This window comes from Eurosta solidaginis, chromosome 4 (genome assembly GCF_040869045.1).
Source record: "Eurosta solidaginis isolate ZX-2024a chromosome 4, ASM4086904v1, whole genome shotgun sequence".
Lineage (NCBI taxonomy): Eukaryota > Metazoa > Arthropoda > Insecta > Diptera > Tephritidae > Eurosta > Eurosta solidaginis.
Genome location: NC_090322.1, coordinates 127,906,081 through 128,050,259, shown reverse-complemented (window position 1 = coordinate 128,050,259; position 144,179 = coordinate 127,906,081). Strand labels below are relative to the sequence as shown.

The 144,179-nt window shown below is 39.0% G+C and overlaps 5 protein-coding genes and 1 long non-coding RNA gene across 15 annotated transcripts; 4 read left to right on the top strand and 2 right to left on the bottom strand.

Moving 5' to 3' along the window:
* Positions 1 to 28,068: 28,068 nt before the first annotated feature.
* Positions 28,069 to 33,231, bottom strand: Rtel1 (Regulator of telomere elongation helicase 1). The gene is made up of 9 exons (XM_067779051.1): positions 32,121 to 33,231; positions 31,739 to 32,058; positions 30,811 to 31,017; positions 30,324 to 30,738; positions 30,019 to 30,267; positions 29,810 to 29,958; positions 29,483 to 29,612; positions 28,858 to 29,205; positions 28,069 to 28,788 (listed from the first exon to the last, which is right to left on the bottom strand). Exons 1-9 carry the CDS (start codon positions 33,156 to 33,158, stop codon positions 28,576 to 28,578), a joined length of 3,069 nt encoding a protein of 1,022 aa, XP_067635152.1. The 5' UTR covers positions 33,159 to 33,231; the 3' UTR covers positions 28,069 to 28,575.
* Positions 33,232 to 41,471: 8,240 nt separating this feature from the next.
* LOC137250317 (DNA replication complex GINS protein PSF1-like) lies at positions 41,472 to 42,459 on the top strand. Its single transcript, XM_067782899.1, has 3 exons — positions 41,472 to 41,659; positions 41,712 to 41,776; positions 41,890 to 42,459. The coding sequence occupies exons 1-3, from the start codon at positions 41,570 to 41,572 to the stop codon at positions 42,335 to 42,337; spliced, it is 603 nt and encodes a 200-aa protein (XP_067639000.1). The 5' UTR covers positions 41,472 to 41,569; the 3' UTR covers positions 42,338 to 42,459.
* A 19,242-nt stretch (positions 42,460 to 61,701) lies between these two features.
* Positions 61,702 to 75,962, bottom strand: LOC137250316 (uncharacterized). Its single transcript, XR_010952900.1, has 5 exons — positions 75,811 to 75,962; positions 73,543 to 74,724; positions 66,081 to 66,298; positions 65,779 to 66,008; positions 61,702 to 63,297 (listed from the first exon to the last, which is right to left on the bottom strand). It is a non-coding gene; the product is annotated as an uncharacterized lncRNA (long non-coding RNA).
* On the top strand, positions 66,994 to 74,358 carry LOC137250315 (uncharacterized). Of its 2 annotated transcripts, XM_067782898.1 has the most exons (5): positions 66,994 to 72,658; positions 72,716 to 72,902; positions 72,957 to 73,023; positions 73,632 to 73,731; positions 73,803 to 74,358. In XM_067782898.1, the coding sequence occupies exons 1-5, from the start codon at positions 72,337 to 72,339 to the stop codon at positions 73,808 to 73,810; spliced, it is 684 nt and encodes a 227-aa protein (XP_067638999.1). In that variant the 5' UTR covers positions 66,994 to 72,336; the 3' UTR covers positions 73,811 to 74,358. The 2 variants fall into 2 exon arrangements, with proteins under 2 accessions (XP_067638999.1, XP_067638998.1); XM_067782897.1 differs by having other exon boundaries at positions 73,632 to 74,358.
* Positions 75,963 to 80,028: 4,066 nt separating the features above from the next.
* Positions 80,029 to 86,554, top strand: LOC137250314 (cell division cycle 5-related protein-like). Of its 2 annotated transcripts, XM_067782894.1 has the most exons (5): positions 80,103 to 80,121; positions 80,723 to 80,771; positions 80,833 to 81,040; positions 84,882 to 85,266; positions 85,326 to 86,554. In XM_067782894.1, the coding sequence occupies exons 2-4, from the start codon at positions 80,727 to 80,729 to the stop codon at positions 85,004 to 85,006; spliced, it is 378 nt and encodes a 125-aa protein (XP_067638995.1). In that variant the 5' UTR covers positions 80,103 to 80,121; positions 80,723 to 80,726; the 3' UTR covers positions 85,007 to 85,266; positions 85,326 to 86,554. The 2 variants fall into 2 exon arrangements, with proteins under 2 accessions (XP_067638996.1, XP_067638995.1); XM_067782895.1 differs by having other exon boundaries at positions 80,029 to 80,771; positions 85,326 to 86,553.
* Positions 86,555 to 99,624: 13,070 nt separating this feature from the next.
* IntS6 (integrator complex subunit 6) lies at positions 99,625 to 142,998 on the top strand. 8 transcript variants are annotated; one of them, XM_067782904.1, is made up of 3 exons: positions 99,747 to 100,262; positions 116,256 to 116,402; positions 135,660 to 142,998. In XM_067782904.1, the coding sequence occupies exon 3, from the start codon at positions 135,878 to 135,880 to the stop codon at positions 139,244 to 139,246; it is 3,369 nt and encodes a 1,122-aa protein (XP_067639005.1). In that variant the 5' UTR covers positions 99,747 to 100,262; positions 116,256 to 116,402; positions 135,660 to 135,877; the 3' UTR covers positions 139,247 to 142,998. The 8 variants fall into 8 exon arrangements, with proteins under 8 accessions (XP_067639009.1, XP_067639005.1, XP_067639003.1 ...); XM_067782902.1 differs by having other exon boundaries at positions 99,747 to 100,444; XM_067782908.1 differs by lacking the exons at positions 99,747 to 100,262; positions 116,256 to 116,402 and adding an exon at positions 99,625 to 99,705.
* The last annotated feature ends 1,181 nt before the right edge of the window (positions 142,999 to 144,179 follow it).

Sequence of the window (144,179 nt, the reverse complement as noted above, 5' to 3'; positions counted from 1 at the left end):
TGCGGTACATGATTCAGTCGTATGCACCCATCGAATATTATTTTAAGCCATTCCACGACCGCCCTACTTGAGACTTGTAGCATGGCCGGGAATATACCATCTGGGCCCGGCGATTTAAACTTAGAAAACGTCTTCACTGCCCACTCGATCTTGGTATCGGTCACCAAGCCCGGCACTACTAGCTCCGTGATCGGAGTGTGAGTGATGTCTGCTGGCTCCTCTAAACCGTCTCCCGATGGGAAATGTGTATCGAGAAGCACCTCAAATGATTCCTCACTATTACGTGACCATTCCCCGTTCTCTTTCTTTATTTATCCCTGGACTATGTTTCCCTTTGCTAGGACTTTTTTCAACCGTGCTGTTTCGCTGGAGCACTCTATGTCCGTACAGAAACTTTTCCATGAGTTTCTCTTCGCCCTGGTAATTTCACGCTTGTAGATCCTCAGTAGATCCCTGTACTCGTCCCGACACGCTTCGCTTTCCGTGGTCTTTGCGAGCTTAAACATTTCTTTAACCTGTCTTCTTAGAAGACTCAGCTCATTGCTCCACCATGGCGGCTTTGCTTTTCCTCTGAATCTTCTTAGAGGGCAAGCTTTGTTATACGCAGTCATAAGCGTCCTTGTTAGGAATTAATTCGACTCTTCCAGTTCCTCTACATTAGCAACCTCTTTGGGTTGTCCCAGTTTTGTTTCTACATGTTTCTGGAATTTAGTCCAGTTCGTTGACCTAGGGTTTCTAAAGGTTCCTCCCTTCTCTACCCTCTTTAGGGGGATGTTGAAGCTGATATACGCATGGTCGGAGAAGGATGGTCTATCAAGAACCATCCAATCATACCTTGATATATCACGCTCGGAGCTCAATGTAATATCCAGAACATTGCTGGATGTTGGACCAATGTATGTAGGGACATTTCCCCTGTTGGCTATCTGCAAATTGGTTTGCAGGATGTAACAAAACAGAGATTCGCCTCTCTCGTTCGTATCTGCTCTTCCCCACGCATTGTGGTGCGCATTTGCATCTGCGCCTATGACCAACCGCCCTTTGCGCCCTTCCTCCTGTACTAGCCTTTTGCACTCCATCGGTGGGACCTCCGCAGCATGGGCCATGTAGCAGGACGCCAGGATAAATGCCTGCTTATTCTTTTGCTCAACGGCCACCGCTACGAGATCCTCAGTGGTGTAATTAGGCAGCATATATGAATGCAGCTGTTTCCTTACCATTACTACAGCTCGCACTCATCCTTCCGTTTGCGCGTAGTAAACGCCAAACCCGCGCACGCTAAGTCCAGAAACCTTTCCTCCCGATGAGAGCCACGGCTCCTGGATCAGCGCCACGTCAAACGAACCCTCCTCAAGGGTTATGAGGAGTTCGCTCGACGCCACTGTACTGTGTTGGAGGTTTATCTGTAGGACTCGCAGCACCAATGGGCTGTTTGTCCCCCTCCAGCACCTTCGTCTTGACGTCGTCGTCCTCCCCTTGCCCTTTTGGTTTAGAGTATTCGAGGCCCCTTCAGCCTCTCGTGACTGTTGTGCAGGGTGTTCCTCTGTGCGAGTCACAGCACCATTTAGCGGTTGGTCCTCTTCTAGCACGTTCGTGGTGACGTCGGGGACCTCCACCTGTCTTTTTTCCCTTAGGCTTTTGAGGTCCTTTTCGACTTCGCCCACCTCTAGCGTGTTAGGGTTTTTATCCTCGGGACTTCTTTTCCTGAGTCGCATGTAAATTTTGCCAGTGCCAAAGGACATTTTACCAAGCTGCGTGTACAAAATATCCTCCGCCTGCTTGTTTATTTGGAAGATGTAGAACTGACCATCCTCGGTAGGCCGAGATACAGTAAGTATCTTCCAATCCTGTGTCGGTATGTTCGGATTCTGATTCTGCAGAAGTCGCAGTGTATCCTCCGACTTCATCACGCATGGTATCCATACCTTAACTTTTGGTACCGTGGGGATTTGCGCTTTATCCACCACCTCAAACCGCGCGTTCGTGCCTTGCCTTTGGAGGTTTGCAACCACTTCCTCCAGCCACTGCAAGCTCGCGATGTTGTTGCACGCTATCATCTTCACACCGTTATACCATCCCCCCGAATCAAAGGTTGGAAGGGGCTTACTTGGTTGTTCCCGCATCATCTTAAGCATTAAGCTAATAAGCTCCCTTTCCACAGATCTCCACCTTTCAGTAGTCATTTGTCCGAAAGGACTGCTACGATCAACCAGCGCCACAGTCAGTGACTGCTTTGCCACATCACTCATCTTCTAGGGAAAAGCAGGAGTCTTAGTGTTATCTCCCTTTGGCACCTCCGAGAAAGCCGGAGTCTTAGCGTTAACTCCCTTTAGCGCCTCCGAGAAAGCCGGAGTCTTAGCGTTATCTCCCTTTGGCTTATCTCCTACTTCCTTAATTGGAACTTCCCTCTGACTCGCAGCTTTCGAGGTAGTTGCTACCTCGCTATTGGAGCCCATCTGTCTTACAGCTTTGGGCCTACTTGTCTTGTCTATGCGACTTCCCTGCCTCGCGGCTCTAGGACTGGGTCCTTTCTGCCTCTTAAAAGCAGGCTTATCTCCTTCCGCCGAACGCTGCCTCTTCATTCTGCCATTCGACGCTTCTTCCTCCTCGTACCGGTTGCAGAACCGAGGGTTTCTCGCAGCAAACCTTTTGAACTGCCTTCGACCTACTTCTACCGCTTCATGGGCCCATCCCAAGCGCTCGATCTCCACTTCTGTTGGGTCAACCACTGCTCCCAAGCGTTGAACAATTCTTAGTGCTGCACGGTACTGCGAGAGAGCTCTTTTACTTCCTCTGCTCCGTACCCTTCTCCACTCTTCTACTCCGTTTTCATTTGTGTGCTTCTCCAAGACGGAGCTCATTGAATCAGCACTACTCTCGCTCCCCGAGTCCGACGCATCGCTTAATTCGCATTTGTCGTCCTTGGATTGCGACTCAGTCCTCTTTACATCGTCCTTATTACAGTCAGTTAATGAGTCGTTCATCTTGGTCGTACGACCACCTGCCCGACAAGGCGGGCTCAGCGGTCCAGTATTATATACGGGGAAAGAACAGTCCGCCACAGCAGCGCCCCTTGCTGTGGTAAGGCCACTAATACTTCCCGAGGTGGCCCGGTATCGGGAAGGGTCCGTTCGAATACAGCCGAATTTATCCCCTGGCTGCAAATCGTCCAATAGGCACGGTCCGCATAACACCCTGGATTAGGGGGTTGGCAGTTCTTGGTCACCGACATCCCGCCGCCCTCGTATGAGGCGAAACGGCGTAGATGTCAGTCCTAACCAGCTCCGCCTCATAGTTGGGCGCTATGGAGTTCGGCTAAGCCCTCACACCAACGACAAGGTGCCTACCCTAGTGAGGGATGTATACTGAGAGGTAGTCGCTACTTTTTTTTTGGGCCAGATGCTTATAAATGTCTTATATACATTTTCGTGGGGCTTTTGTGTTTCTTTTCCACCTGTATTTAACTAACTTATTTAATTATCTTTCCAAAAATCACAGTTGCGCAAGGGGCCTACACGGCATGGATAAATGCGAGACAATTAAAAATGTCCCTCTCAGAAAACATTCGGCATAAATTTTTTCAATTTCCAGCGAAATACTCGCCACAAAACAACGAGTGACGGCTCTTATTGTATTTATCCTCTTTGGCATTAAGAATACAGACACGAGTGCTAAGTTTTTATACCCGTTCAAAAGTTTTTCCCGAAAAACTGTTTGAAACCAAGGTCGACTGCAATAAACCTTCCAAAAATGTTGAAAGAGAAATGAAAAGACGCGTTTTGTATTGTTATCAATAGTTCAAAGGCGAAAAAGTATTCGAATTATTGGGAGCGAGGCAAAAACGCGTCTATTAATACCTCCCCCGACGGTTTTGGTCGTGTTTTAGCCATCGTCCCCGTTAATAAAGTATCAGAATTTGTTGATTAAAATTGTCCAAAACATATGGAGAGATGTAATTAAGTGCTCATTTGAAAGTAAATAAGGATATTTCTTTGTAATTTTACAATAAAAATTTTACACAGTTTTCGCTAGCAGCTACTAGACTTTTCTTGGACCTAAGAAGTACAACAGTGCCAAATAGCATCCACGCAAAAAACGAACAAGAACAAGCATTTTATCAGGTGAGCGTGACTGTGTATGTGCGCGCTGCTACATATCCTACTTGTAGACCACTGATGACATGATACGAAACTTTTATTCTCTCTCAATTCGTTTCCAGGAATGGGTCTTGAAGTTAATTCGATTGTAAACAAAAGTTCGTTCGTTTCCAAGAATGGGTCTTGAACATCAGATGGCCATAGAGTTGCCTAAACTACCCAAAAAAAAAAAAACTCCAAGAAATCCGTTCGGTTTCATTATTTTTAAAAAATCAGCAAGTAAGGTGATAAAAACTTATTAAAATTTATAAAAAAGGCAAAGTTTTGTAGAAATATTTTGTGGTAGATAAGTGAAAAAATATGAAATAATATATTTCGATTGCGTTGCTTTGCTTTGTTGCGCTGGCACCGCCATAAGATAACAATGAACGGCTAGCCCCTTTTTCACTTTGATGCGACCAAAATGTTTATTTACATACATATGTATATCCACATACAATAAAAAAAGAAAAAAATTTATAAGAAATTACGAAATTAGATCGCTTGGTGAAGTATCTGCGTTGTCGTCCGCAAAAGGCTGTTAATTATACATGTTGCGTTAACCTATACGTATACCTACAATTTATCTCAGCTGTCACAAGTGGAATGTTGCGACGCTCCACAAAAACCTGGCCTTTATGCATCCATTTACATCAATGCGAAGACTAAGAAGCTGACTTTTTCTCCAATCGAAAGCTGCTATCAAAACCCGTTTCGTGTGCAGCCCTTCGATGAAAGGTGTTGTCACTGATAAATTTTCCACGGGTGAAAAATAGTTATTTTTTCTTCGGATTTGTAATCCTGACAAAAATTCGAGTTTTTTGATATCCCATTTGACAATCGTGAGTAAGTTTTCAGTGAAAATTGTAAATTAAACCTTTACCATGTAAAATACCCCAAAGTTATTCTGAAATGCCAAAATTTGATTTTGAGAATGATGGTATCTATGGCCAATATTATAAAAAATGCACATTTTCACGCGCTCTCAGAGAGCGAGAAGTTTCATATCATGTCATCTGTGTTGTAGACTTGTACTATGGAAGCAATAACTAAAGAAAATGAGAAATGTGTGCAGAAATAAAGAAAAATACAAATGGGGATGCCAGACTTTCATATGCAAACGTAGCAAAAAGTGCCAAATCAAAAAAAGAAGAGTTGCCAGAGCTAAGAAATGTAGTTCCTCTAATAATTAAGCCTAGTACCAAACAGGAAGTTAAAAAAACTAAAAAAGATCTTAACTCAAAAGTTGATCCCAAAGAGTTGCAAATTATGAACATAGTGGGTGGACAAGATGGAGTGGTAATCGTAGAAAGTGCAAATAACGTTGAGAGAGAAAAAATAAGAAATACAATTGAAAATAATATTAGAAATAATTATGAGGTGAGGATCCCTAAAAAATTAACCCATCTGTTCTTATAACCGGAATAAGTTACAAATATGAGATTGAGGAGCTTGCTCAAAGAATTAAAAGACAAGATAAGTGCTTAAGCCAAACTGACATAAAAATTACAAAGTTATACCAAGTAAATAAAAATGGAAATATTTACTACAGTGCAGTTCTAGAATTGGATGTCAAAGAGTTTGCGAAGATATTAGCTGAGGAAAGACTTAATGTAGGATGGGAACGATGCAGTGCAGGTTTTGTGTTGTTTTAAGTGCAAAGGTTTCAATCATAAAGCTAAAGACTGTAAAGAAACGGAAGTGTGACCTAAATGTCATGGCGCACATATTTCCAAAGAATGCAATGAGACAGCAATTAATAAATGTATCAACCGCATTAGAGCAAACAAAGATCTGAATATGGGACTAGATATAAACCACGATACTATGGATAGATTGTGCCCTGTATATCAGCAGAAGATGAATGTTAGGAAAAAACATATGGGATACTAGCAACAAACCAAATATAATGTGACTATATCATGGAAAACTAAAGCGTATACTACACGTACTAAGGAATGCTGTATCCTGCAGTGCATATATCTTAATATTAATAGTATTGTTTCAAATAAAGTAGAACTAGAACGTCTTATGGAAGTTAAACAACCAGCCTTAGTAGTGTGCTCCGAAACCTGTACAAACAGACGATATAATGGACTCCGAGTCAAATATTTCTACATATAAATTAATCCGTTGTGATTCACACAGTAGGCACACGGGTGGTTTGTTATTTTATATACATGAACAAGTAGAATTCAACGTTGTATGCAATAAGTCTTTCGACATAAACATATTGTCACGGATATTAACAGCACTAAGTTATACCATCACTAAGGCGATGCCAAGGCCACGATAAGCAGTATTTACGTCAATAATCAAATCATGTATACACATATATAAGGCAGCCGAAAGATGTCACACACAGATACATTTACTTATACGCCTATGTATGCGAGAGAGACTGTAAACTACAAACATTCACATAAATAATTCAATCATTATGTATCTACATAAACGAATAAATAATTGCGTCTACACATATGTACGTATACGAGCAGCGGAGCGGCAATGCACAAACACATGCATATATCTTATCTGAGTTGTCACAAGAGAGAGCAATAATTTGTGCACGTAGTTGTGGCTGGCAATTTTGTAGCCGAACTAATGCGGCAGTTACCCACCGACGTGTGCCGTACGTAAGGACGTTTGTCGTACGAAGCACGTTTGACCGAACTCTCAAGCCCGTAGGAATCAATGTGTGCATCCGTGTACATGTACATAACATATTTGTGTGTGTATTGTTTACAGATAAGCACTGTTGCCACTGACCATTTTACATGTATGCTTATGGAAACATCAACTTTTTCCAATTTAATTTTTGATATTGTAAAAGGCCGGAATACATATTAAATAAGTATAAATAGATTAAATATTTATAATCAGAACTTTTACATAATTATTTCGGATTATTTCCACAATTTTTCAAACTTTAATTAGGCGTTTTTGCATAAAATTGCAAACGGTCAAAAATTAGCGCACAAAAGTTTACTAGGCAACTCTGTCTAGTGAGAGAGCGATCAGCTGACACGTTCTTACGGAAAAAATCAAAATTGTTTTGATTTCTACGTTCCAGGCTACGTACGTACGGGCGTTGCACGTCGGTGAGTTTTCGTTTACATTGCACACTCATAAGATAGGTCGTGTCAGCTGACACGTTTTTTCTACGTACGTTCGTGGGTAATGCGGCAGTTACCCACCGACGTGTGCCGTACGTAAGGACGTTTGTCGTACGAAGCACGTTTGACCGAACTCTCAAGCCCGTAGGAATCAATGTGTGCGTCTGTGTACATGTACATAACATATTTGTGTGTGTATTGTTTACAGATAAGCACTGTTGCCATTGACCATTTTGCATGTATGCTTATGGAAACATCAACTTTTTCCAATTTAATTTTTGATATTGTAAAAGGCCGGAATACATATTAAATAAGTATAAATAGATTAAATATTTATAATCAGCACTTTTACATAATTATTTCGAATTATTTCCACAATTTTTCAAACTTTAATTAGGCTTTTTTGCATAAAATTGCAAACGGTCAAAAATTAGCGCACAAATGTTTACTAGGCAACTCTGTCTAGTGAGAGAGCGATCAGCTGACACGTTCTTACGGAAAAAATCAAAATTGTTTTGATTTCTACGTTCCGGGCTACGTACGTACGGGCGTTGCACAATGCAGCAGTTAATGCGGCAGTTACTCACGAACGTACGTACCAAAAACGTGTCAGCTGACACGACCTATCTTATGCGGCAGTTACTCACGAACGTACGTACCAAAAACGTGTCAGCTGACACAACCTATCTTATGAGTGTGCAATGTAAACGAAAACTCACCGACGTGCAACGCCCGTACGTACGTAGCCCGGAACGTAGAAATCAAAACAATTTTGATTTTTTCCGTAAGAACGTGTCAGCTGATCGCTCTCTCACTAGACAGAGTTGCCTAGTAAACTTTTGTGCGCTAATTTTTGACCGTTTGCACTTTTATGCAAAAACACCTAATTAAAGTTTGAAAAATTGTGAAAATAATTCGAAATAATTATGTAAAAGTGCAGATTATAAATATGTAATCTATTTATACTTATTTAATATTTATTTCGGCCTTTTGCAATATCAAATTTAAATTGGAAAAAGTTGATGTTTCCATAAGCATGCATGCAAACTGGCCAATGGCAACAGTGCTTTGTTGTAAACAATACACACACAAATATGTTATGTACATGTACACAGACGCATACATTGATTCCTACGGACTTGAGCATTCGGTCAAACGTGCTTCGTACGACAAACGTCCGTACGTACGGCACACGTCGGTGGGTAACTGCCGCATTATGAGTGTGCAATGTAAACGAAAACTCACCGACGTGCAACGCCCGTATGTACGTAGCCCGGAACGTAGAAATCAAAACTATTTTAATTTTTTCCGTAAGAACGTGTCAGCTGATCGCTGTCTCACTAGACAGAGTTGCCTAGTAAACTTTTGTACGCTAATTTTTGACCGTTTGCAATTTTATGCAAAAACGCCTAATTAAAGTTTGAAAAATTGTGAAAATAATTAGAAATAATTATGTAAAAGTGCTGATTATAAATATTTTATCTATTTATACTTATTTAATATGTATTCCGGCCTTTTACAATATCAAAAATTAAATTGGAAAAAGTTGATCTTTCCATAAGCATACATGCAAAATGGTCAATGGCAACAGTGCTTATCTGTAAACAATACACACACAAATATGTTATGTACATGTACACAGACGCACACATTGATTCCTACGAGCTTGAGAGTTCGGTCAAACGTATTTCGTACGACAAACGTCCGTACGTGCAGCACACGTCGGTGGGTAACTGCCGCATTACTGCCGCATAAGTAGTAACTTCTGGAAATCGAAGAGCCTAGAAGTATGCAGCGTAAACTATAAAAGCGGAGCAGGCGAGTAAGAAGTAATTCAGTTTGATTTGAGTTGATCAGCAGTTACGACTAAGACGATATCTATCGAGTAATAGCAGTATTATTTCGATTAGTGGAGTTTCATTTGAGCTATCAGTTTGGATATTAAGCTATTCGTTGCACAGTTTGAGTGTTATTGTGAAGTACTATAATAAAGGCCATTTTTCCATTGTTCAATATTGGAGTTATTTATTCAACAGTTTAGCGATACGAACCTAGCAAAAGGGCAAATAAGAGGATTTGCAAGTAAATTCGTTACAATTGGTGTCAGAAGAGGAATTGTTGAATAAATTCCGAAGACTTCGAATAAACTTGGACATGGCAAAGTTAAGTGAATTGAAGATCCCGCAACTGAAGAAGGAGTTGGAGAGCCGTGGATTGAATACAAGCGGCGTTAAACTCGAACTTCAGGCATGGCTACGAGAGGCAATGGAAGCAGAAGGAATTGATGTGGAAGAGTATGTATTTCATCTTGATGGCGAGGAGACAACAAAAATTGAAGAGAAAAACGAAACATCGCAGACGGTTACCAGTACAGACTTGAACATGATATTGGCTGCAATAGCTGCTCAAACATCGACAGTAACAGAAATGGCGTCGCAAGTAACATCACAATTGGAAGAACAGAAAACGTATATGTCATCACAGATGGAATCCCAAGAGACACGAATAATATCGAAGATGGAAGAACAGAAGACGTATATGATATCCCAACTGGAATCGCATGAAACTCGTATAACATCACAATTGGAAGAGCAGAAGACATATATGGCATCCCAGCTGGAATCACATGAGACACGTATTTCAGAAATGTCGACACAGATTACATCAAAGATGGAAACACAACTGAAAGAACAAGAGGCGCGTATATCATCAAAACTCGAAGCGCGTATGGACGAGAAAATAACGCAGTTTGAAGAAAAATTCGAGGCAGAGGTGGATGCGTTGAGAGGTCGTATACAGGAATTGCAACTTAATCGGCCGGCTGCTTCAGCGAGTAATCCAAAGGTAAAGACACCATCCTTTGACGGTTCTGTTCCTTTTCAGGTCTTTAAGCTACAGTTTGAGAAGACCGCAGCAGTGAACCAATGGAATGCTGAAGATAAAGTTGCAGCTCTGTTCGTGGCACTGAAAGGTCCTGCCGCGGAAATCTTACAGACGATTCCAGAGTATGAACGGAACAGTTATGAAACATTGATGGCTGCTGTAGAGCGACGTTATGGAAGCGAGCATAGGAAACAAATATTCCAAATTGAGTTGCAAAACCGTCACCAAAGAGCGAATGAGACTTTGCAGGAGTTTGCCTTGGATGTTGAAAGGTTAGCTCATCTCGCAAATGCGGACGCACCCGTGGAATACACCGAGAGGGTAAAAATCTAGAGTTTCATAAATGGCATACGGGACGTGGAAACGAAGCGAGCTACATACGCAAACCCAAAGCTGACATTTGCTGAAACGGTATCACATGCATTGACCCAGGAAACGGCCTCACTATTGAGTAAACCAGCATACAAAGCACATCGTGTGGAAGTGGAAAGACCAGATTGGGTGGACACAATTTTGGAAGCACTGAAGGGATCACAACAGAAAAATGCTGGAGTTATTAAATGTTTCAAGTGCGGCAACCCAGGCCATATTGCACGACATTGCAGCAGCGGTCCCAATAGCTCCAACAATGTGGGTGGTCGTAAACGCAGAGCAGAAGGTGGTGAGCAAATCTCCAAGACCACTCAATCGTTAAACTAAATCGAGTCAGCCGCAAGGGGCGACAGCTGGCTCCCGCAATTGAATGCCCCATAATCTCTATCTCGCAGATTGGAAGAAGATCGAATAATCTTACTGTCGGAGGACATGTGGATGGAAAGGAACGTTTACTGACTGTAGATACGGGTGCATCTCATTCCATCATTCGAGCGGATTTAATCAACAAGAAGATAACACCATTGCATGGAGCAAGATTGCGTACAGCCACTGGAGAAGACAGCACGGTTCTAGGAGAAGTATCATGTGAAGTCGCAATTGGGAACGTTACGGTAGTACACAATTTTATAGTGGCAGAGATTGTTGATGAAATCATAATTGGAGTGGACTTCTTAATCGACCAGGGCATCAAGATCGACATGCAAAGCAAGACGATGCGATATAAGGACATGGATGTACCACTTAATTTCGGCTACGAGAGAGGCTACAGCAGTAAACGAGTGCTGGTGGAAGAGAGTCAGCGAATACCACCAAAATCCGAAGCAGTCATCTGGGCAAAGGTTGATGGAGATTGTGGGACAAACAAATTGTGGGTTGTCGAAGCAGCAAACAAATCAGCACTGAACATACTTGTAGGAAAAACCCTGGCTATTACAAAACAAGATGGACGTATTCCGGTAAGAGTACTCAATGAGTTCAATTCACCACTCAAACTGACTAAAGGAGCTATTTTGGGAAGATGCCAAGAGGCTGAAGTAGTTATTAACTGTGAACAGCTCCAGGAACACGTTTCAGCTAGTAATACTAATCTTTCAAATGACATCACGGCATGGACGCAGGGGCTAGAGGAAGCATATCAGAGTAAGGCAAAACAACTGCTCCTAAAGTACGCGAACATATTTGACCAGGATGGTTCTAAACCAGGCCGCACCAACGTTGTGAAACATCAAATTGACACTGGAGATGCGAGGCCGATCCGTCAAGCTCCACGTAGTGTTCCACTGGCGAAGCGGGAAGTTGTGAGTCAAATTATACAAGAAATGAGCGACAGCGGCGTCACCGAACCATCAGCTAGTCCCTGGAGCTCACCAGTAGTACTTGTAAAGAAGAAGGATGGAAAAATGAGGTTTTGCGTGGACTACCGGAAGTTGAATGACGTTACGAAAAAGGATAGCTACCCGTTGCCAAGAATTGACGACACTCTGGACTCGCTATCTGGTACAAAATGGTTTTCCATACTGGACTTGAAAAGCGGTTACTGGCAAGTTGAGGTGAAGGAGGAAGATAAAGAGAAAACAGCCTTCAGTGTCGGTGATGGTCTTTGGCAATTTACAGTGATGCCTTTTGGACTTTGTAATGCACCAGCTACTTTTGAGAGACTCATGGACCAGGTACTTAAAGGACTACATTGGAAAACATGCTTGGTGTACCTGGACGACATCATCGTATTGGGCAAGAGTTTTGATGAACATCTTAAAAACTTGGAGGAAGTTTTCCAGAGAATAGCTGGCGCTGGTCTGAAGTTAAGTCCCAAAAAGTGTACGCTGTTTAAAAAGGAAGTAAATTATTTGGGCCACAAGGTAACGACAGAAGGTGTCTGTACAGCGAATGAAAAGATAGAGGCAGTAAAGGATTGGCCAAGACCACAGAATCTGCATGAATTGAGAAGTTTCCTTGGGCTGTGCACATATTACCGCCGATTTGTACCAAATTTTGCCAGCGTAGCCCATAGTCTCCACGAGCTAACAAGGAAAAATAAAGCTTTTGAATGGAAGAAGGACCAAGAAGTAGCTTTCCAAACATTGAAAGAGCGGTTGTGCACTGCCCCAATGTTGGCATACCCGATTCCAGGAGCAACGTTTATTCTAGATACTGATGCGAGCGGATATGCTTAGGAGGCGTTTTATCACAACTGGTCGACGGACAAGAGAAGGTAGTTGCATATTACAGCCGTTCAATTGGAAAACCAGAGAGGAACTATTGCGTTACACGGAGAGAGCTGTTGGCATTGGTAGAGTGCATTAAACATTTTCACAAATACCTCTACGGCCAGCGATTCCGTGCCAGGACATATCACGCAGCGTTGAAATGGCTTCTGCAGTTCCGTAATCCGGAAGGACAATTGGCACGGTGGATCGGGCGACTACAAAGCTATGACTTTTCCATTGAGCATCGAAAAGGTAGTACCCATGGAAATGCTGATGCAATGTCACGAAGACCATGTAGTCTGGAATGCAAATACTGCTCAAAGGCCGAGGCTAAAGAAGACATTATAGATGTCCGGCTAATTACTATAACGTGTACGGATGAATGGGACAAGGAACAACTAAGGAAGTGTCAGCTAGAAGATACAGATCTGTCACATGTTATGCAAGGGCTAGAACGAAACGAAAGACCAAGCAGAGAGGATATGTCAGCAGAGAGTCCCATTGCGAAGTCATATTGGGCACAGTGGAACAGTTTAGAATTGATATCCGGTTGCTTGCATCGAGTATGGGAGAGTGAGGATGGTCAATGCAAGAAGAAACTGATAGTTGTTCCCATAAAGAGGATTCCTGACGTGCTCAGCGAGCTGCACAATGGTCCAAGTGGAGGTCATCTTGGAATCACGAAGACACTCGAGAAAATTAAGCAGAGATTCTATTGGGTTGGTTGCCGTCAGTCGGTCACCGAGTGGATTGCCAATTGCGAGGTATGCAACAGAGCGAAAGGGCCCAAAACCCGAAGTCATGGCCAGATGAAGCAGTATATTTCAGGTGCACCATTTGAAAGGATCGCCATGGATATCGCAGGTCCATTTCCTACTAGCAACCGCGGAAACAAATACGTACTGGTGGTTATGGATTATTTCAGTAAATGGCCAGAGGTATACCCAATCCCAAACCAAGAAGCAGAAACAGTAGCAGAAGTGGTTAAAAACGAATGGGTTGCAAGGTATGGTGTACCAATGGAGTTACATTCTGACCAAGGCAGAAATTTTGAATCAGCTGTGTTCCAAGAAATGTGCAAGAAGTTGGGCATTCGAAAAACACGGACAACTGCATTGCATCCTCAGTCCGATGGTATGGTGGAACGCTTCAATAGAACATTGGAGGAGCATTTAAGGAAAGTAGTAGACAAGTACCATAAGGACTGTGATACACACATATCATTATTCTTGATGGCCTACCGATCGGCAGTACATGACACAACGGGCCAAACTCCCGCAAAGGTAATTTTTGGCAATGACCTTCGACTGCCAGCTGATTTGAAGTATGGGATAGATGCCGATGCGGAGAGGAATGTCAAGAAATCCACTGGTGTCTTGGAAGAAGAGCTGAGAGAGATACACGATCTGGTAAGGCAACGAGCAAAGATTATGAGTGACAAGATGTAAACGAGGTACGATAAAGCAATTAATTCGGAAGGGTTTCAGGAAGGAGATTTGGTGCTGCTATACAACCCACAACGAAAAAAAGGTTTGTCCCCGAAATTGCAGTGTAACTGGGAAGGCCCATACAAAGTTGTAAAACGGATCAACGATGTAGTGTACCGCATACAAACCACTACCAAACCACGAACCAAAATGAAAGTGGTTCATTTGGAGATATTAGCAGCGTTTAGAGCGAGAGATTTGTCTGACCGGGACGATCAGACTTAGGTGGAGGGCAGTGTCACGGATATTAACAGCACTAAGTTATACCATCACTAAGGCGATGCCAAGGCCACGATAAGCAGTATTTACGTCAATAATCAAATCATGTATACACATATGTATATAAGGCAGCCGAAAGATGTCACACACAGATGCATTTACTTATACGCCTATGTATGCGCGAGAGACTGTAAACTACAAACATTCACATAAATAATTCAATCATTATGTATCTACATAAACGAATTAATAATTGCGTCTACACATATGTACGTATACGAGCAGCGGAGCGGCAATGCACAAACACATGCATATATCTTATCTGAGTTGTCACAAGAGAGAGCAATAATTTGTGCACGTAGTTGTGGCTGGCAATTTTGTAGCCGAACTAACTAGTAACTTCTGGAAATCGAAGAGCCTAGAAGTATGCAGCGTAAACTATAAAAGCGGAGCAGGCGAGTAAGAAGTAATTCAGTTTGATTTGAGTTGATCAGCAGTTACGACTAAGACGATATCTAGCGAGCAATAGCAGTATTATTTCGATTAGTGGAGTTTCATTTGAGCTATCAGTTTGGATATTAAGCTATTCGTTGCACAGTTTGAGTGTTATTGTGAAGTACTATAATAAAGGCAATTTTTCCATTGTTCAATATTGGAGTTATTTATTCAACAGTTTAGCGATACGAACCTAGCAAAAGGGCAAATAAGAGGATTTGCAAGTAAATTCGTTACAATATGGTGTATTATTATAAAAATTAAAAAATGCGCTCTAAAGTGGAAATTTGGAGTAATCTATCACTCACCTAGTAGCAGCGATCCAGATTTTGTTAAATATTTAAATGAGATCGTCACAGAGCACCTTAAAGATTCGGATAATAATCTAATTATTGGGGACTTTAATATAAACATGAATATAACATCCACGTACTCTAACCAGCTTAGAAGTGTGTTTGCACAAATGGCCATGGTACAAAAAATTGATTTTAATACGAGAGTAACCACTCAGCTACAAAAATTGACCTACTATTTCCCAATAATGACCAGATCAAAATTGAATGTGCCAGCGAATATAAAATATCTGATCATGAGACAATCTGCTTTCAAATACCTACTTCAAAATATTGCAGAATGAGAAAATATGCTAATGCCGTCTGTTGGGAGAACTACAGCGCGGAGAACCTGATAAATCTGCTGCGGATATGTGATATAAGTTCTATATCTAATATAGTGTTAGAAAATAGGGTTCAGGCTTTGAATGATATCTATTCTGAAGCCATGCAAACGTTGACATACGAGAAGAGGATCAATATACAATTGCGAAATAAGTGGTAGGACCGTGAGCTAACATTACTACATAAAAGAAAATTTGAATTACATAAAATTACGATTAGCACAGGTCATTGGGATGATTATAATGCCGTTAAAAAATATATATAAAAAACTATAATACTTAAAAAGAAGAAATACATGGAAGGTCAAGTGATTAGTAATAAAGGAAATATGAAATCCATGTGGAAATGTTTGAAAGATGCTGTGGAACTTGCAGACAATAAAGAGTATATTAAACAAATAGTATTTAACGGTGAATGTCTAGAAAATAGCAACGATATAGCTAATGTCTTGAATTGTTACTTTGTTGAGAGCATAATCCAAATCAATGATAGTATTGAAACAATTGAACTTGTTGATGAAAGTGAAGCAACCAACTCGGTAGCAACATTTGAGCTCACCAGTATCGAGTTAGAAGATATAATGAACATAACAAAATCATTTAAAAACAAATATGGCGGTAAAAACCTATTGTCAGAGGGTGTTATCAAGGACTCTATGGTGTACATTGCACACTTATGTAAGGACATTATAAACGAACCGTTTAACAGTGGCATTGTTCCCAGCTGCTGGAAGATATCCACAATAATACCAGTGGCAAAAGTAAAAAATACAGTGAAACCTGACGAGCTGCGTCCGATTAATACCCTACCTATTGATGAAAAAATTATGGAAACAGTGGTGAAAAAGCAACTAGTAGCATACCTAGACGATCATAATATAATCATACCAGAGCAATCAGGCTTCAGGAAAGGCCACTCCTGCGAAACAGTATTGAAAATGGTAATTGCAGAGTGGAAAGAGGCTGTTGCTGATAAAAAGGTAGTAGTATCTTGCTTATTAGACTTAAAGAGGGCGTTTGAAACAATCGATCGAAATGAATTGCTGAAGTTAATGGATAAAATTGGGATCAAGGGAAAAGCTTTGGAATGGTTTCGTAGTTACCTTAGTAACGGAAACCAGAGGACGGTAATTGGAGACGCAGTTTCATTGGTTGTTGATGTTAACATTGGGCTGCCACAAGGCTCAGTACTTGCTCAGATATTGTTTATAATTTACATCAATGATATAAAAACTTGCTTGAGAAATTGTAAAATAAGTCTTTTTGCGGATGATGCATTAGTTAGTATTAGTGACAAAAAAGTAGATTGCGCTGTCATGAAAATACAAGAAGACTTAAATAATTCATTTAAGTGGCTGTGCAGTAGAAAGCTAAAACTTAATATTGATAAAACTAAGTATATGATATTTAACAAGAGCCATAATAACTTAATCCAATCTAGTCTGAAAATAAACACCAATGCAATTGAAAGAGTAGATCAAATGAAGTACCTAGGTGTAATAATTGATGAGAAACTAAGTTTCACAGAACATATGAATCATTTAGAGAAGAAAATTGCACAGAAAATAGGATTTATGTATCGAACATGTAAGCATAGCCAACATCACAAAATATTAGTATATAGATCAATTGTAGAACCACATTTTATTTACTGCCCATCAATACTACTAGTAACAAATGATACGTTAATTAATAAGCTCCAAATACAGCAAAACAAAGCAATGCGTTTGATACTAAAATGCTCTTATAGAACATAAAAAATTATTATGCTTCCTATGTTAATTGGCTTAGTATTAAACAATTAATCTGTTATTACTCTTTGAAGTTTATACATTACATAACACAGGGAATGTTACCAAATTATCTGAGTGATAAGATACAGTACAATCATGAGATCCATAACTATGCAACTAGGAGTAGCAGAAATTTAAGACTGCCCAAAGTAAGAACCGAGTTCGCAAAAAAGACCTTAGAATACGTAGGCTATAAAATGTATAATGAACTACTACCAGAGATAAAAGACTGTGAAAACGTTGTTAAGTTTAAAGAAAAACTATTTCTATATTGTAAAAATGTAATACCAGTTAAACAATGAACTTACTCATTTCTTTTTAATGAAATAGTTTTAAGAAACAATTATGAATTTTGTAAATTGGACTATACAATGAATTAGGCTTTTTTGGCCGTAATAAATAAAATAAAAATAATAATACTCAAATTGTAGTTACATTTTGTAGTTTATTGTAACTTAAATGAAAGCTATAAATATTAATATTTTAATTTACGACAAAATATGTTGAATTTTTTTTTTTTTTTTTTAATATTCGTGTTTTATATATTCAATTTAAAGTTTTACATTTCTATTACATATTGAATATGTATTTTTTGTGTTATGAACAATTTTTATGAAAGAGGTTTTTTGAATATACAAAATTTGTGTTATTTTCTCTTTTTTTTTGTTTTAACAGTTTTTTTTTTTTGAGCCTTCGTGGCTGCTTAAATGCTAGTACTAAACAATTTTGGATTTGTTTTTCAATCAAATTTAAAGTAAAAGTATTGAAATAATGTTAATTTATTTTACTTAGGCGGTTTTTATGTACTACTTTTTCTTTGTTTTTAACTTCATCGAAAATAGTTACGTTAGGTTCGTTAATTTTGGTTATAATAAACGGACCTTGATAAATATTTTCGTGTTTATGATGTGGTTCTTTCTGTAAAACTACTTTATCTCCGATTTTTACAATTAAAGGTCGTGCCGTTTTATCGTACAGATTTTTACTTTGTAACTTATTTTTATTAATTAGGTTTTGTGCCATTTTGTGCGTTTTCTGCATCCTAAACTTAACTTCTTTGGCATAGTTTTCGACGTTATAAATTGGGTCAATTGTTTCTTTTGTCAATTCATTAGGCAAAGTTGCCTTTTCCCCAAAGACTAACTCGAAGGGCGAAAATTGATTGTCGAAAACTGTGCTACTCGTAGTATTGTGTAGGAAAGTAAAGTATTTTAAATAAACATCCCAGTCAGAAAAAGTATCTTTTAAATATGCACGTAAGTATTCATTAAAAACTCTATGATTACGTTCAATCGTGCCAACAGTTTCGTGATGGTATGCAGTTGAAAAATTATGTTCAATATTTAGAAGTTTAGTTAATTCTTCAAATAATTCATTTTTAAATTCTGTACCTAAATCTGATTTTATGGCATTCATTGTGCCGTATGTCAAAATGGAGCCTTCAAAGACTGCTGAAGCGATTGTTTTTGCCGATTTGTCTGGCACAGCGACTGTTACCAGGTTTTTAGTCATGTCGCAAATCATGGTAAGTGCGAACTTGTTACCATATTTGGACTCAGGTAGGGGTCCTATTGTGTCAATTACTAGTATATCAAATGGTTTACAAGGAGTTGGTGTTAAAACAAGTTTTTCTTTTGTTTTAGGTTTAGCCTTGTTTAAAAGACAATCTTTACAATTTTTGATATATTTCGATATATCACGAGTCATGTTCTTCCAATAAAACTTTGTTCGTAGATTTGCGTAAAGTCTTTTCATTCCGCAATGTCCACCAGAAATTGGATCATTATGGTAAATGTTCATTAGCTTTAATTTTGTATCTTCATCTGTTACTGTCTCCACTGGATCTATTAGTATAATTTCTAATGATTTTAAAATTTTATTTCCAATATTTTTGAAATTTGTAATAGTATAATGTTCGAACATAATATCGTTTTTAGGCCATTCAATCTGCTTAATTTTGTGTTTGCCGGCTTCTGATTCAAGCCTCGAAAGTAATTTCTCTAAAGTCATTATTTCGTTAACAAGCCCAAAACTAAGTAACTCGAGTTTCTTATGTTTAATATGTGCAAAAATTCTTACACTTGTTGTTTTATTATTTTTATCGTACGTAATTGCAGATCTTATTCGTGGAACTTTTTTCGAAAAATTAAATAAAAATTTGTCGTAGACATGTAAAGTCGTTTTGCCGTTTTGTCATTGATCTTGTCTGAACTGCTAAAATTTGTTTGTTCGATTCCTTAATCTCATCGATTGTAATACGCGATAGTGCATCAGCACCAACGTTTGATTTACCCTTTATGTAAACTATAGTAAACTTATATTCTGCTAATTCTAATCTTATTCTTGAAAGTTTTGAAGATGGGTCTTTCATATTGAATAAGTATACTAGATGTCTATGATCTCACTTTACAATAAAATGGGTGCCATAAACGTATGGTCGAAATTGCTTGATTGCAAAGTAAATAGCTAAAAGCTCTAATTCTATAATGGCTTTTTTCTGTTCAGCTTTATTAAATGCTTTAGAAGCGAAACAAATTGGTAAACCACTACCTTGCTGTTCATGACTTAAAATAGCGCCACATCCAGTTGTGGAAGCATCAACAGTAATAATGAATTGTTTAGTAAAATCTGGGTATTGAAGTAATTTTGGTGAAAGTAACGCTGCTTTCAAAGATAAAAATGCTCTTTCGCACTCTACATCCCATACAAATTCAACTCTTTTTCTGCTTAATCGATTTAGAGGCGCTGCCAGAGACGCAAAATTTTGTATAAACCGTCTGTAATAGTTTGCAAACGCGACAAATCGTCGTACCGCGTCTTTGTCAGTCGGTTTTGTATACTTTTTAATTGCGTTTATTTTAGAGTCGTCTGGCAACAAACCTTTGGCTGAACATTTGTGACCTAAAAATTTAACTTCTGGTCGTAAAAAGTTGCATTTATTTGGGTTAAGTTTGAGATTGAAAGACCTACAAGTATCGAAAACTTTTGAAAGATTTTTAATGTGGTGTGCTTCACTACAACCTATGACGATAATATTGTCGACGTACAAAAATGCGACGTTGGGTGGTATACCCGAAAAAGCTATAGTCATCATTCGTGAGAATGAATTTGGTGCTAAATTTAAACCGAATGGAAGCACTTTCCATCTAAATGCGCCGACCGAGGTGCTGAAAGAAGTAATGTCACGTGAGTCAGGATGCAAGGGGATTTGATTAAATCCTGAAAAAAGATCTAATGTGGAAAAATACTTTGCTCTACCGAGATTGTGTAAAATATCGTCAACTCTAGCTAGTGGGAATTTATCAGCAATGAGTTTTTTCTTTACTGCGCGAAAATGTACGCACATACGATAAGCTTTTTGATCATTAGTATCCTTCTTTGGGACTACAAGGGACTATTGTAATTGGAATAACTGGGTTCAATCAAATCGTTGTCTAACAATTTATTTACTTGGCGATTTATTTCTTCGCGTTGAGAGTATGGCAATCTATAGTTTTTAACATATACCGGCTCGTTGTCTGCCAGTCTTAATTTGTGCTCGTAGAAGTTGTTTAAAGTCATTTTGTCCGTGTCAAGAGCGAAAATGTCGGCATAATCTATGCAAAGGTCAAGTAATTTTCTTGGAGCATGTTGAGGTATTTGATTTTTTAAAATCGGATTTAGTTTTTTCGTACGTTTGTCTTCTGTTTCTGTCTCGTTAATTGTATAAACATTATAGTTTGAAAGTTTTTCTGTTCGAATGCTGTCCGTGGTGTTTATGACTTTAATTATCGTATTGCTGGAATTAACAATGCACCTAGCTGTGAAAACACCTTTTTCAATTTCCTGCGAGTGCACGAAAAGTGGCTCGGGTGAATCTCCTAAATCAAAATATCTGAATATTTCACATCTTGGAGGAATGATACAACTGTCGCTTTCTGTTCCGTGCAGGATTGGTATCGCAACTTTTTCATTACCTACCCAAAAGGAAATACTATTTCTTTCATAATTAATAATGCATTTGTTAATTTTCAGAAAATCTTTACCCAGTATGCCATCGGATGGAATATTAAAGTCTTCATTTACTACATGTAAAGTATGTTTAATAGAAAATTTAGAAAAATTTAGATTTGGTGTAATTTTACCTAAAGTAGAAACTGAATTAGAAGTGACACCGGTAATGTTAATAATGTCGTTCGTATTTAAGGCAATATTTCTGTCTAAACATGATATCTTTATTAAAGAAATGTCCGCTTGAGTGTCTACTAGGAAAGAACAAAATTTTTGTGACTCGTTAAGTTGTAATTCAATGAAATAAATAAAAAAAAATAAAATAAATGTAAGGCGCGATAACCTCCGAAGAGATATAAGGCCGAGCTTCTCTTCCAATTTGCGTCGTGCTCCTCTTGATTTTCCCTACAAATTGGCCGGATGGACCTACATGATTTTATGCCGACTCCGAACTGCATCTGCAAGGCAGATGAGTTTTCACCGAGAGCTTTTCATGGCAGAAATACACCCGGAGCGCTTGCCAAATACTGCCGAGGGGCGACCCCGCTTAGAAAAATGTTCTTCTAATTGAAAAACCTTATTTCTAAAAATGTTGATGTTGCTTTGCCCGGGGTTTGACCCAGGGCATCCGGTGTGGTAGGCGGAGCACGCTACCATCACACCTCGGTGGCCGCCGAAATCAATGAAATCAGAGTAATTTAAATTTAAGCAATATATGCCTATTGGTGGGGGAAGTTCGCTTACTGACTTAGTTCGTCCTCCCCCAGTGTTCGCTCCTGAGGGGCGCTGGCGTTTAAAGCGCGAACGTTTGCGTTTCGACCTCTACCATTTGAAGATCTTGAATTGTTGCTTCTACTGTTACTATTATTTGTATTTGAATTGGAATTTGTATTTGAACGCGTATTATTATTGTTATTATTCTGGTATCTATTTCCGTTATAATTCCTATATATTTGATTATTGTTCCCGTTATAGTTGTTATTGTATGAAAATGAACTATTATTATTTCTATAACCAGTATAGCCGCGGTTTGGGTAAAAACCTCGATAACTACCACGTGAATTTCTGAATGTGTTGTTACCACGTGATCGAAAAGCTAAAACCTGACGTTCAGTTACTTCGTTGTTTTGTTCTACAATTAATTTTGCTACTACGTCTTTCGGATCAGTAAATGCCGTTGAGGCTAAAATGGTTTTGACTAAATTGGATTTTGCGTTTAAACGATACACGTTAACATTTTGTTCGACTGCTATTTCATGAGCTTTCGCTTGAGTGATCACTTCAATAAGAAGAGACCGCTCAAGTGAGTCAGCTAAATCTTCAACTTTTTTGGCAAAATCTGTATAATTATTGTTATTAACATGCAACGCTGCAGTTTTTCCTGCTACAACTTTCGAGTTGTCTGGTTTGATCCTACTACGTACAGCTGTTTTAATTTCATTGACTGAATTTACTTGTCTTGGTAATGCTTCACGGGCTTTACCCTCTAGTTTTGATTTTAAGAACGCTATAAAAGTATCAGTTAAATCTGCAGTAGCGAATTGTTCAAGTAATGCAATTTTGTCTATAAAAGAATCAAGTGCAAGAGGATCACCACTGTAGTTTTCTCTAATAGAATTAACTCATGTGTTAATGAAAATTCTCTTTTCCTCAGGTGTTGCCATGATTTGACCGTTAAGATCTGCAGCTGAATTAGCAGAAGGTGAGGCCACGTTTGTACTATTTAGATCGTTAAGATCTGATTTTAAAGTAAAAGAAGTTGAAGTTAGTTTTGCACTATTTGAATCGTTAAGATTTGAATCTAAATTAGTAGTTGAATTTTTAATGGAAGAATTTTCGAAGCCTGGAAAATCTGTTGACAAAGAAAATCTATTTTACTGGTTTGTGACTTCTTCGGTCGAGGATGAAGCTAAACTTTCGTAGCTTGAGGCTGAATTATCGGAATCGGATTCTGAGTTTGAATTTTTTTGCACTTGCTTACCACTTCTAAGGTACATATGTAGTTATCAGAATAGCACCAATAATTCAGTTCAAACTATGAAATTAATGAAGCACTTATTTGAATGTCTGAATTCTTTGAAGCTAAAATGTTGAGAAAAAAGAAAAAAGGAAATTTTGTATAAGAGAACTGATTTGCAGGTGAATAGTCACTAAGGGGGTATTTAACCATGTATCGGAAGAATTAATTAAAACTGCAGTAAACTTGTATGAAAAAATCTATAAAGTGATTGATTTTAAAATGCCTCAATTTTCGCCTTTGTTCTGTCACTGTTCTGACTAGCACTATAAAATAATTTTGTCAAATTGTTGTTAGGAAAAAATTTAATAAAATACAAATACAAATACAAAAAGTATGTACGTATTAATTGGTAAAAGTCTCAAAATGTAATCACGGACGCACCGCTTTATTCAAAAAAATCTCAATTTGGTTTTTCACGGAACCACCGCATGTATTAAAAAAATCTTAGTTGGTTTTTCACGGAACCACCGCATGTAATAAAAAATCTTAATTGGTTTTTAACGGAACCACCGCATGTATCAGAAAAAGTTAATAGGTTTTTAACGGAACTACCGCATATGTCAAAAAAATTATTTGGTTTTTAACGGAACCACCGCATATATCGAAAAAGTTAATTAGTTTTTAACAAACCACCGTTTATATAAAAAATTCAATTGGCTTTTCACAAACCACCGTTATGTCAAAAATCCAAAATTTATATGCTATTGAAACAATCCAAGTTTAATGGGAATATTAATGTTTTATATACGTACATATATGTGTTTAAAAAAAAATGTAAGCAAAAAAAAATTTTAAATACATACATATATATATATATACTTAATTGTCGCTGCTGATAGTTTCCGTTACTGCTGCTGCTGCGCTGGCAGACCTGAATCGCTGCTGGTGTTGTTGCTGCTGCTGGTGGTGGTGACAAAATGGCGTTGATTTGGTGGAGTGGTTTTTCGCGTCCCGTTATGTGTGGCGTGGCATGGCGTGGCTTTAAGTACAGCCCCACTGGTTTTACCAAGGTTATTACTTTATTTTGGTCAATTAGATTTAGGAATTGTGGTCTTATTAAATTTGCTTTTAGAAGTTAGTAGTTTGGTTAAATTTGGTTTAGAAATTGTAGTTTTAATAAGTTTTATTTAGAAGTTGTAGTTTTAATGAATTTGATTTAGACGATTCTTAAGTTTGCTTTATAAATTGTAGTTATATATTGAATTTGGTTTAGAAATTGTAGCTTTATTAGAATTGTAGCTTTTGATTTAGAAAATTATTAAATTGCTTTATTACTTTGGTTAAATTAGATTTAGAAGTTGTATTTTTATTAAATTTGATTTAAATATTGTAGATTTAATGGATTTGATTTTGAAAATTAATAAATTTGTTTTGGGGAGCAGATTTAATGAATTTGAATTAGAAAATTGTTAAATTTGTTTTAGGAATCGTAGATTTAATGAATTTGAATTACAAAATTGTTAAATTTGTTTTAGGAATCGTAGATTTAATGAATTTGAATTAGAAAATTGTTAAATTTGTTTTAGGAATCATAGATTTAATGAATTTGAATTAGAAAATTATTAAATTTGTTTTAGGAATCGTAGATTTAATGAATTTGAATTAGAAAATGTAGTTTTATTAACTTTATTGATTTTATTAAATTTTATATAAAACACCACGCACTTGAATTCGCACACCAATTTTCCACTCACCACTACTGCCAAGAAAAGACGTCCGGTTCGTCGCGTTGCCAAATTGAAAAAAAGGACTGAACGAGGCTCCAGCCTCACGGTCGCCATATAAGGTACGGCTTCGCTAGCCGACCCATTAAACTCACCCTCGATCACCTGTGTATTGTTATTGGAGGGCGCCGCCTCCAGATTGTGGCCATTTTTAAGCAAACTTTATTAAGAAGTTAACGTGGGGGCCTTCTCCGCCACGCAGAAGAGCAAAACTTCCGCCAATTATAGGAAGCGATGCTAACTCCCACAACACGGAGTGAGGCAGCAGTGATACCAACCAAATGGGTGAGTGTTTGCTAGAATATATAGCCAGTAATGATTTGAATATATACAGCGTCGGGAGTAAACCGGCTTTTGTTACTAGAGCCAGGGCAGAAGTCCTCGATATAACACTTGGCAACAACCTAACTGAGAATATGATCTCGAAATGGAGGGTCTCAGAAGAACCCTCCCTTTCAGACCACAGCATCATAAGGTTCGAGCTGGGTGCTGGAAATCCCAGGAAAACAGACTGGGACAGCCACGAAAGAATTATAGAGGCTAACGTAGATAACCTCAAGAATAAGGGCAGAAGCACTAATTTTATGAGTTAGAGAGCAGAGTGGACAGATGCCTACAACTCCAGTGGGAGTTTCCCAAAAGGGAAAGTTTTAGGAATTTCTGTGAGGGAATTTCCAGTACACCTGCAGCGGCAAGGCTCCACAAGGCCTTATCCAAAGAGCAGAGAGAGATTAACCTAGCAATTAAGCTCCTAGACGGTACCTATACCGGAACGGTGGCGGAGCGAGCAAAGGCCTTGCTGCAAGCGCATTTTCCTGATGCCTTTCCACAAGTACCGGAACCTGTATTACCCAGAGTGAGACAAACCCCATCAGACTGGCAATTAGCCAACTCCCTCTTCTGTGAGGCCAGACTCAGATGGGCAGTGGAATCCTTTGAGAAATACAAATTTCCGGGGGTGAATGGGATCTACCCTGCGCTAATGCAGCAAGGGGCACAGATTATCCCACATCTCGCCAAGATCATGAGATATAGCCTGGCATTGGGATACATACACATGATGTGGAGAAGAGCAAAAGTGGTATTCATACCAAAAGTAGGTAAAAAGGACTACTCACAAGCAAAGTCCTTCAGACCAATAAGTCTAACCTCCTTTGTCTTGATGGAAAAGATAATAGACCAAGAAATCAGATCTAACGCCTTCAAGATCTGGCCCCTACATCATAGCCAGCACGCCTACAGAACGGGTAGGTCCACGGACACAGCTCTGTACCAACTAACATCTAAAATACAGAGGGCGTTCGAAGCAGAAGAAACATTGCTTTTCGCTTTCCTTGATATCGAGGATGCCTTTGACAACACATCTCACGAAAGCGTAAATATAGCACTGCAGAGAAGAGGAATTCATATGCCAATCCAGAGATGGATTGACAATCTACTCCGCACAAGAATCGCTGAGGGGGTGCCTCCAAGGAGGTGTCCTCTCACCCCTTCTGTGGAGTCTAGTAGTGGATGAACTTCTGCAAAAGCTATCGGGCAATGGCATAAGATGCCAAGAAAATGCTGACGACATCGTCATAATTACAAGGGGTAAATTCGAGAGTACGCTCTGTGACATAATACAAAGAGCATTGAACATTACAAGGGGATGGTGCGCCAGTGTAGGGCTTAACATTAACCCATCTAAGACAACCATCATCCCCTTCACCAGAAGAAGGGTCCTACCAGCCCTGAAAGCAATAAAAATAGATGCCGTAGGCCTAGAATATGGAACCTCTGTGAAATACTTGGGGGTAATCTTTGACACCAAGCTCCTTTGGAGACAACACTTCGACTCCATGAAAACTGAGGCCACGAAGTCCATCATGGTAGGCAAACGTCTAGCAGGCAAATCATGGGGCTGTAACCCACATGTACTAAGATGATAGTAAAACCTATGATAATATATGGCTCGATAGCCTGGGTAACGAGAACAACTCGGGCGACGACGAGGCAAGCACTGTCAAAACTTCAGTGATTGGCATGTGTGTGCATCACAGGTGCTATGCGCACATTACCTACAACAGCGCTGGAAGCTATCCTCGATCTAACCCGCTGCATATATCGATAGAGCAGTCAGCCAAGCGAGCCCTCCTGAATATCACAAAGGGGGGCTCGGGCAAAGGCAAGATCATATCGTCCCGAAGCATGGAGGAATTGAGAGAGAAGATCCCAATCTCTCAACTACCGAGGGATGATATCCTCAGGCAGATAGTTTTTGATAAAAAGTATAAGTTACAGTACAACTCGATATAGTGCATTAATAGGACTCTCGAAAAAAAACCCAAGAATCCTACTTCTTACAGGACAGGTAGACTGAACAGCAACATGCAGAAGCTGGGCATAATATCGAACAACACATGCCAACTTTGTGATAGATCAGCGGAGACGGCGGACCATATCCTCCTGGAGTGTCATCTCAAGACGCAGGGCTAAGTTTTTGGGCTTACCATGGCCAGAGCATTCTCACATTAAATCCCTCAAGCCAGGTGAACTGCTAGGGTTCATCAGAGATGTCGGCTTGGATGAGGAGCTGTGAAGGAACTGAGGGCACAATAGACCAATGGTCGCAGTGCGATCCTCAATTAATTATCTATCTGACGAAATCAAAATTTGGAATAAAAAATCGCGCTATTTTTATGCTAAGTTTTAACCTGAGTGGTTTTTTTTTTTAATTTTCATAACGCCAGTCGAGAAAAGAGAACAACCACTATTTTAATTTGTTTAAATTTAGGTATCGTTGTATAATTTAATAAGTAATTTGTTTACTTTCCGCGAAAACAGATGTTGTAATAGTACTAACGAATGAAAAACGAGGACGGATCTTTTAATTCATTTGAAAAGAAAATAACGCCCGCGGGCGTTATTCCACTGCAACCAGGAAAAGTTCAAACAAATGTTATGCATAACACAATTTTTATTCAAATTAAAAATTTTCCATAATCTAATACGAATATTTGTTCAAAGCTGCTTTGTTAGCTATACATTCCTAGCAAAGGACTCATAATTTTCATGATAACGGAGTCATAAAAGACTCTTATGGGATCATATTTTCTGAGGCTCAATTTTTTTCTATATTTCGGACTCATATCGAATTTCTAAATTACGAGCGCTTCGAGAATGTTTGAGAAGAAGTCATTTTTTACTAGCAAACACGCACTTACTATTTTCACCTGTTATAGGATTTATTTAAAGTTATAATTTTGTGCAAATGAATTACTGCATTTTCGGAAATATTTGCACTTGGGATATGTATAGAAATATGTTTCGAAAATTAACTACATGCGTCGCCATATATGTAAATGCACGTATGAGTACAACGTACTGACTTCTTAAAAAGAATGCATATTGTATGTAAACAAATTAAGTTAACAACAAACTTGCATATTTTCCCCAACCGTGTACTTAACACAAACTATGACAAAATATGTGCAGTTCCCTCGTCAAATAATTCTTTATGGCCAGATTTTATAAATCGTCGCATGCCGCGTAGCATATAGTGTAATTCGGGTTTAGCCATTAATCGTACCAATATTTCCAGAAATTCTTTGAATTTATCTTGTCGGCTATACTCCATAAGTGCTATGGTGAAAGCGCTAAAATCATCAGGTGCCAGAGAGATTCGAAGCTAAAATTATATTTACAAAAAAATTCCCGTAAATTCAATTTTACGCTTTAATTAACAGTATGTACTTACTATTCTTAAAAATTCAACACGTTCTTGGGGTGCTACCTTTTCTACCACTGGTGCTGTCATAGATAATTTTGCTTTGGATTTAAAACTAAAATCTGTCAGAGGTGATTGTGAGCTGCAAGCGGGGGGTGTGTCAAAGATAGACGTATCAGGGATGCACGTATCGGGGATGGACGTATCGGGGATCGACGTATCGTTAACCAGTTTATAGCGTTTTTTCTTATTAATAGCAAAGGTACTAGTACTGCTCCTGCTTGGGCTTGCAATTGGTGACTTTCTTTCCCGTTTATATATGCTCACTTGACCACTGACAGACGTACTGCTACAGCTAGCGCTATTAAAATCGATAGCCTACATTAAAATGAGATGAGATGTGAATTAGAAACATTAATAACTTATTTTGTTGGCTGAGTGAAATATCACTTCTTCTTGCCAGCCGGTACCCAAAAATATTGTAAATTCTTTTTGATGAGTGGTCTTTGAATGGCATTGTGAAACAATGCGTTTTAGATTGAGCTAGGACTTTCTTCAAAAAAATGCTGAGTTAAGTCATTCGTTAATCACTAGCTCGTTTTCGAACCGTGGAAGGTGATATCCTACTCAGCAAGCGATATTTGAATTATGTTACCTTTACATTATTATCTAGTCGACTCATGAAGTCCATAGCATTTGGTGCTTCACTATATTTTGACCGACCTGCGGCTGCTTTATAATCATCGGGAGTCCAACCTTCGATCGTATTAGTTTTTTCGACTTTACTGTTTTAATGTTTTATGAAAAAGAATGCATATGTTATTTTTTTTTAATAAGTTCATATTTCTGTAATTTCTGTGTAAACCCATTTAATTTTCCAAGTCCCAGTGTGAGTGGTCGTGCCCATTGAATGGGGCGAAGCACTGTTAACACAACAACAACAACAGAAGAATATAAACATTCCATAAAAGATCCGACTTACATGGCCATTGATTGTGCTGACGCAAATTTATTTTTTGCTTGAAGTACTAACTTTGGATCCGAAAAATACCGACTACTATGCGCGATGCCAACTTCCTCACACGTCTCATTAACAAGTGCTTCAATACTACGCTCTTTTGGTTTTGGCAACTATAGTATAGAATAATTATTATTTTTTACAATTGAATGACATAATAAAATATAATTTACTGTTTTGTCTGCATTACGGAAAAATTCACGCAGTTCTCTTACAATCGAACCAAAAGGAACACTTTGTGGCGTTGACCCTAAATACCCTCGTACCCATTTCGATAGTTGTGATGCTTGATTAGGTTGAGCAAAGCGTATATCGCATAAGAGAATAGCACCATAATCATGCCGATGGCGTATGACACGTCCAATGGCTTGATTAACGGCACGAGTTGCTTCTAAGCTATACCATGCTTGGCCTGATAATAACTAAAACAGATATATATTATTTAATTAAAATGTTTACATAAATTGTACATATATACTTCGTTTTCTTTGGTACGATTGTCTTCTAAATAACGCTTCTTTAAGATAATTTTAGGGTCCTTTAGTGGCGGAAATGGTAGTCCCGTGATAATAACTGCACGTCCATTACGATCAGCGAAATCTAGTCCCTCAGAGACTTTGCCGCGACATACTGCTAAGAAACAGGCACCTTTTCCCTCATTAATACTCTTGTAAAATTCCTCCATTGTTGTAGTGAAACTTTCTTTGTGTCGGGGTTCCACATAAAGTGGTTTATGTCGACACACTTCAGCCCAAAGTCCACTAGCTTGCCATACGTCCACACACTGATTTAACATAGGGTAGGAAGGGAAGAAAACTAGCAAACCATCAGGTACAATGCGTGATACATTAAGCACGGTTTGACCTAATGAGCTAAGATACTTTGGATTATCACTGTAATTAAATTTAAAAAATTCAAATTATTGGGAATTGTAATCCGCAGTAGTATTTGTTATAGTATTCTACCGATTGGCAAAATTTGATATCAGCTGCTCACGATCAGGTCCTGTTCCAATGATTTTGACCAATACCTGTGATTGACTTACAATGTGGGGATTTTCTAAAGTGTGTGCTATTGGTATGGCTAACTCAGCTATTAATGGTTTCAACGGCGCCAAAGTTCCACTTGTCAAAATTATGCTGCGTACTTGTGAATTTAAAAGTTGTTCCATGCTGTAATAAAAAATGAGCTGCTATTACATATTGTAACGAATTTAGGGAAATTCCGCTTATTCCAAATATTCTGCTAACGTTCCAATCACTAAACTGTTGAATAAATAACTCCAATATTCAATAATGCAAAAATGGTCTCTATTAGACTACTTGAAAGTACAATAACACTCCACAACCAATAGCGTGATTAAATCAAATTGATTGCTCATGCCTCAGCATGTGCTGCTTTTATACTCTTCGGTTTCCTAGGCGTTCCTCCTTCTAGAATTTACTAGTTCGCTGAGGATTGCATACTTTTGTGAGCATCTCTCCGCTGCTGTATGTACATATGTGTAGACATAATGATTGATTTGTTTATGTGCATACAAGTCACTGCTTAGCATCCGGTTAGAGATGATAGTATCTCTTAGCTTTGCTAATATTCGTCACAATATATTTTTTTAAATAAAAGTATAGACCCATCCTAATAGAAAGTCGTAAGTTAAAAGATTTGTTAACAAGGGCGTATCTATATCAGGAGGTCGGATAGAAAGATTGTAACTGACAAAAGCATTTCTTTTTACTGAAGAGATATGCATTAAGTTCAATTTCCTCTCAAGATTCGTAAAATACTTAAAGCGATAAATAAAATTTTAAAATATATATACAAATTCATATTAATGTATCAGACTTGATTAATTACTCTCAAAAGCAGTAAGCTTTATACCGTATTAAAACTTACCCAAAACCCGGATTGAAGCACCAATAGTTAATAATTTTTGGCAACTTTGCATTGCTACTTGGTGCAACCTTCGACAACCAACCATCTTTGCTAGAACCTTTGTTTTGCTGTTTAGTTTCCTCTATTTGAACATGAACTTTAAAACATTTATTTATCTTTGCTATAAGTTCATCCTTTTTAACGAATACAACATTTAAAAAATTGGCAAATATTTCAAAGCTGCCACCTTTTCGAAATGCTTTATCTTGCTCCTGAGTAGTCAAATATTGAACGAGCCGTTCTAGCAAACTTATTGTAGCAGGTGCTATAACTGCTGTTATCTGCAAATGGTATAAATACATAAATGTAACTACTTTTTCCAAAAGCAATACAACTAACTTACTTTAGCAGCAGCTAACAATTCAAACATAAATGAAGGTGGATATGTTGCGCCTTCTGCTTTGTTCTCAACAAGAATATCATCTATACCCTTTTCCAAATCTAATAACATTTCTTTAAGTAATACCAAATCTTCAAGTTTAAAATCTTTTGGTTCATCGCCACCACTCATAAAATCCAAGGAATTCTCATTTAACATTCCTTTCATGACATGCGTGACATCATCAATTGCCAACGCTATATCCGATGAGCGTATTACTACAGATGCAGATTCTTCACAAATTTTTTCAATATTATGCGCTTCATCTAAAATTACAATGGTATTATTCAATTCTACTTTATTTGCTTTACGTGCCTTTGGATCCAGCAGATAGTTATATGGCATAAATGTAATATCTGCATCGCCGGTCAACTCTTTTGATATATAATAAGGGCATACTTTAAGTTTTTGTCCAACTCGCACCAAGTCTTCAATGTCCATTACCGAAGATTCCTTTAATTCAGGTGAGTCTTTCTTGGATTCGACACGATTGTAGAATGTGCATGTACGTGTTGTAATGCGTAATTTACATAATTGTACTTTATTAGAATTGCCTTGTTCGCGCATAACTTCTGGGTGAATACATAATTGGTCGCGTGAACCAAGCACCACAGAGCGCATAAAAGAATATGATGTACGTTTCAATTCTTGCATGGCTTGTGTTAGTTGGGAATGTGTTCGTGAAGCATATATTATTTTTGGCACGGCCCAGTTCGCATTCCTGGCTGCCACAGCATTCAATTCATTAGCAACTTGTTGTGATGCAGCTCCAGCTTTTATATTTTTTTGTATTAATGTTTGCATATCTCCTTTTCGTGAGAGCAGCCAGGCTAGAGACGAGCACAGGAGGCTTAGGGTTTTACCTGTTCCGGTTGGTGATTCCAGCACAGCATTTGTACCATCGCGTAGGCAAGTTATTACCTTTTCCATATACGCTGTTTGTACATCGTACGGTTCAAATGGAAAGTGAACTGGTACTCCTGCGATTACGAACTCTGGCATTTTGATATGAATCGACTCGGAAATGGTTAGAAATGTTTTTTAATGCATTCTACTTTGTTAACCAATTTCGCAATTGATCAAATACCGCCAAAAACAACACTTCCAGCTGTTTTTGACAGTACTACTAGGGCTGCCGTAGAGATATTCAAAAATATATAATATGGAAAATTACCACGGCCCACTCGGTAACCGGGTTTAGGATCCGTAGTATAGTTGAACCATTTTGTCATGACAACCTTAAGAACAACGGTGATAATTTACAACAGGTGTCGACTGCAAAACGCGCTTCCCAAGGCAGTCGGTTCTATGTACCGGAGCGACTCGGGATTTTTCCCGACCAAGGACTGTCATTTCAGTGTGACCCCATCTAATTTGTTTCGTCCCTCCTACAAATTGTCATCCTCCCAGCAGTTCCTTGCAGCAGGACTGCTCCATATTCTCTTACTCCGGGAAGGAATCGAATCCAATCCGGGTCCGTCTCCTGACCCCGGTCCTGAGAAATGGTTTTGCTGCATCTGCCGGAAAAGAATCTTTTTAGGACGGTCATACTCTGTTCAGTGTGTCTCGTGCAAGGGATGGTTGCATCGGACAGGTTGTTCTGGGCTTGATCCCAAAACCCGACGTCCACGTAACTTTTATAAATCTTTTGTGGATCCTTGCTGTTCACGCCCAAGGGCGTCCCGTAGTCTACGCCTTAGGGCCCCCCCCCCCACTACCTTCCAGCAGCCCCGCTGCTCAGCAAACCACAACAAGTACCCGCTGCTGCTCGCGCCCCACGGCGCCAACAACTCCAACAGCTGATGCCACTCATAACTACTACCTTCGTAGTAGAGTTGGTAGCAATGCTGAGCATCAGCCCCTGCCCCCGTCTTCCCCCCTACCCCTCTTTTCCGGCAGCAATCGTGCATGTCAGGGAAATAGACTCTTAGTCCCTACCTCCGTTTGCACCGTCTGCCAGCACAGAATATACAGGTTTGCGACATCCGCCCAATGCAGCTCCTGCCTTGGGTGGTGCCACTTTCCTAGATGTTGTGGTCTCCGCGACGGCAACCCCCCGACGGGTTTCATTGCGCCATGTTGCCAGGTCGCAAACCCAAATCATCCGGGTACCCCAATGCTTGCCCAAGGACGCCCAGTCCCAGGGCCACAACAGCAATTGCGTCCTGGCCTTCCACAACCCAGGCGTAGTCACACGTCACCCCCAGAGTGGCGTCGTCTCCCCTTATGCACTTCAGAATCCTGCAGTTAAACTGTAATGGACTAACTGGGAAGATTACGGAGATAGTCGATTTCATGAAGCGGCACAACATCCGCATTGCTGTGATTCAAGAGACTAAACTCACAGCAAGATCTGCATTGCAGACCTGCTCTGGGTATAACGTCCACAGGAAAGACCGCGAGAGCGGAAATGGAGGCGGTCTCGCGTTTATCATACACCACTCTGTGCAATATTATATATTTAATCCTGGTATCGACCGAAGGGACAATGTCTTAGAACGTCAAGGCCTATCTGTGCGGTCAGGTGATGCAAACCTAGAAATCATCAACATCTACATCCCTCCTGCCACCTGTTGCCCCAGTGGATACCGCCCTAATATCAGGGCCTTACTCACTGGCAACAATCGCATTATCTTAGGTGATTTCAATGCCCATCATGATCTATGGCATTCAAACTTGCGGGCGGACAGTAGGGGTGAGATGTTGGCGGATCAAATAGAAGAAACGACGTTCTGCACAATAAACGGAGACGCCCCCACACGTATGGTAGGAAGCTGTCACAGCTCGCCAGATATCTCAATCGTGAGCGCAGAACTCGTAAACTGCGTCAACTGGCAGCCGATGGTAACATTGGCATCCGACCACCTGCTCATACTTATTTCGCTTGAGCGTACCGCCGACTTCATCGTCACTGAAAAACGCACTTTCATAAACTTCAAAAAAGGAAAGTGGGAAGAATATAAATCCTTTACAGACAGCCGCTTTGCTGCCCTCCCTATCCCGACTGATGCCCGCCAAGGGGAGCGTGCTTCCCTAAGGTCATTAAATCCGCCTCGGCACATTTCATTCCCGCCGGGAGAATTCCCGAAATCCGGCCCCACTTCCCGGCGGAGGCCGCAAACTTAGCGAGAGAACGTGACCTTATAAGACAGCTTGATCCAGGCGACCCCCAAATAAGGGATATAAACCAACGCATCAGATTTCTTGTGGATGAACACAAGCGGGCGAAATGGGAGGAGCACCTAAGAGGTTGTAACCTCTCTACCGGTGTGGGTAAACTTTGGTCCACCGTAAAGTCCCTATCGAATCCGACTAAGCACAAAGACAAAGTTTCCATCGCCTTTGGCGACAAAGTGCTGTCAGACGCGAAAAAATGCGCGAGCGCTTTCTGCCGACAATATATAATGCATCCTACGGTCGACAAAGTTAGACGGAGAGCCAATAGACACGCACATAAACACAAATTCAGCGCGTCACCAATCACCATCACCGCTAAAGAGGTTGAGGACGCCATTGGTCGTGCTAAACCATCCAAAGCAGTGCGCCCAGACGGCATAGCCATGCCGATGCTTAAAAGCCTAGGGAAAGAGGGTTTCAAATATTTAGCGCATGTCTTCAATCTGTCTCTTTCCACCTTTGTCATACCTGAGAAATGGAAAATGGCCAAGGTGGTCCCGCTGCTAAAGCCTGGGAAACCAGCTAACATAGGTGAGTCGTATCGTCCGATATCTCTCCTATCGCCAGTGGCAAAGACGCTTGAAGCCATTTTGCTCCCTTATTTCCAAGCAAATTTGCAGCTAGCCCCTCATCAGCATGGCTTCAGAAAACTCAATAGCACTACCACCGCGCTAAATGCCGTTAGCACCCAGATAAATTGCGGTTATAGAACAGTACTCGTAGCGCTAGACCTATCAAAAGCTTTCGATACGGTCAACCATGGCTCGTTACTGCAGGACCTGGAAGGGTCTACCCTTCCCCCATGTCTTAAAAGGTGGGCCGCAAATTATCTGGGTGGTCGACAGGCATCGGTGCAATTTAGAAACGAAACATCAAAACCAAGGAGAATTAAACAAGGGGTGCCACAGGGTGGTGTCCTATCCCCACTTTTGTTTAATTTCTACATATCTAAGCTACCTTCACCACCGGAAGGAGTCAGAATCGTTTCCCCTACAAGAATACTGACTATCATATGACTATCATCTGATTGTCAGCAATGTCAACCTAACGATCAGCGTCCCATACAAACTTTCTATCACAAACTTAAGGGGACTTGCGCAAATGTGATGTAAACAACTGTGTACGTGTGAGTTTGTGTCTCCTTCTTATACAGCAACATGGGCTACTGATTAAGTATATAGCCGTACTGCTCACTCTCATTCGTTTTCCTGGATCAGTGCTGACACTCTAACTATCAAAAAGTGTCATAAATGATAGTTTACTGTAGATATCAGGTTTGACTGATATACTATCATAAATGACCATTGATATATTCCGCCAAAAATGAAACAATGATTTTTGCTTTTTATTTACTTTATTTCATTACGTTTTTAATTTTGTACGTGATAAAAGCATACGTGTTTCTTATTTGTTTAAAATAAATAGTTTTATAAGAATTCGAGTTCAGAATGTTCAATTTAAATTCAGAAAATAACAAAACAACAGAAGAGCGCTTTCCTCATGCGGAAACACATTTAAAAATGAATCACCATTAACCACTATTATTTTTCGCGTATCAATTTTTTGAGTGCGCCCCATACATTCCGACAGCTTTTGGTATTTTTTAATATTATTTTCGATTTTTGTTCTTTTAGCATGGAGCTTTGAAATGCTCTCTTTTTTATTTTTTAAACTTATTTTTTATATGGTTTTCGTCGGTTGAAAATGGCGGAATTTAAAAAATAAAAAAACAACCGTGATAATCATTTGATTGTCATATGACAGTCACTAGTGACAACATGATTAAATCGGATAAACTGTTCTCGCATACATAAAATTCCGTTGAGAATTACGTATCTGTCTCACATGCATAATGGTATCTGCTGTATGTTCTTTTGTTCTGTACCAGGTGTCCGAAGCTTTCCCAGTTTGAGTCCTTTTTCATGATTATAGGCTGTCGTTGGGAACATGCTGACATGCGTGAGCGAACAAAGGAACAGACATAAATTTGAGTATCAATGTTTACGTCATCGCAGGATCAGCATTGTCAATTACAAGTTTGAGTGTATTAGTAAAACTATCAGCGTTTCTTGTAGGGTTCCTACGCCGATGACTGCACAATAATGGCCACAGGCCCAGGTCCAAAGATCGATGCGCTATGCAATAAAATAAACGGCTACCTCCCTGATCTCTCCAGTTTTTTCGCCTCGCGAAACCTGGCATTATCACCGACTAAATCTGCCGCGACCTTATTTACAACATGGACGCCCCAAATGTCGACCATTTTGAACATCCACGTCGATGGCTACCGACTGTCCTACACCCCAAAATCTTGAGTGTGACGTTTGATCAGGATCTACATTTTGGTGAGCACGCAGCCGCAATTGTTCCGAGAATTCAGAGCCGTAACAAAATCTTCAAATCCCTCGCTGGCAGTACTTGGGGAAAAGATAAAGAAACGCTCATGACTACATACAAAGCAATTAGCCAGCCGATTACGTGCTACGCGTCACCATATGGTCGCCAAGCCTAAAAATCACCCACTGGAAGAAACTACAGGCCTGCCAAAATACTGCTCTCAGAATCGCCACGGGCTGTCTTCTTATGTCCCCAGAACACCATCTGCATAATGAGGCGAGAATACTCCCCATCAGGGAGAGAAATGAGATGCTGACCAAATAGTTCCTGTTGAATACCCAGAAACCTGGGCATCCCAACAGACATCTGATTGATGAACCAGCACCGCCTAGGGGCTTAAGGAGTCATCTCCGTAAGCATTTTGAGGAAATACGGCACCTGAGAACCCAGCCGTATGAAGTGAAAAAACACAAGCAGGTCCTTGGTGAACTCCATAAACAGGCGTCGGAGCTTTATGCCGGGAATTGCCCGGTGAATCCAGTGCTTAACGAAAATTATCCAAAACTTGCGGAAGAGGAACGCATACTCCCCAGGGAAACGCGTGTCACTCTTGCTCAACTTCGTTCTGGATACTGTAACAGGTTAAACTCTTACCTATCCAGAATCAACCCCGACATACAAAATGTATGCCCCGCTTGCAACGTGTCCCCACATGACACCAACCATCTCTTCAATTGTAGTGTGGAACCAACGCCTCTAACACCCCTTTTCTTATGGTCCACCCCTGTTGAAACGGCAAGTTTCCTTGGACTCCCGTTAGAGGATATTGATGACAATTTGTGATCGGTCGCGGCTCTTAGGTGGGGCGAGCATAGCTACAACAACAACAACTGCAAATACGTGCCCCAGCGGGTTGTTGTTGTTGTAGCGATGAGGACACTCCCCGAAGGCCTTGGGGAGTGTTATCGATGTTGATGACCCTTTGCCGGTTGTAGATCCTATAGGATTGGTTATGACCACATGCGTCCTTCTAGGCCATACCGCCCTCCCACTTCCTGGAGGAGGTAGGGGTCCCATAGCCTCGGCTGTTAATGAAACAGGATTCGCCACGGATAGGTGAGGTTGACAATTGGGTTTGGAGAACCTATGTATTGCGCTGGCAACCTGAAAAGGCTGCGCTACACAAACCCCTTGAATCCGGTATTTTAGTCGCCTCTTACGACAGGCATGCCTACCGTGGGTATATTCTAACCCGCTGGTGTTCCCCGGTAGGTATGGCCTAGAAGATTTCATCTGGTCATATCAAATCGTTTCCGAGACACACAAATTAATATAGAGACAAAATTTCTCAATTGTGTTGTTAGTGTAGAAATGAGAAAAACTGAATTAAGCGTGAAAACAAATACCAGCAGGATGGACTAGTGGTTAAAGGCTACTACAGTTTCACCATGTGAAACAGTTTCACCGGTGAAACCTTTGATAACATTACAAAAAAATTGCCTGATGATGATTACGTTGGCGGTTTTCGAAATGGGTCCATCGCAATAAGCCAGTAAATGTTTCTTTCTTTTCAGTTTCTCTTAAAAAACCTAATAATAGAAATTCAGTTATAATAAGCCGGTGTTAAGCTCATGAATTCTTAAATATAAGTTTCCGAGATGGTCGGGCTAGTATCTTTATGGTGCTTGATGTTGAATGTCGGTAACACTCCCTGAGGCCTTCGGGGAGTGCTCTTATCGCTACAACAACAAAAACAACTGCTGATACGCGCCCAAAACATCAGGAGGTGTCAAGCGATGTGTATTGACCTCAGTATTAATAATTCGAAGGCCGAAGAAAATTTTGACTCTCTCAAAAGTTATTAACGAAAAACTGAAAAATGGCCTTGGGTCCCTCCGAAACCGGTAGTTGGATCCATAGGCCGCGCTTATTAAATACAACCCTGTCCGGTCCACCAATTCTGTGGGATCAAAATTAAATACGTGCAAAGTTCCTTTTACACAAAATGTTTTCCTGTACAAAACATTACAACATAAAAAAAAAAACAAACATTACAACAACTATCTGAAAATTTCCAGCTTCTACTGCAAATATCTCCGGACAGAGTTAATATTTTCCTTTTCCTTCTTAATATACGCGTGGTCTGACACCTCTTTCGATATTTGTGAACGCGTACTAGCAGTTAATTTAATGTGGTTGTGGTAATTTTGATGATTTCGTGGTACCCACAAAAAAAAACTGTGGGTAAAATAGTTTTGGTCTCCAAACCCGCGTTGGACACACCTACGGAAATTTTTTATAAGCGCGGCCGAAGGTCGCCAAAGCAGAAAGGTGTTCTGCGCAAAAATACTATGGATCCCACCCCCGGTTTCGGAGGGGACCGCGGGTAATTTTTCGGTTTTTCGTTAACATCTCTTGAACGAATTAAAATTTTTATTTGCCGCTTTCAGATTATTAATACTGACGTCAAGACGCGTCGTTTGACACCTATCTCAATATTTTTGGAAGCGTATGAACAGTCGACCCCTCAATTAGACTATTACCCTGAGAGTATTTTTATCGCTACAACAGCACCTACAGCCGACATAAAGTTATTACTCTACGACTGATGAACAGTAACGTTTGCTGAAAGCGCTCAATGCAGTCAGACGTACCCTACAAGAAACGCTGACAGTTTTACTAATCCACTCACACTTGTAATTGACAATGCTGATCCTGCGATGACGTAAACATTGATACTCAAATTTCTGTATGTTCCCTTGTTCGCTCACTCATGTCCGCATGTTCCCGACGACAGCCTATAATGATGAAAAAGGACTCAAACTGGGGAAGCTTCGGACACCTGGTACAGAACAAAAGAACATACAGCAGATACCATTATGAATGTGAGGCAGATACATAATTCTCAACGGAATTTTATGTATGCGAGAACAGTTTATCCGATTTAATCATGTTGTCACTACTGACTGTCATATGACAATCAAATGATTATCACGGTTGTTTTGTTATTTTTTAAATGCCGCCATTTTCAACCGACGAAAACCATATAAAAAACAAGTTTAAAAAATGAAAAAGAGAGCATTTCAAAGCTCCATGCTAAAAGAAAAAAATCGAAAATAATATTAAAAAATACCAAAAGCTGTCGGAATGTATGGGGCACACTCAAAAAATTGATACGCAAAAAATAATAGTGGTTAGTGATGATTCATTTTTAAATGTGTTTCCGCATGAGGAAAGCGCTCTTCTGTTGTTTTGTTATTTTCTGAATTTAAATTGAACATTCTGAACTCGAATTCTTATAAAACTATTTATTTTAAATAAATAAGAAACACGTATGCTTTTATCACGTACAAAATTAAAAACGTAATGAAATAAAGTAAATAAAAACAAAAACAATTTCATTTATGGTAGTATAACAGTCAAACCTGATATCTACAGTAAACTATCATTTATGAGACTTTTTGATAGTAATACTGTCATCACTGATCCAGGAAAAGAAATGAGAGTGAGCAGTACGGCTATATACTTAATCAGTAGGCCATGTTGGTGTATAAGAAGGAGACAAAAACTCACACACACACAGTTGTTTACATCACATTTGCGCAAGTCCCCTTAAGTTTGTGATAGAAAGTTTGTATGAGGCGCTTATCGTTAGGTTGACATTGCTGACAATCAGATGATAGTCATATGATAGTCAGTATTCTTGTAGAGATATAATTCACTTGCTTTAATTTTTCACTTTACTCTTTTTGGTCGTCCGGCAGCCCTGAGTCTATCTGCAATGGAAAATGTCATAGGAAATCTAAAGTGATAAACTTCACTATGTCAAACAAAAGTAGAAAACGCCCCTAATTTAATTTTTTTTAGTTAGTATAGTATATAGTAAAATTTTTCAAAAAATGTGTAGCTCCAATAAAATGTTTTCAGATAAAGCTTTTGAGCTAGTTAAGGAACTAGAACGTTCATCACAGACTATTCCCCCTTTTGATGTAAGTGGTATCTGATTTTTAATGGCTGAATCAATTCTGAATAATTGTATAGGATGACGGTGTTCGACAAGTTTTGGAAGAAATCAAAGCCATATTTGAAGAAAACTGTGCTCAAGCGTAAGTTATTAATTTCCTAAAGAAAGACACGTATGTATATGTACACATTCCTGCTACTTTCTCACTATCACAACTTGTAAGGTTCATATACTGTTCTGAATGCTTTATTATAGCGCCAACTATTCGACGTCCGGCGATCGTACACTCTGGCCATTGCTCAACTTCCGGCACGCAGCTCTACAGAGGAACAAACGCTGCCTTTTAACATATTTATATCAACGCTTACAACGCATTAAAGCACTACGTTGGGAATTTGGTCCGATTGTACCAGCAGATATTAAATCTTCGTTATGTGAACCCGAAGTTAATTTCTTTAATACATACTCCAAATCGTTAGCTTCCTATATGCGTTCCATAGGTGATGGACAAGGCATTGATTTGACAGGGGACCTTCGACCCCCCAAATCACTATATATAGAAGTACGTTGCGTTGAAGATTATGGCAAGTTTGAGTTGGAAGATGGTGAGGTTATCTATTTGAAAAAGAATAGCCAACATTATTTACCGCGAGCTCAAGTAGAAACGCTTGTGCGTCAAGGAGTTCTACAACATATAGCATAGCAAGATATATTTATTTTTTATATTGCTTGAGGTTGTTTTTTTGTTTAATCTAACAGATAAAATAATACATTAAGCGAAATAAGCCAATTGCACATTTAAATACTATTACTACAAGTCAACAATCGAGTTTTAGTGCTCAGCATTTCCAAATAAGGTCACGCAATTTAAAATTATTTGAAACTGATCGACTAATCAACTACCTGATTCAAATTGTACTAAAAAAAATCACGTTGCTAAGATTAATCCAACGTTGGACTGTTTGCCTCTGATTAATGATTTCGTTGTTTGGAGGAAACACTGACACCATATAAAAAAAACGGCACATTAATAGTGGGAGGTGTCGCGGTACTTTCTGTAAAATTAGCATTGTCGTGACTGTTTGATGAAACCTACCCACTGCGTAGATACGGCCCGTCACTGTGCTGCCTGCTTACTGACGCTCTGCATTAGTCTTTCGCACAATACCCCCACTCTTTAGTTGAGGCATATTTCCATCCTCTTTCTGGTAGCAACATTAACAAAAAACATTTATGGAGCCACAAAGAAGTCACATCGGCTTCCCTTTCTGAACGCATTGCAACATGAAGGTCCACAGTTAATTCATCCAGTTGTTAACCTCCCTGATACGGGACGAATCCTATTGCAAATATGAATTTAGATATATGAAAGTACTGGGGATGTAAAAGAGCTTCGATTTCGATGCATCGGAGCTTCGACTTTGCCATGGTTGCTGGGAATTAGTATATTTAACGGTTGTGGTGTGATGGTGAAATATTTAGATCTTAAACAAGACTTCAATTTTTTTAGCAAGGCATAACACCAGCCTGCCCCAAAACTCCATCCTTCGCTAACGCTAACCATCGCCAAAATAACTAAAACCGTATAGAATCCGCAGAAAAGCGTGCAGCATTTATTACCATATGGTTATAAAAAATAACCGCCTACCTCTTATCTAAAAGTACAGGGGTCGGGCTGTTATTCCTTGTTACCATTAGGTATTAAATGATGCAAACTTTTCTGCGCAGTTGCTACTGCTTTAGATATTTTTGGCGATGGAAATTTAGCGTTAGCGAATGTTGGAATTCGAGGGCTGGTTGTTGTTGTATTGATAAATACACTCGCCAAAGGTTTTAGGATGTGTTATCGATGTTGACCGCCAGATATAAATCCGGTACGTTTCGGTAGCAAGCACCATTAAGGTACTACCCCGACCATCTCAGGAACTATTTAATATGAAGCTTCTAGGCCGTAAAGTATCGCATTGCTCTTTATCAACCCGAAATCGAAACAAGCCAATAAAGATTATGGGAGAATTTATTTAATCTTGATATTTTTCTCACTTTTTTGATCCATCTTTTTGAAACTTTGAAAAGACAAGTAATGTAAAATACATCATATCGCATGATTCAATTATTAGAGGTTTGTTCTCCAATGATGACGAGAGTTTTGACACTCCCAAATTTAAAAATCTGGACGGGGTGCTTTTACGAAGTAAGAAAAATGGGGCAGGCGAAGGTCTGTCGAACCAAAGTTCCGCATGGATCTTGGAGGTGGGCGCGGAGTGGCTTAGAAGGTTTAATGTGGTCGGGCTAGTACATTAATGGTGCTTGTTACTGGAACGTACCGGATCTATATGTGTAAAACGACCATCAACATAGAAAACACTCCCTAAAACCTTCGGGGAGTGACTTTATAGCTACAACAAAAACCACGTACCTTCAGAAGAGTTTATTCTGTCAATTTACAGTTATAACTGAACTTTTAAATTTCAAGGTATGCAATTTAGCCATTACTCCACATCGAATAAACAAACTCGAAAGGTTATTACTTACATACTTTAAAGCCCGGTTCATTGTGCTTACTCGGACACATCTCTTGTTAATATTTTACTGATTGCTTTGCAGCTTTCTTAGACAGAATGAAAACAGAACGATCAAGACGCAAAAATTTTTGTCCGAACACAAACTGTGAATCCTGCTTTATGTTGTCTGTAGTTAGAATTCGAACAAATTTAATATCGCTAACAACCCCAGTTGATTTATGCAAAGCTATAGTTAAAGACACCGGCGCATAACATAGTCAAAATAAAATAGGTTTTAAATTTAGTTGCAGCTTTTTGACATCACTATCTGTCAAAAAAAGCTGGAACTAAATTTAAAACCTATTTTATTTTGACTATGATTATGCGCCACCGTATATTAAAACTACAGTTAACCTAAGTTGTAGTTTAATCTTGTAATGAAAACCGGCCTTAAAATGCTCATATGAATATGTCAATTAAACCAAAGTAAAGAGGATAAATATAATAAGAGCCGTCACACGTTATTTTTTTGGCATTTACTCGATGTAAACTGTGAGGTAGTCGCTACTTTTGTTTTATGAGGGACACTTGAATTGCCTTCCATTTATCCATGCGGTGTTGTCACTTTATGGAAACGTGCTTTTTGGAAAGAGAATTAAATAATTAATTAAATACAGTCGGAAAAATAAACACAAATACCCCAGGAAAATGTATAGAAGACATTTATAAACATATCACCCAAAAAAAAAAAATAGCGACTACCTCACAGTTTACATCGAGTAAATGCCAAAAAAATAACGAGTGACGGCTCTTATTATATTTATCCTCTTTGCTTTGATTAAACATGCTTGGCATTGTGAATCAAACTAAAGCCATCATCCGGTGGCAAAATCCTGAGCCAGATAAATAATTTTGCATGTAAATGCAACAACAACGATTTGAGCCAGATAAATCCAGATAGAAGTCTGGTTCAATTTGTCAGCCAGATAATTTGTTAATTACTTCTTTTTAGTTTGGTAACGCTGGCTTTAATAAACCTACTTTTTCAAAAATAGATGTCGCTGCTTAGCCTTTCGCCGTATGAGTTAAAGAAAAACAGCGGCGACATCTGCCTATCACATTTCACGTGTGCGAAAATTGTTATGGAAACGCATCTACAAGGGAGCAGTAAGGAAGGCGGTCGGCATGATATGTTGGTGCACAGTGGCTAGTCATTGTCGGCTGGGGCGGGTCCTTGCCAACCTTACTGTTCCTGCGCCATAAACAGAAAAAAAGTTCCTATCATGCCTATCAAAACTGAAAGCTGTCAAAATCAAAAAAACCTGACAGAAGCGCAGAGACCGACTCAAAACGCTTATATATTCAAAAGAAAACAACATCCGGCCGAACCGGATGTCACGGACAGACCGTTGACATTCAAAAATTTAAATTCAAATTCAAAAAAAACTGACGCAAAAAATACTACCGAACCGGACATGGCCGGTTACTAACGCTGAAAATCAAATTCAAAAAAAAACCGCTGAAAAAGTTAAATAAAAGGAGGGAAATAAACAAAAAGGGCCGAATATACAGAGGGGCGCCGCGGGTGTTGTTGCGACGCCCGGTGCTTAGTCCCACCCTCAAATAACCATGGCCACCGACGCACCTAATTTTCCGGTGGCCCCTTACCTGTTGGCCCTAAGTGCCTCCTAAATAAAATTGAATGCCAGCATTCCCATTTCAATTACAAAATTTATTTATAATTCATCTTTTTTTGTGTTTCGCTATTAACTACATTAACAACACCAAAAAAAATAGTATATAGTACGGGTGGAATTAGGCAAAATGAAAATTGTATATATATATATAATCATGAATAATTAAATTAACAAGGAAAAATTTCCAAATTCTTATTTGGTTGTACGTACTATTAAATGTTTCTTAGTAGTATTGTTTATTCAAATTTCAGGCTTATAATTACTGTGGCATTAGAATGCAACAAGGCTTAGTTGTACTATGAATTCCTCTTCATATACTATACTGTTACGAATATTAGCAAAACTAAGGAGTGCTGCCAGCTCTAAGCCGATCTAAGCAGTGACGTGAATGCACATCAATAATTCAATCATAATGTATCTACATAAACGAATAAATAATTGCGTCTACACATATGTACACATTCCGACGAGCAACATTCACATACAAGGCAGCAAGAGATGAGATGTCACACACCGATGAATTTACTTATACGCTTATGTGTGTGCCGGAGACTGTAAACTACAAACACATGCATATACCTTCTCTGAGTTGTCACAAGAGAGAGCAATAATTTGTGCACGTAGTTGTGGCTGGCGATTTTGTAGCCGAAACAACTAGTAACTTCTGGAAATCGAAGAGCCTAGAAGTATGCAGCGTAAACTATAAAAGCGGCGCCAGCGAGTAAGAAGGAATTCAGTTTGATTTGAATTGTCAAGCAGTTACGAGTAAGACGATATCTAGCGAGCAATAGCACTATTATTTTGAAAGTCAGTTTCCTTTGAGATATCAGTTGGTTATTAAGCCAGCGAGTAGCAAAGTATAAGTGTTATTGTGAAGTACTTTAAATAAAGGCCATTTTGCATTATTACAAATTGGAGTTATTTATTCAACAGTTTAGTGATTCGAACTTAGCAGAGGATTGCAAATAAGAGGATTTGCAAGTAAATTCGTTACAATTGGTGTCAGAAGAGAAATTGTTGAATAAATTCCAGAGGACAACAACGACATGGCAAAGTTCAGTGAATTGAAGATCCAGCAACTAAAGAAGGAGTTGGAGAGCCGTGGATTGAATACAAGCGGCGTTAAACTTGAACTTCAGGCACGGCTACGAGAGGCAATGGAAGCGGAAGGAATTGATGTGGAAAAGTATGACTTTCATCTTGATGGCGAGGAAGTAACAAAAGTTGAAGAGAAAAACGAAACATCGCAGACAGTTACGAGCACAGACTTGAACATGATTTTGGCTGCAATATCTGCTCAAACATCGACAATGTCATCACAACTAGAATCGCAGGAGACACGCATAACATCCAAGATTGAAGCACAAGAAACGCGTATGTCAGAAATGTCGACACAGATTACATCGAAGATTGAAGCACAAGAAACGCGTATGGCAGAAATGTCGACACAGATTACATCGAAGATTGAAGCACAAGAAACGCGTATGGCAGAAATGTCGACACAGATTACATCAAAGATGGAGACACAATTGGAAGAACAGAAGACATATTTGGCATCTCAACTGGAAGCGCAAGAGGCACGTATATCTGAAATGTCGGCACAAATTTCGGAACAGGTATCAGCGCAGCTCTTTGTGAAACTGGAAGAGCAGGATGCAAAAATTTTACAACTCGAGGACAAAATTGATGCCGAAATAGAAGCGTTAAAAGGTCGTATGGAGCAGTTACAACTAAACCGCCCAGCTGTTTCAGCGAGTAATCCAAAGGTAAAGACACCATCCTTTGACGGTTCTGTTCCTTTTCAGGTCTTTAAGCTACAGTTTGAGAAGACCGCAGCAGTGAACCAATGGAATGCTGAAGATAAAGTTGCAGCTCTGTTCGTGGCATTGAAGGGACCAGCAGCGGAAATCCTGCAGACGATTCCCGAAGGAGAGCGGAACAATTATGAAGCATTGATGGCTGCTGTAGAACGACGTTATGGAAGCGAGCATAGAAAACAGATATTCCAAATTGAGTTGCAAAACCGCTACCAAAAAGCAAATGAGACATTGCAGGAGTTTGCTTTAGATGTTGAAAGGTTGGCTCATCTCGCAAATGCGGACGCACCCGTGGAATACACCGAGAGAGTAAAAATCCAGAGTTTTATAAATGGCATACGAGATGTGGAAACGAAGCGGGCTACATATGCGAATCCCAAACTAACATTTGCTGAAACGGTATCGCATGCTCTGATACAGGAAACAGCGTCGCTTCTGTGTAAGCCAGTTTTCAAAGCACGCCGTGTGGAAGTAGAAAGGCCAGAGTGGGTAGAAACAATTTTGGAAGCACTGAAGGGATCTCAACAGAAGAATGCCGGAGTTATTAAATGTTTCAAGTGCGGCAACCCAGGTCACATTGCACGTCATTGCGATCTTGGTCCTAATAGTTCCAACAATGTGGGTGGCCGTAAACGCAAAGCTGGCGGAAATGAGCAAGAGCGTGTCGAAAGTAAAGAACGAAAACTTGCCCCGGCTGTTGAATGTCCTGTGATATCTGTGTCGCAGATTGGAAGGAAATCAAGCAGTCTTACCATCAGAGGGAATGTGGATGGTAAAGAGCGTGTACTGACTGTAGATACGGGGGCATCTCATTCCTTGATTCGATCTGATTTGGTCTACAGGGGAATAAAGTCATTACCTGGAGCGAGGTTGCGTACGGTCACAGGCGAATATAACCAAGTTCAGGGAGAAGTAATATGTGAAGTCCTAATTGGGAAGGTCATGGTTCTACACAAATTCGTTGTGGCGGAGATCGTTGATGAAGTCATATTGGGAGTGGACTTCTTGGTTGACCATGACATCAGGATCGATATGCGGAGAAAAATTATGTGCTATAAGAACCAGGATATACCACTTAACTGTAGTTTGGAAAAAGGGTTCAGCAGTAATCGGGTACTGGTGGAAAAGAATCGACAAAGACCACGAAAGTCGAAGGCAAAGGTTGATAGATCGAATGGGCCAAATAAATCAAAATCAAAAGTACCTGCGAGAGAAACACTGGCATTGACAAAACCTAAAAGACGCAGGAAAATTAAGCAACGAATTTTCGAGAAGGAATGCGAGGGTAGTTTCAATCCAGAGCGCACTACTGTGGGGAAACGTGGGAACGATACTGATTATGCAAAGCAAATCCGTCCAGCGCAAGCTCTACGAAGTAGTTCATCGGCCAAACAACAGAGTGTAAAGGAACGAACCAGGGTATTGAGTGGTACGATGAAACACAGGTACCATGAGAACAATAATTCGAAAAGTCTCTTGGCGGGAGATTTGGTACTGTTATACAACCCTCACCGGCGGAAAGTTGTTCCATCCAAATTTCGGTGCAGTTGGGAAGGCCCGTACAAGATTGTGAAGAAGCTCAGTGATACCATCTACCGCATACAAAGCATTGAGAAACCACGGAGTAGAAGAGTGGTACATTTGGCGATGCTAGCAGCGTTTAGATCGAGAGATTTGTCTGATCGGGACGATCAGACTTAGGTGGAGGGCAGTGTTACGAATATTAGCAAAACTAAGGAGTGCTGCCAGCTCTAAGCCGATCTAAGCAGTGACGTGAATGCACATCAATAATTCAATCATAATGTATCTACATAAACGAATAAATAATTGCGTCTACACATATGTACACATTCCGACGAGCAACATTCACATACAAGGCAGCAAGAGATGAGATGTCACACACCGATGAATTTACTTATACGCTTATGTGTGTGCGGGAGACTGTAAACTACAAACACATGCATATACCTTCTCTGAGTTGTCACAAGAGAGAGCAATAATTTGTGCACGTAGTTGTGGCTGGCGATTTTGTAGCCGAAACAACTAGTAACTTCTGGAAATCGAAGAGCCTAGAAGTATGCAGCGTAAACTATAAAAGCGGCGCCAGCGAGTAAGAAGGAATTCAGTTTGATTTGAATTGTCAAGCAGTTACGAGTAAGACGATATCTAGCGAGCAATAGCACTATTATTTTGAAAGTCAGTTTCCTTTGAGATATCAGTTGGTTATTAAGCCAGCGAGTAGCAAAGTATAAGTGTTATTGTGAAGTACTTTAAATAAAGGCCATTTTGCATTATTACAAATTGGAGTTATTTATTCAACAGTTTAGTGATTCGAACTTAGCAGAGGATTGCAAATAAGAGGATTTGCAAGTAAATTCGTTACAATACGTACATACGTAACTTGGAAAAGAAAAAAAAATATAAATACGTGGAGGGGGTTCGGATGTAAAAATGAAATTTGTGCAGCAGGCCTACTCACATTCAAGTTTATCGCAATCCCTAATTAAATTCCGCTCCAAAAAAACAATGCGAACGCTCAAATGTCGGTCAATTATCTTGGTTAGATATAAGGTATGGTATATAAAAAGAAATTCAGACATAGGTACATAGTACATTTGTATGCATACCTAGATATGAACAAACAAGCACATAACTAATTTAAACTAATACTTATGACCCCTTTTCTTTTCTTATTGATTTGGTTCTGTGGGTCATACACTTCACCTTTCATTAGTTATGTCTTTGTCGTGCGTAGTGCTAAGAATGCAGCAGCAAGTTAAATGAATGTATATTTAATATGTATATAAAAAAAATGAAAATAATTGGGCCAACATTCTGTTATTTGTAGGCGTTATTTAATGTCTTCTCTTGTTTTAATTTGCATGAACATTCTTACATATCAATGCAACATTTATGTACAAGTATGTATGTGTGTGCATATGTTTTTTTTTTGAGTACATGCAACGTACATCAACTAATTTCATCATTATGTAATTGGTAGTTATGTTTTCCTTTGTTGGTTTTATAAATCCTGTAAAAGTCCCTTACAGGTATACATTTGTATGTATGATTCTTTGTAATAGTGCTTGTTTTAGCTGAGTATCAATACTTCATAAAATATATACACATATGTACATAGGCGCATACTAAAACATTGTTCGATTCGTTATCTGAAAAACTTTTTGCTAAGTTTCGTTTATGCGTTTTCTCTTTTTTTTTTTTTTTTTTTGTTTATACAATTATTGCCGCTTTGGCGCTTTTTATGTCGACTCATGTATATGCGTCATTATATGCGATTAATGCTTAATTTGTAATTTTGTTACATAACTAAATAACTAGTTTCTAACTACGTTGGCAGCGACTCACCCGGTATGCTGGTACTTAGTTAGCCGGTAAGAGGCTGTAGTGTGGGCTTCTGCCGGCGTGCTTCCTGATGATGTCGTTGTTCTTGTTGTTGCTGGTGAGGTGATTGCGCCGTTGTTGCTGCAGGGCTGTAGTTGTTGTCGAATCTGGTAGTTGTCGGCGCTATTGTTGCAGCACTGTAATTGCGGCCCTGCTGTTGTTGTTGTAACTGGTGGCTTCTGTAAGTCTGGTGGTGGTTGCGCGTGTGTTTGGCGGAGTCCCGTGGTAGTTGCGCGCGTGGTTGGCGCGGTCGAAGGGGGTAGCGCCCTTTTGCGGTGATAGAGCGTGAATTTTGCGCTTGTGGTGGTAGCGCGCCAGTGCTTGGGTGGCAGTTGTTGGTGCTTTATGGTAGCATGCGGCCTTAGCGCGCGGTAGTGGTGCTGTTGGTGGCGGTTGGTGGCGCTTGAGGTTCCCGATTTTTAAGTGTGGTGGAAAACCCTTTTCTTTGTCTTTCTATTGTTGTTGTTGCCTCTCGACTTTCGCAAATTTTCTTACACCGCCCAAATTCACGTTGTTTAATATTCTCAAATGGAGCGCATGTACAGTATTTAAAATTTCCTGTTTTGGTTGCTGCTCTCCAGCCTTAGTGCATTTAAATTCATATTTCGACGAAACTATTAGCACTTTTGGCGTAAGGAATTTAGGTGCCTTGAGCTGATGGCAGTTTCACGTTTAGATATGGTTTTGTCTTTCAACCTCGATGCAACCATCTACGCCCATAGTTATTTCCACGTTGCTCATTCGCTGGTATTACCTTGGTTGTGCAAGCTAATCTCACCAATTATAGCCGCCTGCCCACAACCGATCCCAACGCTAGTGGCAACCAAAAATTTTCCAACTTCACAAAAATAAGGTTAGGATCTTCCAACCAAATTTTTCCGCCACAGCTAAAAAAACGTGCTGGTTTCTTTTCTTTCTTTCCGCAACTGATCCAAAAACGTGCTGGCTTCTTTTTCTTTTTTCTCGTGATGGCCGCGCTGTCTGTTCCCTTCTTTTCGATATTTTTCTTTCTATCGCCCCTTTCACCACATCGCTAGGTGTGTTCGCGTGAACACGCTCCCAAGGGGATCATGGCCGTAGACCGCAGCAGCAGACCGTAACAAACCTGCTTCGCTTAGAAGGCCCGACGATGGAGCGAACAGGAAACCGGATCCGCCGTGGGAAGCCACTGCCAGGGGCCTCCAATGCCAATCAACGTGGGGCACGACTCACCCCTGAGATAAGAGTCTCAAAGTCCTACTACGAAGCTAGCCGGGCAACATAGGTCCATCAAAAAAAAAGTTAAGTCAAATTTGGGAATTAATTCTGTTTCCTAGTTTAAAAGGGCTTTGCGGCAATTAGACATTTGTTATGGAGAACTCGTCAAAACTCCGGAAGGTTTTAGTGGTTATCGCCCCCACAAAAGGCCTGACAAAAAAAAAGAGTATAGACATTTTGATATGGAGAACTCGTCCAAACTCCGAAAGGCTAGTCCGACCTAAGCGTGGACTGCCAGGGTGTTCACGGTCCTCGGTGAGTACGCGCGTGAACATCCTATGAGGTCAGTGCTCGGGGAGAATACTGGGCGAGATGTCCCCGACCGCCAAAACGCCCAGACAAAAAAAAGTCCAATAGGTGGATATATAAAAAAAATCAAATTGTAAATTGGCAAAAGAAACACCCTTACTGGTTCATTGCGGACGAATATCCGAAGCATGGAAGCGACCTATCAATTTCCCGTTTAGGTCCTCGAGATCATACAATGCATTGCCTATCTTTCGAAGCACGCGACATTTCAGGTATTTGGGTAGGAATTTGGCGTTAATGCCCTGTTTGAAGTTACTTAAGGCAAGGTTTTTTCGGAAAACTTCCTGACCTTCCTTGTAGTTGACCTGTCTAGAGCGCTTTTTATAGGTGGTTACTCCCCTATCCTTGGCCTGATCTAAATTTCTACGGATCTGCTCACGAATATTAGTCAACTTGTCAGCTCGGCTTACTACCGTAACCTGGTCTTCTCGAAGGCTGCCGAGTTTCCCTAAAATGTTGTACGTTGAGGCATGCTGGACCATGTTTTGGCCATATAACGCAAAGTATGGAACACTGAATCGCTGTATGAAAATCACTTCTCAAAACTGATAAAATTTCGGGTATATGCTTATCCCAATTAGTGTGGTCAGGTTTATCCTTCAGGAAAATCCTAATCTTAGAAACAATTTCTCTATTGACGCGTTCGGATGCGTTCGCTTGGGGAGAATATAGCCCCGTCCTCACGTGCGTCACCCCGTAATTTACTAAAAATTGGTTCATTTCCTTCGAGACAAACTGTTTACCATTGTCACTGTGAATAAACTCAGGGACCCCTACAGCCGGAAAAATTTCTGACGCGAAGTAATTTATGACGTTAACAGTGGTAGCTCTCTGCATGGGCTTTAGCCAAACGTATTTTGAAAAATGGTCTAGTATTATGAAAAGAAATTGATTTCGCCGTTTAGATCTCGGATACGGCCCTAGAAAGTCGCAATACAACCGCTGAAATGGCCTTTCGGATTCAAAGGTACTCCCTATAGGTGGTCTCGACTGCTGATTGGTGGGTTTTACCGTTTTGCAGGTGTCACAACGCTGGACGTAGTCCCTGACGTCCTTAGCCTGCTGCGGCCAGAAGTACTTCTGCCTAACACGTTCTAAGGTTTTCTGCCATCCGCCATGGTAACTCCGGTTAGCGTCATGTGCTAATCTCACTGCTTCCTCAGTCAACCCTTTTGGCAACCATAAACGCCACAGCGAGTCTTCTTCCCCTTCCAACCCCTTACGAAACTTAACTCTTTTGAAGATTACACCGTCTACCACTCGTAAATCCGGAAGTGATTCCTCGTTTTCGGTGACGGTCCGAATTAAGTCTAAATATTCGTTGCTGCAAAATTCGGGAGAGACTAAATCTATTTCTCCGGGCGTGGTAGTGAAAGTTAACTCGTCAACATCAAAACGCGACAGCGCGTCTGGTACTACATTCAGGGTGCCCTTACGATGTTCCATTCTAAAATCGTATCTTTGCTGTAAGAGTGACCATCTCGCCAACCTCCCGCTCAAGTCTTTTTGTGTCATCAACCACTTGAGACTGGAGTGGTCCGTAATAATCCGAAAAGGTAATCCTTCGACATAGGGTCGGAAACGCTTCACGCTGATTATGGCTGCAAGACATTCCAGCTCGGTTACTGTATAATTGCGTTGAGCATTATTCAGCTTTTTCGACACGAACGCGATTGGATGCTCAGCGCCGTCATCATCGACCTGGAACAACACTCCGCCAACACCTATTTTGGAAGCGTCGCATTGTATTACGAATTCTTTGGAAAAGTCTGGTTGGGCCAAGACAGGCGCCGAACTCAAGGCTACTTTTAGTTTTTCGAACGCCTCTATAGCTTCAGGAGTGAGTTTAAACGGGCCTGCTGACTTGCGGAGACAGTCGGTCAAGGGACCTGCCAAGTCAGCAAAATTGGTAATAAATGCTCGGTACCAATTCGCCATGCCCACAAACCTACGCACTTGCCGAGGGGATTTAGGGATCGGGAAGTTTTGTATTGCTTCTACTTTTCCCGGATCCACTTTCAGACACCCGCTGCCTATCAAGTACCCTAAGTAGCGTATTTCCTTCTGACAAAATTTACTTTTTTCCACATTTATTGTCAGACCTGCATCTCTCAAACAGTTCGCCACTTCCGCTAGCAATTTTAGATGATCCTCAAAATTAGTGCTACATACCATCAGATCGTCCAGGTAGACAAAGACGTTCTCTCGCAGACGCGAAGGGATCGCCTTGTCCATCAGCCTACTCATAGTCTGCGGTCCATTGTCCTTCTTAGTCACCGCGTTGACCTTTCTCGAATCTATGCACAGCCTGACTTTGCCTGGTTTCCGTACCAGTACTACAGGACTACACCACGGGGAGTTGGATTCTTCTATAACTCCTAACTGTAGTAACCTGTCTAGTTCTCTAAAAGCTTCGGCTTGCCTCGGCGGCGAAAGGGGGAAATGCTTGCTTTTTATAGGTACAGCATCACCGGTGTCGATGTGATGCTCCACTAATTTAGTTTGCCCTAGGCCTAACTTCTCGTACGAAGGAAACGTCTCGATGACTTTTCGCAATTCTGATTTCTGTTCTGGTGACAATTCATGGAGGTTAAGTTCCTCTTCCTTTTCAAGCCTAGTCTCTAAACACTCTACGCTCGGGAATATTTCGGGAGCTAACGCAAATGCTCTCCAAAAATCTACCCCGAAGTATGCTTCTTGGAGCAATGAGGGAACAAGGTAAAAACGAATAATCTTTGTGATATTTTTAAAAGTGACCGGTAGAGATACTGAGCCTAAAATTTTTTGCTTGTTGCCGCCCGCGGTATATACGAACGCATGTAAGGGCTGATATTCGAAGCCGTTATCCTCTAGGAATTCTACTCCATTTTTCCCTAAGATGGAGACGTTGGCTCCCGAGTCTAACAACCCTACAAGAAAACTATTTTTAATTCTAGCCTTTACTAAAGGCCTTTCGTCCTCTGTAAGCGTTAACGTGGTGGCTTGCAGCAGTCTACGCTCCTGTACTCTCCTGTGGTATCTCTTCCTACATTTCAAAATATTTTCCGATACCGGGTAGTGTTCAAAAATGGTATGTCTTATGTGTTCGTACCTATGTTCCCTTTCTTCTAGGTCTGGTGAAAGTTGCGTCTGGCAAGCGACATCCCTATGCTGGCGTCGCAGAATTCTAATCGGCTCGCTCATCGCGGATGAAGACGTTTGACTCTCGGCTTCAGAACTGTCTGTACTGTCAGGGTAAGTTATTATTACTTTTGAGGGCTCTTCTGCCAGGGTACTACTGCACCTCGGAAGCTCACCACCTCCATGCAGAGATTCGCCCTCTGGGTCAGCGCACGGGACGACGCCTCGAGCACTGGCTGATGTGGGAGCTATAAAGCCGAACGAGGTTCCCCCGCCTTCTCGCTCGGGTACTGGTTTCCCTGCCTGCGATGGTCCCTAGGGCATTTAGGGGTGAATACACCCTTATACCCACATTTAAAACAAAAAGGACTTTTTATGGGTTCCTCGCAATATATATAGGAGTGCCCCATTCCCTGGCAATTCCAACACTGGATTCCCGAGTAGTCCGGTCTTCTGCTGCGTCTATATTCCAGCGCCTCTATCTGGGGATCTATCTCGCCGTCCTCGCCGTCCATCTTCGCGTCCGGGGTTGTCACGCGTGCTTCGCTTACATGCCGTCCTGGGTAAATGGCTCCCAGCAGCTTGCTCTCTTTCAGCACTTGTTCACCTCTGCGTGCTACATCGCGTAGATCATGGAGGTTCCTTACGTCCGCATTAAAAAGCATTAGCTTAAGGCTACTGTTGACGTTCCTTTTTATTATGTCAATCAGTAGAAGCTCTGACATTGGCTCCCTTAAGCGCGCGTTCAAGGAGATTATGTCCGCGTGAAACACGTCATAACACTCACTTGCCTTTTGCTTGCGCATGGAGATCTCCATCATGATCTCGTGGTCCGTTTTCAAAGTGCCAAACTCTCTTTTTAAGGAGTAGCACAAAAAGGCATATGTCGCATTTGGGTTTTGTTTGGTAAATAGCCAGTGCATAGTTCGACACATTGGTCATTATCCCCGAGATGTTGTGTGTGTTTAGCAGCGATGCATTCAAATTGCTGGTGCTTACAGGTATGTCCAATTTGTCGCGGTCGTCGTTCTGGTTTGAGCTTATATGAGTCCCCGCGGGATTTCCGTAGGACCCTCCTACTGGGGTATGCACCACCAAAGGACGCCTAGCTTTCAAAAAAGCCCCCCTATTAGCACCGCCCCGTGCTGGTTCCCTCGTAAACTGCCCGCACTCCCGAACGGAGTGTTCCGGCCCGTTTGCCCGTAGGACTGGTCACGCGACATAATCCGTTAGAAAAAAATTCCTTGTCAAATCCTAGTATTCAAGAAAACTTCTGTTCCCAGAAGATGCTTTGTTGGAAGAAAAAAAAATGTATATATCTATATAAAAAAAATTGTGCGAGAATTAATGCAATCATTTATCAATAGTCGCACCAAAATAGAAAAAAATTTCAAAAGCTGAAAAGAAAACGGTTAGTTATATACAAATTTTATGTGAACAATGTAGGTGGTGATGGGAACGCTGACATCCCATCATCAGAAGGCAGTAGGCTAGGCAAAAAAAATTTTTGATACAAACACATTCATACTTGGCCCTAGTGCTCCCAACCGCAATCGAGGGGGGGTCTTAAGGCCCCCTCCGAGATAGGTTGGGCCCACTAGGGTCCGTTCCAGGCACCCACGGGTTGGTCTCAACACGCCCAGCCGCAACACAGGGGCAGTCTCCAGGGGCTTGCCCCTGGGACTGGTTGGGGGTGTTGAGGCCTCCCGTCTATTCTCCCTGGACACCCCCCCTGCCTCCGCCGCAATGGGTGGAGCGGTTTCGAAACCGCTCCCCAGTCTGGTGGGGACAGGAAGGAGTGCCACTCGGAATCCCAGCTCAACCCATCACCCTCCAGGTGGTATTCCAAGCTACCACCTGGGACGTGGGATGAGCTGGGGTCCTCACTACACGCACACACACATTCACCCTGGACAACACAAATTCGGCTAAAGGAACCCAAAAAAAAACTACTTTACAAAAAAAACCCAAGTTAGCGGACATATTATTACCAGGGCCGACTAACGGACAAAACATCCGGCAAACCAAATCCCAACTACAAAAAAATCAAGTGCGTGCAGCACTGCCTCATCGGGTGAAATGAAAAAAAAATCCGGAGACTTGACGTAAAGTCCGTGGCTCCTTCGGCCACTGCCCCCGATGACCAGCCCGGACAACCTGATCCGTCTAACCATCCCACCGCAACGTAGGTGGCAGCTTCTGTGGCTGCGCACTCGGACTGGTGGGATGGTCAACCTCACAGGTTGGCCCGACTGATCCCCGCGGCCAGCGCCTTAGGTGCCACGTTGGGCGCCATCTGTTATGGTATCGCATTTACAACGGAGCAGTAAGGAAGGCGGTCGGCATGATGTGTTGGTGCACAGTGGCTAGTCATTGTCGGCTGGGGCGGGTCCTTGCCAACCTTACTGTTCCTGCGCCATAAGCAGAAAAAAAGTCATATCATGCCTATCAAAGCGAGCAGCTGTCGAATTCAAAACAAACTGACAGAAGCGCAGAGACCGACTCAAAACGCTTATATATTCAAAAGAAAACAACATCCGGCCGAACCGGATGTCACGGACAGACCGTTGACATTCAAAAATTTAAATTCAAATTCAAAAAAAACTGACGCAAAAAATACTACCGAACCGGACATGGCCGGTTACTAACGCTGAAAATCAAATTCAAAAAAAAACCGCTGAAAAAGTTAAATAAAAGGAGGGAAATAAACAAAAAGGGCCGAATATACAGAGGGGCGCCGCGGGTGTTGTTGCGACGCCCGGTGCTTAGTCCCACCCTCAAATAACCATGGCCACCGACGCACCTAATTTTCCGGTGGCCCCTTACCTGTTGGCCCTAAGTGCCTCCTAAAAAAAATTGAATGCCAGCATTCCCATTTCAATTACAAAATTTATTTATAATTCATCTTTTTTTGTGTTTCGCTATTAACTACATTAACAACACCAAAAAAAATAGTATATAGTACGGGTGGAATTAGGCAAAATGAAAATTGTATATATATATATAATCATGAATAATTAAATTAACAAGGAAAAATTTCCAAATTGTTATTTGGTTGTACGTACTATTAAATGTTTCTTAGTAGTATTGTTTATTCAAATTTCAGGCTTATAATTACTGTGGCATTAGGATGCAACAAGGCTTAGTTGTACTATGAATTCCTCTTCATATACTATACGTACATACGTAACTTGGAAAAGAAAAAAAAATATAAATACGTGGAGGGGGTTCGGATGTAAAAATGAAATTTGTGCAGCAGGCCTACTCACATTCAAGTTTATCGCAATCCCTAATTAAATTCCGCTCCAAAAAAACAATGCGAACGCTCAAATGTCGGTCAATTATCTTGGTTAGATATAAGGTATGGTATATAAAAAGAAATTCAGACATAGGTACATAGTACATTTGTATGCATACCTAGATATGAACAAACAAGCACATAACTAATTTAAACTAATACTTATGACCCCTTTTCTTTTCTTATTGATTTGGTTCTGTGGGTCATACACTTCACCTTTCATTAGTTATGTCTTTGTCGTGCGTAGTGCTAAGAATGCAGCAGCAAGTTAAATGAATGTATATTTAATATGTATATAAAAAAAATGAAAATAATTGGGCCAACATTCTGTTATTTGTAGGCGTTATTTAATGTCTTCTCTTGTTTTAATTTGCATGAACATTCTTACATATCAATGCAACATTTATGTACAAGTATGTATGTGTGTGCATATGTTTTTTTTTGAGTACATGCAACGTACATCAACTAATTTCATCATTATGTAATTGGTAGTTATGTTTTCCTTTGTTGGTTTTATAAATCCTGTAAAAGTCCCTTACAGGTACACATTTGTATGTATGATTCTTTGTAATAGTGCTTGTTTTAGCTGAGTATCAATACTTCATAAAATATATACACATATGTACATAGGCGCATACTAAAACATTGTTCGATTCGTTATCTGAAAAACTTTTTGCTAAGTTTCGTTTATGCGTTTTCTCTTTTTTTTTTTTTTGTTTATACAATTATTGCCGCTTTGGCGCTTTTTATGTCGACTCATGTATATGCGTCATTATATGCGATTAATGCTTAATTTGTAATTTTGTTACATAACTAAATAACTAGTTTCTAACTACGTTGGCAGCGACTCACCCGGTATGCTGGTACTTAGTTAGCCGGTAAGAGGCTGTAGTGTGGGCTTCTGCCGGCGTGCTTCCTGATGATGTCGTTGTTCTTGTTGTTGCTGGTGAGGTGATTGCGCCGTTGTTGCTGCAGGGCTGTAGTTGTTGTCGAATCTGGTAGTTGTCGGCGCTATTGTTGCAGCACTGTAATTGCGGCCCTGCTGTTGTTGTTGTAACTGGTGGCTTCTGTAAGTCTGGTGGTGGTTGCGCGTGTGTTTGGCGGAGTCCCGTAGTAGTTGCGCGCGTGGTTGGCGCGGTCGAAGGGGGTAGCGCCCTTTTGCGGTGATAGAGCGTGAATTTTGCGCTTGTGGTGGTAGCGCGCCAGTGCTTGGGTGGCAGTTGTTGGTGCTTTATGGTAGCATGCGGCCTTAGCGCGCGGTAGTGGTGCTGTTGGTGGCGGTTGGTGGCGCTTGAGGTTCCCGATTTTTAAGTGTGGTGGAAAACCCTTTTCTTTGTCTTTCTATTGTTGTTGTTGCCTCTCGACTTTCGCAAATTTTCTTACACCGCCCAAATTCACGTTGTTTAATATTCTCAAATGGAGCGCATGTACAGTATTTAAAATTTCCTGTTTTGGTTGCTGCTCTCCAGCCTTAGTGCATTTAAATTCATATTTCGACGAAACTATTAGCACTTTTGGCGTAAGGAATTTAGGTGCCTTGAGCTGATGGCAGTTTCACGTTTAGATATGGTTTTGTCTTTCAACCTCGATGCAACCATCTACGCCCATAGTTATTTCCACGTTGCTCATTCGCTGGTATTACCTTGGTTGTGCAAGCTAATCTCACCAATTATAGCCGCCTGCCCACAACCGATCCCAACGCTAGTGGCAACCAAAAATTTTCCAACTTCACAAAAATAAGGTTAGGATCTTCCAACCAAATTTTTCCGCCACAGCTAAAAAAACGTGCTGGTTTCTTTTCTTTCTTTCCGCAACTGATCCAAAAACGTGCTGGCTTCTTTTTCTTTTTTCTCGTGATGGCCGCGCTGTCTGTTCCCTTCTTTTCGATATTTTTCTTTCTATCGCCCCTTTCACCACATCGCTAGGTGTGTTCGCGTGAACACGCTCCCAAGGGGATCATGGCCGTAGACCGCAGCAGCAGACCGTAACAAAATTTCACGAATTCTGCTTCTCAATGATCCAGAGCATTCCCGTGAGAATTGAGCGTGAGCCGGAGCTGTAAAACTCACTGGAGGACGGCATAAGTGTGATATCTTCTACATAGACCAAAGAGGATAAATATAATAAGAGCCGTCACTCGTTATTTTTTTGGCATTTACTCGATGTAAACTGTGAGGTAGTCGCTACTTTTGTTTTATGAGGGACACTTTTGAATTGCCTTCCATTTATCCATGCGGTGTTGTTACTTTATGCAAACGTGCTTTTGGAAAGAGAATTAAATAATTAATTAAATACAGTCGTAAAAATAAACACAAATACCCCAGGAAAATGTATAGAAGACATTTATAAACATCTCACCCAAAAAAAAAGTAGCGACTACTTCACAGTTTACATCGAGTAAATGCCAAAAAAATAACGAGTGACGGCTCTTATTATATTTATCCTCTTTGCTTTTACATTGCTGTCGTGAAAAAGGTAACGCATGCGCTCTCTCAAAATAGTGTACGTGTGACTCGCTTTCTCGCTCTTACCTATTGTGTTTTCGACATTCCTTCTTGCTCGATGTTATTTACATTTTTAAGTTACTTCATCAGTTATGTTTTCGTTATCGCTAACCAAAACATATGCAACAACAACAACACGGGTAACTGGCCTATCGGTTACCCGTATCGGTTACCTTCTGTCAAATCGCTTTTTCCATGAATGAAACGCGTCCCTTATGTTCAGATAATGGCCCCTATTATGAGCATTATTCGATCTTCGCGGGCTATCGAACATCGAAAATCGAACTTGAAATTGGTATTATGACAACTCCTCCCTGTCGAAATTTTCGTTGTGTATCTAATTTTCAAGCGAATAGAAATTTGTTGTCGATGCTGTATCGAATAGAAAAAGAATTGTTTAAAATGTAAGTTTTTTGTATTTATGTTCTACTTTTTTACTACTTAGTAGTAATTTTAAACTATTTGAATTAATTTTATATAGGTCCAAGGTCATGAGTACAAAACAACAGCTTGAAAGACTAGTTTCAATTATGGAACAAAATCCCCATATAGCAAAGGAACTTGCACATTATAGAAATGCAACTTTGCTTGATGCAGCTCAGCCTCCTCGTAATTCAATTTTATCCATCTTTCACAAATAAAATTTTCCAAGACATTCAACACCTCTGATAGTACCACAGACACAGTCGGCTGGGCAAGTCCCAGTGCATTTTCGTTTCCAATGCTCAGTTGGTAGGATCCCTGAGCACAAAATCGGAGAACTGTTGCCAAAATTAAAAAATATTAGGAATATACTTGGCTCTTGTGCATTGCTGCAGCAGTTCATCTGTACTGGACAACAAGTCCATGAACGCTTCTTTGGATAGTCTGAAATTTTGAATAAATCTATAAACAAAACTTATAATTTCAACAATTTAACAACTTATTTAGAAAGCTACACTTACGTGGTGGAATTCATTTCCAAAGGATTTGAAGCATCTCACCCGTCTTCTACTTCTGGCTAGCTCCAGTAAGCTTTCCTCTTCATCTAACGAATCATCAAACCACAATTCCGTTGTAGTCATACTTTAATTTTTGAATTTAATAACTAGTTCTGCTTTTGTTTATTTATTTTATTTTATTTGACAGAGTATTGGAAATGTGCTATTGTGAACTTTTGAATTTATCGAAATTTACAATAACGCTTGCCTTCATCCAACGCGCGTCATAATACCGAATGAAAATTCGTTCGATCAGCTCTTTCGACTACAGTCGAAGATCGAATTTGTCTCATAATAGGGGCCAATATTTAATTATAAATAATTCATATATACAATGTTTTTTACAATTTAAATTATTCCCTTATTACTCTAGTGAACTTTACATATGTGTATATTGATATGTACAAGCTAATTAAGTACAATAACGTCTTAATAGCTGTGCCCTTTCTGAAACTTTCGAAGCTCAGTGATGATGCCCAATTTTTCATGCGCTGGTGGTGTTGTTCAACATCAGTTTGCAGAGCCATATGAGTTTTGTAGGGATAATACCGGAAGCCCCAATTCGTGCTATGAAAGTCGATTTACAGGAGATATTGATCCTTTGGTCTTGACCCTTTCCCATAGTATGCTTGTTAGCGCCTTATCTGTGGTACTAAAAAGGCGGGGGGATAGTTGTCGCAGTTTTCTTATAATTTGAGCAAATTTATGTTCTTCCTTCAGCTACAGCTGGAACATTTGGAGTATTGCTATGCGCACATCGTCAAAATCAAATTACCTAGGATGAGAAAGAAACTAATATCAGTAAGGATAGATTAAAGTTCTTAATATATTTAACCCGAAAAGTGTTCTATAAATAGGGCTCCACAATTAGCTCTTTTCTGAGAGGCCAAAGGCACAAGAGACTCAAGGAGATTTCAGATAACTAGAATCAGGGGTACCCGAAGATATTTAGCTGTTACATTCATAGAGAACACAACATTATAACAAGGGATAATTGATTGATGTTACGAAGGAAATTAGACGTGCTACAAAAACAAACAAATGCAGATGACTGTTTAATTCAACAACAACAACACCTGTTTAATTCATTATCCGAAGTTCTTGTATGGACGTGCAGTATGAGAAGTGCAAAGTACTGCTAAAACTGATTTCCCCGAGTAACCCGGGAACGAATTGATGTGACTACGCCTATCCTTCTTTAGCAGCATGGTCTAGAACCAGTTCCCTGTTGGACAGGAAAATAAACGTTTGGTTATCTCCAAGTTGATCATATGCTATTAGAGAATATACTCGTTTGCTGCATCCGACCAGTACATCCAACTTTCCCAGATTTTCTGGGCTCAGCAGGGGTATCCTCCTGAATGGTGCATTTGTTGCACGCTGCTACCTGGCCGCTCACCCAACAATACCAGGCCCGACGGAACTTGCCTTGGGACACCCAAGGTCACTCACGCTTCTCATGGCTCCAGCGGGTTAGGGGGCTTAGAGTATACCCGCGGTATGCATGCCTGCGTAAGAGGCGATTAATATACCAAATTGGTTAAGGGAGTTGTGTAGCGCAACCCGTTCAATGGGTTGCCAGCGCAATATATAGCTTCTCCAAACCCAATTGTCAACCTCACCTATCCGCGGCGAATCCTGTTTCACTAACAGACGAGGCTCTGGCGACCCCAAGCCCCTCATGGAACTTGGGGGTGGGGAGGGAGGGAATGGCATGAAGGTTTAATGTGGCCACATAAATCGTTCCCGAGATGGTCGGGCTAGCACCTTAATGGTGCTATGGTACCGGAGCGTACCGGATCTGTATCCGGCAAAGGACCATCACATCGATAACACTCCCCAAAGCCTTAGGGGAGCAACCTTATCGCTACAACCACAACAACAACAGGAGGAACGCACACTCCCTAGGGAAACGCGAGTAGTCACTCTAGCTCAACATCGAGCTGGATAACGTAACAGGTTAAACTCTTACCTATCCAGAATCAACCCCGACATGCAAAACATTGTCCTGCTCGCTATGTGTCCCCACAATGACACCAACCATCTCTTTAACTGTATTGTGGAACCAACGCCTCTAACAATCCTCTCATTATGGTCCAACCCTGTTGAAACAGAAAGTTTCCTTGGACTCCCGTTCGAGGACATTGATGACAATTTGTGATCGGTCGAACCAATTGGATGGGGCGAAGCACTGCTACAACAACAACAGCAGGCGGACAACCCGGAAAGAGAGGCAGCAACTGCATGACCCATCGATTCCGAGCAGTTCCTGGCAGTTGGCTCACTCAATAAATGCTCCTATTAGTAGAAGGGAGGGAAAAGAGAGAAGAACACTGGCGCAATATGCCAGGCCTGAGTCAATCTAAGTTACTATTAGGGGGTTACAGCACAACTCGATATAGGGCATTAATAGGCCTCTCGAAAGATAACCTAAGAATCCTAACGGCTATTCTTACAGGACACTGTAGACTGAACAGTCACATATAAAAGCTGGGTATAATATCGAACAACACATGCCGATTTTGTGATGGATCAGCAGACGGCGGACCATATCCTTCTAGAATGCGACGCAATTTCAAGACGTAGGGCTAAGTTTATGGGCTCACATGACCCGAGCATTCCCACATTTAATCCCTCAAGCCAAGAACACTGCTATGGAAGTCGACTAGGATGAGGTGCTGTGAAGGAGATGTGCAAGTCACTGTGCAATCCTCAATAATCTATCTATCTACGTTCCCGTAAGAAGCACCATTGAGGTACTAGCCCCACCATCTCCAGAACTATTGATAATGACTACATTAAACCTTCTAGGGATTGAATATTAATAATGACCGAAACGCGAAATTCTGCTAAAATATACCATTCTCCATGGAATGCTCGATATATAACTTTCCACGTTTTGAAACAGTGATGAAAAGAGCAAAATTTACTAAAATTTTAACTGGCTGTGGGTAATAAGGTGTTGATGTCCTCTCCTAACGCAATGTAATGACAACTGCCACGCAGGGAAAATGACAAAAATCTTGTAAATCTACTGATAATAATTAATTCCTCCCCTTCTATGCAGTTCTAACATACATGCATATGTATTTGGCTCTCCAAACGCTAATTAAAAAAATCAATTGGTATTTACATGAACTTCGAACTCTGTCGTATTTGCATTCTTTAGTTGATTATCAAGAAAAGCATGACAAATTATCACTAACAAATTCATACATGTTGTTTATATATTTAATATGGTAGACAATTTACTTACCCTTTCTGGTGCGATGATTGCTGGACAACCGGGCCTGACTAGACGCGATTTTTTTGCCTTAAGAGAGCGTGCTTAACGCGAACCATATCATGTTATGACACACCTTTGGTAATGCAAAGAATCAAAGAAATGTCTGCTTCTATTGCTTCTAGGATATCAGCAGCAGCTCCCGGTGGCACCAAATAAATAACAGTTGCATGCGGATCAGTTGCCTGTTTTGTTACGGCTACCTATTCAATTTTAATGCACATTACATTATCTACTATTGCAATTTTTAATCAATACAAATCAATATAAATTACCGAAGCAAATACTGGCAAACCAAGATGCGTAGTTCCACCCCTTTTTAGGGAAATACATCCAACCAGTTTGGTACCGCATTCCAAAGCATGTTGGTTGTGTAAAGTACCTTGTTTAGCGGTAAATAATTGGCAAATGGCACGTGAATCTGCATTTAATTGTAGGTTTCCTGTGGTTTTGGTATATTCTGAGCGGAATCGCACTCCGGCGGAGATGTTATCTATTATAATATAACATTTTTTTTTATTATTTAAAAATGTACATATGTATGAATGAAAAGCAGAAAGTAAATAATCACCCATATTATGAATTTTCATACGATAGACGATAAACGCTTGCTAGCGTATCGTAAAAAATTAGCTTTCATATTGCCAAGGCGAATCTAGTGAATTCGCCTTGCATATTGCGATTTCCACACGCCCGATAGATGTGCTATTGTGAATGACAGCAGAGTTTTGTTTACAATTTTTTGTGAATCTATACGGAACAGATAGCAAAACAAAACGTAAATACTAACAATTCATTTGTCTTGTACGTGAAAGTGGCAAAAGTTTTTAAAAGCTGTAATAATAAAATGTTTTATGCAACCTCTGTTACCTTTTATATAAACTCAAATGAACAAATTGACGAAACTTGCATAGTTGCCATAGAAAGAAGACAATTGAGAGATGCCTCTTTTGGATTATGTAGTAATTTTATATTTACTTTTATTTAAATTATTATATTAATTTGTTGTCTTTAAGACCAACTTTATAATTTTTGTAAAATGTATATTTTACAACTTATATTATATTCAATAATTATAAATAGAAAACGAGTAAATTAGAAAAAACAAAGTTCATAGACCGTATAGCCGACTATTTTAAAACCCATGACGGTTTATCATCAGCGATCCACACATTAAAGGCTTGACGTTTTAACGCATCAGGCCATCAATGCACTTTGCATATTTCTGAAGACAACAAATTAATATAATAATTAATTATTTACAGACCAATAAAACCAAAACATAACCTTTTATTTAAATAGTTCCCAACGTATCGTGGAAAAATTTATCAACGATAGCTAGCGGAGAAAATTGAACAGCTTATGCGATAGTTAGCGTATGGCAATACCACGATAAACGCTAACGATCGGGTTTCACACGCTAGAATTTATTTCATAATACGGTAGAACAGATTGCAAGCGTTTATCGTGTATCGTATGAGTTCATAATAGGGGTGAATGTTGTTGTTGTTGTAGCGATAACGACACTCCCCGTATCGACTTTGTTGGTCCTTTGCCGGATGCAGATCGGGTAGGTTCCGGGAACCATTAAAATTACTAGCCCTACCATATCGGGAGCGATTTAGTATGACATGAAACCTTCTAGGCCATCCCATCGATTCTATACAACTTAATATGGTAACGTGTGAATGATGACAAAGTGTGATCTCTTATCTGTCAACTGCCTGACAGGCTGTTCAATATGGCTACTTTTCAGCGTTTTGACAGGCTGTTCAATATGGCGGCGCCTATCTTCAGCGGGTGATAGAAAGAGATACAGAATGAGACAGCGATAGTCAAATACGAATCAGGTGATCCAATCACTTTGGAATTTTGACGTTTATGCAGAAGAGATCACACTTTGTCATCATTCACAATGACCCTTAATATTATTTTGGGCGAAGGCCGCCAACGCAAAGATGGTCTCTGCAACAAAATTTTTAATTTCCGTCACATTTCACAACTAAAATTAACTTAATATTATTTTGGGCGAAGGCCGCCAACGCAAAAAGGTGTTCTGTGCAACAAAATTTTTAATTTCCGTCACATGTAACAACTAAAAGCACAAGATATTTTTCGTTGTAAACAATGCTATTTTTTCTCCATTTCAAAGTTTCCCGGAATAATTAATGAAGTGTCATTTCGATGACAGCATGAAACGTCGATATGTTAGTGGAAAGCGAAAAAAGCTTTGAATGTGTGGGTGAACTAGTTACCTCCGTCTTGTAGGGAAGATAAATTGTATCTCGTTTTTAACCGAAACGAAAAGCTTTCGTTAACGTTAAAAACGTTAACAAAACGTGATACTTTATGTTTGAATTGTGCTGGCGATGCTATAGCCATGGTGAAGCCGTAAAGTGGTAACAGCGAGCGGACATACACACACAAACTCCATATAATTTGTTTGTGTAATTCGTTAGTGGTAATGTCAAAAATACTCTGAGAAATGTTCGTACTGTCAAAATTCGTGAGAAAAGTTGCAATCAGCTTGGCTAATGCTTTCACCTTTAATGACTCCGCCATCAATCAGCTTTGCCAGCATAGTTTGAAATTAATAAATCAACATAAACGATTTGATTTCGTTTTGATATGGCAGAAAACGAAGCAAAATCATTTCGTTAATTTGACGTTCTTAACGTTAATAAACGAAACGGAATTACTTTGTTTCGTTTATTAACGTTAATTATCGTAACGAAATGATATCGGTTCGTAGGTTAAGCATGCCTGCTGTCCATAGTGTACCTATACAAGTGTGTCAACTAAGCGATAAACGTCAAAACTACAAACAGCCTCGCTCACCTGATGCAAATCTCAAGTCTAGAGTTGCATAATGTATCCGGGCGCGATCTGCAAATCCTGCCAAAATTCAACATACAGGACTTCTTGAAGTTTTATATAAAAAATAAGTACGTTGAGTCAGTGAGGTCAGCTAACCCTGTTTTGCGATAACAGTCGCCAATTGGGAGCCCCAAGCGAGGTCAAATCTTCCTCCAACGGTCTCTCCCAACTCAGTGAAGGTCGCCCTCGACATCACGGATAGGACTATAAATCTTCCGGAGAACTTTTCTTTTTAATACTCCAAGAGCTATCTCATCTTTTCTCGACACCTTCCATGATTCCGAGCCAGGTATGATGAGCGACTTGTAGAGCGAGAATTTTGTTCGTCGAGAGAGGACTTTACTTTTCAATTGCCTAAAGAAGCACTTGTTGGCAAGAGTTATTGTCCGTTTGATTTCTAGGCTGAAATTGTTTTTGCTTTTAATGCTGCTTCCCAAATAGACGAAATCCTTCACAGTCTCGAATTTATATCCGTCAACAATGACGTGGCTACAAAGACCACGATGAGAGCAAGTACTTCGTCTTGTCCACATTACTGCAAGACCCACTTGTTTTGCTTCTTTATTTTATACCAACTCTTTGCGTCCATGTTTGAACAGCCCGGCGGGTATTCCGTCATTACTTGGCACCTTGTGATTTTTTAGCCGTGATATTGTCATTCTCACTTCGCCATAGTTGGATGCCGGACCGTGTTTTTCATCATCGGCGATCGGGGTATTGGGTTCGTCTTCCCCCACACTCTGTACGTCAGTTACCAGATCGCCATTATCGTTTCTACAGAAATCTGCTCCGGTCTTGAAATCATCTGTCATTAAAAGAACATGAAATATGTATGGTAAACCGAAAAAAATAATAATACTGTTTTTTCGCGATAAATATCCGGGGAGATAGAGCCCACTTTTCTTCCAGAATGTGGTATGCTAATAGGAGCATTAATTGGTCATCCTACACGTTTTAGGCCGACTCCATGTGCATCTGACAAGGCAGATAACTTTTTTGCTGAGAAACATTTCATGTCAAAAACGATTGTGTTTGCCAAGCCACCAAATCAATTTGATATTAGTTGTTAGCCCGCTTTCAAAAAGGAAGAAAAGTTATACTCCGAAAATTTAAGGTAACAGTTTTAAATACTCCGAACACTGGTAGCGAAATATGAGAAAAAATGTAATAAATAGAAACATTTCAAAAGCGCTACGTCATCAAACTTTTTTTTTCAAATTCGATTACAAATACAACAATTCCGGAATGCGCAATCTTTATTCGGTAATTGTTTACTTTAGCTGACAACTGCTAAAACTCGTCCAAAAATATCAGGAGAGGTGTCAAAAGACGCGCTTTGCACCCAGGATCTCGAATCCGAAGGCGGAAATTCAAAATTTTGTTTCGTTTCGGAGATATTTGCAAACAAAATTGAAAATTTTCATGTGGTTGTTGTTGTTTTGATGATTTTGTAGTGCCCACAAGAAAAACTGTGGGTAAAAGTGTTTTGCGCAGATATAGTTTTGGTCTCCAAACCGGTGTTGGACCCACCCAGGGTAATTTTTTATAAGCGCGGCCGAAGGCCGCCAATGCAAAAAGGTGTTCTGCGCAAAAATACTATGAATGCCACCCCCGGTTTCGGAGCGCTCCGGGGCCATTTTTCGGTTTTTTGGAAATAACTTTTGACGGATTCGTTGTCCTGGGATCAAAACGCGTCTTTTGACACCTGTCCCGATATTTTTGGTCGGGTTTTAGCAGTTGTGAGCTAAAGTAAACAATTACCCTTTACTCATTTGCTTATGGCTCAGCTCTACAACAACAACATACCTGTGTTCAGTTTGTCAAAATCTGCGTGTTGGTGCTGGGCAAATGGAATGGAGCGAAAACAAGACTTTGTAGTTCTTGTGTACTGTGTGAAAATAATGCGCTAAATTAGATTCAATTTTTGTTGATACGTTGAAAACAAGTTTCTGTCAGTTGAGTGGTAAAAAATTTGTTCTCTGAACGGCGAGTTCCCAAATAAAATAATTATCCTTAAATTTTAAGGAAAAGGACCGTTGTGGATAAGACAAGTGTGATATCTTCGACATCAAAATTACAAATAGAACCGATCACCTGACTTAAAGTGACTATCGTGGATTTATCCTGCATCTCTTTTTATCACCCGCTGAACATAGCCGACCCTATGCGCCGCCATATTGAACATCCTGTCAAAACCCGAAAAAATAGCAATCTTGAACATGTTGTTGTGGTTGTAGCGATAAAGTTCCGGTGACGAGCACCATTAAGGTACTAGCCCAACCATCTCGGGAACGATTAATATCACATTAAACCTTCGAGGCCATTCTGCCCCCATGCCCTAGTTCCCTGATTAACTTGGGGTCTCCAGAGCCTCTCCTGCTAAATATGTGTATGATATATTCATATTTGTAACAGGATTCCCCTTTCGTAGGTGAGGTTGACAAATGGGTTGAGGAAGCTTTAAAGATATAAAGCTTTGTATTGCGCTTATCAACCCCTGGAATCCCTACATTGCATCTGCTTTAAGGGCCAATTAAACTTCCTTAACCCTAACGTCATAGTCGTAACCATGCCCATATCCATAACCATCTCACATGTGATCGATTAATGGTGCCTTAACCCAAAAATCGTGAAAATTTCATAGAAATGAAGAAAACGCAAAAAAATACAAACATATTCCGCAAAAAATAAGTATCAGTCATAACGTATCCAAGGCAATGAATAAAATCTACAAAAAGTTATTAAATGTACCAACTCAAATATTTTTAAGTTATGGATATGGCGAGAAACCAAAAACCAATTGGTTGGCTATGGTATGGTTATGGCGTTAGCCACAAATCACCCACAGAAATTGCGCATTCACGAGTTCAAAATTGCTTCGTTCTGCGCATCTACGTCACACTTGACTGCTTAAGCGAATGAAAGAAAGAAAAAAATAAGAGCTAAAGGAAAATGACGTAAAAATTGCCCATAAAAAACAGCTGATCTTTTGTTTACATGCACAATGCGCAATCTTGTGTGTCTGATTTGCAGAGCTGTAAAAGTGTACAATCATTTGAAATTTTAAATCATTGATTTAAGAATGCTCTTTCTTCATTCTTTCATTCCTTGTGAGGGAATGTGGCTTAAAAGTCAACCCATACTTCATTCAGTAGTGGGAAAAAAAGAATGCACTCTTGAACTCTTCGAAGAAAGAATGAAGTAATTGAATGAAACACAACAATTTTTCAATACAGAATAAGCATTCAAATGAATGCAGCCTTTGCTGAGTGTACACAACCTTTTCTAGTACCAATCAATTATGAAAAATATCGTACAAGCACAAAACCCGCTCAAATTTCACATGGTTGTTTTTAATTAAAGCCACTTCAAAATATCAACACAAATATTTAGTTATGGACAGTGATGACCAGTTTTTTCGTTATTTAATTGGTAATAAAGCACCAAGAAGTTAATTGAAAAAGCATTTTTATTAAAATTATTCTAAAAATTTAATAAGGGCTGTACGCAGTTCAAAAGAAAAGTAAAAAATCCATATAAAATGAGAGATAAGAAAAGCTCAAGAAAAATTTCATTTGGCTAAATTTCTTACGCAGTACGCAGTTCTAAAGTAATTTCATAAATTTTCTAAAGTTTTTTTAAGAAACAGACGCCATGACAACTCTGTTTTGGCAAGAAAAAAATTACTTTGCATTTATTTCTTCAAGAAAAGTGACAGTTACTGCAGGACGTTCAAATATATTATTGCTTCATTTGAATATTTTAATACTAAAACATTTAAAAATGGAAAATATACGCCCCAGCCAGCAAAAGCGCCAAAAGCGTGCATTTAGCTTTTCTTCAGAAGAAAAGTTAAGTCTGATTGAGGAGGTAAAGGCTAGATCACGTATCTGGAATATCGGCGACCCCTTACATTCCAACAAAAACGCGGTGGAGCAGTCTTGGGAGCATATTGGTATCGTTCTATCAAAGCCTGGTAAGTGAATACAGCTTTTTTAGGTAATATCCATTAACACACGATTAAAATTTGTAGGTGAAGAATGCAAAGCAGCTTGGATCAGTTTGAGGGAGAGCTACATATATAGGGAAAAGGTGGCTCGGAAAGCTAAAAGCGGTAGTGAGGGGGGAGAACCGCTAAGTGAACCATCAGTAAGCGAAAGCGTAGATTGGGAGTTCGCTGCTGAAATGTCGTTTTTGCCAAATGTTTCGCAAAAAAGAAAGTAAGCAATATGAATTTTAAATTTATATACATATTTAATTATGTTAATTTCCAGAACGTTTACGTCATCCACTGATGCCGAAGCCGGAACACCTGATGCCCCTAGTACCCAATATGATTATGTAAGTTTATGTTTAGTACAATATGTTTTTGTTGAGGGAATCCAAAAAATCCAAAGAAAACTATACGTTCAATTATGAGTGGTGGCGGCCTCTAGTTTATCCCCCACAGGCCATTCTATAACATATGAATGTGCCCGCGGTAGGTATGCCTGACGTAAGAGGCGACTAAAATACCAGATTCAAGGAGTTGTGTAGCGCAACCCTTGCAGGTTGCCAGCGCAATATATAGTTTCTCCAAACCCAATTGTCAACCTCACCTATCCGTGGCGAATCCTGTTTCAGTAACACACGAGGCTCTGACGACCCCAAGCTCCTCGTGGGCCTGAAGATTTAATTGGCCCCTATAAATCGGTCCCGAGATGGTTGGGCTATCACCTTAATGGAGCTGCGTTACCGGAGCGTACCGGATCTGTATCCGGCAAAGGACCATCACATCGATAACACTCCCCAAAGCCTTCAGGAGCAACCTTATCGCTACAACAACAACAACCGTTTGCTTACACTAAGTAAGAGTTTCACCTTTGGATTTGCTCTCATTATCCAGCACATTTCTATTGACTTGTAGCAAAATGCATTGCAATCTCCTTTCACATTTATCTTTCACACAGGTTCCAACATCGACTTCACGCCCAGCACGCCAATCACAAAGCGAAGAGGTATGGAAGAAGTTTGACAGCCTTTTGCAACAACAACAAGATCTCATAAAGGGTAGGGAACAAACCGAGTCTGAATCGCCTTTCAAGCAGGTCTTTACAGGTTTTGAATATCTTCTTAAACAGCTTCCTAGGCCGGTAGCTGACGAAGCGTGCTGTGACTTCATGAACACATTATTGGAGAAGATAGCCCAGCAAGGACATAGATCGTCCCAAAAGTGAATGAACTTACTTTCTTTCTACTATATAAATAGAATGATTTAATTTATTGAAATACGCATATTATTACTGATTTAATTTTTATGTTTTTATTTATCATTGTCCAGCATTTTGATGATAATTTTTGAATGTTTCTTCTTTTCAATACAATTTGAATACTTCTATCGAAAAAAAAATTCTGAGCTTTCATACAGTTCAACAAAATAAATGATAATATAAGATTACTTTTAATAATCAACAACTGAAAATCATTTTTCGATCACTTTTTTAAATCGTTTTTGAATAACTTTGATGAATAAATTTTAAGATTTTATAAAAATGAACAAAAAGAATAATAAAACTTACTTACTTTTATTGATCAATAACTGAAAACAGTTTTTCAATGACAATTTGGAATAATTTTTGAATTTAATTTGTCTACCTTCTGTGATCAAAAATTTAAAATCATTTTTCAATCAACGTTCTTAATCTTTTCATACTACCTTTGTTGGCTAAATGATGAATTTTATATTTGTTAAAACTTAACTTCTCATTGAAAATCAAATTTTTCTTCATTCCTTCACATTTTTTCAATCATAAAATCCAAAAAAAAAATTACAAATATACAAAACACGTTTGTGGACTCATCCGGAAATTCTCATTAAAAAGGGTAGGTGAGTGTCGCAAGTTCTCAAAATCCGTCTCAAACCTCCCTTTTTGATTTCTCTCAAGGAGGTAAGGGCTTACACGGTACCTTGGTGCTTTGTGACGAACACAATGACTCTTCATTACTTCAGGGCCAGCCATTAAAATTCCTATGTTCAATGTTGTCATTAAATCTTCCCTGAAGCTAAATAAAAAGAAATATAAGTAAATAACGAAAATTCAGTTTTCTCGGAGACAATATTTGCTGCAAAATTTGATATTGGCGGAAACGAAATCCTGTTCACTAAATATTTTGAAATTTTGAAAAAGGTTCGTATGCACGTGATAATGTTTTTTTTTTTGGGAGTTTAGGGGTTATTTATCTGAAGAGCGACTGTCGCTCGCCCTGAGGGAACAATTTATCAAGAGCCTGATGGTACAAAAATTGGTAGCTTATTCACGTATGTTGTGCACATTTACGCACAAGTAATATTGTTTGGTGTACTTCAATAACGTATCCAATATACGAATTTTGTTTTATATTGTTTTCAGCAACTTTTTTTTGCCACCATTTGTACAAAGTACAACAACTTAATTACAACAGATAAACTAACATATTTTTGGCAAATTGTGTCACCCTTGATCGAGGCTATCAGAGAGCGCTTTAAAAACTTATTTGCACTTCAAGAAGACGTTGATGAAGCCATAACTGCATTAGCTTTATGCCCAGACGTAAAGCTCCAATGGGTACATGAACTGGATCCTATATATGGAGACGCAAAGGTTTCAGAATTGAGCGAGAGGGTCAGAAGTATTCTTTCGATGGAGTGCCGAAATGAAATTGTCGCAACTAGTTCCTTAAACAATAGACCACAATTTTTCGATTTTGTAAACAGAAGTAATTAAAATTTTAGTTTAATCATATATCACATTATATATTTTAAGGTTTTCCAAAAATCATAGATGAAGCTGTTGCATCCGAAAGTTTGATAATCAATAAAGCCGAAAATGAATATTCCAATTATATTGCAGATCCCAGCACTAATAAAGGATTGCTTTATAAGTATCCAGAGCTGAAAAAGTGCTTTATGAAATTTAATACTCCTTTGCCCTCATCAGCATCAGTAGAGAGATCCATCGCCGTGGATCCCTTTCTGACGAAAATTTTGTAAAGCTTCTCTTAATGAAAGTTAATTCTTTTTAATATGGTTTTGCTGTTGATATATTCTAAACTTTGTTAATTTTTTAGAAGCGTTATAACAACTTTAATATTATATACCCCTACACTTACCTGAAATATTTGATGACGTGTTTAAATTTCGGGCGATTTTCTCTTTTTTATCATAATTAAATGGTTTTCATTGTGATACCTCAATCAACATTTACAAAATTGAGTATCTTTTATACAAATACATATTTTGCTTAGTACAGGAACCATCGTCATAGATTAGATTGATACGAATCTTTTGCTTACGCTCTCATATTTTCGCTCTCACGAGGGATTTATCTTCTAGTTGTTGCTGGCAACAATCACAGATAAATCCCTCGCGCCAGCTGAAGCGGTTGCCAGAACAAAAAATGTGCCAGCCAAAACGAAAAACGTGCCAAAAATTTTGGTAAACTTTAGTTTGACCTACAACTGTAGAATAGCGTTCAAAAATTATGGGAAAAAGGATAAAAATACTTCTTTTAGAGTAAGTATTATTAGTTCGAAGGCGGATTGTAAATATTATTTCCCATTCAAAAGTTATCACTAAAAATAAGTTTTGTAAATATGAACTCCCGATGCAACCAGTCCATTTTGATCACAGAACCTGGAGCGCCAGACATGTAGGATAAGCCTTATCCATTAAATAATGTTAACTATTATATCATAGGTCCGATTTACTAAAATTTCAAAAGAATATATGGTTTTCACTACGAGTTAAATGCGTTACAATATTTGACTAATTAATTTAATCGAAATATAAATTTTACTTAGATTTGTTTATATTTAACTCTAACTAGTCGTATTATTGTAAAATAACTTTAAGGAAATAAATATTTTACGACTATCATTTTATTAAATGATTGAAACTATAATCGCCGAAATGTATGTCAAAAATCCCCATTTTCAGATCTATTCATTTTTGTTTGGAGTGGCATCATTGACAAATGTTATAAAAAATGTGCATTTTGACAGCGCTCTCTCGAAACAAAGAGTTGCAAATTCATTCATCTATGCCATCGTCTCACCACAATGGCACAGCGTACATGAACTGTCAAAAATACACACATGTTCATGGAAACGAACATGATGGGACGCTAAACGGAACATACGCCGTTTCGGTCAAAAAATTACATATTTCATCACATAGATTTATAACCTTTTAAAGAAAGCATTCCTTTAACATACCTGTATAGCTACCATGGCTCAACTATATACAGGTTGGCTCATCTGTAAAGCAACAAAATATGTCTGTTCAAATTGTCAAAATCTGTGTATTGGTGTTGGTGCGAATGGTATGGAATGGAAACATAAAACTTAGCAGTTTTTGTATGTGTAAGTAAAATGTTGCCAATGTGTTGGTTTCATTTTGAGTTTGCCATCTCCTTTTTACAATCCCTTCGACCATGCAATGACATAAATAAAATCAGCTGATGAGATGAGCCAACCTGTACATAATTGAACCATGATAGCTACTGAAGTATAAAAATATCAACTCTGATATAAGAAAATTAGTACTGAATGGTAAAAAAGTGTGCATTCATTTCAAGTTTACATTCAATAAAGAGTGGGAACGGCTCAAAGACAAAGTTTCCATCGCCTTTGGCGATAAGGTGCTGTCGGATGCGAAAAAATGCGCGAGCGCTTTCTGCCGACAATATATAATGCATCCTACGGTCGACAAAGATAGACGGAGAGCCAATAGACGTGCACATAAACACAAACTCAGCGCGTCACCAATTACCATCACCGCTAGAGAAGTTGAGGACGCCATTGGTCGCGCTAAACCATCCAAAGCAGTGGGCCCAGACGGCATAGCCATGCCGATGCTTAAAAACCTAGGGAAAGTGGGTTTCAAATATTTAGCGCATGTCTTCAACCTGTCTCTTTCCACCTTTGTCATACCCGAGAAATGGAAAATGGCCAAGGTGGTCCCGCTACTAAAGCCTGGGAAACCAGCTAACGTAGGTGAGTCATATCGTCCGATATCTCTCCTATCGCCAGTGGCAAAGACGCTTGAAGCTATTTTGCTCCCTCATTTCCAAGCACATTTGCAGCTAGCCCCTCATCAGCATGGCTTCAGAAAACTCCATAGCACTACCTCCGCGCTAAATGTCATTAGCACCCAGATAAATTGCGGTCTGAATCAATATCCCCACCATAGAACAGTACTCGTAGCGTTAGACCTATCAAAAGCTTTTGATACGGTCAACCATGGCTCGTTACTGGAAGACCTGGAAGGGTCTACCCTTCCCCTATGTCTTAAAAGGTGGACCGCAAATTATCTGGGTGGTCGGCAGGCATCGGTGCAATTCAGAAACGAAACATCAAAACAAAGGAGAATTAAACAAGGGGTGCCACAGGGTGGTGTCCTATCCCTGCTTTTGTTTAATTTCTACATATCTAAGCTACCTTCACCACCGGAAGGAGTCACAATCGTTTCCTACGCCGATGACTGCACAATAATGGCCACAGGCCCAGACCCAAAGATCGATGAGCTATGCAATAAAATAAACGGCTATCTCCCTGATCTCTCCAGTTTTTTCGCCTCGCGAAACCTGTCATTGTCACCGACTAAATCTTCCGCGACCTTATTTACAACATGGACGCCCCAAATGTCGACCATATTGAACATCCACGTCGATGGCACTACGCTACCGACTGTCCTACACCCCAAAATCTTGGGTGTGACGTTTGATCAGGATCTACATTTTGGTGCGCACGCAACCGCAATTGTTCCAAGAATTCAGAGCCGTAATAAAATCCTCAAATCCCTTGCTGGCAGTACCTGGGGAAAAGATAAAGAAACGCTCTTGACCACATACAAAGCAATTAGCCAGCCGATTACGTGCTACGCGTCACCCATATGGTCGCCAAGCCTAAAAACCACCCACTGGAAGAAACTACAGGCCTGCCAAAATACTGCTCTCAGAATCGCCACGGGCTGTCTTCTTATGTCCCCAGAACACCATCTGCATAATGAGGCGAGAATACTCCCCATCAGGGAGAGAAATGAGATGCTGACCAAACAGTTTCTGTTGAATACCCAGAAACCTGGGCATCCCAACAGACATCTGATTGACGAACCAGCACCGCCTAGGGGCCTAAGGAGTCATCTCCGTAAGCATTTTGAGGAAATACGGCACCTGAGAACCCAGCCGTATGAAGCGGAAAAACACAAGCAGGTCCTTGGTGAACTCCATAGACAGGCGTCGGACCTTTATGTCGGGAATTGCCCGGTGAATCCAGTACTTGAAGAAAAATATCCAGAACTCGCAGAAGAGGAACGCATACTCCCCAGGGAAACGCGTGTCACTCTTGCTCAACTTCGTTCTGGATACTGTAACAGGTTAAACTCTTACCTATCCAGAATCAACCCCGACATACAAAATGTATGCCCTGCTTGCAATGTGTCCCCACATGACACCAACCATCTCTTTAATTGTAATGTGGAACCAACGCCTCTAACACCCCTTTCCTTATGGTCCACCCCTGTTGAAACGGCAAGTTTCCTTGGACTCCCGTTAGAGGATATTGATGACAATTTGTGATCGGTCGCGGCTATTAGGTGGGGCGAGCATTGCTACAACAACAACAACAACAACAGTGGGAACTGCTCCGACATTCACACTCTATATTTAATTATATTTTACCATTCAATAACACTCATACTTTAGATTTGAGTTAAAGTATATTAAGCCATTCAGGAATGGGAATTTATAATATGCAACCAAAAAATCACAAATTAAAAGAATGCTGAGAGAACGCACACTCAATTGATACAATCTTTTTACAGCTCTGCTGATTTGTGGGTGTTAGCATTATGGTATGGCACCATTAATCGATTACATTGATTTCCATAAGGTAGGTTGGCTCAGCCTGGTTATCTGGTTATGGTTTTGTGGTTATAAGTCACCATTAATTGGCCCTTTAGAGGGTCCCTACGCCAGTGTAATCGAAAAAAAATAATCAGCTGACGAGATGGGCCAACCGAATAATTGATCCATACCATTGTGAATGAAACTAAGTGTGATATATTCTGCATAGACGTCAAAATTCTAAAGTGATTGGATCACCTGATTTGTAATTGACTATCGCGGTCTAATTCTGTATCTCTTTCTATCACTCGCTGAAGATAGGGGGCCCTATGCGCCGCCATACCCTGCAAAAATCGTGTGACCAAAAACGTACACAGACACACGAATTTTTGACAGGGGTGACGATTTGGAATGAAAAATTATCCAAATGAAATAGCATGTTGACAAATTTAGCTTTCCCACAATGTATCGTGCTCTCTCGCACCTATTATTTTGATAGGGATAGCAAAATACGTCATTTTTGCGTGCAAAAAAATCCGCCATTTCTAATTCAGCAGAGACAACAAAACATTTGGTGGTCGAAAAATTTTTCAATTTTGAGTTTTAAATGGAATATCTCCGGAAAGATTTAAAATTAAGAGGGAGTTCTCCAGATCACATATATATATATATTTTAAAGTGCGCAAACTTATAATTTAAAAGTTATTTGGTGTTAAAGTTTGCAAATTTCTATACAAATTTTATATGTGTATACGTATATATATGTGGCAGCACAGCTTTGTAATGTCATCAATAAAATATATGTATATATATATATATATGTGCATGTTGCTACAAAAGCGCGATTGATTTAATAAAAACATTTATAATAAGTGAAAACAATGCAAAAATGAAATGTGAAATAAACAAAAATGCAATTTAAGTTTATCGTTGCCAATTTATATAGAAATGTATGTGGATTAAGGTTTTGAAAGATGTGTAAATTGTAATTTAAAGTGCTATAGAAATTTGCTAAATTTGGAAACTTTAACAACAAATAACTTTTAAATTATAAGTTTGCGCACTATAAAATATATATATTTGTGATCGCGAGAACTCCCTCTTTCATTTGATACCAAGTTTTACCCCGAACTCGAGGGGTGCTATTCTAAAATTTTCCCGAATTCACAATTATATAGCACCATGCCGCGAATTATGATAAAAGGTGGTGTGTGGAGAAACACTGAGGTAAGCATTTGACGCGACTGGTTACTCTTGGCCGTTTATTAACTAAATTGATAACTTTCAGGATGAAATCCTCAAAGCAGCTGTAATGAAATATGGCAAAAACCAGTGGTCACGTATTGCATCACTGCTGCACCGCAAATCTGCCAAGCAATGTAAGGCACGCTGGTACGAATGGCTTGATCCTAGCGTAAAGAAGACAGAATGGTCACGGGAGGAGGATGAAATGTTTTTGCATTTTGTTGGTGGTGAACGTTTCAACATTTTCCAAGGTTTGGCATTAATTTCATTTTTATAGTTTATAATTATTTAAAGGTTGCATTAGAACAAGTACATTGATTTTACGTGGCAGTGTTGAACAATTTTTGGAAGAAACTGAGCTTCGTTACATGATGCTATAGGGAGGGATGGCCTGAAGGTTTAATGTGGTCACATAAATCGTTCCCGAGATGGTCGGGCTAGCACTTTAATGGTGCTGTGTTACCGGAGCGTACCGGATCTGTATCCGGCTAAAGGACCATCACATCGATAACACTCCCCAAAGCCTTCGGGGAGCAACCTTATCGCTACAAAAACAACAACAACATTGTGTCCAAATCCCGAAAAAAAAACTATAAAATTTGTGTCAGTGAAATGATAATTATTGCTTTTGGTTGTTAGTTTTGAGGCATCGTCATCGAGTTCCTTCTGATCGTATATGCCGGTTCTTTTGCATTCTTTTACATGCATAAAGTGCCGTTGAAGCCTTCCTTACCCTCTCCTCCACATTGAGCTGCCATGACAGCTTACTGTCTAGCATCATTCCTAGATATTTTGTGCAAGGTTTCTCCCGTAGAGTCGCCCCTCCTAACTTAGGCCTGGTCCAATTAGGGACCTTGTACCTCTTTGTAAACAAGACCATATGCAACGTCATCTGCGTAAACCGTAAGTTTTTCTGGTCCCTCGTAGAATCCCCTAAGCAGTTGGATAATGACCAGCGTCCACAGCAGAGGTGATAGCACCCCTCCCTGCGGAGTGCCCCTGTCCACTAATTTCATGGCCGCGTACAATCCCCATTGCGATGTAATCTTACTGCAGTTTAACATGCAGTCGATCCATCTGGGTAAGGCTGGATGTACTTTAACGTAATTAAGACCATCAATAATCGCCCATTTAGAAAGCCCCGGCAATGCTTAAGAAGACTTCTAGAGCATATTCCTTATATTCCAGGGCTTTTTCTATGCTTATTACCACCCTATGCAATGCGGTGTCTACTGACTTGCCTTTGGTGTACGCCTGTTGTGTTGTGGAGAGCAGCTTTTCATCCACGTTGGACTTTATGTACACATCTATCAGCCTCTCAAAGGTTTTGAGCAGAAATGATCTTATGCTATTGGGTCTATAATCTTTGGGATACACGTGACCGATCTTCCCCGCCTTTGGTAGGAAAGCTACACGAGCAGTTCTCCAAGAGTGCGGTACATGATTCAGTTTATGCACCCATCGAATATTATTTTAAGCCATCCCACGACCGCCCTACTTGAAACTTGTTGCATGGCCGGACATGTACCATCTGAGCCCGGCGATTTCACCACCACTACGAGATCCTCAGTAGTGTAATTAGGCAGCATATATGAATGCAGCTGTTTCCTTACCATTACTACAGCTCGCACCCGTCCTTCCGTTTGCGCATAGTAAACGCCAAATCCGCGCGCGCTCAGTCCAGAAACCTTTCCTCCCGATGGAAGCCACGGCTCCTGGATCAGCGCGTTAGGAGGAGGAGTTCGCTCGACGCCACTTTACTGTGTTGGAGGTTTATCTGTAGGACTCGCAGCACCTTCGGGGTGACGTGGGCTACCTCCACCTGTCTTTTTTCCCTTAGGCTTTTGAGGTCCTTTTCGACTTTGCCCACGTCCAGCGTGTTAGGACTTTAATACCCGCGACTTCTTTTCCTGAGTCGCATATAAATTTTGCCTGTACCTAAGAACATTTTTCCAAGCTGAGCGTACAATATATACTCCGCCTGCTTGTTTATTTGGAAGATGTATAACTGACCTTCCTCCGTAGGCCGAGATACAGTAAGTACCTTCCAATTCTGTGTCGGTATGTTCGGATTCTGATTCTGCAAAAATCGCAGTGTATCCTCAGACTTCATCACGCATGGTATCCATACCTTAACTTTTGGTACCTTGGGGATTTGCGCTTTATCCACCATCTCAAAACGCGCGTTCGTGCCCTGCCTTTAGAGGTTTGGAACCACTTCCTCCAGCCACCGCAAGCTCGCGATGTTGTCGCACGCTATCATCTTCATACCATTATACCATCCCCCCAATCAAAGGTTGGAAGGAGCTTACTTGGTTATTCCCGCATCATCTTAAGCATTAAGCTAATAAGCTCCTTTTCTACAGATCTCCACCTTTCACTAGTCATCTGTTCGAAAGGACTGCTACATCAACCAGAGCCACAGTCAGTGACTGCTTTGCCACATCACTCATCTTCTCGCGAAAAGCCGGCGTCTTAGTGTTATTTCCCTTTGGCACCTCCGAGAAAGCCGGAGTCTTAGCTCCATCTAGCACCTCCGAGAGAGTTGGATTCTTAGCGTTATCTCCCTTTGGCTTATCTCCTACTTCCATAGTTGGAACTTCCCTCTGACTCGCAGCCTTCGAGGTAGTTGCTACCTCGCTATTGGGGCCCATCTGTCTTACAGCTTTGGGCCTACTTGTCTTGTCTATGGGACTGCCCTGCGTCGCGGCTCTGGGACTGGGCCCTTTTTGCCTCTTGAAAGCACGCTTGTCGCCTTCCGCCGAACGTTGCCTTTTCATTCTGCCATTCGACGCTTCTTCCTCCTCATACCGATTGCAGAACCGAGGGTTTCTCGCAGAAAACCTTTTGAACTGCCTTCGACCTATTTCTACCGCCTCATGAGCCCATGCCAAGCGCTCGATCTCCTCTTATGTTGGGTCCACCACTGCTCCCAAGCGTTGTACAATTCTTAGTACTGCACGGTACTTCGAGAGAGCTCTTTGCTCCGTACCCTTCTCCACTCTTCTACTCCTTTTTCATTTGTGTGCTTCTCCAATACGGAGTTCATTGTATTAGCACTACTCTCGCTCCCCGAGCCCGACGCATCGCTTAATGCGTATTTGTCGTCCTTGGCTTGCGGCTCAGTCCTCTTCTTATCATCGTCCTTATGAAAATTAGGTAATGAGTCGTTCACCTTGGTCGTACGACCACCAGCCCGACAAGGCGGGCTCAGCGGTCCAGTATTATATACGGGGAAAGAACCGTCAGCCACAGCAGCGCCCCTTACTGTGGTAAGGCCATCAATACTTCCCGAGGTGGTCCGGTATCGGGAAGGCTCCGTTCAAATACAGCCGAATTTATCCCCTGGCTACAAATCGTCCAACAGGCACGGTCCGCATAACACCCTGGATTAGGGGGTTGGCAGTTCTTGGTCACCGACATCCCGCCGCCCTCCAATGAGGCGAAACGGCGTAGATGCCAGTCCTAAACAGCTCCTCCTCATAGTCGGGCGCTATGGAGATCGGCTAAGCCCTCACACCAACGACGATTTTCGTTACAATTGCTAGTGCATACTCTCCAAGATGCAGATCCTGATCGAAAGTCACACCCCAAAATTTTAGGGTGTAAGACAGTCGGTAGGGTAATGCCATATGGTCGACATTTGGCGCGGTCATGTTTTAAATAAGGTCACCGATGATTTGGTTGGTGAAAATATCAGGTTTCGCGAGGCGACAAAACTGGAGAGATTGGGGAGATAGCTGTTTATTTTATTACAAAGCTCATCGATGTAGGAAACAATAGCATAGGCGTAGAAGCAATAGTGACTCCTGGTGGTAAAGGTAGCTATTGATATGTAGAAGATAAGCAGAAGTTTGAATATGAGTTTTTTAAGTTATAGCAAAAAAAAGCGTTGAGGATTTTTAATATCTTACCAGGTACCTTCGTACATGTTTCTAAGAATGAAGAATAAAACCTATTCAAACTCAATTTTCACCAGGACAAAGCCGCTGAGACTTCGCTATACTTTAACATACAATACGTTACCCCATTTTAGCACAACTATCATTTTCTGATTTTATTAAATTTTATAAAATGTTTCTTCCTCTACAGTTCTATTTCGGTATTGGATGGTAAATATGGCTTTCGCATTTTCTCCATCAATAACTGTGAAAAGGTGGAAGAAATCTATGCGTGTAAATCTCACATATTATCTTGGTCGAGCGTTTCTTCAATAGCTCTCTAGTGGTGATGGTGACAGCAGAGAAACCCAACTGTTTACAAATGTTACACTTCAAAAAGAATCAAAATATCTGCCATTGCGTCTACGGCTCAAATACCCACAGTATATGAATGAATCGATTGAACCTAATTTTCTGCCTAACGGATAGTATACATATTCTTCAAATCGAAAATATTGCACCAAACGAACTGGGTCTGAATACTGAAATAGTACACATATTCAAAATCGATGAGGAGGCTGTGATGATGGTATAGGGTGAGTTGTTGAATAACATACGAAAACCACTTTAACCCATCTATATATTTGCATTACAGCTAAAGCTTTACAAACAGCAAAAATTGCTGGCGCCAAGCAATTGGAAAAGGCAGTGAAGTATTCATCACAATGTACGGATGGTGTAAAGTTAGAAACTGCTGTTGTAACAGTTGCCACCGACACAACGGTCATCTCTACTTCGCCGAGTAGCGGCTCGTCCGACTATCTATCGAACACAGTATAATCATATCTTTTGCCAACACAGGTTAGCGATGTGCTTGCACAGGAAAAGATTTCAATTGGAAAACAAAAACCAATTAAGAGAGTTTATTTATTATTAAAGTATTTACTTTTCTTTATATCGACAGTATTAATTTAAGTTGCAATATCACGTACATATATAATAAGGGATGTGATACGATTGCTGTCGGAATTAAATTTGAAACCAATCAATACTCCTGCTAAGGGTTGTAGAATTATTGCTTGAATAATTAGATTTAGAACAATAATAAGTCTGACTTAATTACAAGTCGTACATTTTTAAGTTGATCAATTACGACAGCAATCGGATTCCACGACACCTTTGAATATTCTTGATCTGAAAAAAGAGTTAACCTAATTTGAATTTCTACTAAGCTTTAAGTTGTAGATTATTCAAATAATTGGAGTTTTTCTAAAGCTTAAAATTATTTTCTGCTCGCTTAGAAAAGATTTCAATTGGAAAACGAAAACCAATTAAGCGAGTTTATTTATTATTAAAATACTTACTTTTCTTTATATGAACTGTATTAATTTAAGTTACAATTTCATGTGCATATATAATAAGGGATGTCGTGATACGATTGCTGTTGGAATTAGATTTGAAACCAATCAATACTCCTGCTATGGGTTGCAGAATTATTGCTTGAATGATTAGATTTAGAACAATAATAAGTCTGACTCAATTACTAGTCGTACATTTTTAAGTTCATCAATTACGACAGCAATGGGATTCCACGACACCTTTGAATATTCTTGATCTGAAAAGAAAAGAGTAAATCTAACCTGAATTTCTAATTAGCTTTAAGTTGTAGATTTAAATTGATTCAAATAATTGGATTTTTTTCTAAAGCTTAAAAGAGTTTTTTCTAAAGCTTAATATTATTTTTTTGCTCGCTTAGAAGAGATTTCAATTGGAAAACAAAAACCAATTAAGCGAGTTTACTTATTATTAAAGTTCTTCTGTTTTATATGAACTGGATTAATATAAGTTCCAATTTCATGTACATATATAATAATATTGAAAATAATAAATATTGAAAATTAAATTTTTTTGGTTCATATTTTATTCATATGGCTGGCTGCTCCAGGTAAAGTAAATCTGCAGGTAAAATTCACGTTATATGGCGGTTATATAAATGGTAAAACCGCAGTAAAATTCATTGTCAAATGACTCGAAAATGTAGAGTGAAATGACGGAAAAATGACCGCCATTTGACGAGCATTGTGACGTGTGTGAGCAGCACAGTACTATGCTCACATCCTATAGGTGGGAGCGGAATGCACGATCACATTAATAGAAACGAAACGGAAAATTTGGTCAAAAAACCTAATCCACCCATGCAAAAATGACTATGAATATAACCGCTACAGAAGTCACAATGACCGTAAAATAACTAGTAAAATGACGTGGAGCGTTTTTGCAGGGTATTGAACACCCTGTGAAAACGCTAAAAAGTAGCCATATTGGACATCTTGTCAAGCAGTTGACAGATAACACAAATCACACACAGAAGATTGTGCATTCACGAGTTCAAAATTGCATTGTTCTGTGCATCTACGTCACACTTGACTGCTTCAGCGAATGAAAGAAAGAGAGAAAAAGCAAGAGCTAAAGGAAAATGACGTAAAAATTGCTCAAAAAAAACAGCTGAGCTAATGTTTGCATGCGCAATGCGCCACCTCCTATAATTCCATCATGGAGGTAAGATAAGATATCACCCTTAGTTTGATTCACAATGATCCATACCCTTACTTCAACCTGGCCATCCCTAACTATTAGCGGCAACACTGCTCGTATGTGTTTGACAGTAGTTCGCAACCCTACAAGACAGGTACCCGTTACCTAATCGATTACTTAGTCGTCACCAATAACTTGTTCACCAATTATCGTCTTAATGACTTTTACATTGCTGTCGTTAAAAAGGTAACGCATGCGCTCCCTCAAAATAGTGTACGTGTGACTCGCTTTCTCGCTCTTACCTATTGTGTTTTCGACATTCCTTCTCGCTCGATGTTATTTACATTTTTAAGTTACTTCATCAGTTATGTTTACGTTATCGTTAACCAAAACATATGCAACAACAACAACACGGGTAACTGGCCTATCGGTTACCCGTATCGGTTACCTTCTGTCAAGTCGCTTTTTCCATGAATGAAACGCGTCCTTTATGTTCAGATAATATTTAATTATAAATAATTCATATATACAATGTTTTTTTACAATTTAAATTATTCCCTTATTACTCTTGTGAACTTTACATATGTGTATATTGATATGTACAAGCTAATTAAGTACAATAACGTCTACTTATAGCTGTGCCCTTTCTGAAACTTTCGAAGCTCAGTGATGATGCCCAATTTTTCCTGCGCTGGTGGTGTTGTTCAACATCAGTTTGCAGAGCCATGAGTTTTGTTAGATTTACAGGTGATATTGATCCTTTGGTCTTGACCCTTTCCCATAGTATGCTTGTTAGCGCCTTATCTGTGGTACTAAAAAGGCGGGGGGATAGTTGTCGCAGTTTTCTTATAATTTGAGCAAATTTATGTTCTTCCTTCAGCCACAGCTGGAATATTGCTATGCGCACATCTTCAAAATGAAATTACCTAGAATGAGAAGGAAACTAATATCAGAGCAAATACATATATCGCTCGCAATCAAATTGGGAAAGAATTCCTGAAAATATCGTCCCAGACAAACAGTTCACGTGAATCACGTATACTCCTACAACAATGATATACTATAATTAATTAAAAAGCTGGTACAGGGAGGATTGGAAACACGTCCTTTCCAACCGTCCGATAAAAGTGGCTCATTCTACTGAGCTGCTAGCTTTTGGGTTGACCGGAATCAAATGCATTCCGACAGCATACATAATAAAACTGTAATCATACGTCTTGGAGTAGGGCAGGATTGTGAACACGTCCTTCCAACCTCCCAATGAGATGACTCCAAGACTCGCCCGTTGGGACCACCAGTTTCCGTGCTGATCGGAATCTCATGCATTCCGACCCCCAAACGCTAGAAATTCTATTATAATTAAAATGTATTTATAATTTGTAATAATCTAAGTTTTAGGCTTAAAACGCCGTAATAATAAATAATAATAATAATAATAGATTAAAGTTTTTAATATATTTAACCCGAAAAGTGTTCTATAAATAGGGCTCCACAATAAGCTCTTTTCTGAGAGGCCAAAGGCAAAAGGAACTCAAGGAGATTTCAGATAACTATAATCAGGGGTACCCGAAGATACTTCGCTGTTGCATTCATTGATAACACAACATTATAACAAGGGATAATTGATTGGATGTTACGAAGGAAATTAGACGTGCTACAAAAACAAACAAATGCAGATGACTGTTTAATTCAACAACAACACCAAGAACAACAACAACTGTTTAATTCATTATCCGAAGTTCTTGTATGGACGTGCAGTATGAAAAGTGCAAAGTACTGCTAAAACTGATTTCCCCAAGTAGCCCGGGAACGTATTGATGTGACTACGCCTATCCTTCTTTAGCAGCAGGGTCTAGAACCAATTCCCTGTTGGACAGGAAAATAAACGTTTGGTTATCTCCAAGTTGATCATATGCTATTACAGAATATACTCGTTTGCTGCATCCGACCAGTACATCCAACTTTCTCAGATTTTCTGGGCTCAGCAAGGGTATCCTCCTGAATGGTGCATTTGTTGCACGCTGCTGCCTGGCCGCTCACCCAACATCATTCTTTAACAGCCGAGGCTCTGGCGACCCCATGTTCCTTATGGATCTACATTTGAAGGCGCTTAACTAGCTGACATCGCTTACTTAAACGGTTGATTCTAAAGTAAAAACCAAAACAAGATATAGGTTAGGTTGAACTGGCGGGTTCATGACGAGCTTACATAGACTGAATAAGTCCGTAGTGTTACCAGAAGTAACCAAGCTAAAAATCCTATCAACAACCAGGACATGGTATAAAATACCTCCGTCCTCTTGACAAATACCTGAAGCTTCCTAGAACTTAAGCCACTTGTTGCTTCTAGATCTGACAGCTGTCAGCTGGAGTCTTAGCCTGACAAGCGCAGGGCACGAGCACAGAACGTAATCGATCGTTTCCTCCTCCAACCCGCACTTCCTACATCTGCTATCACTGACCAAGCCTAATTTAAAGGCATGTGACGCCAGAAGGCAGTTTCCAGTAAGAATACCCGTCATGAGTCTACAGTCTACAGTTTAATGATAATGAAAATATAAGAATCAGTGTTTATGAATAACATATTTTAATTAATCTCTTACAACAACGTGATCGGTGGCTACATCGCCATGTAGATAGTGTGGTGTTCCACCTTGTATAAACGTAGGTACTGTATGTGGTCAACCGTGCAAATGGACATAAGCAGTAACATTATTCACATAAACATAGCTTGGTATTTGTGCAGGCATCAATATAGCATACATTGGTCCAGTTCGGTGTGCACCAGCCACTGGTACAAACACTTTTGAATCCATAGCTTTCATATAGATTGGATGTCCAGCAGTGCTCCGGTTGTGCCAAAATGTAATGGGCTGCTCCGTATCTTGGTACGGCTGTATAGGTATATGCGGGTGCAATGTATTACTAGTCTGCTCAAGATCGTATGGTACATAGATGGCTCGAAGACGCCAGAGAGGATTGGAGCCAGAGCCAAAATATCAGTAACTCTAAAAGCACATCCGAGCATTTTCAAGCGGAAGTATTCGCCATAAGTTAGTGCGCTAAGCTGAACCTTCAGCGCTGATACCCCAATGAAACAATTGCCATACTCAGTCAGGCAGTCAGGCCCCAATAAAGGCATTTGCGGCGTTCGAAATAAAGTCAGCACTGGTCCTTCAGTGCGTAGAAAAGCTAAACATTATATGTTGAGCTGTGCTAATCGGAATCTTCATGCATTCCGACAGCGTCTTTACTAAACAAAGTTGAGGGGTGATTGGATACACGTTATTTTCAATTTCCAACATCCAAAGACATGTTTAGCTGTGTTGATCGGAGACTAATACATTCCGACAGCTTAAAATACAAATATAATTGAAAAATATAAGTTCCAAATTTTGTTGCCTTAAGCTGGGAGCACTGGAGGATTGGAAACGCGTCCTTTCCAACCTTCCTTAAATGAGTGGCTCCCAGACTCGTCCCTTTGTCACGCTAGTAAATATGCTGATCGGAATCACATGGCATTCCAACAGCATATTCAATAGAAATAAGTGATTATAACAATGAATTGTACTTAGTAGTTTAAGTTTTAGGCCTAAACAGCCGTAATAATAAATAAATTAAATTAAAAAAATAAATACTCTTGTCAGTTTTTCACGTGCAAGGGATGGTTGCATCGCACAGGTTGCTCTGGGCTAGATTCCAAAATCCAGCGTCCTCGTAACTTTTATAAATCTTTTGTGGCTCTTGTTGTTCACAGCCTCATTACATTATAAGGAAATACGGCACCTGAGAACACAGCCGTATGAAGCTAAAAACAGAAGCATGTCTTCAGTGAAGTCCACAAACAGGCGTCGGACCTCTATGCCGGTGATTCCTGTACTCAAAGAACAAAACTAGCAGAGGAGGAACGCACTCTCCCTAGGGAAACGAGAGTAGTCACTCTAGCTCAACTTAGCTGGGTAACGTAACAGGTTAAACTCTTACCTATCCAGAATCAACCCCGACATACAAAACATTGTCCTGCTTGTAATGTGTCCCCACATGACACCAACCATCTCTTTAACTGTATCGTGGAACCAACGCCTCTAACATTCCTCTCATTATGGTCCACCCCTGTTGAAACAGAAAGTTTCCTTGGACTCCCGTTAGAAGACATTGATGACAATTTGTGATCGATCGCACCTATTGGATGGGACGAAGCACTGCTATAACAACAACAGCAGACGGACAACCCGGAAAGAGGCAGCAACTGTATGACCCATCGATCCCGAGCTGTTCCTGGCAGTTGGCTCACTCAATAAATGCCCCTAATAGTAGCAGGGAGGGAAAGAGAGAACACTGGCGCAATATGCCAGGCCTAAGTCAATCTAAGTTACTGTTAGGGGGTTAAAGCACAACTCGATATAGGGCATTAATAGGCTTCTCAAAAAGATAACCTAAGAATCCTAACGGCTATTCTTACGAGACACTGTGGACTGAACAGTCACATGCAAAAGCTGGGTATAATATCGAGCAACACATACCGATTTTGTGATGGATCAGCAGACGGCGGACATATCCTTCTAGATTGCGGCGCAATTTCAAGACGTAGGGCTAAGTTTATGGCCTCACCATGGCCAGAGCATTCCCACATTTAATCTCGCAAGCCAAGAACACTGCTGGGGTTCATCAAGGAAGTCAGATGGGGTCACACTGAAATGACAGTCCTTGGTCGGGAAAAATCCCGAGTCGCTCCGGTACATAGAACCGACTGCCTTGGGAAGCGTAAGGTCATTAAATCCGCCTCGGCACATTTCATTCCCGCCGGGAGAATTCCCGAAATCCGGCCCACTTCCCGGCGGAGGCCGCAAACTTAGCGAGAGAACGTGACCTTATAAGACAGCTTGACCCAGGCGACCCCCAAATAAGGGATATAAACCAACGCATCAGATTGCTTGTAGATGAACACAAGCGGGCGAAATGGGAGGAGCACCTAAGAGGTTGTAACCTCTCTACCGGTGTGGGTAAACTTTGGTCCACCGTAAAGTCCCTATCGAATCCGACTAAGCACAAAGACAAAGTTTCCATCGCCTTTGGCGACAAAGTGCTGTCGGACGCGAAAAAATGCGCGAGCGCTTTCTGCCGACAATATATAATGCATCCTACGGTCGACAAAGATAGACGGAGAGCCAATAGACGCGCACATAAACACAAATTCAGCGCGTCACCAATCACCATCACCGCTAAAGAGGTTGAGGACGCCATTGGTCGTGCTAAACCATCCAAAGCAGTGGGCCCAGACGGCATAGCCATGCCGATGCTTAAAAACCTAGGGAAAGAGGGGTTCAAATATTTAGCACATGTCTTCAATCTGTCTCTTTCCACCTTTGTCATACCTGAGAAATGGAAAATGGCCAAGGTGGTCCCGCTACTAAAGCCTGGGAAACCAGCTAACATAGGTGAGTCGTATCGTCCGATATCTCTCCTATCGCCAGTGGCAAAGACGCTTGAAGCCATTCTGCTCCCTTATTTCCAAGCAAATTTGCAGCTAGCCCCTCATCAGCATGGCTTCAGAAAACTCCATAGCACTACCACCGCGCTGAATGCCATTAGCACCCAGATAAATTGCGGTTTAAATCAATACCCCCACCATAGAACAGTACTTGTAGCGCTAGACCTATCAAAAGCTTTTGATACGGTCAACCATGGCTCGTTACTGCAGGACCTGGAAGGGTCTACCCTCCCCCATGTCTTAAAAGGTGGACCGCAAATTATCTGGGTGGTCGGCAGGCATCGGTGCAATTTAGAAACGAAACATCAAAACCAAGGAGAATTAAACAGGGGGTGCCACAGGGTGGTGTCCTATCCCCACTTTTGTTTAATTTCTACATATCTAAGCTACCTTCACCACCGGAAGGAGTCACAATCGTTTCCTACGCCGATGACTGCACAATAATGGCCACAGGCCCAGGCCCAAAGATCGATGCACTATGCAATAAAATAAACGGGTACCTCCCTGATCTCTCCAGTTTTTTCGCCTCGCGAAACCTGGCATTATCACCGACTAAATCTTCCGCGACCTTATTTAGAACATGGACGCCCCAAATGTCGACCATCTTGAACATCCACGTCGATGGCACTACGCTACCGACTGTCCGACACCCCAAAATCTTGAGTGTGACGTTTGATCAGGATCTACATTTTGGTGAGCACGCAGCCGCAATTGTTCCGAGAATTCAGAGCCGTAACAAAATCCTCAAATCCCTCGCTGGCAGTACTTGGGGAAAAGATAAAGAAACGCTCATGACTACATACAAAGCAATTAGCCAGCCGATTACGTGCTACGCGTCACCATATGGTCGCCAAGCCTAAAAATCACCCACTGGAAGAAACTACAGGCCTGCCAAAATACTGCTCTCAGAATCGCCACGGGCTGTCTTCTTATGTCCCCAGAACACCATCTGCATAATGAGGTCTCCCCATCAGGGAGAGAAATGAGATGCTGACCAAACAGTTCCTGTTGAATACCCAGAAACCTGGGCATCCCAACAGACATCTGATTGATGAACCAGCACCGCCTAGGGGCTTAAGGAGTCATCTCCGTAAGCATTTTGAGGAAATACGGCACCTGAGAACCCAACCGTATGAAGTGAAAAAACACAAGCAGGTCCTTGGTGAACTCCATAAACAGGCGTCGGACCTTTATGCCGGGAATTGCCCGGTGAATCCAGTGCTTAACGAAAATTATCCAAAACTTGCGGAAGAGGAACGCATACTCCCCAGGGAAACGCGTGTCACTCTTGCTCAACTTCGTTCTGGATACTGTAACAGGTTAAACTCTTACCTATCCAGAATCAACCCCGACATACAAAATGTATGCCCCGCTTACAACGTGTCCCCACATGACACCAACCATCTCTTCAATTGTAATGTGGAACCAACGCCTCTAACACCCCTTTTCTTATGGTCCACCCCTGTTGAAACGGCAAGTTTCCTTGGACTCCCGTTAGAGGATATTGATGACAATTTGTGATCGGTCGAACCAATTGGATGGGGCGAAGCACTGCTACAACAACAACAGCAGGCGGACAACCCGGAAAGAGAGGCAGCAACTGTATGACCCATCGATTCCGAGCATCCATCTTACAGCAAGATGCAAATTATTCCAAGCGTTTCTCACTTGAAATGTTACACATTATAAACACTCCGCCAAATAGACATTTTACAGACATTTAATTACAAATAAAGTAGTAACAAACTCCACGCCTAAGCAAGAGGACGTGTAAATTAATGTATGTCATTTGTTGTTACTGTTTCATCAATATTTTGTTTATATAATGTTATTTGTTTGTATAGATTTTGCAGTTTATATCCCTGAGGACGGTTACCGCGGAGTAACCGAAATATATCGGATTTTTAAAGAAAACTTGTGTTTATTTTTTAACTGGCCTCGAGCCGGCAAAAATAAATATTAAATATGAAAGGTCGCCAAACAATTTACTCTATTTTCATTTCTTTTAAAAACCACTTTCCACATGCGGTTTGCAAGCACAATTTCTGCAGAGAAAGCGAAATAAAATTACTGCGGAAAAAGCTAACTCGATTTCAAATGTTTGTTCTGAGTGACGTTCTGGTTTGAAGTTTGCACATATGTTTTAAATTGGCGCAACGCATTCTTATTTCCTTTTGGACAAAAACCGTCGTTTGTTTTCGTTTGTTTCTTATAGCCGAGCAACAATGAAATTTTTCATATAGATGCGTTCTAGTAACATCACCAAAATCAACCAAGGTGTTGCATTTTTAAATATAAAGGAATTTCAGACTTGGTAATTGAAGTTTATTTGGCCTTGCCGATTCACATACAAAATTTCGCGAAGCACTGTTATAAACATTCTCACTGTACAAGAGAAATACTTGCACACATATTTTGTATTTTATTCATTTCTTGAATTGCAGTTTTTAACTGTAAAATTTTTTAGAAAAGTACCAACAAGAGGGAAAAATATTTTCACTTAAAAAGTGTGAAAGCACCCAAAGCCAAAACAAATGCCAAATTGTTCTTAAGCTTGGGTCGCAAAAAAAGTTGAAGATTGTCGACTTTTGTATGTCCGATGGCGCTAGATCGGCTGCTCTCCATAAAAATACGTGCAATACGCATCTATTGGAAAAATTGCTTATGTGACGGGGCTTTTAAGGAAAAGTGCGATTTAATAGGTTGAGATGTAATACCCATTATTTGCTGCCATTAAATTTTTTCCAAATTTGCTTGCGAATTTTTCAATATTTGAACGTGTGAATCTGCTCTTATTTGAGTTGTTAATGTATTCTGTAAATAGCCCGTTTGGACGATGTTTGCTTATGTACGTTTACATATGTGCCATATCTTGGAACTACATTATTAAAAAATCAACCTATCAAAAAGTAATAAGAAGAACCCATAGATTGTGGTTGACATAGTGTACCTATACCAAGTGTGTTCACTAAGCGATAAACGTCAAAACTACAAACAGCCTCGCTCACCTGATGGAAATCTCAGGTCTAGAGTCGCATTTTTGGTCTCAACGACAACATTTTTGACTACCAATCGTATGGACTTTTTCAATTTTTCAATCATTCGGAGCATTCGGTAATGGTATCCATTTTGAATTCGCTGTCATTCCGAATCCAGCGAGTGCCTGTCAGAATGCTTGACAGATAAGTCAACACACTTGTACATGTACACTATGGTGGTTGACTTTAATCGAAAGAGCACCACTGGCAGATAATCGGGGAACCATGGCGGAACTATACATGGTGGTAGCACGGGATAGCTGATTTTTACTTTTTTATTTGATTTGATACAACAACTTCCGGCGCAGTACGACTTTGACATTAGTCCATCGAATTTACAAAAACAAAGTCCATGGTACTTTTATTTATGTTTGTGGGTATGTCACCATGACGCCACCTGTATCGTTCCGCCATGACTGCTCGTATGTGTTTGACAGTAGTTCGCAAATAGTGCTGTCATTCTAATCATTGTGAATGAAACTAAGTGTGATATCTTCTACATAGACGTCAAAATTCCAAAGTGATTGGATTACCTGATTTGTAATTGGATATCGCTGTCTCATTCTGTATCTTTTTCTATCACCCGCTGAAGATATGCGCCGCCATATTGAACACCCTGTCAAAACGCTAAGAAGTAGCCATATTGAACATCCTATGAGGCAGTTGACAGATAAGATATCCCACTTAGTTTCATTGACAATGATTCTAATTGCTTTATACGAACCATTGTGAATCTGAACGAACCATTTGAATTTGATTCATAATGACACGAACATTGACCTATAATCATTTGCAGACTAGTAAAACGTGAATGACATTAGCTGTGTTTTTATTTTACGCGCACATACATATACACCTAAACTTTATATGAACTGCTAAGTGCATAACTTTATCTGCACTAATGAAATTATTGTGCATAAAATTAGTACTAAAAAGTGTGTGCCTCCACTATTCTACACATTCAATTTTGGTATGCGTTATACACTATGACCGAAAAAGTACGTGTCTCTACTGTTTTTATTTAGTCGCATATGCAGGTGTATATGCAAGTACAAAAAAAAAAAAACACGACTATTAATAATTTCATAATGGCCATGTTTTTTTTGTTGTCAGCTAAAGTAATATGTGGTTTGGCGCGGGCATGATATTAAGATTTTGTCAAACATGGTGTCATTCTTAACACCCATTATAAGAGTAGGTAATGGAGCTAGAATCGCCGTACACAGGTCATAAAAACTTAAATTTATACATATTTTCATTTCTTTTAAAAACCACTTTCCACATGCGGTTTGCAAGCCCAATTTCTGCAGAAAAAGCGAAATAAAATTACTGCGCAAAAAGCTAATTCGATTTCAAATGTTTTTTCTGAGTGACGTTCTGGTTTGAAGTTTGCAATATATTTTAAATTGGCGCAACGCATTCTTATTTCCTTTTGGACAAAACCCGTAGTTTGTTTTCGTTTGTTTGTTATAGCCGAGCAACAATGAAGTTTTTCATATAGATGCGTTCTAGTAACATCGCCAAAATCAACCAAGGTGTTGCGTTTGTAAATATAAAGGAATTTCAGACTTGACAATTGAAGTTTATTTGGCCTTGCCCATTCACATACAAAATTTCGCGAAGCACTGTTATAAACATTCTCACTGTACAAGAGAAATACTTGCACACATATTTTGTATTCTATTCATTTCTTAAATTACAGTTTTTAACTGTAAAAATTTTTAGAAAAGTACCAACAAGAGGGAAAAATATTTTCACTTAAAAAGTGTGAAAGCACCCATAGCCAAAACAAATGCCAAATTGTTATTCTTAAGCTTGGTTCGAAAAAAAAGTTGAAGATTGTCGACTTTTGTATGTCCGATGGCGCTGGTGGCGCTAGATCGGCTGCTCTCCATTAAAATACGTGCAATATATTCATCATGCATGAGATTGCGTTAAACGCATCTATTGGAAAAATTCCTTATGTGACGGGGCTTTTAGAGAAAAGTGCGATTTATTAGCCCACAAGAATACTGACTATCATATGACTATCATCTGATTGTCAGCAATGTCAACCTAACGATCAGCGCCTCATACAAACTTTTATCACAAACTTAAGGGGACTTGCGCAAATGTGATGTAAACAACTGTGTACGTGTGAGTTTTTGTCTCCTTCTTATACACCCACATGGCCTACTGATTAAGTATATAGGCGTACTGCTCACTCTCATTCCTTTTCCTGGATCAGTGCTGACACTCTAACTATCAAAAAGTGTCATAAATGATAGTTTACTGTAGATATCAGGTTTGACTGTTATACTATCATAAATGACCATTGATATATTCCGCCAAAAATGAAACAATGATTTTTGCTTTTTATTTACTTTATTTCATTACGTTTTTAATTTTGTACGTGATAAAAGCATACGTGTTTCTTATTTGTTTAAAATAAATAGTTTTATAAGAATTCGACTTCAGAATGTTCAATTTAAATTCAGAAAATAACAAAACAACAGAAGAGCGCTTTCCTCATGCGGAAACACATTATAAATGATTCACAACTAACCACTATTATTTTTCGCGTATCAATTTTTTGAGTGCGCCCCATACATTCCGACATCTTTTGGTATTTTTTAATATCTTTTATCTTTTTCATTTTTTAAACTTATTTTTTACATGGTTTTCGTCGGTTGAAAATGACGGAATTTAAAAAATAACAAAACAACCGTGATAATCATTTGATTGTCATATAACAGTCAGTAGTGACAACATGATTAAATCGGATAAACTGTTCTCGCATACATAAAATTCCGTTGAGAATTATGTATCTGTCTCACATGCATAATGGTATCTGCTGTATGTTCTTTTGTTCTGTACCAGGTGTCCGAAGCTTTCCCAGTTTGAGTCCTTTTTCATGATTATAGGCTGTCGTTGGGAACATGCTGACATGCGTGAGCGAACAAAGGAACAGACATAAATTTGAGTATCAATGTCTACGTCATCGCAGGATCAGCACTGTCAATTACAAGTGTGAGTATATTAGTAAAACTATCAGAGTTTCTTGTAGGGAAGTTGAGATGTAATACCCATTATTTGCTGCCATTAAATTTTTTCCAAATTTGCTTGCGAATTTTTCACTGGGGGGACTCATGAAAGCATATAAACTTATAAGGTGTAAAATTATATCCATTTACACACGCTGTTATATGAACGCATCTAGAAATACTCTTAATAAACTTGATTGTTTATCAGCTGTATTATTGCCAAACAAAAATTTTTTGATTGTTATACAAATTAAAAAATGCCAAGATTAAGTGAAAAATCAAAACTAAAACGTCTTTACTAAGATATTTTTGTAAATGGCTTGCTGATGTTGGAGATTTCTGATGAAAATGCCTGCTGTAATGTCTGCAAGGTTGCATTCCTTTGAGTTTACCGCGTTCACACAATGAAATGTGCGCGTAAATTTATACAAATTGTGTAAATGATTTTTCATACAAAATTTAACAGTTCGTTTACACACTAGATAAATTTATACGTTTACACACTTTATAAGGAATTTACACGGTTACATGAGTCCCCTTACTATATGTACGTGTGAAACTGCTCTTATTTGATTTGTAAATGTATTCTGTAAATAGCCCGTTTGGACGATGTTTGCTTATGTACGTTTACATATGTGCCATATCTTGGAACTACATTATTAAAAAATCAACCTATCAAAAAGTAATAAGAAAACCCCCTAGATTTTGGTTGACTTTAATCGACATGGCAACACTGGCAGATAAATGGGAACGATGGCGGAACTATACAAGGTGGTAGCACGGGATAGCTGATTTGTACTATTTTTATTTGATTTGATACAACAACTTCCGGCGCAGTACGACTTTGACATTAGTCCATCGAATTTACAAAAACAAAGTACATGGAACTTTTAATTATGTTTGTGGGTATATCACCATGACGCCAGCTTGTATGGTTCCGCCATGTAGGTGAGCAAATGAAACGAGTGCTCGTAGTTGAGTGAATTTTTGACAGTTTGTTTCTTGCATTTGGATTGGAAGGTTGGTAAGACCGGTTAAAGTATATTGGAAAATAAATATTCGGGACGGAACAAAAACAAACAGCTTTGCTCGTGGTGGTGATAAAATTGTTGTATGTAAGGAAATAAAAATAAAAGAGTAGCAGTTTATAGATGTCAAACAAAGAGAGAGAAAGAGAGTAATAGCAGAAGGTGTTAAAAAGATAAAAAGAGGAAGAAGCACTTCACAACAACAAAATACAGAGCGTTTGGGGGATTGTTCGTGCTCCCGCAGTGGCGTTATACACGGACTGTTCTTTTCATCCACGCCATGCCTTGCTTGGCATATGTGATTGTGTTTATGTGAATATGAAGAATTCATATTTGCTGTTGGATTGAAATAGTCGTCTCATGGCACCGCATGCCTTGTGCTCGTATTAAATACAACTCGAAAACCTCTTTAGGAAAGCGAGATGAAGAAGCATTAATAAGCGTAACAATCTCAACGCTATTGGCAAACGGAAAAAGGTATCGCACAGCATTTTAGTATCAGGTGGGGAATATCCCCCACCGAAAAGAATATTAACGTAGTAAAAGTTATTTATGAACCTGGTTAACACAGTCTTTACGAAGTTGGAGTGAACTCTGTAAGAAGCTACCTATATCCATTCTGATGGTGGCGGCTTCAACTGCGCTGGCATTGACAACTGGTAAATGTTTTTGCAAATAGAAAAAAAGATAAAACAAACTAAAACGTTCTTGTATAGCGAGTATTAAAATTTTGCTAATACATTGGGCTCATTGGGTCGCTGCGTGCTACATTCAAGCTGCCGTTGACACCGTATACTTATCAGTGGCAGTTGCGCGCTGTGGCATGCCCACCAACCCACAAGTTTAAAGACTACGTGTATTCATTTGCATACAAACCGCCTAGGTTCCCTGCTCATCCTCTCACCCTTTAATTGTGATATATAATCAAAATTTTGTTTACAGATATTTACGGTAACTAATTAACGCCTAATATTTTTTTGTATGCCAAGGACGTGCATACATTCGATATTTTTAATGCCAAATATTTCCGCATACCTGTTCAAAGTTGGCAGTTTTGTAAGCGCTTATAATCTTCTATATAATATTTCTCGTGATAACTTGTTAACGTCAGAACCTATATGTGGTAGCTTAATTAATTCTGTAAACAATGTTATTATCAAAATGTTTAAGCTGCAGTTATCCTTTTTGTTTTTATATTTTTTTTCTTACCAAATGTCATCGGTTATTTTGTTTTAACCAGAGCATTTTATGTTTTGCTTACAAGAACTGCCATGCAAGGCGAATTCAGTAGAGGTGGTGTTATCCCAACAGCTGATTGCTTCTTCTTGATAATTTTCCACACAAAGCCTTGTAAAACAAAATGTCAGTTAATCGAAATCTATGAAAATTTTCTTTTGGCTTGACATTCTTCTGAACGGCGAATTGATTGAATTCGCTTTTCCACCACCTGGTATAAATTCGCCTTGACTGCCAGGTGTTGGTTTGGTTTGATTTGGTTTGAGGCAAAGCGAATTCAGCAGAGGTGGGTTTATCCCAGAAGCTGATTGCTTCTTGATAAATTTATTTCTTTCTTTATTTCTTTATTTCACTTAGTCAATGGACTTAAATCCTTACAGACTATGATACAAACTAAAGTTAAGAGATAGTTATTTGAAAAATAATACATAGTACTTAGAAAGCAGATTTTAATATATTTAGCAGTTTCGCTTTTGGAACAGAAAAGTCTAGATTTACAACAGTACTGATAGAGTTAAACTCACGGAGAGCACGAGCAATTGGAGCATTACTGGAATAGTGGGTTTTAAAATTGTCACAATAAAATGTATAAAAACTGCGAAAACACCTCCGAGGAATATTAAATCGAATCCTATCCAATAAATATGGACAGTCAACGAACCCATTATAATATCATACGTAAATGACAAGCAGAGTATTGGTCTGCGATTATCTAAACTTAACGATTCAATCAATTCGCTGTGCGGAAGAATGTCAAGTCAAAAGAAAATTTTCATTGATTTCGATTAACTTGTTGCACTACAAGGCGTTGTATGGAAAATTATCAAGAAGAAGCAATCAGCTGATGGGATAACACCACCTGTAATGAATTCGCATTGATTTCCATACAAAGCCTTGTACAACAATATTTCAGTTAATCGAAATCAATGAAAATATTCTTTTGACTTGACATTCTTCTGCACGGCGAATTGGTTGAATTCGCTTTGCCACCACCTGGTATGGATTCGCCTTGGGTTCAAGGATGCCGTTCGCCACAAAATTTTCAATTCGACTTTATTGAGACGCCAAACCATATTGGTCAATTTTTGTTCGACTTATGGCATTAAAAGTATTGTAGACAAATTAAATGAAAAAGGGCGGAGCCACGCCCATTTTGAAATTTTTTTATTTTTGTATTTTGTTGCATCATATCATTACTTGCGGCCACCCTGGTATGATGGTAGTGTGCTCCGCTTACCATACCGTATGCCCTGGGTTCACACCACGAGCACAGCAACATAAAAATTTTAGAAATAAGGTTTTTTAATTAGAAGAAAAATTTTCTTAGCGGGGTCGCCCCTCGGCAGTGTCTGGCAAGCGCTCCGATTGTATTTCTGCCATGAAAAGCTCTCAGTGAAAACTCATCTGCCTTGCAGATGCCGTTCGGAGTCGCATAAAACATGTAGGTCCCGTCCGGCCGATTTGTATGGAAAATCACGAGGAGCACGACGCAAATTGGAAGAGAAGCTCGGCCTTAGATCTCTTCGGAGGTTATCGCACCTTACATTTATTTTTTATATCATTACTGGAGTTTAATGTTGACATAATTTACTTACATACTGTAAAGATATTAAATTTTTTGTTAAAATTTGACTTTTAAAATTTTTTTTTTAAAGTGGGCGTGTTCGGCTTCCGATTTTGTTAATTTTCATTTAGAACACATATAATAATAGGAGCAATGTTCCTGCCAAATTTCGTCATGATATCTTCAACGACTGGCAAAACTTTTAAATTACCATCTTTTAAAAGTGGGCGGTGCCACGCCCATTGTCCAAAATTTTACTATTTTCTATTCTGTGTCATAAGGTCAACCCACCTACCAAGTTAATCGCTTTATCCGTCTTTGGTAATGAATTATCGCACTTTTTCGCTTTTTCGAAATTTTCGATATCGAAAAAGTGAGTGCCCAGGAACTTACATACCACATTTCATTAAGATACCTCAAAATTTACTCAAGTTATCGTGTTTACGGACAGACGGACATGGCTAAATGAATTTCTTTTTTCGCCCAGATCATTTTGATATATAGAAATCTATATCTATCTCGATTAGTTTATGCCGTTCCGGGGTACCGTTATGGGAACAAAATTAATATACTCTGTGAGCTATGCTCAGCTGAGTATAAAAATTGGTAATAGTCTAGAACAGGGGTCGACAGCTAATACGCGTCCAAAAATGTTGGGAGAGGTGACAAAGGACGCGTCTTGACATCAGTATTAATAATCCTAATGCGAAAATTTAAAGCCGTTAAAAGATATTAACGAAGAACCGAAAATGACCTCGGGTCACTCTGAAACCGGCGGTGGGATCCATAGTACTTTTGCGCAGAATACCATTCTGCGTTGGAGGCCTTCGGCCGCGCTTATAAAAAATTACCCTGACCGGTCCACAAAGTTAAATGCGTGCAAAATCCTTTTGTACACAAAATTTTTTTCAGTGTACAACAACATTACAACAACCGCATGAAAATTGCCAACTTCAACTGCAAATATCTCCGGGCAGAGATATTTTTGGACGCGTATTAGCAGTCGACCTCTGTTCTAGACTTTTACCAACAAATTTATTAACCCGTTAGCCTTGTTGTTGTTGTTGTTGTTGTAGCGATAAAGACACTCCCGAAGGCCTTGAGGAGTGTTATGTTGTTGTTGTTGTTGTAGCGATTAGGTTACTCCCCGAAGGCTTTGGGGAGTGTTATCGATGTGATGGTCCTTTGTCGGATACAGATCCGATACGCTCCGGTAACACAGCACCATTAAGGTGCTGGCCCGACCATCTCGGGAACGATTTATATGGCCACATTGAACCTTCAGGCTATCCCTCCCTCCCCACCACCAAGTTCCATGAGGAGCTTGGGGTCGCCAGAGCCTCGTCTGTTAGTAAAACGGGATTCGCCGCTCGAAGGTGAGGTTGACAATTGGGTTGGAGAAGCTATATGTTGCGCTACACAACCCCTTGAATCCCTGAGGAGTGTTATCGATGTTGATTGTAATTTGCCGTATGCAGATCCTCTACATTCCGGTAACAAGCACCATAAAAGTAGTAGCCCTACCATCTCGGGAACGATTTGGTATGACCAAATGAAGCCTTCTGGGCTATACCGCCCTCGCACCCCCTAGATCCATCAGGAGTTCGGGGTCGTCAGAGCATCGGCTGTAATGTAACAGGATTCGCCACGGGTAGGTGAGGTAGAAAATTGGGTTGGAGAAGCTATGTATTGCGCTGGTAACCCCTTGAGAGGGTTGCGCTACACACAACTTGAATCCATTTGGTATTTTAGACGCCTTTTACTACAGGCATACCTTCGCATGCCTTTTCTTTTGACTTGACATTCTTCTGCACGGCGAATTGGTTGAATTCGCTGTGCCATAACCTGGTATCAAGGCGAATTCAGTATGGATGGTATGGTATGGATTCGCCTTGCCTGGTATAGATTCGCCTTGAAGCCCCCTTACCCGCTGGGGCGCGCTGACCTTGATCGAAGGGACAGAATGGCTTCCAAAAAGAAAAAAAAATCCTTAAACATATTTCTTCAATCAAAATAGTTTACCTAAGTTTTATTAGAAATAGCAATAATGTATATATCATCGGAAATCATTGCTCAATTATATGGTTGGCTATCTCACTATCTCATCAACTGATTTAATTTTTTTCATCGTACTGGCGTAGGTATTGTCAAAAGGAGATGGCAAAAGCAAAATATAACCAACACCAACATCATTTACTGTCGTGGTAAATTTTTGATAATTCCAAAAATATCGGGAGGGGTGTCCAAAGAGCGTTCTGGTGCCAGGATCGGGAATCCGAAAACGGAAAACAAGAATTTTGAGTCGTTCAAAAGTTATTAACGAAAAAATGAAATGACCTCGGCTCCCTCCGAAATCGCTGTGTGTTGTATTAATATATTTTTTTTTAAATAGTTTCAAATCGCTTTAGGCTATTTTATTAGTAAATGCATCTAGTTATGCACATTATTTTCCCACAACACAATTACAAAGTTTTATGTTTTTCCTCCATTCCATTCTCCTAACACGGTTACTCCACCATGGCCTAACAACAGGCGAAGTAAATAGAAAAATATACAAGATGTACGCTATCTGATATAGTATGAGTGTATTAGCTTCACTTGTATGTTTGTAACTCTCTAGGCTAGACGCGCAAAGAGGCCCATCTAGCGGCACTTAGAAGGCAGTGGTTGAATAACTCGCTACAAGAAGAGTTGTGCTTAATAGCGGAGATACGAACCTTTGTGCTACGGCATGTTGTTTAGTTTTTTTAAACTATATGTTATCTATATATTAATACGCTAACAAAATTTCCATATAATCAATTGACAGGCTGTTTCGCATACTTAGCATACGTAAAATCATATAAAAGTTATATGAATCGATTCGTATTGATCAGCCGCAGTGCATAGGCCTGTTTTTGTTAACAAATATTACTCTATTTATTTATAATTAATAGAAAAAGTTTTTTGTAAATTCGAACAATTCATACAAATATCGAAATTCATTTTCGTGCACAAGCGCGCCATCTTTGGGAACAATTATCTAAGTGTTCTAATGCGAATTTCAAAGAACTAAATCTTTATGCACAAGCGCGGCATCTTTGGGAACAATTATCTAAGTGTTCTAATGCGAATTTCAAAGACCTAAACCTTTATGCACAAGCGCCCCATCTTTGAGAACAATTATCTAAGTGTTCTAATATGAATTTTAAATTTTATGTATCCCCGCTAAATTCGAAAGCACAAATGTTTCACCTAACTACAAATATGGTTTCTCATTGTTGCCACTTACCTATAATAGCCTCTACCAAAATCTTAAAAAATTGTTCCAAAATAATTTGTAGCGTACCAAAAAATCTTAAATAGAATTAATTTTTGACCGACCCATTTTTTGTGGCAAATTTCACTTACACGTAAATACATAAGTCTTCATTTAAAATCAATGGGAATCCCAACATTAAATATCCGAACATTAGAATATTCATATTTCCACATTGATCACATTAAAACCCGGAAAAAAGTCTAAGTGCACTTATTACGTTTTTATATGGAACTGTTTGTTCACTTAACTTAATTTTTTCGCAATTTAAGTACTTTATTTTTTTTCTTTAATTAAACATTTTTTTAGTAAACTGCCTTTTTCCTCATTACATCATCTATATATATAAAAAGAAGTGTACATTTTGATTGTCACTCCATAACTCGAGAACGGATAGAAAGATTGCCATGAAATTTTTAGGAAAGATACAGGAAGGAGAGATGATGGTTAGTTGATTTTGAAATCCCAAATCGGTTTAGCCATTCTTGAGTTATGATTTTTTTTAGAAATCTATATATATAAAAGAAAGTGGCGTTAGTTACACTACGCATAACTCAAGAACGGATGAACCGATTTGGCTGAAAATTGGTGGAGAGGTAGCTTAGAACAAGGGAACGGACATAGGATACCTTTTATCCTGTTCTGGCTAGGGTCTTGAGATCAAAAGGTGGACCTGGGTAATCCTGGGATGTGTTTGTACAATATGGATATCAAATGAAAGCTGTTGATGAGTGATTTAGTACAGGGTGGTTTTCATACCTATTGATGACTAGAGTCTCGAGATATAGGCCAAAACGTGGACCCGGGCACCCCTAGAATATGTTTATACAATATGGATATCAAATGAAAGCTGTTGATGAGTGCTTTAGTACAGGGTAGTTTTTATACCTATTGATGACTAGTCTCGAGATATAGGCCAAAACGTGGACCCGGGCACCCCTAGAATGTGTTTATACAATATGGATATCAAGTGAAAGCTGTTGATTAGTGCTTTAGTACAGGGTAGTTTTCATACCTATTGGTTACTAGGGTCTCGAGATATAGGCCAAAATGTGGATCAGGGTAACACTAGGGTGTGTTTTTACATTATGGGAATCAAACTGAAGCTGTGGATGAGTGCTTTAGTACAGGGTAGTTTTCATACCTATTGGTGACTCGGGTCTTGAGATATAGGCCAAAACGTGGACCCGGGTACCCCTAGAATATGTTTGTAGAGTATGGATAACAAATGAAAGCTGTTGATGAGTGCTTTAGTAGAGGATAATTTGCATACTCCTGAGCAGGCATGCTTAACCAACACCGATATCATTTCGTTACGATAATTAACGTTAATAAACGAAACAAAGTCATTTCGTTTCGTTTATTAACGTTCAGAACGTCAAATTAACGAAATGATTTTTTTTCGTTTTCTGCCATATCAAAACGAAATCAAATCGTTTATGTTGATTATTAATTTCAAACTATGCTGGCAAGGCCGATTGATGGCGGAGTCATTAAAGGTGAAAGCATTAGCCAAGCTGATTGCAACTTTTCCCATGAATTTTGACAGTACGAACGTTTCTCAAAGTATTTTTGACATTACCACCAACGAATTACACAAACAAATTACATGGAGTTTGTGTGTATGTCCGCTCGCTGTTACCACCTTACGGCTTCACCATGGCTATAGCAGTGCCAGCACAATTCAAACATAAAGTATCACGTTTTTGTTAACGTTGAAACACCTTACCACACACCCGGACTTGGCATGGCGTAGCCCAGGGTTATTTTTTATAAGCGCAGAAAGGTGTTCTACGCAGAATTACTGTGCATGGCGCAGCCGGTGTTGGATCGGCTAACATAACAATAAACATAAGAGTTATAAGGTAATATCAGCTCGTTCACGAATGCAAAAAAGAGCTTTTTCAAATTTTTGGTAAATAAAGACTAGAAAAGTTAAAGATATATATACATCAGATGAAAGGTATTTTTATGAGTTATTTTTCGATTCTGCACTTGTTCCGTTTTTTAGATGTGGCAGCACAGATTTGTAATGTCATAAAATATATATACGTATACACATATAAAAGTTGTATAGAAATTTGCAAACTTTAACAATAAATAACTTTTAAATTATAAGTTTGCGCACCTTAAAATATATATATTTGTGATCGGGAGAACTCCCTCTTTCCTTTGATACCAAGTTAAACCCCAAACTCCGTGGGTGCTAAACTAAATTGCTGCCAAAATGTGGATCAGGGTAACACTAGGGTGTGTTTTTACATTATGAGTATCAAATTGAAGCTGTTGATGAGTGCTTTAGTACAGGGTAGTTTTCATACCTAATGGTGACTAGGGTCTCGAGATATAGGCCAAAACTTGGATCAGGGTAACGCTAGGATGTGTTTTTACATTATGGGTATCAAATTGAAGCTGTAAATGTGTGCTTTAGTGCAGAGTAGTTTTTATATCGCTTGGTGACTAGGGTCTTGAGATATAGGCCAAAACGTGGACCCGGATACCCCTAAAATGTGTGTATAATATGGATATCAAATGAAAGCTGTTGATGACAGCTTTAAAGTAATTTCCATTGTCATAATCGATTTAGTCGCATCAACCTGGCAAAACTGATAAATAAGCATCCGAAGCCGAAATAAAGACACGAATTAATAATACACACATACTATTCGATTTGCCTGAAATTTGGTGTATTAATTTGCCTGTATTAGTATTTACGATCCTTTTTTCCGTTAACTAGACCAGAGACGGACTGGGACTGGGATTAGGACTAGGACTGGGGCTGAGACTCGGTGTGAGACTGGGACTCGGAATAGGACTGGCACAAAAAAAATACCACCCTCTGGGTCTAGCAATAAGGGACGAAGAAGAATGAGAAGAACTTGAGAGAAGAGAAAAGAGGGAAGGAGACTGAGAAAGAGATAGAGTGAGGCGAAATAGAGATAGATGAATCGAAAAAGACGGAGGGAGGAGTGAATAAAAGGATTTAGAAAAATATAAGAGGGGGGAGGCAGAGTTAGACGGAAAACGCTTGTTAAGTTGTATGCAGATAGACCAAATTTAGGGCAGAACAACGTCTGCCGGGTCTGCTTGTTTTTTTATATTTTTATTTTATTTTTTATGAAGGTATCCTCTATTTTACTCGAAATTTTTGTTTTGTGTCACACTTACATATTAGATATATATTAACACCGTTTTTTTTCAAAATATTAAAACTTATTTTGAGTTGGAAACGGTGTTTTTTTTCAAAATGCTATAACTTTTTCAAAAATTGACCGTTTGGGATCATTTTTTTTTTAAATATGTTTTTAAATTTACTTTTCGGAAAAATACAAAAAAAATTTTCCGAAAAGTACATTTGAAAACAAATTAAAAAAAAAAAGATCCCAAACGGTTAATTTTTGAAAAAGTTATAGCATCACTTTTTTTTTTTAAATATGTTTTTGAATGTACTTTTCGGAAAAAATACAAAAAAAATTTTAAAGTTTTTTTTCAATTAAATAAAAAAAAAAAAAAAAAAAATTTCGGCCCACTCCGGGATTAGTGGGGATGATTGCAGAATTGATTGAAGTTTTTTATGAGAAAAAAATGGACGAAATTCGAAAAATCTCGAAAAACTGAAAAATTACAAAAAAAAAAAACTAAAAATTTTTTTGAATTTTTTCCGAAAAGTACATTTAAAAACAAATTAAAAAGGAAAAGATCCCAAACGGTAAATTTTTGAAAAAGTTATAGCTTTTTGAAAACAAAAACGGTGTTTTTTTAAAAATTCATAACTTTTTTTGAGTTGGATGAAAAAATTTGAAAAACTTCTGAAAAACGTCTTTCGTAAGCTAAGAAAAGAAAAGAAGAAAAACTTTCAGCCAATTCTAAAGGGGTCGGGTTCAAAATTGGTCGAAATGGGATAGAATACCCCATATATAGATTAAACGGGTGGCGTGAAATAGGCTAAATTCGTTTAGCAAATTTCTTCGTTTTTAACTAAAAGTTCATGTTTTTTGAATTATGACACTATTGAAGTAAATGGGCGATATATGTATATGGGTGATATAGGCCTACTGGGGAACCGAGCTCCCAAAACTAACTTCGATAGCGCGCCAACGGGGACCTTCCGGGTGGTGTGGAAAAACCTATTTTTCAATTCAATTTCAAGTAATTTCACCATAATTCTATGTCAATTTCATTTTATTTTACATAATTTTTATATTTTTGTTTAAAGAGCTCCATATCAAAACGTTATAATTACATGTGAAAAGTTTGTAGAAAATTTAAGAAAATACAATCAAAAAGTACACAGTCGTAGATCAAATTCAAAATTTAAAATAAAAGTTAAGTAAGTTAGACCAGTTTGCTATATTTCCAACACTTGAGTTGAAAAAAATACACGTTGATCGATTTCCGACCACAGGCGATACTAGTTCTAATAATTTCAGTAGCGAGGACATTAACTAGCTCGTAAAAACTACGTTACTTCCGGAAGTTCCAGCAAAATGTACTAATCTTCCTTTATAGTTGCCCTTGCACAACGTTGCCTAGAGTGCGGCACGAGAACTTAAAAGTTGGGATTGCTCATGACTGTTTTGGTACGTTGCCAAAAAAAAAACTTCTTTCAACCGATAAAGAATTGTGTTCTGCATAAAAAATCACAAATTTGTATGTAAAAACCATTGTGAATTCATACAAGTGGCGAATGTTTGATAAAAACGTTCACAATAGTAAACAGCCTCGATCACCTGTTCAATCGCTGTTCAAGTACTTAAATTATTTGCTCAATAGTGTTTTTCAATCATTTTTGTAGACGTCTGGTTTATTGCATTATTTACACATTTTAAAATGTTTGCTTAACTGGCTGCTCACATTTAATCTATTAACTAGATTTTAGAAATAAATATTAATATGTAGTCTGATAATTTGTACACACGTTCAAAAGAAAAACTGATTTGAAACACAAATGGGCAATTCATGGCACTTCAATTTAATAACCGCGAGCAAAAACCAAAATTTCTTCCATTCTCTGGCCATTCGCGAAAGCCGTTCTGGCTGTCAGCTATTTGACAGGCAGGCATAGCAATGTGGGAATAGAAAGATTTCTCACTTGCATGAATTCTCAATAGTAAAAACATTCAAATGAATAACATTTAAAAAAAAAAATTATGTGTTTATTCAAGGCGAATCCATACCAGGTGGTGGCAAAGCAAATTCAACTAATTCGCCGTGTAGAAGAATGTCAAGTCAAAAGAAAAATTTCATTTATTCCGATTAACTGACATGTTGTAGTACAAAGCGTTGTATGGAAAATAATCAAGAAGAAGCAATCAGCTGTTGGGATAAAAACACCTGGTACTGAATTCGCCTTGGTGTTTATTATTATTTTTTTTTTAAGAATTCATGTGCTTAACACCGGCTTATAATAATTGAATTTCAATTATTGTTTTCTAAGAGAAACTGAAAAGAAAGAAACATTTACTGGCATATTGCGATGGACCCATTTCGAAAACCGCCAACGTAATCATCATCAGGCAATTTTGTAATGTTATCAAAGGTTTCACCGGGATTCGAACCGTGAATCCCATGGTGAAACTGCAGTAGCCTTTAACCACTAGGCCATCCTGCTGGTATTTGTTTTCATGCTTAATTCAGTTTTTCTCATTTCTACACTAACAACACAATTGAGACATTTTGTCCCTATATTGATTTGTGTGCCATGTAGATTTGTTTTTGTAAAGTTCTTGTTCGTTGCGAATGACAAGCTTTGTAAACTCGGGCTCAGTTGTACATATTTATGTATGTTTGTTTAATGGTGTGTTCAGTTTATACCTATATTTTAAGAATTCATGAGCTTAACACCGGCTTATAATAATTGAATTTCAATTATTATGTTTTCTAAGAGAAACTGAAAAGAAAGAAACATTTACTGGCATATTGCGATGGACCCATTTCGAAAACCGCCAACGTAATCATCATCAGGCAATTTTTTTGTAATGTTATCAAAGGTTTCATCGGGATTCGAACCGTGAATCACATTTTTTGTTATGAAAACAATCAAAACAAAAAGATGCAACAGCAGTGAGAATTAAAAACAAATTTTAAACGTCATTTCCCTCTCACCGGTTTTACCTTGTAATTATTTTATCATGGTTGAGATTGATGTCTGCATTTTTGTTTGTATGCAAGAAACTCATAAACAAATGAGCCAAGATCCCGCTGACGTAGCGCTTTTGAAATTTTTCGATTTATTACTTACTTACTTAATTGGCGCTTAACCGTCTAAACGGTTATGGCCGTCCAACAAGGTGCGCCAGCCGCTCCTTCGCTCCGCCAACCGGCGCCAATTGGTCACACCAAGGGAGTTTAAATCGTTTTCCACCTGGTCCTTCCAACGGAGTGGGGGCCGCCCTCTACCTCTACATGGCCTATCCAGCGCAGCCGCTGCGTTTTAATTCGCTGGACTATGTTGATGTCTGCGTATAGCTCGAACAGCTCATCATTAAATCTTCTTCGGTACTGTTGTTGTTGTAGCGATTAGTTACTCCCCGAAGGCTTTGGGGAGTGTTATCGATGTGATGGTCCTTTGTCGGATACAGATCCGATACGCTCCGGTAACACAGCACCATTAAGGTGCTGGCCCGACCATCTCGGGAACGATTTATATGGCCACATTAAACCTTCAGGCCATCCCTCCCTCCCCACCCGCAAGTTCCATGAGGAGCTTGGGGTAGCCAGAGCCTCGTCTGTTAGTGAAACGGGATTCGCCGCTCGAAGGTGAGGTTGACAATTGGGTTGGAGAAGCTATATATTGCGCTACACAACCCCTTGAATCCCCTTCTTCGGTACTCGCCATCGCCAACGCGTAGAGGTCCATAAATCTTTCGAAGAACTTTTCTCTCTCGAACACTCCCAAAGCCGCTTCATCTGCTGTTGTCATGGTCCATGCTTCTGCCCCATATAGCAGGACGGGTTTCGATAAGTGACTTGTAGAGTATGATTTTCGTTCGCCGAGAGAGGACTTTACTTTACTTTACGATTTATTACATTTCTCTCATATTTCGCTACCAGTGTTCGGAGTATTTAAGACTTTTACCTGAGTCAACGACTACACCGGAGGAAAATTTAAATTTTCGGAGAAAATTTTTTTTCTTACTTTTTGAAAACGGGTGAACAACTAATATCAAACTTATTTGGTGGCTTGGCAAACCCTTTTATTGTGTTTTTGCCATGAAATTTTTCACAACAAAAAAGTTATCTGCCTTATCAGATGTACATGGAGTCGGCCTAAAACGTGTAGGATGACCAATTAATGCTCCCATTAGCATAGCACATTCTGGAAGAAAAGTTGGCTCTATCTCCCCGGATATTTATCGCGGAAAACAGTATTATTATTATTTTCGGTTTACCATACATATTTCACGTTCTTTTAATGACAAAAGGTTTCAAGAGCGGGGCAGATTTCTGTAGACACGATAATGACGACCTGGTAACTGACTGTACAGATTGTGGGGGAAGACGAACCCGATACCCCGATCGCCGATGATGAAAAACACGCTCCGGCATCCAACTATGGCGAAGTGAGAATGACAATATCACGGCTAAAAAATCAAAAGGTGCGAAGTAATGACGGAATACCCGCCGGGCTATTCAAACATGGAGGCGAAGAGTTGGTATAAAATAAAGAAGCAAAAAAAGTGGATCTGGCAGTATTGTGGACAAGAAGAAGTACTTGCTCTCATCGTGGCCTTTGTAGCCACGTCATGTAAGGCGCGATAACTTCCGAAGAGATTTTACGCAGAGCTTCTCTTCCAATTTGCGTCGTGCTCCTTTTTAATTTTTCTTACAAATTGGCGGGACGCGACCTACTTGTTTCATGCCGACTCCGAACGGCATATCTGCAAGGCAGATGAGTTTTCACTGAGAGCATTTCATGGCAGAAATACACTCGGAGTGCTTGCCGAACACTGCCGTGGGGCGACTCCGCTTAGAAAATGTTTCTTCTAATTGAAAAAGCTTGTTTCTAAAATTTTGATGTTGCTTTGCCCGGGGTGTGAACCCAGGGCCTTCGGTGTGGTAGGCGGAGCACGCTCCCATCACACCACAGCGGCCGCCATATAAATACGTAAACATGTGAATACATAAATACGCATGCTTGCTACATATACATACATATGAATATGGAAATGAAAATAGTAGTCACAAAACTGATTCTCAATTCTTTCAGTTGCAGCTCAGCTCATTCTCAATTTCTTCTGTCGCATTTAGTTGCCACACTTGATTGTTTCGAACAAAACTTGTAGTATAAATGTTTGACGTAACATTTTAAAAAGAGAACTTGTAAGTTATAGAAAAGTAAAGAATCAAATCGCAGGAAGGTAATTCACCACTGGAGTAACTTCACATGTAATTCGGCAAGTTTAATTTTCGTAACACTTTAAGTTGAAACGATTCCAAAACAACTAAAACTTTTATTTTGTCGGAAACATCAACATTAAAAAAAGGATGTTTTTTTGTTATCTTATTAGATTCGTAAAATTCATAAAAACTTGATCAAAATGTTTCTAACTTTCGAAAAATCCTACTCGTTCAAGCAAAACTTTTCCAACAAGAGGGCGCAATTTTGCATTCCGCTTGGACGGGAATTTGCAAAATTGTACCCGATAAATAGGTGTCCCGGTATCTCATAATGTTTTGCACAGCAAATTCAAAAAACGGTTCTTTCGTTTTGTATTGATAACTGAAAAACTAGTTTTTTATTGTTTTCCCATTTTGTGTTTTTTTTCGATTTGATGGTTTTCTTATTTTGGTGTTTTTTTTTAACAGGTGGCACCATCGTTATAAGTACAACGTAGAGAGCGCAGTGAGCGTAAAATTCTCTTTGAAATTTGGTCATGTATTGACAGTTGATCGCCGTTGAAATGACCTGTAAGATCGGTTGTGTTAACAGAAAAATCAGTTAGATTGATTAGGAATCTGTAAATTTTACAAAATTTTGTTCACTTAAGACCGACAATTTCTCTTCTGTTGAAATGACTAAACTAATTTGTTCGCTTGACAAAGAACTCGGTCGAATTAAGCATAATTCAATTTCACCGAATCTCCGTTAAGTCAAGAACAACAGAACCGATTTGTTTATTTACTAGCACCATTTCTTTCAGTGTAGGCAATTGCAAAGTAAAGTCCTCTCTCGACGAACAAATTCTCGCTCTACAAGTCACTCATCATACCTGGCTCGGAATCATGGAAGGTGTCGAGAAAAGATGAGATAGCTCTTGGAGTATTCGAGAGAAAAATTCTCCGAAAGATTTGTAGTCCTATCCGTGATGTCGAGGGCGAATATCGGAGGTGTAATGATGAGCTGTATGAGATTTTGGCAGAAAAACAGAAAGCTTCGCTAGCTAAGTCATGTTATGCGGATGAACGAATACGCTCCGGTAGTTTGTAATCAGAGGAAAGAGAAGACCTTCACTGAGTTGGGAGAGACTGAGGAGGAAGATTTGACCTCGCTTGGTGCTCCCAATTGGCGACTGTTATCGCAAAACAGGGTTAGCTGACCTCACTGACTCAACGTACTTCATTTTTATACAAAACTTCAAGAATTTTGGCCGGATTTACAGATCGCGTCCGGACATATTTTTTACTTACATTTTCCTGCTTCTATTCTTATTCCGTACGAAAAAAGTACAAAAATTGTGAACAAACATGTCTTAAGACATGAACAATGAATTCACGTCATTTTATCCAATCGTCACTTGTAACAATCAGCTTTTCATACGTATACAATGAAAACTTCAACTACAAGATATTAGGTAGAAATAGAATAGAAATTTAGTTTTCAACTCGACCCAAATAAACCTTTCAGATAAAAAAATGTAGTAGGAGGTATGTAAAGAAACAGATTGTCAAAAGCGTGACGTCACGCCGAGAAAATGTATTTCACAGCTAACTATGCCTTTTTGCTCTCTCATTTTTTAATGCGGGAGCTGTTTATTGGTTCATGCAAGAAACTGACTTATTTTTTCCTACTTATTCTTATACATAAGTTTAAGTAAATAGAAACTAGTCCAAAACGAAAATAAAATTAAAAAAATTATATTTGAAATGCTCAAAAAAATTTTTCTTGGTTTTTTTTTTATTGATTATCGAAAAAAATTTGTTTGATCATTTGTAATTTAAATTTCTAGTTTTTTATTCGTTTGGGGTTGGCTCTACAATAAGTTTAAACTAGTTTTATTTTACTAGTATTTATTTAATTTTTATTTTGTTTGACTCTTCAAGAATATTTATTTAGCATTTTTATTTCTACGGACAATGAATTTCGTTTTAAGCCGTAAACATTTTTTGTTTTTCGATTTGTGTTACATTTAACGCTTTTGAAAATAATGAGATTTCGAGTTGGAATATGGTGGTATGCTGTAACAGTGACTCGGAAATCCACGGATTAGGAAGACTACGAGTTTGCTTCGTTGAATATTTGAAGAGATAATTTATGACTTGAAGAAACGAAGCCAATGCAGGGGACTAAGATGGACAGGTAATAGTTAAATTTGTTGCATTATCCAGATCAAACTCGTGCATATTCAGTTTCGCAATGAAAAATTTTAGACTTGAATTTTACCTTTAACACGTTTACTGCCAACTACGAGATAACTCGTAGTATGATTTCCCTTCCAGGAAGCCCACTACGAGTTATCTCGTACTACCTAAAACTACCACTTTTTGTGTAGCTACGAGTAAAACCGTATTATAATAGTGTTAGTATCGATAAATGGCTTCTGGGAAAACAAAAAAATTTTGGGTTTGGCTTCCGTGAGCTTTTTTTTATTAAAAAAAAAAAATTTATGGAAAAATTCATTCAATATAATGCAAAAATTCATTCAATATAATGGAAAAATTAACTCAAATACAAGAAATAAAGTAATATATTATTGTTTGTGGAAGTTTTTAAAACAATTTTCCACACAAAGGGCTGGCTTCTCTGGACAGGCTGGACAGAAGTAACGCGTTTCTCGGCGTTTTTTTTCTTGGGTACATACACGACATGGCTTTGTCGGACGCTGTTTTTTTTTTCCGTTGGTGGTAAACACTCTAAATAATGGAGCTCTTTAGATCTATTTTTTTTAAAAACTGGTTAAAAATCTCCAATCAACGCCAAGACGAATTCTTCTCTGAACTTTATCAGTTTTATTTTAGATGAAGTTCCTTTTTGGTAAATTCTGTGAGCATTTTGTATATATATCTCTATAATATGAAGTGAAACCTTTTTGTGCCATCTAATAGTCTTTCTTAGAGATGAGTAGTACGAAATCATTTGATATGATCGGTCAGTGCCAGACATTCCATTATTGTAATCTCGAATTATATTCGGTTTAATAGAAATTCTTCAATTGCGATTGGGCACCTCTACCATTTCAATAGCGTGCATGTTTGAAATGGAAAGGACTTCTCGCTTGTCTTTCCATTTGCATACAGTAACAGGACCATTTGTCTGCCAAAAACACTCCCCTCTTTTTAGTTTACGATTTACCACATCTTTGGGGTTTCCTTTTCTGTTACTTCGTAGGGTTCCACACACATAAGTTTTTCGTGTATATAACAGTTTTGTAAGACTAACTGAATTATAAAAATTATCCAAGTAAAGCGCGTAGCCTTTATCGAGATAGTCCTCAAGTAAATGTAAGACAACGTCAGCAGTGTGACCTACATTATGGGTAGTTTCCTCAGATTTTCCGTTGTAAATTTTTATTTTTATTACAAGACCGTCGGACTCACATAGTTCATATAGTTTGACACCATATTTGTGTTTTTATTTTTTATGTATTGGCGGAAAAGCAATCTTCCCCGCCATAGCATCATGGATTCGTCAATACAAATATTTTTACTTGGTACATAGTTTTCACGCATAACATCGTTGAAATGATTTAGGATTGGTCTCACCTTGTATAGTCTGTCGGTAGATGATTGTGAGTTATCAACCAAATGAAAATAACGAAGTATCAACTGGAATCGATTGCGGCTCATATGTGTGCGCCAAAAGTTTACATTATATAGCTTGTTTGTGTTCCAGTAATGTTCTATTGTTGGAAAAGTACAAGGTCCCATTTGCAATAAAGGTGCAATAAAAACTTTCATCTATGTAGCACTTACGTCTTGCCAATTTGATATCCTTTTAGATTTTTTTATAGCATTTTGATTCCCATTTTCCAATGTTGCAATTTCTTGCGCAGCATATAAATTAGTTTGTTCTACCAGTAATGCAAGAAACTCATCCGAAAAAAATAAATCCACCAGCGTTTGTACTGTAAAATTTGATGTATCTAATTTCACACCAACATTTTCTTCGAAAAGAAATAATTCAAGATTGTGTTGAACTTCTGTCCACAAATCATCATTCTCATTTGACGTTGTTGCTTGAAAATCATCGTCATTATTATCAGATTCGGAGACGTCTTCAGGTTCGGAGATGACTTCATCTTCACTATCACTTGTATTCTCAGAAGGCTCATAAATGTCGTTATTACCATCGCTGAAATTATCTTCTGAATCACTTAGATTTGCGTTGTACTCAATTTCACTTTGATTCAGCGACCTTTTCCTATCCATATTGGGTTCTTGATAATTATAACAGTAATTTTAGAGAATGTTTATAAATCTAAAAAGAAAGAAAATAATAATAAAATTATGATAATTATAATAAATAATAAAAACTATAAAACAAAATACTATAGAAAGCAAAAATGATGTTTTTTTTAGGAAAAAAAGGACCTACCTACTACGAGATAATTCGTAGCGAGTTCTTTCCCAGACGCCAACTACGAGATAACTCGTAGGTCCTTTTTCTCCTTTAAAAACATCATTTTTGATTTTTGATGATACCAATGATCTAAAAATAGAGTTTTAAGTAATATAATGTGAAAAAATCAAAATGTCATTTTTGGCCAGTTTTCTGAAAATGGCCTTGGCAGTCAACGTGTTAATTATAACATACATATATTGGGACATTTTTACTTTAAACTGTGTGATATTTATTATGTTATTTTAAAAAGTACAACAAAAATAATTATTTATGATTCATACAACTTTACATCACTCATAATTGCTGCACAAACATCTTTTTTGATCATATATGTAATACTCCTATATTGCTACAAAAGGCTAGGTACATTCCCAAACATCAGAGGGTCGATATGCTGCTGTTTTAACGTTTTTGTTTTTTTATTCAATAACCGAATGTACCATGATTCAATTACTACAGGTTTGTTCTTCAATGACGGTAGAGCTTTGACACTCCCAAATTGAAAAATCTGGACGGGTTGCTTTTACGAAGTAAAGAAAACGGAGAATAATTGTGTACCCTTCAGTGGTTTAGAGTTTTATTCAAAAATACACTATCACAATTTGTTTCAAAAACTCCCTATATGAGCATAAGTTCAATGCATTTTGACATAAGAGCGAGCTAATGAAAAGCATTCTTAGGCGTTCTTCAATCTAATTCTAATATAGGGCGTTTTTGTGACAATTCATGAAATCGAAAGTTTTTGAAAAATATTTTAAGATAGGACTATATTGAAAAGGCAGCCGACATGTTCTGCCAAAAAAAATGTAAAAGAAAATGGCTTATTGTTTTAGAACTTTATATTCCGGTCTTGACTTTGACAGAAGAGTTCAGCTTTTATGCGGTCCTGCTACACAGGGAGTATTCACCTTTTTACTCTGGTATTTCGGAAAGCTCCTTTACGTTGAGTATTCATGGAAGTCTTCCGTTAATTTAGAATATTCGGAACACGTTTGTTTCATAATACCTCACGGGGTCCGAATATATCAAATAAGTATATACTACATAATATTCCAAATATAAACCGATTCCCCAAATTCTTAAATGGGGACGAATTTTCCGAACATACGGAATGAATAAGTTAACATGCTCAATGAGTACATTTCGTTATGGCATCTCCGATATTTACTAATTACATTTTTACGTAAATCGATTTACTAGTCGAGTTTTTGACGTTGAACGATGAATTTTGAAGTGGTTTAGGTTTCGTCTGTTCATAGGTTTACGAAAGTGCACGATTCCTTGATGTCCGTACTTTTCAAAAAATTACCTATGTTCAGCCACACTAATAGATCATGGCATAGTTAATAAATTCATCATAAAATTAAAATAAATGTTCTAAGGAATTATGCAGTTCAGTACTTATCGGGGATTTGTAAACTGATTGCTTCCTATTTCTACTACTAATATTTATCGAAAAATTGCAAAGAAACAACACAGTTAACGGATGTCAATTCAATTTGGGAGAAAAATGGCTGCAATTGTCAAAAAATTCGTCTGTCGAGCAAACCTCTTCTGATTGAATCATGCAAATGTACCTATATTTAAATTTTTCTTGTCACACTTATGCTGCTACAATCACAAAAATTATATAGGCTGTATTTTTTTGATTTCGAATGCAAAACACATTGCGAGCATATTTTATTAGCAATATAGTAGTATTACATATATGTTTTTGATCATATTGCAAGGTAATAATTTCGTTTCGACTTTTACATATATTTATTACTAGCAGAGTACCCGACGTCGTTCGGGTATAAATAAAATCAGTACTATATAGACTAATATATTAGACTAATCCCATTTGTATGGGAGATGCCACGCCCCTTTTCGCTATCCCCAATTTTTCCCGAGTGGGTAGGGATTAGTCTTATTTACCTCCTCACCTAATTCCAGTCGTCTAGCTTTAATACTTTCAGATATATTGACAACGAAAAATTCCAGTTGTATGGGAGGTGCCACGCCCCCTTTTTCGTTATACCCAGTTTTTATGGAGGGGGTAGGGTTCGGTCTCATATAACCACTCACCTAATTTCAGTCGTCTAGCCTTAATACTTTCAGATATATTGACTACGAAAAATTCCAGTTTTATGGGAGGGGCCACGCCCCCTTGTCGAAAATCAACCAAACAAGATAAGTTTTTTATATAGCCTACCATAGATTGACGCACTCAGGGTATGTCATGGCAAATTTTCGTTCGATTCCATTCTGCGGTTTAGGCTGCAAGTCCAAACATATGTACATACAGACATACTTTCACAAATATATAGTAGATAACAATTGAATCTCTGTAATTTTTTTCATTTGGCAACTCACCGTTGAGAGAACAAATTTTCTATCCCTCAACAATTTCTTATATTATATTGTGTAATCAGATTTTCAAATGAAACCTTATATTAATTTCATTTAAATTTTTTTATTCTGATTTTCAAATGAAGTTTTGTTATTTCGAATTGAAGGTTTCTCACCCTAATATGAAGATATGAGTATTCGTTTTCTAATTTTGAAAAAAAAAAAAAAAACTATTCAAATTATCGAATCTGTCACTAATCGATTATTTTAATGGATTATATTACTAAACAACTGCTAATAGAATAATCGATTATTCGAATAGCTGATTATCAAGAGCTCTTCTTTATACATATGTCAACGTTTTAAAAATAAATAAAATAAATGTATGGCGCGATAACCTTCGAAGAGATTTTAGGCCAAGCTTCTCTTCCAATTTGCGTCGTGCATCTTTTTAATTTTTCCTACAAATTGGCGGGAGGGGACCTACTTGGTTTATGCCGACTCCGAACGGCATCTGCAAGGCAGATGAGTTTTACCTGAGAGCTTTTCATGGCAGAAATACACTCGGAGTGCTTGCCAAACACTGCCGAGGGGCGACCCCGCTTAGAAAAATTTTCTTCTAATTGAAAAACCTTATTTCTAAAATTTTTATGTTGCTTTGCCCAGGGTGTGAAAATCTTACCAAGTAGCGCAACTAACAGCTGATCGGTGAAAATTCGTACATCCACACGCACAGTTCTCGACTCAGTTCCAAAAAAAAATATTTGATTATTTAGCTAAAATTTTAAAGTGAGATAATACTTACGAATATATGTATATAGAATAGATGTATAAGGCGTTTTTGTTGTTATTAAAACAATATTTTTATTTATATTAAGGCTTTTATCATTTTTGTTTACTTTGAAAAAACTCCGAACACATTTCCTTCATTATATGTCATTCGACTGCCTTCCACTCTATTCGCAACATAACCTCAATTTAAGCTGCCAAACTATATAGTAAACAATGCGGAGCACGCTACCGTCACACCACGGTGGCCGCCTGTCAACGTTTTATTATTGACAATTTGACAGCATACAAGCATATTTGGTTAGGTGCAACCATGATGAAATACTAAAGGTGATGTCAACAACATAACCTCAATTTTTCGGCAGCTCTATTTGCCAGTATTTACTTGTACTACAGAAGTACTAAGTTTTTATTTCTAAATTTTTCCAACAAATTTCCTCAAAAAATTAAGTTTTCTGCAAAATTTTGTCTATAATCTTTTGGGGAATACAAAATTATGTTTATGTTTATATCTAAAAAATTCTGGTAGTGGCTTACATAGTTATTATATTTCTAAACGTATTGTGACGAATATTAGTGACACTAAGTGGTACTCCCATCACTAATCTGATACTAAGTAAATAAAGCCACAACAACAATGAAGCAAGCTGCTACACTTGTATGTACGTAAACGAATAAATCATTATGTCTACACATATGTACGTACGCGCAGCAGAGAAGAGATGCACAAACACACGCAATATTTTATCTGAGATGCTCCCAAAAGTATGCAATTGTAATTGTCGAAGTGTCGCTCACAAATACACGCATATGAGAAGCTATATACGTGCATCTGTAGTTATAATTATATGGCGGTAACTAAGTAAATTCTGGAAGCGCCTAGAAGATGCCACGAGGAAATCACAGAGTATAAAAGCACCAGCGGTAGAGGCGCTAGAAGCAGTTTGCAGTTAAGCACGCTATCTGTCGTCCAATAAGTCAGTTTCATTTAAGCTATCAATCAGTTTGGTTATTAAGCTATTCGTTGCAAAGTATAAGTGTTATTGTGAAGTACTTTAATAAAGACCATTTTTCCATTATTCAATATTGGAGTTATTTATTCAACAGTTTAGCGATACGAACGTTGGCAGAAGATTGCAAATAAGGGGAATTGCAGTAAGTTCGTTACAATTGGTGTCAGAAGAGGAATTGTTGAATGAATTCCGAAGACTTCGAATACAACTTGGACATGCCAATTTAAGTGAATTGAAGATCCAGCAACTGAAGAAGGAGTTGGAGAGCTGTAGATAGAATACAACCGGCATTAAACTAGAACTTCAGGAACGACTACGACAGGCAATGGAATTAGAAGGAATTGACGTGGAAGAGTATAACTTTCATCTTGATGGCGAGGAAACAACAAAAATGGAAGAGACAGTTACGCAGACAGTTACGAGCACAGACTTGAACATGATTTTGGCTGCAATATCTGTTCAAACATCGACAGTGGCTTCTCAACTGGAATCGCAAGAGACATCCAAGATGAAAGCACAGGAGGCACGTATTTCAGAAACGTCATCGCAAATGTCATACCAACTGGAATCGCAAAAGACAGATATAACATCTCAACTGGCATCTCAACTTGAAGAACAAAAGATAAGTATAGCATCCCAACTGGAATCACAGAAGACATATATGGCTGAGCAGTTGAAAGCACAAGAATCTCGCATATCTTCGCAACTGTCAGAACAGGAAGCAAGGGTATCATCAAAACTGGAAGCGCAGGATGCAAAAATCGCTCAATTTCAGGCAGAAGTCGATGATTTGAAAGGTCGTATGCAGCAGTTACAACTAAATCGCCCAGCTGTTTCAGCAAGCAATCCGAAGGTAAAGACACATTCCTTTGACGGTTCTGTTCCTTTCCAGGTCTTCAAGCTACAGTTTGAGAAGACCGCAGCAGTGAACAACTGGAATGCTGAAGATAAAGTTGCTGCATTGTTCATGGCGTTGAAAGGGTCTGCAGCTGAGATTTTACAAACCATTCCAGAGGGCGAACGGAACTGTTATGAAGCATTGATGGGCGCTCTGGAGAGACGATACGGAACTGAGCATAGGAGACAGATATACCAAATGGAGTTGCTGAATGGAGCCGCTTCCAGCGGCCTGGTGAAACATTGCAAGAGTTTGCGTCGGATATTGAAAGGCTAGCACATTTAGCGAATGCGGACGCACCCGTGGAATACACTGAAAGGGTAAAGATTCAGAGCTTTATAAATGGCATACGGGACGTCGAAACAAAGCGAGCTACATACGCAAACCCAAAGCCAACATTCGCAGAAACGGTATCACATGCTCTGATTCAGGAAACAGCGTCGCTTCTGTGTAAGCCAGTTTTCAAAGCACGCCGTGTGGAAGTAGAAAGGCCAGAGTGGGTAGACGCAATATTGGAGGCACTGAAAGGATCGCAAAAGCGGAGTGAAAGAGTTATCAAATGCTTCAAATGCGGGAAGCCCGGTCACATTGCACGTCAATGCGATCTTGATCCTAGTGGTTTCAACAGCATGGGTGGCCTTAATAACAAAGCTGGAGGGGATGAGCAAGAGCGAGTAAGATGTGTCGATATGCAGAGAAGGGTGATGCGTTATAAGAACCAGGATATACCACTTAACTTCAGTTTGCAGAAAGGGTTCAGTAGTAATCGAGTACTGGTGGAGAAGACTCGACAAAAACCACGAAAGTCAAAGGCAAAGGTTGATAGATCGAATGGGAAAATAAATCAAAATCAGAAGTACCTGCGAGAGAAACACTGGTATTAACAAAACCTAATGGACGCACAAAAATGAAGCAACGAATTTCCCAGAAAAAATGCGAGGGTAGTTTCAAGAAGGAGTGCACTACTGTTGTGAAACGTGGGAACGATACTGATTATGCGAGGCGAATCCGTCAAGCGCAAGCTCTACGAAGTAGTTCATTGGCCAAACAACAGAGTGTGAGGGAACGGCCCAGGGTAATGAGTAGTAAGATCCAACACTGGCATGACAAGAACTTTAATTCGGAAGGTTTCTTGGAGGGAGATCTGGTACTGCTATACAACCCTCACCGGCGGAAAGGTGTTCCATCCAAAATTTGGCGCAGTTGGGAAGGCCCGTATAAAGTTGTGAAGAAGATCAGTGACACCATCTACCGCATACAAACCATTTGGAAACCACGAAGTAGAAGAGTGCTACATTTGGAGATGCTAGCAGAGTTTAGATCGGGAGATTTGTCTGATCGGGACGATCAGACTTAGGTGGAGGGCAGTGTGACGAATATTAGTGACACTAACTGATACTCCCATCACTAATCTGATACTAAGTAAATAAAGCCACAACAACAATGAAGCAAGCTGGTACACTTGTATGTACGTAAACTAATAAATCATTATGTCTACACATATGTACGTACACGCAGCAGAGAAGAGATGCACAAACACATGCAGATATCTTATCTGAGATGCTCCCAAAAGTACGCAATTGTAATTGTGGAAGTGTCGCTCACAAATACACGCATATGAGAAGCTATATACGTGCATCTGTAGTTATAATTATATGGCGGTAACTAAGTAAATTCTGGAAGCGCCTAGAAAATGCCACGAGGAAATCACAGAGTATAAAAGCAACAGCGGTAGAGGCGCTAGAAGCAGTTTGCAGTTAAGCACGCTATCTGTCGTGCAATAAGTCAGTTTCATTTGAGCTATCAATCAGTTTGGTTATTAAGCTATTCGTTGCAAAGTATAAGTGTTATTGTGAAATACTTTAATAAAGGCCATTTTTCCATTATTCAATATTGGAGTTATTTATTCAACAGTTTAGCGATACGAACGTTGGCAGAAGATTGCAAATAAGGGGAATTGCAGTAAATTCATTACAGTATAGTAAAATCTACTCCGATCGTAGTAGAATTCAAAGGCAGAAGTATGTATGATAGACAACCCTCTAAATTATGCATGCCGAATAAGGGATAACGTCAACGGGATGAGAACACCTGAATATTAATTTCATCATGGGTGCCACATTTATGAATATTTGTGCATGCAATTAATTTTGATTTTCTTAAAAGTTTTATTTGAAATATTGTTTGTAAATAGTGGAACATTTTTGGGCCGCTTAGAAAGCTATGAATTCAACCTAATTAATTCCCTTTTTCGAATTCGCAAAGGATATAAATTGGTAAACCAGGTTATAGATTCATATGTCTTCTATAGTATAGTTTAGCGCTTTCGGCTGTTTGCGAATTGTGAAAAGGTATTAAATTAAATCAAATTCATATTTCTAATGTCAAACAAATTTACTTCGATTATAACAGAGTGTCTGAGATACATCCTTTTTAATTAAACTTTTAAGTTACGACCTTTCCATTAGGATAGGTTGAATTGTCATTATAGTGTAACATCAACATCTTAACACACTTTTATAACTATTTTTACGATTTCAACAAAACTTTCAAGAAATTTGAACGTTTTGGCTGAAGGGCGCATGTTCTTATACCCTCTTAGAAACGTATAAAGTTAAACATGAAAGCAGAATAATTAATTTTTGAAGGTTATTCGGAATAGTCAAATAGATTTATGAATAGGGACATGAATCATCGTTAACCGAGATTATCTTATTAAAGAATATATGATACATGACAATGCCCGGATATTTTGGAGGAAATGCACATTAGACCTGGCGTTGGTCATATGGTTTTTATTTTTTTTTGGAATTTCAAATTCGGGTAGCGATCAAAATATGCGATTTGATGCCAAAAATGATGTAGCAAATTTTCAGGCTGATTGGATGGTGCCAACCAGTGCCATAATCTCTGATATATACCACAGATGGTTTCGAATTTTTTCCAATAGGACTGTAGATAATTTTTTATCAAAGTAGCCAATAATACCCTTTATCAGTTCCATATCTCTATTTGGCGCTTCAACTACATTTGCGGTTCTAAACCAGTATGGTATGTAGAGAGTTACTAAGAAAACGCACATATTTCGAATTCCATTCAACTGACTCGCTGACATGTTGAAGTGTGTTTGAAACATACATTTTTAAGGAATAAATGTCTTTCGACATGAATCTAGCATGAGACGTAGCTCCAGGTGTACGAAATGTAAAATTTGGAATGCTACCACCAAGAAAAATAAATGCAAGTGGTAGAAGCTCTCTATAATCGTGTCGAATGTGTACTCTCGCTAAATATTCACGACAAAAGTTTTTGCTTGTTTCGCGTTCCTCAAAAGATATGACACTCAAAACATTTTGATCCTGCATACAAGTGCTGTATACTTTTGCCTTTTGCCCCATTCCCGTGCAAAACGTTCAAAAATAGCAACCTCTGGGCCACTTGATTTTCCGAAACTAATTTCAAAATCAGCTCTTAATAGAATTTCTGCTATATGGTGGCGACATGGGGACATATAATTTTGTCGGTGACAATGTCAGGTTTCGCGAGGCGAAAAACATGAGAAATTAGAGAGATAGTTATTTATTTTCTTACATAGCTCATCGATGGGTGGGCCGGGACCTGTAGCCATTATCGTGCAGTCATCGGTGTAGGATGCAATGGTAACTCCTTCAGGTGGCGAATGGAGCTTCGATATGTAGATGTTAAATAAAGGCGGGGATAGAAAACCACCCTGTGGCAACCCTTGTTTATTTATTCTGGGCTTAGATGTTATGTTCCTGAATTGTACCGAAGCCTGCCGACCAGACATAATTTGCGGTCCACCTTTTGAGACTACAGTGCCGTGGTTGACTGTATCAAAAGATTTTGATGAGTCTATTTCTACTGGTAATATTGTTATGTACCATATATATTTTGGAAATTTTGTTAAGATTAAAACTGTAACCTTCTTTTGTTTAAAGTAGGAGTTGTCCTAATCCGCTTTTCATCGGATCTATATATAATACCAAGGACCGTATTTCCCCCATATTGCAAAGTGATATCAACGGCTTTTGACGGTTTGCAAAAAATTTAAATTTCCGTCTGCTTAATGTGTGCGGCGCCACGCCAATTTTACAAAATACTTTTTATTACCTGTATATTAAGTCCCTTTCATGTTTGTCCCCTCATTTCCATACGAATTGTTGACCAACGAAAAAGTCTTTTTCGGTAACTTCCCGTTGAGCTAGACACTTGATACTTAGAACATAGTTAAGATCTGGGTGACATTACAATGCAAGTGAGGCAGGTGGCAGACGAATCGAGATAAATGAAAATCGCTGAAAATCCCTGAAAAAACGCAGGGAATCTTGCGATCGATTTTTAATACGCATATTGTCACTTGCGAAGCGAATGAAAATTTTGTCGAATTTCGCGGTCTCGAATTGCGAGATGCGAATCGCTAGCGAATTCGCAAAAAAAAGTCGAATGAGTGACGAAGATGAATTTGTCGAATTGCCACAAGCGAAAAAATCATATTCGCTTCGCCAAATCTGTCAAAATTTGTCGAATGCTTATTTTGTTCGCGCTTGAAAATAGAAAAGGACGCATTGGCATTTATTTGAATGTTTTCAATTGAAAAAAGTAAATAAATTGAATAAATAAATAAAAATGAGTAATTCATTAAATTAAATTGAGTTATTTATTGGTTTGAATAAATGAAGTTTTCAGAATGAGAAGAACAACGCCGCAGCAATTCCAAAAGCTGGTCGAGCTGATGGAAAATAATCCAGACGTCGCCAGAGGCATGGGGAATTTTGGAGAGACCAGGAGGAGCATGGCAGAATTGTGGGACCATTTCGCCACGGATCTTAACTCCATAGGTCCTCCAATACGTAACGGGCGCGAGTGGAACAAGGTAAGAAGAATATACCTGCACGAATAATACAAAAGTATACATCGCAGAATCGTGGCATCGTAGCATCGTACGGTTACTGACTGGAGTTACTTTTGATACTTAAGGCTGTTTTACACGAGTCGAATTAGTGATGGTTTTTTTGACTCCCAACTCAATTCAAACATCATATACAAGTAGGCACTTTGTTTGAGAAAATTTACCAGGAAATCGACTCGAGTAAAGCAGCTTTACCTGCTAATGTATCTACTCGGGTATGTTACTGGCATTGTGAAGGGTGCAGAGATGGGCCCTAGGTTTGGTTAGATCCTAGCTCCGAGCCACCGCCTACTATTTTTCTGATAATACCCGATAAGATACTTGACCAGTTAGTTTCAAAAGTAACCGTACGATATCACGATGCAAGTTTCCAAAGTAACCGACAACGTGATAATTGTCAGAAGCTTTACTTAGTTATATACCCGAACCATCGTATCCGTGCAGGCCTCTAGTAGTAACTGAATTGTATTCTGCGTGTCAGTTCATACTTACCAATATATTTGTCCTAGGTTTGGTTAGATTATAAGTTGAAGCTTAAAAAAAAGGTTTCTACAAACCGCAGCGAGACCGTAGCCACTGGAGGAGGACCGTACGCCCAGCGAAGTTTATCTGCGCTAGAGAGATCCGTGGATGAGCTACTGAACCTCCAAGAAGCCGCCAACCCGACAGGACAGTCTTTTGGAACCAATAACCCGGGTGATAACGGGCGTGGAAGCAATATTCCGGGTAATAACGGAAAAAAGATCAACGTTATAAAACATTTTTAACTTTATTTATTACTATTTAATAAACTTGTTTTTTACATTTCTGTTTGTGCACAAATAAATAATAAAAACAGATGACAGAAACGTCAAATTCGGATGAACTAATTAAATTTGTTTGAATGGCAATGACACATTGCAGTCGAATAAGTTCATTCGCCACTCACAATGCAAATTTGATGTGAATTCGCCAATCTGTTCGACTCGCCAAATATATTCGCTTCGCAAGTGACAATATGCGTATAAGTAATTTCCCGGTGCATTAGAGACTTGAAACTTGGGCCGTGGGTCAGAACCCGGTGACAATGCAATATTTGATCAAAAAAAATTCGCTAGGTGGCGCATGGATCGAGATATTAAGAAAATTAGTTTAGATTTGGGAATCTTTCAATCCATTTTTAACTAAATTCCCGGTGACCTAGAGACTTGAAACTTGGCGCACAGTTTGGGGCTTGGTGACAATACAATTTACAGAAAGCAAAATTCCGCTAGGTGGCGCGCTAAGTGAGATATCTTGCAATCGATTTTTGAGTAACTTCCCGGTGAGCTAGAGATACGAAACTTGAGCCGTAATCAGAACCCGGTGACAATGCAATATTCGATAAAAAAAATTCCGCTAGGTGGCGCATGGATCGAGATATTAGGAAAATTAATTTCAATTTGGGAATTTTTCAATCCATTTTTAACTAACTTCCCGGTTAGCTAGAGACTTGTAACTTAGCACATAGTTCGAGACCCGGTGACAATACAATTTACAGAAAACAAAATTCCCCTAGGTGGCGCGCTAAGTGAGATAACTACAAATCCTTGAAAAACGAGGGGAATCTTGCGATCGATTTTTGAGTAACTTCCCGGTGAGCTGGGGAGATGAAACTTGAGCCGTAAGTCAGAACCCGGTGACAATGAAATATTTTATCAAAAAAATTCCGCTAGGTGGCGCATGGATCGAGATATTAGGAAAATTTGTTTTAATTTGGGAATATTTCAATCCATTTTTAACTAACTTCCCGGTTACCTAGAGACTTGTAACTTAGCACATAGTTCGAGACCCGGTGACAATACAATTTATAGAAAACAAAGTTCCGCTAGGTGGCGTGCTAATTGAGATAACTACAAACCCCTGAAAAACGATGGGAATCTTGCGATCGATTTTTGAGTAACTTGCCGGTGAGCTAGAGACTTGAAACTTGGGCCGTGGGTCAGAACCCGGTGACAATGCAACATTTGATAAAAAAAAATGTGCTAGGTGGCGCATGGATCGAGATATTGAGAAAACTAGTTTTAAATTGGGAATATTGCAATCGATTTTTAACTAACTTCCTGGATATCTAGAGACTTGAAACCTGAAATATGGTTTAAAACTCGGTGACAGTGCAATGTTTGATCAAAAAATGTGAGCTACGTAACGCACAAGTCGAACTATTTAGAAGATTAGGCCATACCTTCAAGGCTAGCCTCCTGAGTCTTGCAGGCGTTGTAGAATTCCACCTCGTTGAAGGCCCAACTCAATGTACGTTCTTGCATACTTTTAGGCGTACACGACTTTCACCACGATTCTTTTAGACTTTCAGGCGTATGCGAATTTCACCACGATTTTCAGTAGTGCAAATTAAGTAGCTGACAAACGAGGTGGAATTCTCTTGTTATGATGCGAGGTGGAATTCTGTTGTTTTCGCCAGTGTTGTCAGCGAAAATTCCACTAATTCTCTTAAATCTTGCTATTTTGAACAAATAAATAAATATAAGAATCTTCACTTAGGAATTACTTAAATTACTAATCAAAGTTGCATTTGCCTTTTTGTAGGCAGTACTAAAAAATTGAAAATAAAAAGATGATAAAAAAATTATAAGGACTACCTTTATATAAATGGACCAAAGAATAGAAGGCAATTTTTCCTTTAATACATAGTCTTGTTGAATTTTGACTAAAAAACTTTAACAATAGCTCTTGTAAAACAATTTTGGGATTTAAATTTTAAATAATCAATTAGTTAATCCCAAGTACATGGTTTGCCTTAAATTGAAAGATTGCGCTCCACCTTTATAGTTTTAAATCCCAAAATTCTTCTACAAGAGCTATTGTTAAAGTTTTTTAGTCAAAATTCAACAAGACTATGCCTGTATTAAAGGAAAAATTGCCTTCTATTTTTTGGTCCATTTATATAAAGGTAGTCCTTAAAATTTTTTATCATCTTTTTATTTATTATCTACTCGTCAAGCTTCACCATTTCATCAGTATTTGCTAAAGCATTGTTCCTTTTTCCAATTTTCGAAAGCAGGCGTGGATATAATCTGATTTCGACCATTTTCAAAACCAATATATCGCCGACGATGCTGTAAAAGCTGCTAAATCCATCCACAAAAATTTCACATTAGAACGAAAAAGCTCTATTGCAATTTTATGGAGTTACCATTTTTTCATAATTTTGTTGGAGTTAGTGATTCTCAGTACTTGAATTTTGACTAAAACTTTTTTTGACTAAAAAACTTTAACAATAGCTCTTGTAAAACAATTTTGGGATTTAAATTTTAAATAATCAATTAGTTGATCCCAAGTACATGGTTTGCCTTAAATTGAAAGATTGCGCTCCACCTTTAAAGTTTTAAATCCCAAAATTCTTCTACAAGAGCTATTGTTAAAGTTTTTTAGTCAAAATTCAACAAGACTATGCCTGTATTAAAGGAAAAATTTCCTTCTATTTTTTGGTCCATTTATATAATGGTAGTCCTTAAAATTTTTTATCATCTTTTTATTTATTATCTACTCGTCAAGCTTCACCATTTCATCAGTATTTGCTAAAGCATTGTTCCTTTTTCCAATTTTGAAAGCAGGCGTGGATATAATCTGATTTCGACCATTTTCAAAACCAATATATCGCCGACGATGCTGTAAAAGCTGCTAATCCATCCACAAAAATTTCACATTAGAACGAAAAAGCTCTATTGCAATTTTATGGAGTTACCATTTTTTCATAATTTTGTTGGAGTTAGTGATTCTGGACAATGAATACATACTTTTCTTTTACCACCATATGAAGAAATCGTCTCCCATTCCACCATTATCAAAAAGTCGGTTTAAGTTAAATGCGGAACTTATACTACATCGCCGACGATCTCAATTTATGGTGTTAATGGACTGAATCTTGTTGATCTTAAACATGTGGACAGGCATGCTTAACCAACGAACCGATATCATTTCGTTACGATAATCAACGTTAATAAACGAAACAAAGTCATTTCGTTTCGTTTATTAACGTTAAGAACTTCAAATTAACGTTAGCGACAGGCATGCTTAACCAACGAACCGATATCATTTCGTTACGATAATCAAAGTTAATAAACGAAACAAAGTCATTTCGTTTCGTTTATTAACGTTGATTATCGTAACGAAATGATATCGGTTCGTTGGTTAAGCATGCCTGCATGTGGACAACGGCACTTGGTAAGGTATCGTGGAAAAGTATCGATACTTTACTCAGTACTTGGAAAAAAGCATCGAGTACGAAATACTCGAGTATTTTTTGGAAAAGTATCGATAACTCTCTCGGTACTCGTATCATTCTATCACTACGCAGGGCTTGTTGAATGTGATTTGACTTTGTTTCCTCGTGCATGTATGTGATGCAGATTACTTAGTCATCGAAATACCTTTCTGTGTAAAATCCATTAGATGTCAGTAACTGAATGAGGTTATCTATGACAAGGTTTCGCAAGAGACGAGAGCGTACACTCCCTTGAGGACACCCGCTAGAGCTACAATTGACTCAGTTGTTCCTCCCAGCTCAATACTGATTGTAATTTTCTTTAGCATTGTTAGCATCTAGCGAATGCATCATTGGGCTTATATTCTTGCCAATCATAGCTTGTTCCCAACCTAGCTGGTTCAACGGTGGATACGGAGAGGCACCCCGCAGGGGGTGTACTTTCTCCACTTCTATGGGTTGCCAAACTTAATGAGCTCTTGGTTCTTCTTGAGAAGGACGGATGCAGCAAGGTAATCGTATATGCAGATGACCTCGCGCTGTTAGTTGGCGGGAAGTTTCCGCAGAAACTATGCGATATAATGCAAACTAAGCTGAGACTGGTGGAGGACTGAACCAGGAGTAAAGGTCTATCGGTCAATTCAGCCAAAACTGAACTGGTTATGTTTACTAGGAAATATAAGACTCCTGTGTTGCAGCTGCAGATGCTAGCGGGTACGACCCTGACGCTGAGGGACTCCGCCAAAGACCTAGGAGTAATTTTGGATAGGAAACTATCCTGGAGGGAAAACGCTCAGGAACGTGTGAGGAAAGCAACGGTGGCACTGTACAGCTGTAGGAGAGCTGTTGCACGAAGATGGGAACTATCGCCGGATATTACCCTGTGGCTCTACACTGCTGTGGTTAGACCAATCCTTCTATACGGGGCTTTGGTCTGGTGGACGAGCTTAGATACAAAATCGAATCTACGAGTATTCCAGAAGGTACAAAGAAGTGTTCTAGTCTGCGTGGCGGGCTCTTTACGCACCAACTCTGCGAAGGCGCTGGATACTCTTTTTAATGTGTTGCCAATAGATTTAGTGGCGAAGCAATGTGCGACCTTTTCTGCTCTACGGCTGCGGGATTCGCCTTCGTCGGAATATTGCGCTCCAACTGTATTTTTCGATATGAAGTACGAGGTTGTTATCCCGAATAGGGACTATTGGTCGAAGGAGCCACCGGACGTGAGCGATAGGCTGCAGATTTATACTGACGGCTCCAAACTGGATAAAAAGGTGGGTAGCGGAGTCTTTGCACCTCAACTAGGGTGGAATCTATCCTTTAGCCTACCCGATCATTGCAGCGTCTTCCAGGCGGAAGTGGCTGCTATAAATGAGGCCGTTGATCACCTGAGGAATGCTGTTCACGGCTATAATAAAACTTGTATTTACTCTGACAGCCAGGCTGCACTAAAAGAGCTTGGATCAGTCACATGTAAGTCCAGGACAGTGGAGAAGTGCCGCAAATCATCTCTTAACGAGATCGCTGAGCAAACTTCCCTCAGTATGGTATGGGTGCCTGGACACTCGGAAATACAGGGCAATGAGATGGCTGACGAACTTGCAAGAGGGTCACATCCGTTCCGCTTTCGTCGTCCTGGAAGGGTTGAGCTGCTCGCTACCTGTAAGCTCACTGTGAAAGGAATTTTCCTTAGGGAAGCGGGTGTGAGATGGAGCAATCTCGTATCCTGCTACCACACTAAGCTCGTGTGGCCTAAATAGGACGCGAGACGTACAAGAAGCCTCCTTATTCTTGGAAGGGGGGACATATCTCTGGTGGTTGGACTTACATATAACCGGCCACATAGCAATCGGGAAGCATGCACAATGGCTGAGCGCTCCTTATAATGATTACTGCAGGAGCTGCAACGATGAAGAGGAGACAGAAACAGTCAAGCATCTTCTGTGCGACTGTCCTGCGCTTTGACGCAAGAGGAAGAAATCTCTGAGATCTTTGTGATCTGACTAAGTTGGAACCTAAGAAATTCCTGACATTTTCTGAATCGACCTGTTTGTTTGAGTAGGGGAGAGATCCATGTGGTGTCACAATGTGACCTTTTGGGCCTAAGTGCACTGGTGCTCGCACCGGTGGCCACTCTAACCTAGCTTGTTCCCATAAGATGTCATTAAAAGCGCAGAGGGCTATATGTTCTACTTTTTCTGTGAGGCTATGAATAGCCGTCTCCGTGCATTTTCCTGACTGATAACTCAGAGAGAGTTTGTTTATCTGCATATCTTAGGTTGGAATTAAATAACATCGGGTTCCTTTCCAGTGATACAAAAATATTTCGCCTTATGCTTCTGGAATATACATTTTTCTTTTGAAAATTTTTAACGGAAAAACTTGTAGTCTTAAAAATTTTGTCATCTTTATTTGTCATTTTTTTATTCCAAATAAATTACAGCTGACACATGTGGATATATCTGAACCAGTCTTCTGTGTCCAATTTCCTATGTATGTTTCTCTCTCTTTACATATCGTCGGTCCCATGGTAGACTAACACTTTCCATTTTTCGCGTGAAAAACTAACACGATTGAAACAAGGTAGTTAGTCTCCTACGTGAACAACGAACTGTGCTTCTAGAATAACGAAACGTGTTAGCCTTCTATGCAAAAAAGGAAACCGTTAGTCTTCCATGGTACCGACGATATATATATATATATATATATATATGTAATACATCTGTTTAAAGTATATGTTCCAGTAAATCGCTTAATATTTTCATTATGATTCTTTCAAATTATTTTGCAGAAATTATTCAACATCTTTAAATTTTAATTCAATATCGAGGCAGATGTAATTCAACAAGTGCATTATTTTTAAAAAAAGAAAAGAAAAAAATTACAGTTAGTAAAAACTTAATACTAAAGCACTTTGAAATATTCATTTAAATACTATATTACTTAAGTATTAAGCAGCTGTATACTCAAACGAATATCAACAAGACTATAGCTTTCTGAGCGGTCGCGATGACCATTATATTGTTTTTGGTCGATACATCTGCGTCGATGTGTCAGAAAGCGTATGTGAATGGCGTACAAAAATCATATTTGGATATAGCAAAGGGTGCCGTCGAAACATTTCTAAAATATCGACAACGCACACAAGATTGTCTAGGCGATCGTTATATGCTCTTAACATTTGAAGAACCACCAGCAAATGTGAAAGCCGGTTGGAAAGAGAATCATGCAACATTTATGAATGAATTAAAAAATTTACAAAGCAATGGACTTACATCAATGGGTGAATCATTAAAAAATGCTTTCGATTTGCTCAATCTAAATCGTATGCAATCTGGTATTGATACCTATGGGCAAGGACGTTGTCCTTTCTACTTGGAACCATCTGTGATAATTGTGATCACCGATGGTGGACGTTATTCATTTCGTAATGGTGTTCATCAAGAGATAATATTACCATTAAATACACAAATACCAGGAACAAATTTTACAAAAGAACCATTTCGTTGGGATCAGCGACTATTCTCATTAGTTTTACGTATGCCAGGCAATAAAGTGGATGAGCGTGTTGAGGGCAAAGTACCGCATGATGATTCGCCAATCGAACGTATGTGTATTGTAACAGGTGGACGTTCGTATCGTGTACGTTCACATTATGTGCTGAATCAATGCATCGAAAGTTTAGTGCAGAAGGTGCAACCGGGTGTAGTATTACAATTTGAGCCAATGCTACCGAAGGATGGTGGAGTGCCAAGTGAAGCATTACAAGATATTATATTCCAACCAATGAAAAAAATGATATATGTGCAAAAGCATATAACACAAAAGACGTTCCCAATTGGCTATTGGCCATTACCAGAACCGTATTGGCCCGATCCGAAGGCAGTTACATTGCCACCGCGTGATGCGCATCCAAAATTAAAAGTGGTTACACCAGCAGTGGACGAACCCCAAATGGTACGCAGCTTTCCCGTTGACAAATATGAGATTGAAGGTAGTCCGCTAACATTGCAAATATTACAAAAACGTGAAATGAATAAATGTTGGCAAGTCATCATATCGAATGGTATGCATGGATTTGATTTACCATTTGGCTATTTGAAAGCTTCGCCAAATTTTACACAAGTTCATCTATATGTATTGGCCTATAATTATCCGGCATTATTGCCACTACTTCACGATCTTATACATAAGTACAACATGAGCCCGCCCAACGATCTCATGTATAAATTTAATGCTTACGTACGTTCAATACCGCCCTATTACTGCCCATTTTTGAGAAAGGCTTTAATGAATATTAATGTACCGTACCAATTGTTACAATTTCTATTACCGGAGAACATCGATAACTATTTGTCACCGAATATTGCCAATCAGTTGAAGCATATCAAAAATACCGCCAAACAAGAACAGGAAAATCTTTGTATGAAAGTGTATAAACAATTGAAACAACCAAAACCGCCGTATCGTCAAATTGAAACAGCAAAGCTAAATCCAGGCGTACCGTTACGACGTGATCTGGTGCGTCATCCATTGCTAAGAGAAACTTTTTCCAAGTTACATGCCGAAATTGAACCGTTAGAAAATTACACCATAGTCGTACCGCAAATGACGCGCCAATCTTCGGCGAAATCGTATCGTAATCCATTCGATATACCGCGGCGTGATTTATTGGAAGAAATTGCGCGCATGCGTGAAACTTTTCTACGGCCTACGCCTACTAGCCTAGTAGCCAAAGATTCGGGACACTGCCTGCCTATTGCTGAAATGGGTAATTATCAGGAATATTTGAAGAATAAGGATAATCCATTGCGTGAAATTGAACCGACAAACGTGCGCCAACACATGTTTGGAAATCCATATAAGAAAGACAAACACATGGTTATGGTAGATGAGGCTGATCTTAGTGAAGTGGCGCCAATGAAAGCAAATAATGGTGCTGGGGGTTCGTCATTAGCGGGTGTACCAGGCGGTATACTGTCGAAAAAAATCGATGGCTCGCGCACTCGCAAACGAAAAGCAGGTCCTATACGCAAAGATTACATATTTCGGCGCACTTCCACAGATGTGCGTCCCAGTACACCCAGCTTGAGTATGTCGCCATCGTCTTTAACATCGAGTGCATCAGTTTCTTCATTGTCCGATTTCGATGATGATAGCTCCTCAGAAACCTCATCCATATCCGGTCTAACCGATGATGGTGATCCGAATCGACTTGTGGTGGCATTTGATTTCAACGAGGATGAACCTGGTGATCCGCTAATTAATGGTTATGTACGTAATTTTATTAATGGCATTAGTGATGAAAGTAGTTGCGATTCAGATATGAGCGGGCCGCCAAATGTAGGTCCGTTGAATACAGCGGTTGTTAGCAGTTTAACCACGCCCACATTGCCGCTAACGCCCGTAGCACAAATTCAAAGTACCAACAATATGCTAACGCCAATATCACCGCCGGGTTCACCACAACCCTACTTGAATATATATGGCCAACCAGTTATGACTTCTGCCGATACGCTGCCTGCTGTAAGTGCAGTGTCAGCACCAAGTCCGTTAGCTAATACCAATGCATCGTTAGCTGCCAATATATTAACGTCACCTCTACAAATGAATGGCAACACTGTACTGACCGCCCCCACTTCGTCGAATTTACTGGGAGCTGCTGTTACCATGACAGCGACCACGACACCTTTAACTGTCGCCCCAACACCTGCTTATCAACATAACGACATTAATGACGCTCAGGAGATTTCGCGCATTTTACAACAATGTCACAATGGTAATTCTGGAATGTCGAATTCTGCAACAGCTTCAAATCTTGAAACATCCAGCTACGGTGGTGGTGTAAAACTGGAAACAGGGTCAACAGTAATGCCACCACCGCCAACCACAACATCTGCCCTAACATCTGTTACATTTTCGGCGCACTTTGACACACTTAAACGTGAATCGTCAATCGGAAACAATATCATCGTATCCAGTTCCAATTCAAATCATTTATCGAATCATAATCAATACAATAACATTAGTAATAATATTGGCAATGTTAGTAGCATTCAACGAAATTCGTATAACGCTGCAACATTTCCTCCGCCACTAACTGATGAACAGCGTGATGCCGCACGCAAACATAACCTAGAAATTCGTACACAAGTTTTTCGTGACATCCGCCGTCCTGGTCGTAATTATTCGCAATTATTAGAACATTTGAATTTGATTAAAGGCGATCTTGATATGAAATCGAATTTCATAAAAATGTGTATCAGCGAGTCGATGCGTTTTAGACGAAAGCAAATGATGAATTGCATACAGGAATGGTGGGATATAAAGCAACAACAAATGCAAACTACAACAACAACAACGGCCGCTACCAGTTAACAATTACTCCTTTGGAATGTGTAAATTAAATTGAACTAATAAGCCAACTCACAGACTGTCGTACATACATACATACGTACATGTATAAACAAATGTGTAGTCTGTGAAAAATTTACTAAAATATCGAACAACATCGTAGACCACCGAGGCCACAGGCTGATCTTTTCACCGTTGAACTTTTAAGCTCAAAAATTGATAAAAAATGCGTCATGTGACATGCAATTGTAGAAGAAGAGTTTGTACAAACATCAAAGAGGATCGATTTAAATAAGACCTATCAGTTCGTAACTCCATGCAAAACAAAGAAACTTTGCCGAATATTTTGTGATTTTTGGAAAAATATCTAATTAGTGATTAAATACAATCTTACAATTAACACAATTACGCCACGAAAACGTGTAGAAGGCATTTTTTTTTGTGTGTATCTCGCAGAAAACTTTGACGACTACCTCATAGAAACCATCGAGTATTTGCCTAAAGTATCGAACTGACGTCCCTTCTTAATCTATCCTCTTTGCAAATGTGGAATATTGTCCTATCTACCTAAAAAATTATTTGTTGTATGTGCGTGTGCGTAGGGTTGGAGGGCGTTCTTGTAGGCTGAAAAAGTGCGTGGTATATTTGGTATAAGTGTAGTGATTTTTTAGAATAATTCTTTTATTGGCTTTTTTTGGAAAGCTAGGACTCACGAAGGTTGATGAAATAATAAGTCAAGTTTACTACATTAAAGCCCTTCGTGAACTAAAATCTTCCATATAAAATCCAACTTCTTAATTATTTCATAATTAATTGATTATATGTATAATGGAGTTGGTATTTCGGATTTTCTTGTCAATATAACAAATGACAATCGAAAATAACAACAACAACAACAAAAGGAAACGGCTGCTAACCATTTTAACCATTTTTTGTAAAATCCCAATATGTTTTTAGGCCACTTCGTTAATGTAGCAAATGGCTCTGTGTGACAAGCCAACCTCATATAAACGCACGCAAGTCATTTTCTGTCAAAAATGTCTCATGCACATATAACTTGTATGAGAGCAACCGAAATTGAATTTGCTGCGTGAAAACCTAACTCGATTTGCAATTTTTGTTCTGCGTGACATTTAGATTTGACGTTTACTTGAACTTTTCAATATTTTTACAAACAAATTTGACAGATATGACAGCTCAGTTACGCACGCACGCATGCTTATTTCGGTCAGGGCAAAAACGCCGGTTGTTTTAGGTTGGCTTGTGAAAAAGGAAAAATTTATTACTTCATCAAACAAATTCGTGATTCCATTAAGTTTTTGTGTGAAATTGGTATTCGATTTTTTTTAACGGCTATAGGTCCAAAAAACAATTTTTTTCCGAAATAAGGAATAACAGCAAAACTAGAAATAAAAAACAAGTGAAATAAAATTACACAAATCCTATACGAAAATCTCGGGACGAATACGGACAATCTTTTAATTATCGTCTAAGTGGTTTGAAATTAATATTGGAGAAAAATAACCGGTTTAGCTACGTAAAGTAGAATTTATCTAGCATCGGAGTCTTGCTATTACCCGAGATCCAGATGATAACTATCCTAAAATTGTACGAGGCAATCGAATGCGAGGTCATACATATACGGAAATTTTTGTTTAAAGACTATTTTATGCTCCCTGTTCTTCAGGACCTTTTCAGCTGTAAACTGAATAAATTTTAATATCAGGACTTTAGATCCGATAAAAATTTAATATGTAAACGCAACAACGTCGTGGCCCTCATATTTATCTGGATCAATATATGCCTGGCGTAAGAGGCGACCAAAATACCCAAATGATTCAAGGGGTCGCCAGCGCAATTTATAGCTTCTCCAACCCAATTGGCAACCTCACATACACCTGGCGAATCCTGTTTCTTTAGCAGCCGAGGCTCTGGCGACCCCAAGTTCCACATGGAACTGAAGGGTGGGCGGCGGGATGGCTTAGAAGGTTCATTGCCGTCATGTTGAATTATTCCCGAGATGGTCGGGCTTGTACTTTAATGACGCTTGTTACCAGAACGTACCGGATCTATATTCCGCAAAGGAACAGCAACATCGATAACACTACCCAAAACCTTCGGGGAGTGTCGTGATCGCTACAACAACTACAACTTCGGTATCAATCCGTAGGGAAAACCAGAAGAGAACTCCGAGACGATCCAAAAGCGGAGCCCTATCCAAAGTTTTTCTGCACAGAACACTTTTCTGTGTAAGTGTGGGTGCATATGTACAACAAAATATAAAAAATACAAAAACCCCAGCTTTTAAGTAACTTCTCGATGAGCTAGAGACTTGAAATTTCAAAATTAATTCAGAGGTTGATGACAGCCGATGATACGATACAAAAAGATTCGCTAGGGGCGCACGGGATTAGATATTTAGAAAAATCTTACGAAACGGAGGGAATTTTGGGATTGATTTTTATGTAAGTTCTTATTGAGCTACAACTGTAAAACTTCACAGATATGATAAGGCGCCGAGAAAATTTAAGAAAAGGAGAAAAAAATTCCGTTAGGTGGCGCACGGATCGAAAAAATTAGATAATAATTTGGAAATTTGAAACCGGGTTTTAAGTAACTTCTCGATGAGCTAGAGGCTAAAAATTTAGAGCTTAATTCAGAGGTCGATGACAGCCGATGACACGATACAAAAAGATTCGCTAAGGGGCGCACGGACTGAGATATGTATATAGCAAAATCAAACGGAACGGAGGGAATTTTGGGATTGTTTTTTATGTAAGTTCTCATTGAGCTACAAGCGTAAAATAAAAATAAAATAAAAATTTTTAAGCACTTCCTTTATATAAATGGACAAAAATCAGCGAAAAATGTCTCCGTATATAAAGACATATTCTTGCTAAACTTTGATTTTTAAATTTTGACAGAAATTGCAAAAATATTTATGAGAAGTAAAAATATAAAGGTGGAGCGCAATTGATTGACTAATAATATCTCCTTTTCTATTAACTTTCCAATCAAAGTAATGTCCGCTCCACTTTCGTATTTTTACTTCTCATAAATATTTTTGCAATTTCTATGTCAAAATTTAAAAATCAAAGTTTAGCAAGAATATGTCTTTATATAAGGAGACATTTTTCCCTGATGTTTGTCCACTTATATAAAGGAAGTGCTTCAAATTTTTTTATTTATGTAAAAGTGCTCTGTATTTTTCTGAAGTGCAAAATCCTATATAATTTTATATAAAAAATATATCGCATTTGTGGCATGGTTTCAAGACCTAATAGTAATAATTGTTAGTTTGATAGTGTTTGTTTTGAATTTTAAACATAAATTTTAAGCGCCATTCGGGAAAAAATTTTGTAAATAACAGGTACCCTATTATGTGTACACATGAGTTGAGTGCTGCCAACTCTCATAGAACTGATACAGTTCGTTGCAGTGAGATTTGGTCTTGATCCAAAACTGGATGACTTAATAGGACGCTACTAGTGGTTACCCCAACTGAATGCTTACCTCGCACCTAACGCCATACATGAATTTGTACGCAAACAAATACTAGGTATAAACTGACCACTACATGCAAAAAATATGAGGAAACATGGATGCTTTAGAACTGAGTTACTGTTCAACAAATTCATATATTCACAGAGAAAGTTTGCGGTGCTTTAGTAGATTGAGAAGAAAAAAGAAAGTAATTATTATGTATTTAAAAAAACCAAGTTCACAATTTATAGAAAAAAAAAAAAAATCAAAAACAGAAAAAAAAAAATCAAAAATATTAACACATATGAAGTTACCTTTAAAAACGCGTGTTGTATAAAAAAAAAAAATTAGAAAGCATTAGGTTAATTTGGAAATTTTTCAAAAAAGCTTGCGTTTTATTAGGTGTATTTTATACATACATTCTTAGCTGAACTTGTTTCGATTAAAAAATACAAATATTAGTTAATAACAACATAAATATATATATGCGTCTTAGGTATGTAAATAAATTTAAAGAAATTAATATATGTATGTATATGAATGTATGTTGATCAAGAGTGACTCTAGAGTATGCAGAAACTCACTAAACAAAAAAATAACTAATTGAAATATTAATGAATGTATGAAAATAAATTTCTTTATTGTGAATAATTATGTAACAGATATAATTAAAGAATCAGGGTTCAATTGTTTTTCTTTTGTTTTGCTAATCTTAGAGAACAGATAATTCCGATTTTATAAAACTCCAAAAAATAATGTTTTTTAATGGGTTAGAATCGAGGTCAAGGCATTAAAAATATTAATTTTAGTTTTTATTTTCTAGTTATGATATATTTTGTTTTAATTGAAAAAATAAAAAAAAAATAATTAGAATTGAAGAAATAAAATGTAAAGCAACTGTGCACATTGAGCTTATTTTTACGGCTGTAATGCCATAGTGTCATATTTTTATTGACAGGTCCCGAAATTGACCTATAAAACCAACTAAGGCAGTTCTGTTAAAATTCACTTTCTTCCATTCTAATTTCATAAATTAAAATTAAAAAAAGTAATATCGTAACAATAATACACAAAAAAAACCCATGATTTTAAGGTGAATACACTGAAAGAAAAAAGTTGGTAAAATCAACCGATCTACGGGTCAATTCAACTGATATTTTTGTGCATTGCAAATAGCTGTTGTATCAACTTCGTACAAATTAATGATTCTCAATTAAGCGTTTTAACAGTTAAATCAATAAAAACAAAGTTCATCAAATGTAAACCACATCTCTGTTAAAAAAATGTGTAAAATAAAAATCTTTTTTCTAAAGATTTTGATATTGCTTCTTCCAGGCCTTGAACCCCGGATTTTGGGTGTGGTAGGCGTAGCGCACTACCATAACACCACGGTGGTCGCCTAGCGCAGTTTTGTGACCTAACAAATCTTAAAATACTGACAGTTGTTCGTTTGTTGAAATTACCATTAAAATCA

What these genes read in the sequence shown, in the direction of transcription:
- Rtel1 (XM_067779051.1), bottom strand. Translation starts at nt 33,158, where the DNA reads ATGCCAGAGTTCGTAATCGCAGGAGTACCAGTTCACTTTCCATTTGAA. An exon ending in ATATCAAATTTTGCCAATCG is followed by an intron (nt 30,739 to 30,810) that starts GTAGAATACTAT and finishes ATTTAATTACAG; the next exon opens with TGATAATCCAAAGTATCTTA. An exon ending in GACTAGATAATAATGTAAAG is followed by an intron (nt 29,206 to 29,482) that starts GTAACATAATTC and finishes ATTTTAATGTAG; the next exon opens with GCTATCGATTTTAATAGCGC.
- LOC137250317 (XM_067782899.1), top strand. Translation starts at nt 41,570, where the DNA reads ATGTGTAGCTCCAATAAAATGTTTTCAGATAAAGCTTTTGAGCTAGTT. An exon ending in AGACTATTCCCCCTTTTGAT is followed by an intron (nt 41,660 to 41,711) that starts GTAAGTGGTATC and finishes ATAATTGTATAG; the next exon opens with GATGACGGTGTTCGACAAGT. An exon ending in GAAGAAAACTGTGCTCAAGC is followed by an intron (nt 41,777 to 41,889) that starts GTAAGTTATTAA and finishes GCTTTATTATAG; the next exon opens with CGCCAACTATTCGACGTCCG.
- LOC137250314 (XM_067782894.1), top strand. Translation starts at nt 80,727, where the DNA reads ATGCCGCGAATTATGATAAAAGGTGGTGTGTGGAGAAACACTGAG. An exon ending in GTGTGTGGAGAAACACTGAG is followed by an intron (nt 80,772 to 80,832) that starts GTAAGCATTTGA and finishes GATAACTTTCAG; the next exon opens with GATGAAATCCTCAAAGCAGC. An exon ending in ACGTTTCAACATTTTCCAAG is followed by an intron (nt 81,041 to 84,881) that starts GTTTGGCATTAA and finishes CTTCCTCTACAG; the next exon opens with TTCTATTTCGGTATTGGATG.
- IntS6 (XM_067782908.1), top strand. Translation starts at nt 135,878, where the DNA reads ATGACCATTATATTGTTTTTGGTCGATACATCTGCGTCGATGTGTCAG.
- LOC137250315 (XM_067782897.1), top strand. Translation starts at nt 72,337, where the DNA reads ATGACAACTCTGTTTTGGCAAGAAAAAAATTACTTTGCATTTATTTCT. An exon ending in AATGTTTCGCAAAAAAGAAA is followed by an intron (nt 72,903 to 72,956) that starts GTAAGCAATATG and finishes GTTAATTTCCAG; the next exon opens with AACGTTTACGTCATCCACTG. An exon ending in CTAGTACCCAATATGATTAT is followed by an intron (nt 73,024 to 73,631) that starts GTAAGTTTATGT and finishes TCTTTCACACAG; the next exon opens with GTTCCAACATCGACTTCACG.